Source organism: Neltuma alba, unplaced genomic scaffold, assembly GCF_004799145.2.
Source record: "Neltuma alba isolate B1F8T4 unplaced genomic scaffold, ASM479914v2 tig00013251_pilon, whole genome shotgun sequence".
Lineage (NCBI taxonomy): Eukaryota > Viridiplantae > Streptophyta > Magnoliopsida > Fabales > Fabaceae > Neltuma > Neltuma alba.
This window is the reverse complement of record NW_021637546.1, coordinates 1-123712: the sequence shown is the minus strand read 5'-3', so window position 1 is coordinate 123712 and position 123712 is coordinate 1. Positions and strand designations below refer to the sequence as shown.

At 36.2% G+C, this 123712-nt stretch overlaps 15 protein-coding genes, 1 long non-coding RNA gene and 1 pseudogene across 30 annotated transcripts; 8 read left to right on the top strand and 9 right to left on the bottom strand.

The window, feature by feature from the left end:
- The first annotated feature begins 2429 nt into the window (after positions 1 to 2429).
- On the top strand, positions 2430 to 4360 carry LOC114735775 (molybdate transporter 1-like). Its single transcript, XM_028923528.1, has one exon. It carries the CDS (start codon positions 2462 to 2464, stop codon positions 3911 to 3913), a length of 1452 nt encoding a protein of 483 aa, XP_028779361.1. The 5' UTR covers positions 2430 to 2461; the 3' UTR covers positions 3914 to 4360.
- Positions 4361 to 5888: 1528 nt separating this feature from the next.
- Positions 5889 to 12655, bottom strand: LOC114735785 (probable ADP-ribosylation factor GTPase-activating protein AGD14). Its single transcript, XM_028923538.1, has 12 exons — positions 12510 to 12655; positions 10248 to 10350; positions 10103 to 10164; positions 9915 to 10011; positions 9432 to 9737; positions 8691 to 9248; positions 8360 to 8515; positions 8171 to 8278; positions 7992 to 8075; positions 7095 to 7260; positions 6974 to 7016; positions 5889 to 6009 (listed from the first exon to the last, which is right to left on the bottom strand). The coding sequence occupies exons 1-12, from the start codon at positions 12653 to 12655 to the stop codon at positions 5889 to 5891; spliced, it is 1950 nt and encodes a 649-aa protein (XP_028779371.1).
- Positions 12454 to 17403, bottom strand: LOC114735784 (uncharacterized). The gene is made up of 4 exons (XM_028923537.1): positions 17371 to 17403; positions 15388 to 17112; positions 13323 to 13578; positions 12454 to 13238 (listed from the first exon to the last, which is right to left on the bottom strand). Exons 1-4 carry the CDS (start codon positions 17401 to 17403, stop codon positions 12664 to 12666), a joined length of 2589 nt encoding a protein of 862 aa, XP_028779370.1. The 3' UTR covers positions 12454 to 12663.
- On the bottom strand, positions 16844 to 20195 carry LOC114735771 (uncharacterized). 2 transcript variants are annotated; one of them, XM_028923525.1, is made up of 3 exons: positions 19997 to 20195; positions 17351 to 19853; positions 16844 to 17112 (listed from the first exon to the last, which is right to left on the bottom strand). In XM_028923525.1, the coding sequence occupies exon 2, from the start codon at positions 19768 to 19770 to the stop codon at positions 17488 to 17490; it is 2283 nt and encodes a 760-aa protein (XP_028779358.1). In that variant the 5' UTR covers positions 19771 to 19853; positions 19997 to 20195; the 3' UTR covers positions 16844 to 17112; positions 17351 to 17487. The 2 variants fall into 2 exon arrangements, with proteins under 2 accessions (XP_028779358.1, XP_028779357.1); XM_028923524.1 differs by having other exon boundaries at positions 17351 to 20195.
- Positions 20196 to 24807: 4612 nt separating this feature from the next.
- Positions 24808 to 28832, top strand: LOC114735753 (syntaxin-32-like). Of its 2 annotated transcripts, none has more exons than XM_028923495.1 (5): positions 24808 to 25377; positions 25724 to 25974; positions 26133 to 26299; positions 26534 to 26728; positions 28410 to 28832. In XM_028923495.1, exons 1-5 carry the CDS (start codon positions 25140 to 25142, stop codon positions 28567 to 28569), a joined length of 1011 nt encoding a protein of 336 aa, XP_028779328.1. In that variant the 5' UTR covers positions 24808 to 25139; the 3' UTR covers positions 28570 to 28832. The 2 variants fall into 2 exon arrangements, with proteins under 2 accessions (XP_028779328.1, XP_028779329.1); XM_028923496.1 differs by having other exon boundaries at positions 24809 to 25377; positions 26133 to 26269.
- A 2068-nt stretch (positions 28833 to 30900) lies between these two features.
- On the top strand, positions 30901 to 33737 carry LOC114735770 (nuclear ubiquitous casein and cyclin-dependent kinase substrate 1). Its single transcript, XM_028923523.1, has 3 exons — positions 30901 to 31704; positions 32709 to 32964; positions 33245 to 33737. The coding sequence occupies exons 1-3, from the start codon at positions 31390 to 31392 to the stop codon at positions 33631 to 33633; spliced, it is 960 nt and encodes a 319-aa protein (XP_028779356.1). The 5' UTR covers positions 30901 to 31389; the 3' UTR covers positions 33634 to 33737.
- Positions 33738 to 35268: 1531 nt separating this feature from the next.
- LOC114735782 (uncharacterized) lies at positions 35269 to 53792 on the top strand. Its single transcript, XM_028923536.1, has 23 exons — positions 35269 to 37450; positions 38656 to 38854; positions 38950 to 39009; positions 40461 to 40565; positions 40849 to 40989; positions 41378 to 41440; positions 41819 to 42049; positions 42153 to 42236; positions 42672 to 42829; positions 42988 to 43510; positions 43921 to 44091; positions 44228 to 44287; positions 45360 to 45482; positions 46639 to 46908; positions 47207 to 47272; positions 47556 to 47684; positions 47770 to 48585; positions 48719 to 48996; positions 50260 to 50513; positions 51846 to 52084; positions 52189 to 52380; positions 52991 to 53263; positions 53410 to 53792. The coding sequence occupies exons 1-23, from the start codon at positions 35526 to 35528 to the stop codon at positions 53554 to 53556; spliced, it is 6507 nt and encodes a 2168-aa protein (XP_028779369.1). The 5' UTR covers positions 35269 to 35525; the 3' UTR covers positions 53557 to 53792.
- Positions 53793 to 56391: 2599 nt separating this feature from the next.
- Positions 56392 to 62867, bottom strand: LOC114735769 (death-inducer obliterator 1). Of its 3 annotated transcripts, none has more exons than XM_028923520.1 (5): positions 62730 to 62867; positions 59188 to 61611; positions 58186 to 58306; positions 57655 to 57714; positions 56392 to 57548 (listed from the first exon to the last, which is right to left on the bottom strand). In XM_028923520.1, the coding sequence occupies exons 2-5, from the start codon at positions 61545 to 61547 to the stop codon at positions 56625 to 56627; spliced, it is 3465 nt and encodes a 1154-aa protein (XP_028779353.1). In that variant the 5' UTR covers positions 61548 to 61611; positions 62730 to 62867; the 3' UTR covers positions 56392 to 56624. The 3 variants fall into 3 exon arrangements, with proteins under 3 accessions (XP_028779353.1, XP_028779354.1, XP_028779355.1); XM_028923521.1 differs by having other exon boundaries at positions 62720 to 62856; XM_028923522.1 differs by having other exon boundaries at positions 62781 to 62807.
- A 9064-nt stretch (positions 62868 to 71931) lies between these two features.
- Positions 71932 to 77359, bottom strand: LOC114735765 (E3 ubiquitin-protein ligase At1g63170). 10 transcript variants are annotated; one of them, XM_028923515.1, is made up of 6 exons: positions 77164 to 77318; positions 76013 to 76136; positions 75287 to 75932; positions 74205 to 74330; positions 73847 to 74126; positions 71932 to 72886 (listed from the first exon to the last, which is right to left on the bottom strand). In XM_028923515.1, exons 3-6 carry the CDS (start codon positions 75889 to 75891, stop codon positions 72677 to 72679), a joined length of 1221 nt encoding a protein of 406 aa, XP_028779348.1. In that variant the 5' UTR covers positions 75892 to 75932; positions 76013 to 76136; positions 77164 to 77318; the 3' UTR covers positions 71932 to 72676. The 10 variants fall into 10 exon arrangements, 8 of the variants coding, with proteins under 8 accessions (XP_028779348.1, XP_028779345.1, XP_028779341.1 ...); XR_003739298.1 differs by having other exon boundaries at positions 71932 to 72208; positions 72525 to 72886; positions 75287 to 77357; XR_003739299.1 differs by having other exon boundaries at positions 71932 to 72166; positions 72525 to 72886; positions 75287 to 77357.
- A 5763-nt stretch (positions 77360 to 83122) lies between these two features.
- LOC114735764 (serine/threonine protein phosphatase 2A 57 kDa regulatory subunit B' kappa isoform-like) lies at positions 83123 to 86801 on the top strand. 2 transcript variants are annotated; one of them, XR_003739297.1, is made up of 3 exons: positions 83123 to 84828; positions 85382 to 85564; positions 86002 to 86082. XR_003739297.1 is itself a non-coding variant. In XM_028923507.1 (2 exons), exons 1-2 carry the CDS (start codon positions 83647 to 83649, stop codon positions 86335 to 86337), a joined length of 1518 nt encoding a protein of 505 aa, XP_028779340.1. In that variant the 5' UTR covers positions 83126 to 83646; the 3' UTR covers positions 86338 to 86801. The 2 variants fall into 2 exon arrangements, 1 of the variants encoding a protein (XP_028779340.1); XM_028923507.1 differs by lacking the exon at positions 85382 to 85564 and having other exon boundaries at positions 83126 to 84828; positions 86002 to 86801.
- Positions 86802 to 88552: 1751 nt separating this feature from the next.
- On the top strand, positions 88553 to 91965 carry LOC114735763 (pentatricopeptide repeat-containing protein At5g11310, mitochondrial). Its single transcript, XM_028923506.1, is given in 3 exon segments — positions 88553 to 89250; positions 89581 to 90612; positions 90615 to 91965. Coding segments are annotated over 3 exon segments (1812 nt in total). The 5' UTR covers positions 88553 to 88664; the 3' UTR covers positions 90809 to 91965.
- A 2775-nt stretch (positions 91966 to 94740) lies between these two features.
- LOC114735779 (protein TIFY 8-like) lies at positions 94741 to 98823 on the top strand. The gene is made up of 6 exons (XM_028923533.1): positions 94741 to 95073; positions 95888 to 96075; positions 96256 to 96626; positions 96742 to 96829; positions 98127 to 98355; positions 98440 to 98823. Exons 1-6 carry the CDS (start codon positions 94833 to 94835, stop codon positions 98535 to 98537), a joined length of 1215 nt encoding a protein of 404 aa, XP_028779366.1. The 5' UTR covers positions 94741 to 94832; the 3' UTR covers positions 98538 to 98823.
- Positions 98824 to 103042: 4219 nt separating this feature from the next.
- On the top strand, positions 103043 to 104882 carry LOC114735780 (gibberellin 3-beta-dioxygenase 1-like). The gene is made up of 2 exons (XM_028923534.1): positions 103043 to 103518; positions 104194 to 104882. Exons 1-2 carry the CDS (start codon positions 103043 to 103045, stop codon positions 104738 to 104740), a joined length of 1023 nt encoding a protein of 340 aa, XP_028779367.1. The 3' UTR covers positions 104741 to 104882.
- A 3946-nt stretch (positions 104883 to 108828) lies between these two features.
- Positions 108829 to 113287, bottom strand: LOC114735781 (coiled-coil domain-containing protein 93-like). The gene is made up of 9 exons (XM_028923535.1): positions 113170 to 113287; positions 112796 to 112909; positions 111090 to 111269; positions 110824 to 110903; positions 110224 to 110263; positions 110027 to 110134; positions 109585 to 109665; positions 109222 to 109344; positions 108829 to 109073 (listed from the first exon to the last, which is right to left on the bottom strand). Exons 1-9 carry the CDS (start codon positions 113194 to 113196, stop codon positions 109017 to 109019), a joined length of 810 nt encoding a protein of 269 aa, XP_028779368.1. The 5' UTR covers positions 113197 to 113287; the 3' UTR covers positions 108829 to 109016.
- A 227-nt stretch (positions 113288 to 113514) lies between these two features.
- Positions 113515 to 113849, bottom strand: LOC114735761 (uncharacterized). The gene is made up of 2 exons (XR_003739296.1): positions 113791 to 113849; positions 113515 to 113649 (listed from the first exon to the last, which is right to left on the bottom strand). It is a non-coding gene; the product is annotated as an uncharacterized LOC114735761 (long non-coding RNA).
- A 3309-nt stretch (positions 113850 to 117158) lies between these two features.
- Positions 117159 to 118075, bottom strand: LOC114735773 (probable inactive 2-oxoglutarate-dependent dioxygenase AOP2). The gene is made up of 2 exons (XM_028923526.1): positions 117685 to 118075; positions 117159 to 117274 (listed from the first exon to the last, which is right to left on the bottom strand). Exons 1-2 carry the CDS (start codon positions 118073 to 118075, stop codon positions 117159 to 117161), a joined length of 507 nt encoding a protein of 168 aa, XP_028779359.1.
- A 4125-nt stretch (positions 118076 to 122200) lies between these two features.
- Positions 122201 to 123494, bottom strand: LOC114735787 (transcriptional corepressor LEUNIG-like; annotated as a pseudogene).
- Positions 123495 to 123712: the final 218 nt, after the last annotated feature.

Genomic DNA, 123712 nt, shown 5'->3' with positions numbered 1-123712 from the left:
CCCCTACTAGTTCTTATAATTAGGATAGGAGGTAGTATATTTTATTTATACATATTGGTCAATCAATTCGCCATCATAATCACCTTGGTCTAATGCCAACGCTACACTTTAATTATGGATTAAAGTAAAAACAAAAAAAAATGTCAATGGCTCAATGACGTGAAAGCTCTCTTATAAATAAGTTGTGTGAGTTCGACCCCAATTATAATATTAGATTATTAGTATCTGTTTCTTTAATTTAAGAACTGAGTGAAAAGAAAAATAATGGTCTCCATTCGTCCTTGAGAACTCTACTCCTTGTTCTGGTCTGGATCCACATGGTATTTACTTTCCTAGTTACTGAAATTTTAACTGTGCAAAGTAAAGCTCAAACTATATATTATACACAATCAGTTGGGAGGCTCAAAAGTTACCCATACTGTTTTTATTACCGGTACACTCTCAGCTGATCTCTCCGACTCCGAAGGCTATTTCCGCCATTTTTCGAGTGATGTATAAAGTTTACACAACAGATTATTATAAAGTTAGCTAACGATAACCTTTATATATAAATATAGCAACTAGACTTCAGCCAAATTTGATCATGGACAAAGCATGCTTCGTAATATAATTAACTAATGCCAGTCAGTTGCCCGCTTAGTGGTAGGGCAAATCTTGTCTAAGTCGCAGCTTAAGGCATCACTTTGCGATGGTGATAAAATAAATTACTCTTCCCGTTTTAAATATAAGACTTACTACCTCCGGTCCTAATTATAACAACTAATTAATTAATTTGATGAGATTAAGAAAATAAATTAAATTAGTTATTTGTAATAAATGTGTATTGTCTTTTCTAAAATATCCTTGCTAATTAAGTGTGTTCACTAGAACTATCATTATTAGAAGGACTACCTTGAGAAAAAATGTATAAATATTAGAAACAAAGTGGACTGAGATCTTATATTTAGGATCAAAATAAAAGTCAAACCAGATCTTATATTAAAAACCAGAGATAATATTTTATAATAAAATTATATTATAAAATAAATCTTATATTTATAACTGAAAATGTATTAGTTGGCATGCTAGTAAAAAGGAGAATAATTAGTGTTAGATTCTTCTTCTTTTTTACCTGAGTAATTAGTGCAGGCTTCAGGTATTATTCCAAAAAGTCAGCTTCATATTTTAAGTATTCTACGGAAAGATAAATAAATAATGGAATGTCGGATAATTATGATGATTTTTGTGTTTGTTTAATTAAAACGATTAAGTGACGTCTTTAGAAGTTTCAACTTATGATTTAAAAAAAAAAGAAGAAGAAGAAGAAAAAAGAATTGACAACTGAATTTGATTGGGATCTGGCATGTCCTTTTGTTCCCCTTCTCCTAAGATTCCGTGCATCTTTAGTGCACAGTGTGATTGTGCTCTCGGCTGACAGTGTTTCTGGTCTGAAGCAGCTAGCGCACAAATTTTCTTGGCGCCAATAAATAAGAAAGGAAGAAATTAAGAAAAAGAACAAGCACACGCTAATTTTCATACACATAGGAGGCACTATAATTAGTACTGTCTTCGGTTTTAAATATAAAAATTAGTTGATTAATTTGAGTAAATTTAAAAAATAAATTAAATTAGTTATTTGTAATAAATTGGTGTTATCTTTTTTAAAATGTTCCTGTTAATCAAGTGTATTGGTTAGAACTATTATTATTAGAAGTATTATCTTGAAAAAAAAATATAAAAATATAAAAAACAAAATGGATTGTGATCTTATATTTAATATCAAAATAAAAAATCAAAGGAGTATAATAGTTGGATTAGGTCACAAATGCTATTCATGAGAGTGTCTGTGGTCAGCCACATAAGTGGGAACGATACGAGTCAATGGGAAGGATGATTACGATTTTAATTATTAACCAAATTATGTGGTGACATCACACTTAAGTAACATTTTGGCACCATAATAAGCCTATCAACTTGTTCCCCCATGATATGAGCCTACCTGATCTGCTCCACATACACTATTATTATCACCATCCTCATGCTCAAGCACTCGACTTGTGAGTGTAAGCTGCCCTTCAGCAGTGTCTCTAGCTATTCTTTAATTTTGGAATTCTTTTTAAATGATTTTTTTTGGAGCTTCTTTTCATCTTTACATTATCATAAGATGAGAGGCATTTTAATATTTTATTTGCAAAAAATAATTTACTTTTAATTTTTTTTAACAATTTAATATTCTAAATGGTTGAGTTTTTTTTTTTCTTAACTTAGATTTAGTACTCTTCTGTCCATCTTGTTTTACATTCAAATTTTAATAAAATACAACTTCGCTATGTTAAATATATGAATTAGTTTTTTTTTTTTGAGCTGAAAATATATGAATTAGTTAAGCAGCTTGTTTCCAAACTCCTTCAGCAAGTTATCCTTATAAATAGCCCTTGCTCCGCATTTATCATCACACTTGAATATCCCTCTAACAGCATCCATGGCGACTGAAATCCCTTCAATTCCAGACCTTGAAACAGCCCAAGTCTGCCCCCACACAGTTCACGCCGATTCAAAAAATGGTTTCTGCTCCACCGTCGTCTTTCAGAAAGTGAAAACAAACTTGGTTTTCCGTTCAAAATGGGCCGAGTTGAATGGAGCCATGGGGGACCTTGGCACTTACATACCCATCGTGCTAGCCTTGGCTCTAGCCAGAAACCTCAACCTCGGCACCACATTGATTTTCACCGGCATCTACAACGTCATCACCGGCGCCATCTATGGCGTTCCCATGCCTGTCCAGCCCATGAAGTCCATCGCTGCCGAGGCCCTCTCGGAGACCGACTTCGGGGTGCCGGAGATCATGGCAGCTGGAATTTTGACCGGCGGGGTCCTACTGGTATTGGGGGTGACGGGGTTGATGCGGCAAGTGTACAAGCTGATTCCTTTGAGCGTCATCAGGGGAATTCAACTAGCACAAGGTTTGTCCTTTGCACTGACTGCTGTTAAATACGTTAAGACAACGCAAGACTTACCCAAATCTAAATCTCTGGGAAATAGGCACTGGTTTGGTTTGGATGGCTTGGTTTTGGCCATTGTATGTGTTTGCTTTATTGTCATAGTGAACGGAGCTGGCGAGAATCATGGGTGTGAAACTAGAGAAGGTACTGATGATAATTACGATCTGGGTGATCACCAACAACGGGTTGAAGTTCGAAGAAACAGGACAAGCCGAGTAAGAAAGCTGATATTCTCACTTCCTTCTGCATTTTTAGTTTTTGTATTGGGGGTTGTTTTGGCCTTCATAAGAAGGCCTACGGTTGTGCATGAAATCAAATTTGGACCCGCCTCTTTAGAAGTTGTGAAAATATCTAAACATGCTTGGAAGAAAGGATTCATCAAAGGTGCAGTTCCTCAACTACCACTGTCAATTTTGAACTCTGTGATAGCTGTTTGCAAGTTATCCTCAGATCTGTTTCCAGGGAAGGATTTCTCAGCCACTTCACTTTCAGTGACAGTGGGACTGATGAACTTGGCGGGAAGTTGGTTTGGTGCTATGCCTTGCTGCCATGGAGCCGGTGGACTAGCAGGACAATACAAGTTTGGTGGAAGAAGTGGGGCTTGTGTGGCTCTTCTTGGTGCAGCCAAATTGGTGCTGGGTTTTGTACTGGGCAATTCTTTGGCTCTTATTTTAAACCAGTTTCCTGTAGGGATATTAGGCGTATTGCTATTATTTGCCGGGGTTGAACTAGCCATGGCTTCAAGGGACATGAATACTAAACAAGATTCTTTTGTGATGCTTATTTGTACGGCAGTTTCGCTGGTGGGTTCCAGTGCGGCTCTTGGGTTTTTGTGCGGAATGATTGTGTTTGTGATTCTGAGGCTAAGGGGCTGGACAAAGGGTCAGCCTTTTTCTACCATTTGGACGCGAGAAACCCCTGAGCAACCCTGAACACAGTCGTCAAGTGTGTATAAATTAAAATAATTATTGCTTCATGCGTGTTCTGGGTGCTTCTTGCCTCTGTATGTGGTATGAAAATAAGACTATTTCCGGTCCTAAATACGAAGTGGATGTTATATTTAGGATTGGAAGCAGTATATGTTGTTGCTAGTGTTGGTATCCGTTGTCGATATTGGTATTTTCTGATAGAATTTCTATCTGTGAAGGGGTGCTTGCAGTAATGGTTTATAGCGTTTTGCTCTCTGATGAGTAGCGTACGGATACTCGGACTACGGATGCGTAGAACTTAATTACCGATATAAATGGTCTGTTCATTTTGTGTGCAAGTTTCCCTAGGCATGTAGTTTTTTTTTTTTTGAGTGAGATGTTTTTTGTTTTTGGCCAATTAGGCAAATTCTTGATTTTCATGATAAGAAGTATAACTTTCCATTATGAGATAATGAGTTTAAATTTGTCCACTGAGCTAAATGGTGGCATGCATCATGACACCATCACAGCTTTTCGAATTTGCCCAAAAGCACAAAGCAAGACGAATTTACCATTATTAGCAGTGTCCCCTTTTTTTTTTTCCTTTTAATCCAATAAAGCTGAATGGAAATAATTATGATATTAATTGATACCAATAACCATGAGTATATATGATTTTTTCTTTGAGATATTCTCCCACCAAATGATCTCCCCTAGTTCCTAGCTATTAGCACGGAGAAGGATAAAAGTGAATATTAAAACTTACCCCAATTCTTCACCATGGAATATGGTCTGATCAATATGAAAGATGAAGCATTATAAACATTATCATCATTCTCATTTCAAAATTTTTAATTATATAAAAACATGCATATAGCTCCGGAGAGGTAAGAGGTTGGAAAGACCAAAGAGCTCATAACACATTCTGAAAAAGCACTTGTGAAATCTAAAGATGAACACTAATCATATCCTTGAACTTGAATGAAGGAACCCATATACATTCTCTTCAATCATAATCACCCAAATTGATTACCAATTGTGCCTTTCAGGTCTCTAAAATCATTGTCTAGCCTCCACTCTCTAGTTCTGCATATTTGGGAGCATGACTCATTCCTCAAATATGATTTCTCTCTTTGAAACGAACGGTTACTGTTACACATATACGAATTGGCACCCCACTTGGTTTAATGCCATCTTTACGAGCTTACATTTTAATCATGAATCATTATCTTACATACATTGCATCCATTAATTATTGTTATTTGTCAGACTTCACAATCATATTTCGTGCTTCTTGTCTCTAGATCCATGTATCTCCTCACGGTAAAGCGTTGAGTACGGTTTGAACCCAAAAAAAAAAAAAAAAAGAGTGCGGAATTATGTAAATTAACAGCGGCTTAGACTATCATTATTCTTACAGTATAGCTTTTTAATTGGTTGAGGTTTCTGTTTCAAAACTAATTAAGGGATAATGATGAACATTGTTGAGTGCCATATGTGAAGGCCGGAAAATTACTCTTGATTTTTTTTTACCATTTATAGTATAAACGCGAATATATTTCTTTAATAGATAGTACAAAACAACAATATGGCTAAAATTGTTTTTTTTCATAACCTTAATATTTAATAATAATTATTTAAATTTAACTTGAGCAATGAAAATTTATTTTTAATTATTAATTTTTAATGTTTAACTAAAATATTATTGTTCTGCTTTATTCCTTTTAAATTACTCAGCTTGCCCAGTTCATTCACCATAAATAAAAGGTAAAATTTAGATGGATGAAATCTAATAAAAGAGTTCATTCACCATAAATAAACAGAAAATTCCAATATATACAGATTTTTATCGCGCAGGCCAGCATCTTGTTATCCGTCGACCGTCGTACCCTTGTCAACATGTCAAATATACATATATAACACACACACACACACACACACATAGTAATCTGCAATCCGAGAGGTCAAAAGAAGTCTGAGTATGCCAACAATTTTCATGCTATCCAAATGGATTTCCTCCTGTCTTCGGAAAAGAATTGAGAGAGTAGCCGGGAGCCATATATCCTCCAGTTGAATGTTGGAAGGCTGTTTCACCATTGAAGCTGCCAGCCCTTCGAGGCCTGAAAAATATTAACAAGCAATTAGAATTTGATTCAATTCACGTAAGTGCTGAATTATTGTAGTTAGGCAGTGGCTGTTACAGCCTTACAGGAAACTCTCATAATGAACAGGAATGCGCAGTCACGGGATCGTGCAACTTAAATCCTGATGAGATCTACTTGTAGAAAGGTCTGGTGAAAACAACCCATTCTAATCTTCCAAAGAAGTCTTGATTTGATTTTACATATGGAGCCTATTCATCATGTAAACCAAATTGCATAGTGACCACATTCCTATTTTTATTGGAGATAATCTTATTCGAAAAACTATTCAACATTAAATTTGAGCATTTCTCCTAATATAATTTAAACTTTAATTTGCTATGTTATGAGAATTAGTCATTTCTACTAGACCCATATAGTGACTGCTTATTTCTTCTCTTTTCTCGTATCAATAACTTTTTGGAAAAACCATATTGGAGATACTTATACTTTTTTATAATTTTCAATTTGATATCTATGTATTTTTTGTTCTTAACTAAATCTTTAATTTTGCTCTATTAACATCATTAATTCTTATGTAGAGACTAAAAATATCAATAGAACAAAGTTATAAGAGCTAATGTTACTAAAAAGATAACATTAAATGTTTAATTAAAAAGAAAAAAATACATAAGTACCAAATTAAAAATTGAGAGAAAGTATAGGTACCTTCAATATGGTTTTCCCTAACTTTTTTATTGCTAAATAGGTTACCCCTTTTTAGTAAAAAGAATATCTTTTACTTTAGCGTAAAAGCCAAGGAGAAAAGAGTGGAAGCTTTTATCCCTGCTCCTTTGAAGCAAGTTACGCTATTTATAACTTAGAAATGGTGTTTTCTGATATGGCCACCATATATTGGGAAATAGTTTTTTGGGGGGGGGGGGGGATCGAGCATGTTTCATCGCTTATAGCCGTTATTTTAAACAAGAAGAATGGGATGTACCTGGCAGTTTGCATATTATTGTTAACTTGCTCAAAGTATGCGCCTGAAAGCGAAAATAATCAACACTGTAACTGATGAAGAAGAAAATTTTAGAGAAAATAAAAAATCTCAAGGGCAATACCAGAAGGAAATCCAGGAGTGAAGGGAGATTGCGGAGGCACTGAAGATGCATAATTTGGGGATTGAGGTACCATCGACCCTAAAGCCCCCACGCTTGAAGCGCGCACTAATCCTGCTCCAGTTGGCATAGCAGTTTGTGCACCACGCAAATTTGCCATGGTAGGAAACTGTGGACAAATACCACCTTTGAGGGTTAAGATAGTTGTTTTGAGAAATTCAGTTGTTACACCAGCGACCTTTTACTTACGCAAGACATATCATTGAAGTAGTCTCTCAATATCAAACCTCTTTTTTAATGTCATGGAACAATTTCGTGAAAGGAATGAAAAGGAAACAGAACCAACAACAGATGATAAGCATCCTTCCAAAACAAACCAATTGAACAAGATTTTAAAAGAACTTTCTAAATGTCTCTTATGGTTTGCATGTGAATAAAAACTCCACATGATAACATTTAAATAACTTTCGCCTGAAAATATGATTTTGTATTTGAATTCCAACTTCAATACAGATTTACAGCATTAAATAGCTCGTGCTTTCTCCAAGATAAATATGATTATCTAATAAAGTGCAAGAAACAACATCCTAACTGCAGAATCTCACCGTACACCCTCAAAGCAGAAATAAAACGAGATGTGGATTGATTCCATGCTATACTTGGTATACAGTTAGCTGGATATTATTACGTTTGGCTCTATATGGTATAAAAATATTCACAACTGCCAGCTCCAGGACTATTTATCCCTCAATTTCTTTTATGTATGCAAAAGACAGTTCATATCTCATTAAGGGAAATAAAACAAGCATTTGACTCATAAAGGTTTCAAAGCATGCAACGAAACGAGAAGCAAGGACAGATCAGATCTACACACAAAATCAGTCTTCATATTGTACGTACTGCAGATGCAAGGACTCGAGGTCTCCCCTCAGTTGCATCAAATGGGTTCGTGGACTTTGTTGCAGTGGGAAATGCCGAGACTGGCTGTAAATGTAGAATCGTATTAGCTCTGTACTATAGGTTTAAAAGTTTAAGATCAATAGAGAATACATATAAACTCAATGAGTTGCCTAACATACTGCTGCATTAGAATAATACTGCAAGCCGTATCCCATACAATGAGGCTGAAAATTCTGCCAGCCTGCTTGCGGTGCAGGGCCTGGTAAGTAGCTAGTAGTAAAGAGATTCTGCAGAGAATTCATTCATGCGTTAAGGCTCTTTTTATTATTATTTTTTCAACGCACAAGAACAACACATCATTTTGTTACCGCTGGAAGTTCCTTTCTTCCAATAGACTTGGTTTGGGTTATCCTAGGATGGGATCTGACATCAGATCTGGTGCCTTGAGCAGGTTTTGATGCGGGTTCAAGAGATAGTTCCATAAGAGAGTTTGAAAGGTCCTGCGCTTTAGGATCAACTTCTGGCTGTATATAATAACAAAAATGTAGATAATTAGCAGCCATGTACTGGCAAACAGGCAAGAATGCATACGCTTGCAGGCTTTCATATCGTTCGCTTTTGCAACTTCTTCTCAATACTGTCGGACGCGAAAACTCAAACATTTTATCAGATAATAGAAAGTTTTAAGGAATATCTCACCTGATTAAGCGAAGGAACATCTCTGACTGACGGACTCATTGGTTGTGTCGCTGAGCTACCAGCTATTGAGGGTTGCGTCAGATCAGAATCACTGGTTGATGTAACCGAGCAAACACCAATGTTGTTGGGAAGTGGGGTTATCTGGCCTGCTGACGTCGGCGGTGCTAAATCCACATCCACGGAGATATCTTCTACTCTTGCAGTTGGAGTATCATTATCAGCAGTGCGAACATCAGACAAACTACTGGCTGTTGCATACAACGGACCAGACAATTCAGAGAGTAAAAATTCTATAGCATCTAAAGGTTTAGTTGCTGTCTCTGTTGTAGAACACTTCGAGGTATGTGTGTTTGGGGTTTGAGAAGCCTCCTTTGCAAGGGAAGTTTCAAACGGTGCCCAGTCACTTCCATCATTTGATTGAGATGTAGACTGAGCTTCCGGTGCAGTTGCAGAATCAGAAACCCGTGATGTGACGACAGTCAAAGTCTGGGTTTCTGGGTTTTCCTGTTCAGCAGGATTCTCCTTAACGGATCCCTCTCCACCGGCAGGTGCACCCTTCTGAAATTGAGGTTCAACAGAGACTTCAGTTCGAGTTGAAACAGCAAGTACAACGGAATAATCGGGCGGAATACAAAACAAGAAAAGGTATTACAAGAAATCAGAACTAGAAGAAAGAGATAATAGCAATTAGCAAGGGAAAATGATTTCAATAGTAACAGCTCAAAAGAAAGATGAACACACCTTCCCTCTGTCCACATGCTTTTGTACTTCAGGTGAAACCGCTGTTTCCTTTGATTCTGTGCTTGAAAACCTGCGACTTCTAGATTCATTGTCTCGGAACCTATCATCAACAACCTCGATTTTCACAGGATTTCTTCTGTGGTTCCCATTCCTCGAGGCTATAGGACTTCTTCTGTCCTCATAATAATACTTGAAACTCCTGTCCTCGTTTCGTGAACTAGGACTACGCATATCATTTCTATCTTCATAACGTTCGCTTCGGGAAAAACTGAGCTTCCTGATATTGTAGGAATCCTCCTTGTCATTCTGAGTGGAATAAAATAAAATATTTTTCTGTCATCTGTCATTGTCCAAGAAGCACATATTGACAAGGACACAAAACACGTCAAACTGATTGGTGTCTAAATACAATTTGAAGTGCCATGAGTATCAGACCGAAGAGGACTCTGTTTTTCTTGTGTATATATAAAGTCCAGAACTTACCAATCTGACTCTGGGAAGATTATCTTGGGTCCTTTCACCGGTGAATCTTCTATCCACGTAGACTGACTTGATAAAATCGCGAAGTCTTGGTATGTTACTGAAAGCGACCACATGAATTAAAACAGACGCAGACAATGCATGCAGTGCTATACAAAATCAACGAGCAAGACTAGCAAATCAAGTTTTACTTGGTATCGGGATAAGAATGACGATGAGGATCCCAGTCTTTAAAATATTTCTGCTTTGCTTTCTGTAAGTGGAGTTAGATTTTATTACAAAGTTAATAAGTGGTAGATTTATGGTTTTGGAAGAAAAATAGATGATCATTCTCACTTCATTGCCGCCTGCCTGAAGAGCAGTGACTTCTTCTGCAGAAAATTTAGCCATTGATACTGATTTTACTCGGTGGTTAAACTCTCGTCTGCATTTCATGCACCTAGTCAGCAATTTGAAAGATGTAAAACAGACAGGTAAACTGTTAATACGCACTGAATTCCGCTGCAATTTGTGCAGACGAATGTCCAAAAGGTTGTGCAGACATATTGTGGTCCCTGATTCAGAAATGCATGTCAATCCAGGTACAGATAAGAAATGTCTTATTATGAAAGAGATCAAATTCTGTTTTCGAGAGAATTGCCCAAAAATTTAAAGAAATAAACAAGAGAGGTTCATACCAAACTATTGCAGTTGATACATCTCCGATTTTCAGGAAGTTTCGAGAGACTTCGAATTTCTCTTTCGATTTTCCCATCTTCTTTCATCCGAGATCCCATCTTTCTAGGTTCGACAGCTCGAAGTTATTATCGTCTATCAAGTAGCCATATTACAAAAAGAACTGTATTAAATGGATAATATGAGAGTCAGGAGACTTTTCTTTTATGCGGAGAGTTGAGAGGATTTATATTTTGCAATCTACAAACATATCATGCAGGTTGCCATGCAGAAGTACATCAAAGGCCCTCCAAGACATGAGCATTGAATTGGTTGAACCACATCTTTCATTCAAATTTTCCTGAACATTCTGTTCTTCTATCTCCGGATATGAAAAGGCGGGGAAATTCACCAATCTTAAGAAACACAACCATTATTTTTTCCTCTTTTCCTTGTTTTTGTCAATGTTTATTGATAATTTTCTCACTAAAAAAGCCAGAGAAGGAAAAAGCTAATGGAAAACGAACCTGCTCATTCATTGACGATGAATACCCAGTTGCGCAGCCATTATAAGAGAAGAAACAAGATAGAAGAGGATAGAATTGGAAGGAATGTGAATGATAAAGGTAGGAACGACGATTTTCGAGAAATGGGGATGGAGGGAAAGCTGCCGGCAATAACGGTAGCGCGTAATTTAATTACCGTTGAGCTCAACTGCGCAGGAGCCAGGAGGCCTCATTTCTTTTATGGGATTTTTTTTAAAAAAGATGTAGGGGAAATCTCATCATGTTTTTCTAATTCAATAATCTATTAGTGGATTTTCAACTTATTACTTCGTTGAAAATGGTTAAATTTGTACATACCATTTTTATTACTTATTTGTTTGTTGGGAGGTTTTTCTCGAAATTAAACGGGATTTCAAAACAATATTTTCAAAACTAGAATGGCAGTTTAGAGTTCATTTGATTTTCCTTTTTCTCAGTAGAGTTTCAATCTTAGATTTCTATTAAACTGGAATTAAAATAAATAATCAATAATCAAATATCATTATATTCTTCGAGATTAATTTTATTGGATGCAAATTCATTGGCATTTTGCTCCAAAAGATGAAGTGATAAACCAAATAACAAACTGCCACAGCACCATTAGTCATTAGATTCCATTTTCCCCGTTTATTGATTCTTTTATTGTCTTCTTTGTTATACTTTTCTTTCTTTAACTTTAATTTAAAAAAATTCGGTACTATTCACGAAAATAGAAGGCTATGATTTAGCAAGTAATTCCCCCCCCCCCCCCCCCAGCGTGCTGTCGTGGATTCACTGAACTAGAGCCTCAAGTCCTTGGTTGAAATAGAAGCATTAAACAGCAACGTCATACCAGCAATTGCGTACGCACTGGGTCGACAAAGTACCGTACACCAAGTCATTGCCAATTCATCATATAAGAACCCCGGCACATTAGGCTTAGGAGTATGGACAGAGGAAACTATACAAATATTTTTCTTGCTCTTTTTTTTTTTGGCCAAAATGCAAATGATTTTTCATATGCGCAGCTCCGAGATCATGGGCAGGGTCCCCCCACACACACACAAGATGAATAGGTGGAAGATTGACTGACCGAGTTTAGTGGATAACGTACTAATGCTACACGCTGTTATACGAATGATGAGCTTACTATCACCTAATCCATCACAAACACTGATTTTCCATTCAGAGGGATGGTTGTATCATTATTCGACCAATTTCTCTTCACATATTAACATTTGAAACTCAGTTTTCGTCCCGGGAGGGTGGGGGAGGAGCAGGAAGAGGAGCGAAAAAAAATCTGTACAAAAAGTGGGCAGCCAAATTTCCATGGCCTCGAGCAGATCAGTGCATCGGTCCTACCGAACTGAGCAGATCTAAAGCTGGGGGGAAAAAACTCGTATTAGAGCAACAAAATCACATCTGCCTCACTGCTCTCAGCACTCCTGGTTGAAGTTCACTACGGGAATATCCACCACCCTTGAAGTAAAAACTAGACCTATGTCTAGCAAAAACAATGCCGAGCCTAGCACTTCGCCTCTTTTGCCACAAATTGAACGAGTCCATTCAGTGGTCTACCCATCACTGTTCAAGCACTCAGAAGCCTTCACAGCTTCAGCTGTCATGAGAGCAATCACGGCCTTGTGAACTGCAAGATCTGCTCGGTGGAGCAACCTTTGCGCCCTCTCTCTCTTTAATTTAGCCATGCGATGAGCATGCTGAGCCGCACCAGAGGGGTCATGCAACCTAAACTCCTCAAGATCTGAACCATCCAGTTGTTCAGTCTCATGGCTATAAGGCCCATCCAATAGGCACTCCCTGTTGCTTGGCAAGTCGTCATAACCCATATTCCACCTATGAACCCCATTTCTCTTTCCTGACATTCTCTGGTTGAAAGAAGCCATCATTTGCGAATCATTATGATACATAAACGACCCAGATTTCTTTGACTTGCTATGGTGAAATTTGGAGACATTATTTCTATCAAATCCATTTCTGCTTGTTGTGTAATATGCCATGCTGCTAGCTCCCCTTGGTGAGAATACCCTTGGTGATGTCTGAGGCAATGGAGAATCATCCAAAGAATCATAATTATAGCCTGGGTAAGAAAACTTTTCATCACCAAATGCAAAGCCGTTCTGTCTTCTTCCTGACAGATCAACAGTCACATGTTACAAAAAAGCAACATTCATTAACCACAACACAAATATAAGCAATTTCATCAAATACTTACCAAAGGTATGAAAACCATCTTGATCTGCTAAAAAGTTGTGTGTATGCCCAGAGACTGAAAATTTCTTTTGTGATCGCTGTTTTAATCCCTTGTTCATCACTTCTAAGCCCCTTGGTTTCAAACAGAAAGCAAACATAGGTGGCTTCTCCAAAGTTGCAGCTTTATCCAGGCAGCCATTAGGACTACGTATATTGTTCTTGGTAATAGCTACTTCCCACTCTTTCAATTGTTGTTGATACCTTTCCCACAGAGGAGGCTGAACGGATAATAGTAATTATGATCTCATATTTCAAGAAATTAATAATTGAATATGCAGATCATGAGAATAGAATAAGAGAAAAAAGTAAAATAGAGTTTGTAAATTTTAGTTGAGAGGAGTAAAACGAACCTTAAGAACAAAGAGTTTCACCAATGCAAGAAAAAACAGAACAACAGCAGAGGATAAGGAATCCTACCAAAAATTCTGCGCATAAAATAATTCCAATCTCATGCCCCCTAAAGAAACCACTTGCAAAACCCGAAGCCAAAAAACAACTCTTTCCCAAACAGAAATATGGAGAAAGCACTCTTCCATGGGACTTACATTAATTCTTGCGGCAAAACCTCTAAACAACTCAGAAATCACATATACCAGCTAACCAGATACCCATTAAGATGCTAGCAGTCTATTAGGTCATGTTTGGTATGTATGAAAAACTGCCATGAGAGGGAGATGGATGGAGAACTCCTTGTCCTGATATGCTTGGTACCCATTATTTAAGTTACTAAAGAACTGGTGCCTCCCTCATACAAGAGAACCAAGCTTCCTTCACTTTAGCTAAGACAAGGTTCTTCCAACCAAAAAACAAAAAACAAAAAACGTATTGCTAACTTTGATCTGATTTGTAACAAAAAATGTCAACTGATTGCCCCTTCTTAATCTAAAATATTTCAATGTTTAAAGTTTAAAAAATAAGTATTATTTAATAAAAATCTAAACGCCATTTCTCTTAAAAATGTTAGCCTTCTAGTTATACCAAAATAATGCCCTATCATTTTGAAAACTCAATTTGGGCATTTTAATGGAAGGTATTCATGTCATTTGGTCACTTTGACTCCCTTCTTTCTTTTAGTTGCTTCATACCAAGCTTCCAACGCAAAACAGAAAAAGGGACAGAAAATTTAGCAAGCATATTTCTAGCCGAAAAATCACTATTCACGAAAGCCTCCCCCTCTGCATTTCCTTTAAAAATGGCTTCATCCAAACAAACATGACCTTAGAGATCTGCCACGCAGGTCATGACGGAGAAATGATGATGCACTACAAAACCAACATTTATCACAGAAATATTTTATTTCCAATTTTTCCTAGTTACTTTGATCATTTGCTATCTATTTGTTTATTAAAACTCCAGTGTAAGAAAGTTGTGTAAGAGTGTTTCACACCTGACACTGTGCTTTAGGGAAAATAATTCTTCATAGTGAATATGCCCATTTTTATATTAATTTTATAAAGTTAGAATTGCCAGAACTAAAGGATAAGTCATTTCCACTACCCCAGATTTTCAAGAGATTAGCGAATTTTGCATCATGCCTGCGTTTGTGCTGGAGGATAGGAATAAGTTCCTTGTCCCCAAAACATAAATGGCAAAGCAGCAATGAGTTTCAAGAACACCCTACAGTTGATTAAGACTGGAAATCACATTTAAAAAGATAGTTTTAAACAATCACATAACCATCAATAAGCGCCCAATAATCTAGATACTTTCACATGGAATCCACAACAACTTATAAAATCTACTGTCCTTTAAAAAAGGCTTAAAAAAGACCATCTATTAAGATGCTACACTCAGCAATAGCTTGAACAGTTTAGCCTTAGCTTTGAAAGGGGGCAAAACATAAATGAGTTAAGTAACAAAGCTAAGTATTGATCAAGCACATAATGACAACTTCTGTTTCATCTCTCTCCTCCGACTTCCATTCCCTATTCATCTTTACAAGCAAAGCATATCACATTATGTGGGATATTCTTAAAATTTAAAATAAAATGCCAGTGCCTGATTAATAAGGATAGTTTAGAGAGTACCTGGAAATGTCGAATCAAAGCCATTCCCTTCTTCTTTCTTCTCTGCTGCCAATGCTCATAGATAGTATGGACAACATACAAGGGCCTAATATCAGGTATGAGCTCCTCTATTTCATTTGTAGAAAACTCAACACGTTGTTGGGCATATGCAGCCTTTTCAAACATGTCCATTGTCTTCTCAAAAATTTCTTCAGATATACCTTCACATTCACTGTTGTCTTTTTTAGAATTTCGAATGTCAAAAAACCACTTCTCATCCTCACTATCCATGTCATACAAGACACGTAATGGATCCAAAGCCATCTCAACATCTGTTTCAACCTGATGGAAATACCTAGAACTACGAACAAATGCAACTTCAGTTCCATTGTTGTCATTCTCTTTTAAGAAGCGAACACCAGGAATAGGTATATTTTTTACTGAAGCAGCACGTATGTTCCGATTATAGCATTCCTGATGCATCTCCTTGAAGAGAGCCCACTGACTCCTCTCAGTAAATTCCAGTACCCAATTCTTACCTCCTTTCCACATCATAGCATGTGTGTAACGATTTGTTGATCCAGGCTGAAAAAACTGATGGGCTTTATATGAATACCTTGTAATCCCAGAAAGTTTTACAGAAAGTTTCCACTCATTATGATCAAAAAGCTCTAACACAACCTGCGCACCAGATTCTCTCCAACCCTTCTCACCAAGGGTAATCAGCACATTTGCATCACAATATAAAGAATCAAAATTCTTTTCAATGCTTCCAGCAACATCAGATGACTTTCTCTCATTTGCTTTTCTAATTCGTTTGTGAGGAAACCCTTTCTGATTATGGCTTTTGTCCCTTGAACTACAATCATACCCATGAAAAGGCAAAGAATATGACACTTGTGTTCGAGGCTTCTTGGGTCCATTACTAAAACCATTGTGAAGAGTGTCAGCCTTTCCGTCTGACCACCCATGAGATGATAACCCAAATGATGAAGAGCTATTTCTGTTCCTGTGCCAAGAACTTCTGGGTGCAGTTGGATTAGGGCTTGGAATGAAACCTCCATTTATATTCCAAGACAAATCAGAAGAGTGCTGAGCATCATGCAAGTCACACTCCATAGATTTATCAATACGGTCAGCTGAAGGTAATTGGATACTGAGATCACCCGCAAAAGAAAGGGACAAATCTCCAACCTTATCCTCACCAATCAAAGAACTGGAGGGTAAAGGGCAATGTTCTGACCTAAAATAATGGGATTTCTCCTCTGATAACTGAATAGTACTAAGCCTCTCAGAACCATAAGAACTAGAAGTTCCAGCACTATTAAGAGCAATATTCTGACCGCTTTGAGGAAGAACTCCATCACAGCAAACAGAAGAACCAATTACCAACTCAGGTTCAACAAAAGAGTCATCTTTTGACCAAACCATCATGTTTTGCTTCAGATTAATTTTGGAATTCCCGTTAGAGTAATCATCAAGGCCACAGCAGCCATCCGTCATGAGACCAGAGCTTTCTTGATCAGCAAGTGGCATGTGATCACAAAAGCTTAGATGAGCTACAGATCGCTCCATCAGCAGCTTAAGGTGCAAACTAATAAAAAATGTAGGCGCAGCAGCAAAAGAAAGAGCAAATGGAGGAAGCTTCTGATTGGCAGAATCAAAACAGTGATTAGCACGGACTTTGGTGGACTCTTTAGAAATACCCATCATATTAATTCCTTGCCTAGTTCTCTTCTGCATGACCTGTAGCACAAGTTATAAAAGTTAATCCAGCACCAAGAAGGATAATGAAATATCCAACAAGAGTCAATTAACATTGACCTATAAAAGCCTTGATGCAATTTCAAGAAAATTTAAACAGAGATAGAGATAAAGTTGCATTATTCATTTTTCTAAAATTAAATACAAACATACAACAAATATGTAGATAGCTATTCTGGTTAAATTCTTAACGAAGGAGGGGCACAGTACAAGGAGGTACCTTGAATGAGGATGACTTGCCAGTAGAAGTAATAGAGAACCGGCTTGATCCATTTTGAAGGGCCTGGACATTATCAAATGTGCATTCGGAGATATGGAGCTGCTTACTGAGCAGACAACGACTCTTGAGTTTAGAATCTAGGTACATCCATTTGAATTCTTCACTCTGGAGAAGTTATAAAATGCAAACACAAGCTGCTTCTTTAAGTCGTATAAACATGAAAACTTGAATCTTATAGATGTAACTGGCAACTGCAAGTCCAAATACATCCCTTGGTCAGCAGGTTGATGAAATACCCTAAGGACCAGAAAGACAAAGGATGCGGCCATCTTCAAGCAACCTTCAAATAACAGAAATCTCAACCCAACCACATTATCCACAAAAAGCATCTCCAGATGAACTCTTGGCCACTTCACCATCAGAGTACCATGCTGCAGCAGCACTGCAGTATGAAGTAACTGCAAATTTTGCCATTCAAATGAGCTGTTTATCACCAAATGCACTGGAAAGTTAAAGTCAAATTTGAATGCTGCTGACTGTGTGTCAAGAAAACATATTTTCAATACCCCTGCACTGTAAGTGAACTGCAAAGGCCCATCAATCTCAAAGCTCCTATCATCTGCTTCTTTTACTTCACCAGCCCGGCCAAAAACAGGGTTAAAGTAACTGGAACCAGGTGCGATTACTGTAACTTTTTTCTCTTCAGACACAGGACACATAGGAGGGGACCTGCGAAATCGCCTTCTAAAGTATACAATAGGTGTCTTGCCATCTTTAGGGCAAGCAGCCCTAGGCAATGAGGAATTCTCACTATAGCTATTACCTAATTTATCTTGCAATACGGAATCGCTGGGAAGGTTACTTCCACCACCTTCCCAGAAACTCTTCTCTGAACATCCCTGTACTCCAGCAGGTTCCTCATACAAGGTTGGGGCTGAATTCAAAACTGTAGCAGAATTTTTCTGTTTCTTCATGCCATGGAAAGAGGATTTAACCCGACGAGAAGTTCGAGCCAGCCAAGAAATTATAGGCTCAGAATCCATACAGTTTCCATCACAGTTGTCATTCTTTGTAGTCAGTTCTCTTCGTCTTTCTTGTCTAGGCTTGCTTCTCCTTTGCTCGTCAGATCTTTTGCTTCTCATTACAGCTCTTTTTCCCACAACCTTTCTTGGCACTTCACTGGGAAGTAACAGGAGTTTGAACCTTTCAGTTTGAAGATCAATCCATTCTTCATCACGATCATCATATTTGATATGGTGAAGCATTTTTTCTTTGTCATAGTCATTGATAAGTCCATCATACCAGCTTTGATCTAGAGGCCAAAAAACCTTAATTCTCCGGTTCAATACCCAATATGCATCCAAATCACCCAAGAAAATTTCATAAAAATGGCGCCTCTTCCTAGAGTTACCTTTTTCTTTATGTTGATTCCTTGGCCTCAAGACCCTAGAAGCAGTATCAGCAGATCCCAATTCAGCATCTGACAAAGACTTCACCTCATGAAAAACATGATTTTGATCAGAAGATAGCGAAAAGGGTAAACCATTTGCTGCTGGTAAAGTGGAAGACTTGCTACCAGAGGAAAACCCTGTACAACTGGGATCAAATCTTGAAGATAGCATCCTTGCTGCATTCTCCTCGAGATTCTCCTCCTCATCTTCCTGTAGTTCATCAGATATTTTACTAATATTGACTGAAGCATCAGCCTGCTTGGAAAGGCACGTATTATCGAGAATTAAAACGTCTTGCTCCCTCCTTGACCTCTTCAAAGAATCATCACCATTATTTACAACAGAACAACAGGCAGGGTCTTCGTTCTCCTTGAAATTCTTAACTAAATTCAAATCACTACTCCTGTTTTCCTTAGATTCATCAAAATTCCTCTTTCTGTTTGGAGGTGATTCGGTCCTCCCATCCAAGTCATCAGCACTTAGATTAGTCATCAGATCACCATGACCACTTTTACAGTCATTCTGCCCTACCAGAATCGGTCCTTGACTAACTGCAAATTTCTTCCTCCCCACAAAACCCCTTTTTCGCTTTGGAATATGAACGGCAGCATCATCTAGACTAAGTGAAACTCTATTTAAATCACTAGTGTCACACAATCTCTGACTCAGCCCGAACTTCAGTTCACGCAAATCCTGTTTACCTGAACTTTGCTCTACTTGACGTTGTTCATCAACAATCTTTTTGGCCCCACTGTCAGCATTTTCTAAGCTCCTTAAAGACACTTCCTTCCTAGACTTCTTCTTCTCGTTCCTCTTCTCATCATCAACCCTGGGAGTAATACCCTTCCTCTTTAAGTTCTTGTTTAGAGTCTCCTTCGTCTCTTTTGATTTATACAAACTTTTAAGATCCAAAGTTCTCGATTTTTTGGGGATCAGACTCCCATAGGAATTCTCTGATCTATTTTCCATCAACAATCCACAGAAGGGACACCCAGACAAAAATCTCCCAAATTTCACATTCCATCACACATGCCTTTTCACGTTCTTCAGATCTGTTACACCAAACCGACGAAAATAAATCATTCCTCGACTAGCCCAGTAACTAAGATCACGCCAATCTCCTGGGTACTGGGCGAATTTCATTTCATAATGCCAGAAAAATTAACCACGAAATGAGAGCACTTCGCATACTTACCTCAAATGATGTACCAAGAAACATTCGATTCATCCAACAGATCATGGAGATCACGAACACGAATCATGGATGAATGCACGAGTCTCATCTACGCCATTTGAAACCCTAACAAAATCCCGATTTGGGAACAAGTTTTCCACATAATTCGATTTCGCTATTGTTTTCCGACCAAAAAAATCACAATTGTCTCCGTCTAGGGTTTCTTCTAATTTCTCTAGAAAAGATTTAAATCGAAAATAGCCAACAAAAATATTAAACGGAAATAATTAATAGTTGCATATACGAAATTTCTTGAGGGTTTTATTACGTGTCGGAATAACTTTTGTTAGATTTTAAAAAAATGATAATGGAATTTCATAGGGTTAATATAGTTGAATTTCAAAGAAAAAATATAATATTTGGCTTCTTAAATGTACTTTTGTTTTGATTTTAATTCACAAAAGGTTCGAGTATTTATTAAATTATAAGAATTAATATTTTAAATAAAAATCAATTTAATAAACTAAAACCTGTTATTAAAATTTCAGATATCAAGACAGAAATAAGATCAAATTTGAGAACTCAAAAATTATATTAACTCATTTCAATAACTCCAAAATGTCAAAAAAAATTGTAATAAAATCCTACCTAAGAAAATTGAATATAAAAAAGCTATTAAAATTATCAAATTAATATGTAGTCAAGAACCTCATTACAAGATATTTCACTTGTTTAATTACTACTTGCTCTTACCTTTTTCTCTTCTATATATTAACAATTAAAAAAAAGATCGTTAACAACTTAAAGTGTAATAACCAACCACTATCGTAATTTTATTAATATTATTCATAATATGTTTTTAAAATTTTTAAATTGAAATTTTGTTCTGACGCTTAAAAAATAAGTGGTAACTCTTACAATACTATATTCATAATTTTATTAATTTGATCAACTTTGACATCTCTAACTCACCCATTTTTCAACAATTATAACATTGTGTATTTTTCCGGTTTTAAAGGTAAAATTTATTTTACAATAACTATAAAATAAGTCTTATATTTAATATGTATTTATTTAATTAGATTAAAATATGTATTGAAAATTTAATAATATAATTAATAACATTGATAAAATTGTAAATATTATTATAAAAATCAACAATCATGTTAAAAATATTAAAAAAAATCTCAATTTAAAAAATTGGAAGACATGGAATAAATAATGGCATCATTAAAATCATAAGTCTCATAAAAGAGCTGTGAATTACATTATAAATGCTGGAAAAAATCTCAAAAAGTTTGAGCTCTGACAACTGGGCTGAGTTGAGATTTCTTTTTTTTTCAAACGACAACATTGTAATTGCATCGGTGTTGTAAAATTACATTTTAGTCATTATGTCTTGCTACTAATATCTCAGGTTTTTAATATAATATTTTATTTGATTTTTATTTTTATTTTAAATATAAGACTCTAAGTTATTTTGTTTCTCGTATTTATTTATCTTTCTTAAGATAGTTTTTATAATAATAGTAGTTCTATTTGATTAATAAAGATATTTTAAGAAATACAATACCTGTCTATTATAACTAACTAACTAAATTTATTTTCTGAATCTATTTAAATTAATCAACTAGTTTTTATATTTAGAATTGTGATTAATATTTGACAGTTTTCAAATTCAAATGATCTCTGGGGTTTAATTTCGAGGGAGGGGGAAAAACTAATTAGAGTAACGGTTGCGTCCTTTGCGGTCTGCTGAAAGCAACGAGTTCTTCACGAACGCATGAGGAAGACGTGAAGAAGTTTATTGGTCAGTAGTTACCTTCACATGAAAAAAGAGAGAATAAGATCAAGGAAAAAATATCATAGTAAAAACTTTACTGGTAAAAAAAATGTATATTAGGGTATCCATATACATAACATTTGCAAAGTATATAGAATTAAAGAAAAGTGTCCCATGAATTTAAAAAAAAAAAAATTGGGAGAAAGGGTCCACTAGGAAGGAATGTTTAATTAAAAATTAAAACACGATCACATTAATTACAAATTGTGAAAGATAATTTTGAAGTTGCATTGAGATAATTTTAATAAAAAAACAACATATTGATGCCAATCTCTTGCAAATGTAAAAGAAAAATCCCTTTTCCCCAATTCATCACAGTTCAAGGATGTTTGAAATTAGCCGCAAAAAATATTTTTTAAAAAAAATACTTTCACACAAATCATAATAAAATTTTTCTTACATGTTTATTTTGTATGAGCTTATTTTTATCCAAACACTTTTTTTATCATCAAAATTTACGTCGTCCATGTTTAAATAAGAAAATCAGAAACAGATTTTATTTAGCTTTTGTCTGTATATCACCACTTTTTGCATTATTATAAAATTCACCTCCTCTACGTTTTTTTTCCAAACAGATAACACAGTTCAATTCGGGCGAATCTTTTGTTTTCACCTGGAACTTGTGAATAATTTGTTTTTTCCCCTCAACCGTCCTCGATTTGAATGGTCGCACATGAATTTTTACTCCGATTATGAGTCTAATATTGAACTTGATGTGAAATAACTGTATTTTCACTTTTTAGCAAGGAACAAAAAACCGGACCGGATATTGAACCGGTCGAGACAGTGGGTTAAGGGTTAATGGTCGGACCGGGGTCGGACCGGGGTCGGACCGGTCATATTAAAATAATACAATTTAATTGGCAATAATAAAATAAAATAACATTCATAAATAATAATCACTCAATAAAATACAAAAAACTACAGAAATAATTTAAATGTTTAATTGTACCAAATTAACATTAATAAATAGAATCCAAGAAGCTTTGGGATCTAATTAATTCCAAGCAGGGAAGCTTCTATTGATTAATTATTTATTTGATGAAATAATTTATTCTATTTTAGAAAGCTTTTCGAATTTTCTGGCCATCATCTATAGACCTTGTGATTCAAGAAATTGGTTTAACATTTATGAAGGAAGGCATACAGCTCAACCGACACAAATAAATAAAATATTATCTCAGATTAATTCATGAAAATTTTACCTTTAGTTATCTTCAATTATAAAAATCTAAGAACTTAAATATAGAGTATCGATGTATTGAATATATGGGTAATTCTGATTAGGTAGAGACTTGTGATTGCAAAAAAAAAGAAAAAAGAAAAAAGAAAAGAAAAGAACACAGCAAAGACCCACAACTTCCAGTAATCGATTGAGCTACATTTGGTGTTTTAGATCCCACGCTGCACTCTAAGTGTGAATGCCTTTTGATTCTATTATACTCAAAGTTTTTCAGATCCTACATAATAGTAATTCCAGCGACCCAGAGCATATTTAACTGAATGAAAACAAAAGCATAGAAGCAAAAAAAAAAGAAGAACTGCAAATCTGCGACCTTGAAGAACAAGGCGACGTGCGACGAGATCGAAGAAGAGAAAAATAGAACAGCGATTGAAGGATTTGGGCAGCCCGCTACCATGACAGAGAAGAAAACCATGGCTAGCAATTCAGTGATTTGGGCGACGGCGCGACGCGGTGAAGATTGAGGATTGAAGATGAGAGGCTAGGGATTTTTGATTTCAGATTTGGGGGAGGGAAAGAGAAGAAATGAACTATCGGAGGATTACGAGAGGCTGCCCGTTGCTATTTTAATTTTTTTTTTCTTTCTAAATAAATAAAACGACGCGGTTCTCGAAAGGGGAAGGTTAAAAAAAAATTAAACCGGTAACCCGGGTTACCCGGTTTTCCCGGTTTTTTAACGGTTAGACCGGTTTTATACCGGTCTGATCATTGACCGGTTTAGGATCTAAACCAGACCGGACCAGAGACCGGTTCACCGGTTTTCCGGTCGAACCGGCCGGTCCGGTCCGGTTTTTTTTTCATTGCTTTTTAGTATTATGTTTATTCTGCTTTTTTATTTTGGAGTGTTTAGATAAAAATCAAATTAAAATTTTAAAAATAATTTCACCACATACAAAATAAAAATATAAAACTTTTTTTACCTCAATATGTGATAAAATACTTTCAGGAAAACCAAACATTTTCTGACCAAAAGCAAAGGGAAACCGAACATTCACTTTAGTGTTTCCCATATTTAATCGATTTATTGAATTGAATTACTCGTATCAATTTGTGATGTAAGGGGGGAACATGACAATGTAATTTATTTTTTTAATTTTTGAAGGCAGGCCAAAAAAAAAATCCACAATTCACACAAAAAAAAGGAAAAATTACACTCAGGTCTCATAGAAGATAATTAATTCAGAAAAAGTCTCTGAAAATCCCGAAATGATTCCTAAATCCCTAAGGACCTGTGTGTAATAAATTGTAATTATGAAATTACCTATTACCTCCTATTAATTTGAACCCAATGCAATTTATTTACAACCTCAGTGTTGGCTGTTGACAACTCGAGGAGAAATACTTAACAACCTCGGCACTGCTCCTGGTATCTCACAGAGTGAGTTGTCAAGAGCACTGTCAAGGTCGTCAAGCATTTCTCTTCGGGTTGTCAACAGCCACCGCTGAGATTGTAAATAAATTGCTGCAATAAAATTAATGGGAGTAAATAAGTAATTTTACAATTATAATTTATTACACATAGGTTCTTGGAGATTTAGAAATCATTTCGAAATTTTTAGAAATTTTTTCTAAATTAATTATCTCATGTAAAAACTGAGTGTAATTTTCCAAAAAAAAAAAGTAACATCAATCTATCAATCTAAAAAGTACATAAATAATAAATAAATATGAAAATAAAATAACGACGTCAGTACGTGGCGACGGCACTATGAGCTTAATTGCAATTTAAGGCGAAGCCCAATTCCAAGAACGGTGCGCGGGTAGAACCATTCCCTTTTTTCTCTTCTTGGCGCCGGATGAATAACATATCCCGTCAGATTCGTTGCAAGGCGCTCCTTCTTCGATCTTTCTGTCATCTGCTTTCAATTTGGCTTTGAGCATCAGCCGAATTCAAATTTGCAGTTGCTGCTGTATTCTTGGCACTTTTAGATCAGATCTAGGGTTCGCTTTGATCGTTATTCCTCGATCCCTGCCTGAATAAACTTGGTTTGACGGTGCTGGGTCTGCGGATCTCTGAGAGTCAATTGGTAATTGCATCTGCTTCTTTCAATTTCCGGTTTCTACGGTGGGCTAGGAAAATGCCTGTCAAATCGGCGCAATCATCGTTTAGGGATCGGACACAGGAGTTTCAGAGTATAGCAGAGAGGCTAAAGAAATCAGTGTCGTTCGGATCAGGATCAAACGGGCCAAGCAGTAGTTCAAGATCGGAGGAACAGCGGTCAGCGATAGCAATTCAGTCAGAATTCAATAGGAGGGCTTCCAAGATTGGTTATGGAATACATCAGACATCACAGAAACTTGCTAAGCTGGCCAAGTGTAAGTAATTGATTTCAGTTTCCAGGGAAATGTTTATTGTAAGCTGTTTATACCTTCATGCATTTTTTCATCTACATGGGCCGCAGGCCGACACATGGACTGGGTCCTCGTGCTCAATGTATAACGAATTGAATCGATAAATAAACTGTCATAATATATTTTCAGATTTGTGTTTGTGCTGGGTGATCATTATTGTTTTGTTAATTTCCCCACCGTAAAAGAAAAGGAGTGTGAACATTTTTAGTTAGTTTAGGGGAAGAATGTCAGTTTGAATGCTCTTTCAAGCAATTTTTGAGAATAGCGTGCAGAAGATGACGACTTATTTTGCATTCACTTTAATTTGTAGTGGCAAAAAGGACGTCGGTTTTCGATGACCCCACCATGGAAATCCAGGAGCTCACAGCAGTTATTAAGCAAGATATCACTGCATTGAACTCTGCCGTTGTGGAACTGCAGCTAATCAGCAACGCTAGAAATGACAGCGGAAATATTTCTAGTGACACAACTAGTCATTCAACCACAGTGGTGGATGACCTTAAAACCCGATTGATGAGTACCACAAAAGAGTTTAAAGAAGTCCTTACCATGCGAACAGAGGTATGTTATGATATTGATGCACTTAGGTGTGTCAATCGGAAAAAAGTGGTGTTTTTATTTTAATGTTATTTTATTTTATTTTGGTGCTTTTTTGAACTTATTCGCATTTTACATCTTCGCTGCTTTGACTAATGATTTAGTCTTACTGTATTATGAAGAACTTGAAGGTACATGAGAATAGAAGACAGTTGTTTTCTTCCACTGCTTCTAAGGAAGCTGCAAATCCTTTTGTTCGTCAACGTCCCTTGGCTGCAAAGTCAGCTGCCAATGCCCCTGCACCCCCATGGGCCAGTGGGTCAGCATCTACATCTCAGTTGTTTCCAAAGTAAGTTACGCCTATTTATTGATTATTGATTGGCTGTAGTTACAAATACGTCTGTATGTTTTCTTTGTTAGCTTTCGGCTATGCATTTGAGTAAGAATATTGAATTGCTATGTTTTTCCATTGCAATTTTTTTGGGACATCTCAGATCTAATGGAAATGCACAAATTGGCTTGTTCATTGGCATGCTCTCAGATCAGCCTGTTATTAATATTATTTTCTTGAAAAAAATCACAGGAAGCAAGTGGATGGGGAGAGTCAACCGTTGCTGGTGCAGCAGCAGCAGCAGCAACAAATGGTTCCATTGCAGGACACATATATGCAGAGCAGAGCCGAAGCTCTTCAGAATGTTGAGTCCACTATTCATGAGTTGAGCAGCATTTTTAATCAATTGGCTACACTTGTCTCCCAGCAAGGGGAGATTGCCATCAGGTTTTTACTCACCTCACTAGTGCGCTGTATAAATATCTGCTTTTTTTTTTTTTAATCTCTTTATTTTCCTGTATGATATGCAAACTGGGATACTATAATGTTTAATGTCACTTGAATATTAAGTAATTATTCGCATTAGGGAATGAGGCTAAGCCCTATTAAGTGAACTTGGATGCAAGCTGCATTGTATGTAGATTGCCTTGGCGTCTTTGTAAATTTCTGGGCTTTGAGAGAAGTATAGCTTAATAATGTAGTTGCTGAGAGAGATAATTGAAATTTTACAGCTTAGTGCGTATTGATTATTAGGTCCTTTATCTTGCTGTATGAATGTCTTGTTTTACGAATTTCTTAGTAAACCGTTGGTAACTTTTAAGTAATATTTGTTTTAGTACCAAGAAAATGGAAGGTATTCTTAAAATCTCATTACTGTTGCAATTCCAAGGGACTTACTTCATACGTATCCTACGATTGGATGGGAAAGTTTAAACAAGTGATATGTGAAATCACTATAGGCAACTCTAACTCGCATATGACTGCTGGAAGAGTTCAGGGGACCGGAGTGTCTTGGCTGGTACTGATCAGGGAACTGGTCTGGTTCTATTATGAGACTGTTTTTGTTTTGTTGTTGAAGTGTTGATCATGTTAGTTTGACCAGATTGGGCAGGTCCCCCGGGGGGTTTTTAGTGTATATTTAATTAGTCTATAGCTTATCGTAGTAATTTTTTAATACCACCTTATATCTATATATTAACTTATCAAAACAAAATATACAACTTAACTATTTTCATTTTAATTATATTTACTAATGGCTAATTGCTTCAACTTTGCTTGGTAATTGAACTAGAGATCCATGGGCTGTTCTCAACATACTGCTTGATCTACTCTTCTCATTGGTACATTGAACGTGTTCGAACCACCTCAAACAACTTTCTATCATTTTTCTTCAATAAATGCTACAACGCTTTCCCATATATGCTCATTATGAATCTTTTCTTGTATTGTATGATTACACATTCATCTCAACATTTTTGTCTCGGCCACGCCCATTTTATCATGTCATCCTTTCAAAGGTCAACATTCACTACCATTAGTATTATTGGTCTTATAACAATGTGATAAAACCTCTCTTTTATCTTATTAGCCACTTTTTGATCACAAATAACTCCGATAGCCCTTCTCCCCTTAAACCACCTAGTTTGAATTATATGATTAACATTTCCATCAATTTTACCATCTTTTTGTATAATTGATCCTAAATATATGAACTTTATTGCTTGTGGAACGGTTTGATCTTCCATTTTAACCTTCAAAATTTCAAATCACTTCTAACTAATAATTTTATCCCAATTAATTAGTTCTTGGGAATTTGTTGACTGCATTATTTTGTCAATTTTTTCCCATTTGTTTGATCGAACCCTGACGACAATCTTGAGAAGGCAGCGATATCGCAGCTGTTTTATCTCCTGTAAACCTTCATGATATTGATGCGCATGATTCCTAAAAGGGGGAAATCCTATCCTACTGTCATTTTTCTTTTGACTGACTATCGATGGTTGCATATGTGTTCTTTTATTTGATTGCTAGCCGTTTGAATTTGTTATCGTTTGCATGATTTATTTATTCGTTTATTTTAAATCTGGCATTTGTATTTAGACTAAGGGTTTAAGGTCCTTAATTACAGGATTGATGAGAACATGGACGATACGTTGGCAAATGTAGAAGGGGCACAGGGGGCTTTGCTAAAATATCTGAACAGTATATCTTCTAATAGGTGGCTGATGATCAAGATATTCTTTGTATTAATATTTTTTCTCATGGTTTTCCTATTTTTTGTGGCATAGTCATCCTAAAGATACAAGAGAAAATGAAGACACAGGCGACGACCTTCTTATTGGTGATGAGTCTTCTGCATTTCATTAATATTTCTTCCTTGATATTTACATCCATGCCTGCAGAGTTTTAATCCCCCCCCCCCCCCGGATCTGTGAAATTTGATGCCTGTATGTATTGATTTATGTAACAAGGTTACCAAGTAGAAGAATTGCGCATAATCTGTGTTCATTTGCGATTTTGTAATTATTTTATTGATAAAGTTTATTGGCAATATTCGTACCCACACCTGGAAACATGGGAAAAAACAAACTGATTATAGAAGTGGTTAATAATTATGAGTTAAATACAAGAGAAGTTAATTGAGGGATGGATTTTCTGTGGCTAAATTTGAGACTTCTATATCTTTAGCACTGGTAATTTGGTTCAATTCAGTGTTCATCTTATTGGAAGGTGCGAAGGTTGTGCAACGTATATAAGAATATGTGTAACATAAATAAGCTATGAATTGCTCATGGGTTAGCTAATTATGAGTTGTAAGACAGTTTTGTTTTGTTTTTGGTAATATGGAAAATTGTAAGATGATGGAATGGCCGATTCTGTACCTATTTGCTTGCGTTTGCATTTCTTGACTCGATTCCGGCTACGGAGAATGTAAATTTTGCGATCCAGTGAAAGCATCCTACAGAATCATCTCAATTAGTATTGTGAAGCTGCTATTAACATCAGCAAGGTATATTATGCATCTCAGTTGGTTCGGGATTGCATTAGTAGCTACAAAGACTTCAAGGGGGAAGCGCCCTTGCTGCTGAAATATAGGCGTGCTTGGTGGGGGTTAAAACGAGCTTGGGACAGTGGCACAAGGAAACTTGTTCTGAGGAATGATTCTGTCAAAGCAATCAACACAATTCGGAGCGACAATCCGGAGTCCCAATCTGACCGGCGCGTCATAGCTGAAGTTCAGCATATGTTTGGAAGGGCATGGCAGGTTGATCTGGAAATAGTAGACGGCAGACACCCGGGCGAAACAAGCACTCCGAGACACGACTGGACTGCAAGTCTTCCATCCTGGAGCACTAGGAGAGATGCTTCACTAGGACCTAGGAGACTAATCTTTCTCTCAGCCTTGCTTCTTGTCTTCTCGCCTTACTCTTACCTTTATATTAAAAAAAAAAAATAGTGATCTTGATTGGTGGCGGACTCAAACGTTAGCTCTTATATCCTCTCTATTTAAATCAAGTTTGAGCCATCAAGTGAGCTTACAATCTAACAAACTCTGACGGTTTTTTCGAGAAGAGAAACAGAGATGAAGGATGACAGTAACATCAAATCATTTTTTTTTTATACAAGAAAATTTAAGTGAGTTGGTTCCTGTAAACTCACTAGGATCAAAGTTTACTTAATAAATCAACTCTTTTTCGTAACATCAAATCAAATTGCAATATCAAACATTGCTCGAGACTTTATCCTGGCTATGGGGCCTAGATTTCTACTAGTCTTGGATTGCATTCTTGTTTATGCAATACTTTCACTCAATTAACGGGATATATGGCAGAGGAGAACTTTTTTCAGATAATATGTAATTTTAGAGAAATTATAGTGATTTTCATGCATTTGAATTCCCCTCCCCCCTACAATTCATGTATTTGAATTTGATAGAAACCAAACAAGGTGCAGTTTTTATATTATTATAAGAAATTCTATGTCGAATTACCTTTTATGCATTTGTAATTTATTAATTAGTTAATTAATGATTAAATATGCATGATTATTGGCAAAAAAATAAATTAATATACATAATTAATATAAAATATAAACATCCTGACAAGTCATAACATTTACAAATGGTAATCGACTTATTCTGCAGGCTTTGTGGAATATATTAGTAATATATCTAATAATCATAATTAATATGAAAAATACGTTGGCAAAAAAATTAATATGAAAAATAAATTTTTTAAGGCTGAAGAGCCGAAATTACCATATAAATGTTAAATAAAACTTTTAAAATGTTTAACTGAATTAAGCTTCGGCCAAAAAACAAACCTGAATTAACCGCGCTAAATTCAGCCTAGGGAGATGCGTGAAAGAGGCTGTTTTTTGGCCCACAAGCCCGTCAAATTCAGTCTGGGGAGGTCAGGGAAAGAGTTTTTCATTTTTTTGGACCAAAATCGAAAGAGGGTTGATAAATGTTAAAAATAAAAAAAAAGAAAGAAAGAAAGAAAGAAAATTTACATCCACTGGGTTATATTTAGCCTCCCAATTTTTCTTTTTTTGAAAAAAATCCCTGACCTCTTCTATATAACCTTTCTTCCGTGTGTTCTTTGTCATCGTCCATTATAACCCTAGTTCTCAGAAACGGAAGGCCTAGCACCGTTGCTCCGTCGCCTGTGGCTCACTCATTCTCTTCAGTCGCCACCGTTATAAGAGATAATTGAACCTATCTTGCATCTCCAACTTGTTCCGCGCATCCCTCTGAATTTGTCAGCCGTAGCCCTGATCCGAATTAGTTTCTATCGGGAATATTACCTGTCGCTGAATATCAGATCTATAAGAGCCCTTAATAAAAAGAATTGGCATTATTTTTAGTGCTAAAGAAGCTTTTCAGATTTTCATAGCATATTAGCATTTCCGATTTGGTTGTTTGATCTTATTTCGGCAAAATACATTACTTTCAGGAATTTTTTTCCCCCATCTCCAACGACGACTCTGGAGATTACCGCGATAAGTTTGAACTCTGGACCTCCTATTTTCAAGAGTTATACGTATCTCTTACTATTTTGGGCAATTTTTCATCAGTGTGCTTGTGGTTGATCTGTCTATATAGACAAATGGTGGGAGGCGGAAGCAGGAGAGACGAAGGTTCGTTGATGATAAAAAACACAAACGTCTTTGCTGCACTCGATACTCTTAAAAAGAAGAAGAAATCCGATAAGGAGCACAAGAGCAAAGGGTCGTCTAAATCTCAGGTTCAATCTAAGGAACATGACCCTCAGGTGTTCTGGGCTCCCACTCCACTGAATGCGAAATCTTGGGCCGATGTTGATGACGACGACGACGACTACTATTCCACCACTGCCCCGCTTCAGTCTGTCTGGGGCGTTTCTGAGCCACAGCAGAGTGAGGAGAAACCAAGCATTTTGGAGGTTGGATTTTATTGTTTTTATCACCGTTCATGATGTCACCGTAGTTTGAATGTGACGCTCTTTGTTATTAAAGTTGTGATTGAGTGACATTCTTGTTTGCGGGACTGATGCGGTTCCTATTTAGTTAACTTCACTAAACCTTTAAAATGTAGATGATTGATTCTTTCTATCAAAATATGATTCATTCCTTTTGTTGTCATTATTTGTCTCACGTCTCTTTTTAAATGCTTTGGAGATATTATACGTTATCATGGTGTATAGTTATATCAATGAAGCCTTTGTTTGACAATACATGATGAAAGCAAGAGTAGATGTTAGGGGTTTTATTACACTGTTGCTTGTCAAACGGGGCATAGTTTTGGCGAATATGAGCCCGTCAACATGATTGAATGGGCCAATTCCTTTTTATGGCTTGAGTGCATGAGAGGCTTTGGGAGCTTAGATACAAATGTAATGAAGTGGGGAATGGTTGGAAAATTCAAACGATTTTGAGCATTATAAGTATGGAAATTGATTCCATATGAATCAACTTTAATTATCGTTTTGTTGGCAAAAAACTAATTAACTTTTGATTTTATGTATTGTGTATATCTGAAGTTAGATGTTGAATCCTGCAAAGGAGTTACGTCCATTATGTGGCATGGGGAAGAAGTAAAATTGAGTTTGTCTTCCTACACATACTGGGACTTTACGATGCTTGTGTTTTTTTTTTTGGACAAATAAGTTGTGCTATATCTTGGACAAAGTGGAAAATTTTCTTTTTGAGCACCTATGGACTTGCCTTGTTTCTATGGCGTGGATAAATATGATCCCTTGAATAACAAAAATAAGCTTAGAATTGACCCGACTCTAACTGTTTAAACTAGCTCAAAGCTCATGTGGGTGATGGGCAGAAAATTAATTGTTAATTTGTTTGCTTGTTATCAACTAATCGGTTAAATTGGCTGGAAAATGTCTTGCATAAGTGTGGATTTGATACTCTTTTAATTCATTTATGATTTCAGGATAGTGAGAGTGAGGAAGATATTTTAGGTGAAGGGGATGATGATGCGGAGGAAGAGCACGATCATGAGCCAGAACAGTCCTTGAACCCTGAACCTGAGGTTAGGAAGCCTACTCAAGTTTCTGTGGCACCAAAGGAGGCAGAACGACAACTTTCCAAAAAAGAAAGGAAGAAAAAGGAACTTGCAGAGCTTGAGGCTCTTCTGGCTGATTTTGGAGTTGCGCAAAAAGAAAGCAGTAGTCAAAATGATTCGCAAGGTAACCATGACAAACTTGCGACATAGTGTATATTTCAGGGAATATTTTGTAAATATTTATGGTATGCTTTCTTTACTTATGCATCTTCCGCATGCAAATATAATATTTTTGGTCGAAGCTTCCCCCCTATTCTATATTTTTTTTAAAGCCTATTAGGGTTTTTATTCAGCCAGAAATTATTTTTCTATTAAAACTTTTGTGGAAGAAAAGAGAATATGAATGTCAAAGAAGCTAACAGCAGAATTCTGCTCAAGCAACATATATCAAATTGCATTTGCAGGTGCCCCACAAAGTAATGAAGATGCTGAGGCTGTTGGAGATGGAGAGAAGAAGGAAAATAGCACTGCGGAGTCAAAGAGTGCCAAGAAGAAGAAAAAGAAGGATAAAGCCTCCAAGGAGGTGAAAGAATCTCAGGATCATCTCGACGGGGCAGATACAAATAATGTGCCTGACGAGGCTGCTGGCGCAGAAAATGCTGGGGATGATAAGTCCACTGTTGATGTGAAAGAGCGTCTCAAGAAAGTTGCTTCTGCAAAGAAGAAGAAATCTAACAAAGAAATGGATGCTGCTGCAAGAGCTGCAGCTCAAGAGGCTGCCGCAAGGAGCGCAAGGCTTGCTGCCGCTAAGAAAAAAGAGAAGAGCCATTATAATCAGCAACCAGTGCGGTAAAAGAAACCCGTTTGTTAACATTGATACAGGAATGTGTATTGTTGTTCATACCATGATGCCGAATAAACAACGGGCTCCTTACGCTTGTTTGACTTGCATTCATATTGCTATGGACTTGAGAAGTATTCCTCTGTTTTTTCCCCTCTCTTGAAACTTCCAGTTATTAACTGTTACGGACATGCCTTCCTGCCAAAGATGTAGTCGAACTTCATAGCTGTGCATCTTTAGTTCGTTTATCCTCATGACTGATCACCTCTTGGTGTTCTGCGTTCTAAGAGGAGTTGTGCTGTAGACCTTGTAAATTCTCCCAATCTTTTAGACCGTGTTGATGTGGTGTTTGATTAGAAGAGCGGTGTGATGCGCATACGTAGCCAAGGCTGCTGTCGAACCATTGTTCTTAATTTGGTGAGCATCCAACGCCAAGCTGCATGAATCGGGATGGAGGAGAGGATGAAAGATGCTCCGTTTGAGTCGGCATAGAGGCTTGAGGAAGAAAACAGAGGCCCGACGACACACTGTGGAGTATGGAAGTGAACGGTGCCAGAGAAGATTAAATTATTCCTTCTTAAACATAGCCTGCGTGATTCGTCCTGCTGAAGCATGAATAACAGTAGCCAAATCCCTCGAGTGCAACGTAAAAGGTGACGGGGGATCACATTCTGAATGTGTGTGAAGTACGGTGGTTATGATTCACACGACCATAACTTGGGACTTTTTTAAGCAAGATAATGATCGTCAAAAGCTCCAAAATATGAAAATACTCGATAAGATTCCATTTTGGAAAGAAAAAAAAAATGCCAATGGACAACCAAGGTAATTTAATTTGGCATTTTTGTCGTGATGATTCTTAGCTTTTAAAGGATGAGAGCTCAATCGGGAAAACTGACCCATATTCGGAAGTCATGGAGATTCAGTTGAAAATGTTTTCAGCTAAACATTTTTGCCACTTTGATTTTTAATGACAGCTTAATTTGAAAAACTTTACGTATACTGCTGAAAATTGTGGAATCTCATTGCGAAGAGTCTTGAATTAGAATTTTTTTTTTTAGCGTATTAATTATGGATGTCTAAAAGATAAAAGCCTTATTAAAAAGAACCTTATATACATGCCGGAAATTACGAGAGCTCAATGGGAATAAATTTCAACCAAGATTTTGCCAAGTCAGTATGGGTTTTTAATAAGCCAAAAAAAAGACAAAACATGGGTTTTTAATTGACATTTTTTAAAATTTCGAGAAACCTTCAACGGTCACTATTTTGTTAAGAAGGCCCTAAAGCGCGCCCTTTTTGGGCGCGCCCGACGCGAACTGTCATGGATCGTTAAAGAAGTCAGCAAAGAAGCAATAGGCCATAAGTTCTTTTACAAGAAAGTTTCCCTCGTTCTGAAGCTTCGTATGAAACCTAACGAAGCGTTTAGTAAAGAGCGCGCAGTTTTTGGGCGTGCCTAACGCGAACTGTCATGGAGAGGATGTTGCTAGAATCCAGGCAACATCCGCCGTGACAACAGTAAGCTTCATTATCGTCATTTTGAAGGTTCTACTTAAGCATTTCCTTTAACCCAAGAAATCAAATATGCTTCCACTTTCTTCCTTCTTTTAGAGCCTGATAAACAATGCAAGAAACTAGCCGAAGTTTCCTCCCTTCCCGTCGAGACTCCGAATCAGAGTCCCACACCCAAAGAACGAAACTCAACAAACAGAATCTCAAACTCAACTTCATTTGTATCTTCCAGATCAGTCCATCAGGGTTGAGCACTTTGCTCTGATTCCCGCAGGACAGGCTCTGAATGTTTAGAGTGCTCTGGAGTCTTCCAAACTACTGAGGGACTAAGAAGAACAGCTTCATGTGCCCTGACAAATGACCCACAAACAGTTCGGTGGATGTAAGAGAAGATGATGAACGTGAAAAATCACAGCTTCTTTCTGGGGATTCCTCTTTATGGCTCTTTAGAACTTATCGGCAGCAATAGGGAGATTTTTTATTTAAACAAAATTTTGTTGCCGAAAAGGGATATTCGCAGATGCATTATATCTGCTCAACAAAGTCGGCCGGTGAACCAAGTTTTCAGTTTCTCGCGCTTTTGCTGGGGAAATGTGGAGTCAATGAGGAGAGACCTTGTCTCAAAAAATCAGTCGAGGTTGAAATGCTTCAAGAAACCATTTCCTCCAGGCAAGGCTCTGGAGAGTTATTTGACCTCTTTGTGGAATAAAGGGTTGCTTTTAATTAGGGCCTCTGTTTATACAGCTATTATCTTTGGGATATGTCTATTGGCATGGTATGGGCAGGGTAAATCTAAGGGTTTTATTGAAGCTAAACTATTGCCTTCTGTTTGCTCTGCAATCAGTGCACGCATTCAGCGTAGGCTTGAGTTTGGCAAGGTTAGAAGAATCTCACCATTTAGCATTACATTGGAGTCATGTTCAGTTGGGCCACATGAGGAAGAATTTTCTTGCGGTGAGGTTCCCATAGTTCAACTTCGTCTTCATCCTTTTGCAAGTCTAAGGAGGGGAGAGCTGGTTATTGATGCAGTTTTGTCGCGCCCAAGTGTCCTAGTAGTGCAAAAGAAGGACTATACTTGGTTAGGAATTCCATCATCTGAAGGTGGCATGCGGAGGCACTTTTCAACCGAGGAAGGGATTGATCATCGTACCAGAATTAGGAGGCTTGCAAGAGAGGAAGCAGCTTTTCGGTGGGCAAAAGAAAGGGATGAAGCAGCAAGAAAAGCTGCAGAGATGGGTTACATAGTTTCTGAGAGGATTTCTACTCTATCTGAGGGTGATGCTTCGGAGGCGATTGCTGCTCAATCAGCAGAATCAAAGTCCGAATCCGTCTATTGCCTGAATCAGGGGAAGCATGACCGTCATTGCATGGACTCAGGTATTGATTATGACATAAAACATGCGGATTTGGAAAGATCATTTGGTGTGAAATTTCCAAGTTCAGGGCTTCAAGTTCGGCCTAGAGAAATGCAAAGACGTAGGACTCCCAAGTTGAAGAATAAGGTCAACGGGAGTGGTAGTACTGCCTCTGTTGTTGCTATGAAAATAAAGATTCTTGAACGGAGTTCGTTAGCAGCTCATACTTACTTTCAAGGTCAATTACACAAGGAGTCTGTGGAGACTATATCGCCACCAGGTAGTTCTGATTTTGCGAACCAGGATACTTTTCTGGTGAAGAGCGATGTTGAAAATAATGCAAAATATGTTATCAGTGGTGATGAAACAAGAAATGATGATAGAAGAAGAGTAACGGAGGTCGGAGATCATGGTGTTAGGACTCCTTCTCTAAATGCAAATGTTAATGTGCATTCAGATTCTCCAAAACTTGTTCAGGATCCAGTGTTGCAGACAGGAGTTCGTAAGTTTGAAAATTTACAATCTCATGGGGATGTTGCAGAGCCTGCAAATACTTATAGTTATTTGGCCAAAGAGGAGAAGTTGGGACCTCATGTTGCTCATAGTCAAATTAATGTTAAGTCCAAGGGCCAAAGAAATTTGTCATCTGAAGATTCAGTCTTTACGAACCCTAGGCCTCATCTGGAAACATATCTTCAATTTCCAATTGATCTCATTTTTATGAAATTTGGTTCAAACTTATTCTTTAGATCTATGGAGTTCTTATTTTGCTGTCTCTCTGGTTCTATTAAAAAATTCAAGTCTCACATGGGCCTCGAAGTTGAAGATAGTGTTTATGAGCATGTTGGTATGGCTGATTTTCGTCGTTCCGAAGACACAGGGTTTTTTTCAGTTACACTTGATTCTGTTCATATCAGAGATGCTACAGTGATGCTACTTGCATACGGTGACAGGGAAGCTAGGTGAGAGCCACATTTTATCATTTATTAATTGGCTAGTCTGAAGTGATGGGGAACAAACTAGGTCTCCACCACCTCAAAATTTTAAATATTATTTAGGTAATTAGGGGAGTTTAGCTAAATTTATCTTTTTAATGGTATTATAGAGGTAATTAACAAAGCTTTAAGGACGTGGATTGACAGTTAACATGTTTGATAAGATATCCTTATTGGCATTTGAAGAAATTTAATCATGATGTTAACAGAGGCCAGAGGTGTGTAAGATTCATAATCTATTGTAGTATTGTGATTGATAGAAATCAAGGGTCCCTGACTTTGGGTGTTCAAATCCTCGTGACGTAACCACTGTTTTTTCGGTTACTTCTGTGTGCTTCTTTCAAGAATTTATTGTTTAGATCTTCTTTCAGTCCGCGGTTCTCCTTGTATACATCATGTATGCATGGGTTATGCATGTTCTTAGTCTGAGGATTCATAAGAAGATAGCCTTATTTAATTTTTGTTTATCTATTTGGATACATCATTTCTGGTTCTGTTAAACTTATAACGTTTTTATTGAAACTAGTGTAAAGTCTCGGTGCTCTATTTCATGTTGAGCAATGAATTAATTCTTGTAATCTTATCACAACTTGGAGAGTAAACTTCATATTGTATTGTTTCTAGGGCTTGGTCATAATTATAACGGAGAGAAGTAGTTGCATTGGTAGTGCGTAAATCTTATAATTTGTTTTCATTTTCTGAAATCTTATTAAATGTAGAAGTTTTTATTTGTCTTTTTTTTTTAAAGAAATTATTATAGAAATGACAAATACAGCTGCAGACTGCAGTTACTGTTAATTCAACTGCAAAATATTTCACTTAAAATGTTTCCTTTACTACACCAGAGACATTCTTATCTTAGGTCAATCATGTTATTGCAGCGGATTCTCTTGGTGTTGATTTTTATTGCCACTGCTGTAGCTTTAATGAGAACAAACATGTATATTTTATAAAGTTTCTTGTCAAGTATATAATCTTCTTAATAAATGTAAGATAAAAGGTGTATACAATTTTTCTAAGTATGATTTTGTAGATTATAGAGTGTATGCTCAGATTAGTTGCTGCTGTAGTGGTTCCACTTAATAAAAAGATGGTTTATACTTAGAAATAAAGTTCTTATAGTAAAGTGCTGGTCTGCATCAATTCAAGTATCTTCTGCTTTGTATTTTCAGGGAGATAGAAAATGTCAACGGGCACGTGAAGTTCCAAAACTGCTATAGCCGTCTGCATGTTCAACTTGATGGTAATTGTAAGACATGGAGATCAGATATTATGTCTGAAGATGGTGGCTGGTTGTCTGCTAATATCTTTGTGGACACTATTGAACAGCAATGGCATGCTAATGTAAAAATTGATAATCTGTTTGTCTCGGTAAGGTTTAGAGTAATGAAACTTGACCATGTTTCCGCTTTGTCATTTAAATATACGGTTTGCTTATATCAATGTGTCTGGCCTGATATTTGCAGCTATTTGAAAGGATCCTAGAAATTCCAATCACATGGTCTAAGGGGAGGGCCAGCGGTGAGGTGCTTATCTAATTTTAGTTTGAAAGTTCAGTAAAATGGCATCAAGTCATACTTTTAAAAAAAATTTCTTGCCCAAATTGCTATGACAAAATGGAATGTTGCATTTTAATAACTGATGCAGCATTTACTTGTGTGTGCGCGCGTGTGTGTGTGTGGGGTTTGGAGGATACTTGTGGCTGGTTGCTTTTCCGTGTTCACAACTAAATGGTCACACACATATTATTTATGTGTGACTAGAACGCCCTCAATATAGAAATTAAGTAAAGTTCCATGAATATTTTTTATTATAATATCTGATGCCGTGCAAAAGTCTTCTGGTTTAATGTGTGCACAAGGCACAAGTCTATCATGCCTTGTGAACTGGCAAGAATCAAACTCTTGGCCACTAGATGGTAAAGGCTTTGACACCATGTCTGGGATTATTTCAATCTAGAAGCTTAAGCTAGTAGGTACTGGCGGTCAATAGTTTTACTGATGATTTCTGACAGTTAAGCTTTTTGCAGTGTTTGGCTTGAGGATCATTTAGTGTTTAATTTTTTCTATCTTTTCTTTATAAAATTCTGGTATCCAAAGAAAATAACTTCTGACAGCGCATAATAATGAGGTTAAGAGAGGATGTGACGATAAAGGAATAGCCATGGAGATAAGGGTGGCAGGAAATGAAGGTGGGGAGGCTGACAATGGGATGCAATTGTCAAAAAATTAATTTTATAAATATGATAATAAAATATGGAATTGTTGTTGAATCATTAGGGTCAAAGAGTGAAGATGGCAGATTTCCGCTTGCTCTAATTATTAATAATAGAGATACAAATCGAAAAATTGCCTGAATTGGAACCATAAGTTGTTATGACGTAGGCTTAGAGAGCTGACCTGAAAACTTTTGATGAATTATTGTGATATTTTTTGTCCATGAAATGATGGATTTCTTCTTTCGATACTCAAACAAAAATCTCGATATCTGAATAAATTGGTTGGTCCCAACATGATATTTTGGTTCAACTAGGTTATGCTTTAATCTAGTGGATATTTTCCTGTGTTTTGCTTGGAATTGTTGTCTGCATGGCTAAAGCCCTCTGGAGCCTTATCATCTATTCATCTGATTTTTGGCAATTAAACTTCATATTATGATGTCTTTCTTTAATTATTTTCAATTTTATACATCACACTTTCATGGATTGAATTTTCAGCTGACTTTGACAATGCATATATACCTCCTGGAGGTAGATTTGTTGCTTTGGTGTGGTTATGAACTTTTTACAACTATTCCCACAAATAAATAAATCCAGCCATGTGGCCAATTGTTATGGACTAAGCTATATGATCTTTCATATGAACCAACATTTAATCAATATTTTGGAACTATCTAAATCTTATGTTCAGATTGATCTTTTGCATGTATTATATGCAGAATAATAAATGTTAAATTATTCTTTTGGTCCTTATTTTAGGTTCGCCTATGCATGTCGAGAGGTGAAACATTTCCAAACCTTCATGGACGACTTGATTTAACGGGGGCGGATTTCCAATTATCGGATGCTCCATCATGGTTTTCTGTATGTCCTATTTTCATTTGTGTTAGAATGTGTTGCTCTTTCCTTTCCTTTTTTGACATTTGAATTTTCACTTATAAGTTTACTCAATGACTATTTCAAAAGTTGGATTTAATACCTATTTCATTTCCCTCAAGCATGGAATAGATGCATAATTATTGATGCCTGCTATTTCATTCATTTCAGGCATTAGGCCTAAGGCATATTATTTTGTTGACTGTATTGACTACATCATTGGGTGAGCTTAAATTATTACTTTTTATTCTGTATTGTGTCTGTTTTGCAGAACATTTCAGCAAGTTTACTTTTTCGTGGTCAAAGAATATTTTTACACAACGCTAGTGGATGGTTTGGAAGCATTCCTCTAGAAGCATCAGGAGATATTGGCATCCATCCTGAGGAAGGAGAAATTCATCTTATGTGCCAGGTATATTTTCTTGTGCACAAGTGCTCTGATAAAATACGATTTATACTTTCTCTAACTGTTCATTGGTTTACCTCACCTCTCTTGGAACTTGCTTGTTCAAAGTTAAATGTTGTGGTATAATATTTCACTGGTGATTCCAAGAGTCTTTGTAAAGCTGTATTCTTAAAACGATTCAATTTTCAAATACTATTCAAATATAAGAAACCTATGTTCTTGTATAGCTCCAAAATTGAGGCTCTTTATGCTTTATTACTCATTAAATTTGCTTTGTATATTTCTCTCAGTGTTATCTCTCCTTTAGGCTCATATTCCGTGCCTTCGTCAATTCGTGATGGATAGGCTGAGTTGTTTCATCTATATTTTAATGCTTTGCATCTTGAATGACCAGGTTCCTGTTGTTGAACTAAATGCCTTGATGAGAACTTTTAAGATGAGATCTCTCTTGTTTCCTGTAAGTTTATTGATTTTAGCTCATTAATTTTAAGACCAAGTTCTGTGCTTATGGAATCAGTTTCATCTTCATGCTCTTCAATATCTGCTGATTTTTCAAGTGTATCTTCAACATATGAACTAGACTTATTCTCTTCCGTTTTCAATTTTGATGCGCAGTTCCTGTTCCTGCTACTGGGCTGTTCTTGATATCTAATAATTCAGTTGTTTTTTTAATGTAAAAGACCAGCTTGGATGTTTCATTCTTGCTGTCTATTCATGACTTACTAAGAGTGAAATTGTATCAATTTTTTATTTTTTCCCTCCCAAAAAAAAATGTTATATTAATCAATATCAATCCCTGCATCTTCTTTTCTTATAAACGGTTTATTGATTTCAGCTGGCGGGTTCAGTAACTGCTGTTTTCAATTGTCAAGGCCCACTGTATGCTCCTGTATTTGTAGGTAGTGGAATGGTTTCAAGGACCTTCTCTCATATAAATGTTGACACTCCTGCATCTGCAGCATCTGAAGCACTTGCTATCAGTAAAGAAGCTGGCGCATTGGCGGCTTGTGATCGTATTCCATTTTCATATGTATCTGCCAATTTTACTTTTGACACTGATAATAGTGTAAGTTGACAGGGATGAACCTTCTAGAAAGCACATTAAGAGTAGTGATTCCCTGCAGAATTGACATGTTATATTTTGTTAATACTTTCTCTGTAAATAATAGATTGCTGATTTATATGGAATAAGGGCAAGCCTTCTAGATGGTGGTGAAATTCGTGGGGCAGGAAATGTTTGGGTATGCCCAGAGGTAAAGAACTGGCTGACAAAAAGCCTATCTGTTTTTGCTTAGCTTTGAGAGAGAATACCTGGGTTTTGGATTTTTCCATCTCTTTTCATTTGTTTCTTTATTCACACGTGTGGAACAACTTGGAATCATTGGCATCCTCATTTACTGTAGGATCATTGTTATATATACTCACCTGAAGATTTCTTTGTAATTAGAAGCTCGAAAATCTGTTAAAATTATCTGCATTGTCTCCCCGTTCTAAGTTTATTAAGGGTATTTGTGATCCTTAACAAGGTTTAGGTGATGCTGTATGGCACAGGAAAGTAATATATGCTCACAGACCAAAATGTAGTAATTCTCACACTTATGAAATAAGAGTTAAGGGGTTTCGGCCATTTGGCCATATAGAGTGTAAATTTCAGTTCTCTTAAGAATATATACTATTTTTTCTTTTAGGGTGACGAGGATGAGGCAGCAATAGATGTGAATTTCTCTGGAAGCTTGCCATTTGACAAAATTATGCTTCGTTATATACCTAGCTATCATCGTTTGATGCCGTTCAAATTGGGCAATATAAATGGAGAAACAAAATTGTCAGGATCTCTTTTAAAACCGTAAGATTAACCCTTCTCTTCTGGGTAATCAGTTTTTATTGATTAGCATCCAACAATATCGTTGGCTATCATAACAATCTGCTTTTGCCTTTTCACCTTTGTATCTTATAGTTCAACTTGGATTTTATCGATTATTTTCTTAATTATTTTTAAAGCAGAAGGTTCGATATAAAATGGACTGCACCTAAAGCAGAAGGGTCATTCAACAATGCCAGAGGAGATATCTTTATATCACATGATTCTGTAACTGTTGATTCCTCTTCAGCTGCATTTGATTTGTTTATGAGAGTTCAAACATCAGATGTTGATGGTTTTTCTCCTGAGAGAAGTGAATTTTCTGCAGCTAGAACCATTCCATTTAATATTGATGGAGTTGACTTGGATTTGCGTATGCGTGATTTTGAAATGTTTAGTTTGGGATCTGCTCTTTCATTTGATTCTCCAAGGCCATTGTATTTGAAAACAACCGGAAAGATTAAGTTTCAGGGAAGGGTTTCAAAACCTGGAAGCAGTACCACTGAACAAACTTCTGTGAAGAAAGGGCGGCAAGTGCTAGCATTGGAGGAAAGAAGCCAAGATAGTCTTGTTGGCAATGTTCTAATATCTGGTTTCAAACTTAATCAATTAATGCTGGCACCTCAATTATCTGGGTTTGTGAGTGTTTCTCCAAAGCATATCAAGGTATGCATTGATTCTTACTTTCTTGAATAGTTTTTATCTTGTTGAGCGCAAAATTGTAGCTTCCTATCTCGAGATATAATGTACATATATATAGATATTAAATATAATAGATTTGATACTTTCACTATAAAGGTAAAATTGTAGCTAAGGTTTCTATATAATATGCATAATCAATTAGTGCTGGCACCTCATTCCATTGTGAACATGATGGAGTTATTTGGTCAATAGTTGTACTGTTGTTTCCCTCTTCTTCTTATGCTTCTAACTGCCTATGAACCAACCAAGTGCATTGGTGATTGGCCTTACAAGATCAGATGGAATGTTGATTACCTTAGTGCTCCTGCCTAAAATTTTTTGAATGTTTATAATGCATAAATCTGTTTTAGCTTACAAGTTTTCTTGGAGCACAGTTGGAGGCTTCTGGTAGGCCTGATGAAAGTCTTGCAGCGGAGTTTGTTGGGCCATTGCAGGTCAGTCGTGAAGATGGCCTAAATCTTGGAAAACTGCTGTCCATTTCCCTTCAGAAGGGGCAACTGAAGACTAACATTTGTTTTCAGCCACTTCGTTCAGCTAACTTAGAGGTACCTGTATTTAGGGTCCAGTGCTTGGATCCAGATTCTTATTTCTTTGCTTGAAAATTTTGGGTCACACTACCACGGACCAAGATGTGGCATTCAGAATCTCTCTCTTCCCTGTTTTTGTGGGCCATACTTGTAGGTACGGCATTTTCCACTTGATGAGTTGGAGCTTGCTTCTCTCAGGGGAATCATAGAAAAGGTAAGGCATATTGCTGGTTACGTGATGATGTTTCCACTGAGCAGAATATATACAGAGAGAGAACCCTCCACAAGTAGTCCCTTACATAACATTTTGTTAGTTATACTTGTCTTATGGCCCCATAGGCTATGTAAAGCTTGCCATACTAGAAATGCGGCTATTGCAAAATAAGGAACAACGAAGATTACATCTAATACCTAATAAACTAATTCAACTAGATTGAATAATGTGGAATATTTTTAGCATTAACTATCTTTTTTGTCCCTCTTATTATGTATTATTTCATGGATATTTGAATCATAATGAAGATGGCCGTATCTCTCAAATGTCAAAATCAATTTTTGTTATCTGCTTGGGTGTGAAATTGGTATCTTGCTAGTTGAATTAATTTTTTCGGTGGCTTGCAATATAGGCCTTGTAAGCAAGATTATTGTTTTTCTAAAATCACCAATGGGCATAATTTTGCACCTGCTACTGTGCTGAGGTTAATGACAGTGAGATATAGTTTGCTCTAAAATCAATTTTTGTTATCTGCTTGGGTGTGAAATTGGTATCTTGCTAGTTGAATTAATTTTTTCGGTGGCTTGCAATATAGGCCTTGTAAGCAAGATTATTGTTTTTCTAAAATCACCAATGGGCATAATTTTGCACCTGCTACTGTGCTGAGGTTAATGACAGTGAGATATAGTTTGCTCTTATCCAATGGTAGTCCTCTATTTGATAAATTTTTCATGCGTTACTTTGAGTAATTCATGTTGAAATTTTGAGTTTGCTCCTGTTAACTTGATGTAACTCTTGGTGTTAGCTAAATCAGTTCATTTTGATGAGGATCACGGATCAACCATTAATATATGTTGGCCAAAATAAAGTATAATGGGCTACTGAGTTGAATTATGTTATTTGAGATAATCTAGTTTATTTATTGTACAACATATGATGTTTAAGCTTTCTTTGCTTGCCCTTCTTTTTCCTCCTCCCATCTGCTGTTCAGTTCTTCCTGGATATTGTTTGATGATAAGGTCATGAAATGAAATAAATGATTTTTTTCAGCTGGTTGCATGTTTGATTTCAGGCAGAAATTCAGCTTAATTTTCAGAAAAGAAGAGGACATGGTGTCCTATCTGTCCTTAAGCCAAAATTCAGTGGTGTGTTTGGTGAAGCCCTTGATATGGCAGCAAGATGGAGTGGAGATGTTGTGAGATCCTAAGCCCAACCTTTTATTTGTTTGCACCTAAACATTTATTTAGCATGGCTGGGAGTTGATGATGAATACCTTCTGTATGTATACCTGTGTTCATCAGTTTGTGTACGAATACCTGTGTTCATCAGACTAACTCTATTGAGTATTGACCACTCTGTATTTCTTCTGTTTGAAAATCATTTGACACAAATTGCAAACCTCTTTACATGCTTTTTGTTTTTGTTTTTTCTGCTGAAGTGAGAATCTCCCTGGTCTTGTTATTTTATCCTCTTAGAATATGCGCCCTGTTGTCATCTTTGGAAGGCTCCGGGAGGCAGAATCCTAGTATATACGTTTGCTAAATCTCTCAAGGATCTTCAAATCAACTAAATCTGTAACAAGCTTTGTGCATGTGATTTATATACGTCATCTTGAGAGGGAGTGTTAGAATAGTGTATCTTGTAGTGTCTTTATGCATAATGTGGATTTAAGTATCTAGGTTCATTGCACTTGTACTAAATTTTACTTCACCTATGAATAAGCCAGACATCTAAGAAGTAGAATCAGCTTACATATTCAACCCATATGGTTCTGTAGTTGTGAAGTGCTTAAGATACATATTTATATCTTTTTTATGTCTGCTAAGATGAATTTATTATTTAATTGCAAAACTAAATTTTTTGTTGTAAAGAAGTCTTCCAAAAAGGTAAAAAAAATTTCAAGTTAGTATAAAAATCTTGAACTGCTTTTTTGTGCTGCTGCTTTCATGTTAAAAGTTTTAGCTTTTCTGGAAGCGGTTTTTCTTTAAAAAAGGAACTCTTTGCTGAAAAAAAAAATTCTGATCTTAACAGGAGCTTACTCTTCTCAAAAATTGCGTTTACTTTACTGTGCTGTTTGATGACTTTACTCTGATTGATCTTAAGCTTGCAGACATTAGGTTTTAGATATTCTTTTAGGCTTTATATGTAATGTGATCAACTTCTTTGTCATTATAATGCCATCCTAGCTGTGATGAAATTGTCTCTGATATGATATCTTTTATGACTTTGTTTCTTGGATCATACAATTTTGATGTAGACTTCAACAGATTTTACATTGTCCTTCTGGGCAAATGTAATAAGCATAATGTTTGTGTTTGATACTAATTGTATGCTCACGTACTATTGTTCAGATCACTTTGGAAAAAACTGTTCTGGAACAAAACTACAGCCGTTATGAAGTTCAAGGTGAATATGTGTTGCCTGGCGTTCATAGCCCTGTTGATGTAAAAGGGGGTGGCTTTCTTAGAAAGCCAATGTCGATGCATCTTAATAGTGTCATATCCTCATTGGGAAGGTGGAGAATGAAACTTGAGGTTCCTAGAGCTGAGGTTGCAGAGGTGCTTCCTCTTACAAGGTTTTTTTCTCGGAGTATGGACCCTGCTGTCTGTTCAAGTTCAAAGGTTGTCTTATGCTCTGTGTAGGAGCCCTGTGCACACACACGCACACACAGTTAACCAACTGAATCTCGATGTGGCTCTGTTAATCAAGATGTTTTGTTTATGAATCCAGTTGTCTAGTTACCACTTTATCCGGTTCTCGTAAATGTGAGAAACGTAAGAAACATTGCAAGGAACATTTTATCTGGTTTTGACTATGAATTTAAGAATAATGGTGTAACGGTTTTTGTTGCTTCCTTCACAGTACATGTATAGTTTGTCCCATATAAATTCTTCCACTGATGCTTCGTCTTATATACAGGATCTATTCATTCAAAGTTTGCAGTCAGTGGGATTATATGCTGACAACCTACAAGAACTGCTTGAGGTATTGTCAAGGAGTCGTTATACTGTATTTTCCTTTCAAAAGTTACTATCCATTGCGTGTGAGTTTATGCTCATAAACGCATCATGAAGTTAATAACTACTGAGTCTCATTATAGACATCAATTGTCTCTTAGTGTTATTAATAAAGAGCTATACTATAGGTTTTGTGCTTTTAACGAAGCTATTCATAACTTATGAATAGTGTGGCTGCATGTAGATTTCATTTTATGTATTGATTGATTGATCTGTTGGGGTGTGTGTGTGTGGGTACCTATCACTTGCAGATGATTAGGGAGCATCAGGCTCCAAAGAATGACGTTCTTGAAGGTTTGAACCTGCCTGGTTTATCTGAATTTAAAGGCCGCTGGCATGCCTCAATTGATGCTAGTGGTGGTGGAAATGGAGATACCCTGGTAAAATATTTTCATTGTTTATGTCCTTTGAAGTTAGCGTGATCACTTTCCTTAATTTTGGCTTTCTTATTCTATGGCATTTCAGGCTGAAGTTGACTTTCAAGGTGAGAACTGGGAGTGGGGAGACTATAAATCTCAGCGTCTCTGGGCTACTGGTGCTTACAGTAATGATGATGGTCTGCACCTTGAGGAATTTTTTATCCAGAAGGATAATGCCACCATCCATGCAGATGGGACTTTGTTAGGGCCAAAAACCAACCTTCATTTTGCTGTCTTAAATTTTCCTGTTAGTCTGGTCCCAACTGTAATTCAGGTCATTGAATCTACAACAACAGATGCCGTTCATTCTTTGCAGCCATTATTGGCACCATTTAGCGGTATATTGCATATGGAAGGAGATCTTCGAGGGACTTTAGCAAAACCAGAATGTGATTTGCAAGTAAGGCTACTGGATGGTGCCATTGGTGGAGTTGATCTTGGAAGGGCAGAAGTTCTTGCTTCTTTAACCCCATCCTGTCATTTTCTTTTCAATGCAAAATTTGAACCTATGATCCAGAATGGGCATGTACTCGTTCAAGGAAGTATCCCTGTTTCTTTTGTGCAAAGTAACATGTCAAGTGAAGATGCAGGATTTGATAAAAATCTGGTTGATTGGGCTGGACACTGGATGGAGAAGAATAAAGTGATGACTGATGATGCTATAGACAAAAAAGTTTCTAGGGATAGAAACGAAGGTTGGAACACTCAATTAGATGAAAACCTTAAAGGTTTACACTGGAAAATTTTAGATGTTGAAGAAGTCAAGGTTGATGTCGACATAATTGATGGGGGGATGATGTTATTAACAGCTTTAACTCCTTATGCCAGTTGGCTTTATGGCAATGCTGATATCATGCTTGAGGTGGGCAATGTTGACAATGACTTCTTACATTTTTGTTATTCATGAACCTCTGGTATTTTAATTTTATATGATTTTTTTATTCAAATAATTTATTTGCACCTGTTGTGACTCTTGTCATGTCTCAATTTAACAGTGTAGAGGCACAGTTGATCAACCTATTCTAAATGGATATGCAACATTCCATAGGGCCTTGATATCTTCTCCGGTGATTAGAAAGCCACTGACCAACTTTGGTGGAACTGTTCACATCAAATCAAACAGGTTATGCATCACTTCAATGGAGAGTAGGGTAAGCAGAAAAGGAAAAGTGCTTGTAAAAGGGAACCTTCCCCTCAGAACTAGTGAACCAGCCCTTGATGACAAGATTGAGTTGAAGTGTGAACTTATGGAAGTACAGGCAAAAAATTTTAGGTTGTTTCTTTAATTCTCTCAACTTTTTGGCAGAAAGGTTCTTTAGTTATCTCTCAACCTATTCATCAATCTATGTGGGGATATAATCTATGAATAATTCGTGTTAGGGAGAATCGAAATTGTGGAATTCCTGGAAAAATTCAGTTTAGGAACAATTTTTTTTTTATAGAAAAAGGAAGTTTATTGATGATAAGATAGAACAGGACAAACACAGGGGACAAAAGATCCTCCTCATTGAACAGTAAAGAAACTAGAGGGAAAAAAACAAAAAGAAAGAAAGAAAACACACAGAGGCTTAGGTAGTATGATATGCCTAGGTTCCACAGTATGAGATGCTCTATAGGGCATTTAGGGGGGGTGGTTCTCTCACATCAATAGCTAGCTTTTCAGAGGATTTTTCATCTCAATTAAATATCCTCAATTAGTATTGGAGCTCATAGTCAATGTGGAAAGGGCTGCTTGCGAGGGGCTTTGACCGGTGAGAAAGAAAGTGAAGTGGTGTAGAGTATAACCACTGGGACATCGGCTCTCTTAGAGGGCCAATTCACAGAGATCTAGATAGCGTGGGATTCCAAAGTACTCCCTCCGTTCCTTATTATAAGAGACGAATAACCAAATTACGTTGATAAAAAAAACAGTTAAAATTAGTTAAGAACAATCAATGTGTAAAAAATATAATTTTTTTTTCCAAAAATGCCCTCATTAATAAGGAGAGAGAGTATGAGAGAGAACAATTAAATTATTGAAAGAAAGAGAAGTGGGAGGAAGAGAGAGTGTGAGTTGGAGACAATAAATATGGGTAAAATAGGAAATCAACACAAAAAAGTAGAGACAACTTTTAAGTGTCTCTTATATATAGGAACATGCCATAAGCATCAAATGTCTCTTATAATAAGGAACGGAGGGAGTACCACATTAAGTATTATGAAATGCTTTACTGGGTATTTAAGAGGGGTAGTTATCTCACCTTAATAGCTAGGTACTGGGGGAGGTTTACCCATTCCACTTAAGTACCCATCAAACTCTTTAGCTGGCTACACTATGTCAATCTTTGATTAACCAATAACTACTCTTTAAACATTGGTAAGACTTGGCTGGTTCAATGTTTCTAATCTTGAAGCATTGTTGACAGAAGTTCTTAACCTGTAATTCTCTTAGGTAGTTGACGCATAGCACTGTAAACTGTAAAAACCCTCCCCCAAATTATTTTTCCTCTTTGCATTTATGTGAATTTCTTTAAAGCATATGTCACACTTTTGGCAGCGGTCGGGTTGACTCTCAGGTGCAAATAACCGGTTCCATATTGCAACCAAATATATCTGGGAATATTCAAATTAGTCACGGAGTGGCGAATTTGCCTCATGATAGGAGCGCTGTTGCTGCTGCTGCTACATTCCCATCAAATCAGTATATGCTTCCTACTAGTGAAGTCAGCCAAGTTGTTCCTTCAAGATATGTTTCACAGTATTTCCACTCAGAGCAGGCTGCCTCAAGGAACAAACTTCCTCAGTCCTCTGGTAATACTTCTTTTTTGGTTGACAATCTTATGATAGTACTTTACATGCTCATCAATTTTGCACATTATATGGTCCTTCAACCTTGAAAACCGCTACTGACTTTCTGTGGCCAAAATTGACTCATTTTCTAGGAATTGGCAACTAAAAGCTTATACTCATAATCATTATTTACTAATATTTATATCTATTGAAGCTTAAAGTTCAATGTACCTCATGCATGCCACGTAAGTCAAGGACTTCCTACACAATAATGTATCCTTTTGAATAATTTGTGTATGCGAGCTGGATTTTGTTTTAAAAATCTGTGAGTCATCATCCTTCTTTGAAAAAAAAAGAAGCAAATTTTCACTGATATGAATTATGTTTGATATTATAGTTTCCTTTTGTATCCTTCTAAATGTTTGAAATCCTGTCCGAAGAGATTGTTTTAGAAAAACCATTTTTGGTCTCAAACATCCAGTCACGGGGGGGTTTGGGTTGAGATTTTTATCTTGCTCTATTATAGTCATACCCAATAAATTCACCTCATGTTGGATTGTGACAGAGGACATCTTCAGGAACCATTCTTAGAAAGTAGCTCATGCGTTATATGATTCCCCCCCCCCCCCCCCCAAAAAAAAGTTGAGCTTCGTTTGGAGGATAATTTCCTTTAGATCTTCATCTCATATTCATGTAGGTAATATCCTAGTCATTGTTCTTCTCAATCGTCCAAGCACATATTCTTGCTATATGATACTCTTGTACTCTTCCCTTTGTGTAGTTGATCCTTTGCTTCTCTCCTGACATGTTTCTTTGTCCTTCAGGAATCAAATTTTTTTTTCAACACCATTTCATTTTATGATGATTGGCCGTTTTGCTATGGAAAGGAAATATTCCATACATGCCTAGAGGCAACAGTACATCTACATATGCTACTTGTGAATCTAGTTTGTTATATTGTATCAAATTGAAATTTAATTGGAAATACATAAAATATATGACAAATTTTGTGATTGCAAGATTTATGACCACATGAATACATGGGGCACCTTCATACTCGCCTTTTTTATCATACTCTTCTTGCGTAGTTGTGTAAGTAGTCATTTTTGGTAAGATTATGGTTATCATCTGAAATTAGAAGGGAACTTCATCAATAGAGTTGTTCTTCTATACTTAAGACTATTTTGTTGTGGCGTGTAAATCACAAACCTCAGGAGGCCCAATCATTTGGTTGCTTGCTTGCTATTCTGCAGTTATTATCTCATTATTTCCCTCAGTTCTTCAAGCTAGATTTGTGTAGCGACTGTCTTCCTGTATATTATGACCTTAAAATAATAATAATAATAATTTCAGTCAGGTCAACTCAAGTGGAAAGGGACATGGAGCAATTGCAAATTGAACCAGACATGGATATACGCCTTAGTGACTTGAAACTCACGCTTGGACCCGAGTTGAAGATAATATATCCTTTGATACTTGATTTCACCGTAAGTGGGGACCTTGAGTTGAATGGCCTGGCCCATCCAAAATGTGTAAAACCCAAAGGCATCCTGGCATTAGAAAACGGCGAAGTTGGTCTAGGTGCCCCACAGGTTTGTTTAATACTTTATTTCATAACCAAAGGCTAGTTATATTTTGGTTTGGCTGGTATCTTCCTGAATTCATTTTATGTGCGACATCATACATTCAATTGTAGGTGAGGTTAAAGAGAGAGCATATAAATATTGCTAAATTTGAGCCTGAATATGGACTAGATCCCATACTAGATTTAGCTCTGGTTGGGTCTGAATGGCAATTTAGAATTCATGGTCGAGCAAGCAATTGGCAGGAAAACCTTGTGGTGACCTCAGCTCGCTCTGGGGAACAGGATGCACTCTCCCCTATTGAGGTAAAAGCTTTGGAAACAAAATAACTGTCTTTATCCTACAATTCCTCTCTCCCTCTGGGGGCCTCCCTTTTGTTCAGCTTATCTCTCATTCTAAGAAGTAAATCAAGATGCAAATGTTCTGTCCGAGATTGGCCCTAATTGCTGATTTCCTTCTCCACCCTTTCTTCTCTGTTTTCGTTTTATACTTGGAAAAATAATATGTTCTTACCTCACGAGTTGGTAGTTGGTCATATGAATCTAGATCTCAAAACGCCAGTCCCTTGTTTAAAGCTAAGTTGAATTAAACATAGGACTATGATTTCAGGCGAAAAAAGGTCAGATTGAGGAAGGTAAGTAGGCTTGACAGAAGTGTGGCAATCATCCTTAATACACACTAATCACATGCCATGGGGTTTAATTCTCTAAATCTCATTTTTATTAATCTTAATTTATTTTATCCGTTTCCATAGACTCTTTTTCTATTATTTCAATGATGAGAATGGATTTATTTGCCGATTTTAATAGATTCACTTTCTCTTGTTGTTGTGAGAAATCAATGGATTGCATCTCCCAATTTATAGTGTGCGAAGTTTGGACCCCCAATGAATTGTAACTGCTTATATTCGTGCAGGCTGTCAGGAGGCTTGAGAGTCATTTGGCGGAATCCATTCTCGAAGACAACGGTCGGCTTGCAATCAACAAGCTTGCAACCGAAACACTCAAAAAATTGATGCCAAGAATCGAAGGGAAGGGAGAGTATGGGCAAGCAAGGTGGAGAATAGTGTATGCGCCTCAGATCCCTAGTTTGATGTCTGTTGATCCTACAGTGGATCCTCTCAAGTTGCTTGCCAATTCTATATCATTTGGTACAGAAGTTGAGGTCCAGCTTGGGAAACGTCTTCAGGTACTCTGATCATGCCATGTTCATCACTTATCATCAGAGTCGTACTTTTTTCTTTTAATGAACATAGTCATGCTTTTTCTATGGCTTGTCACAAAGGAATGCGTCAAGTCAATATTGAAGCCATTTGTATTTTTTTTGGGTCATAGGCCACGATTGTTAGGCAAATGAAAGAATCAGAGATGGCTGTGCAGGGTACTTTGAGCTATCAGCTTACAAATCGCTTGAGACTGCTGCTACAATCTGCTCCATCCAAGCGCCTTCTTTTTGAGTATTCTGCTATATTACAGGATTAATTGTTTAGCTTCCATATAGCTTTGAAAGACATATGCCGTTGGCAAAAAAATAACAAAGACAGATATATGCCAATGTAAGTTGAACTACAGCACTTGCCAGTTGGCAGGATACCGCAGATTGAATAAATCCTATTCTAACTTTAGATTTACATTCACAAATTGTTAAAACGGAAGGATTGTGGGTGCCTCTTTTGGGAATATCCAGAGTAGAGTAGTTGATGATTCTTTTGCTCTCAGATTGAGCTTGTTGATAGGCATATGAGGAATCGATGAGGACAGAGTCTTAATTTTGTACACGAACTCATTTTATTATTTTAATGAAAGGAAATATAATGGTATTCTTCCAATCCTAAATATAAAATACATTTTGTAGTATAAATTACACTATAAAATGGTCTTATATTTAGAACTAGAAGAGTATTAGATATTGATGATAGATGAGGCTAAGCTCTGAGCGACAAACAATTCCATTGTGTTATTGGGTGTTTTTGCTTTAGTTGTTTTTTTATTTTTTAATGGGAAAGGTATATCATGACATGAAAAAAATTACGAGCCTGTGGTCACAAAACATCTTCACAACAGCAACGAGCTTCGTACTTTGGGGTGTTTAGTCAAATTTAGGGGTATTTGGATAAAAACCAAACTATAGTTTGAAAAATAACTTTTAAAAAAATTATGAATAAAACCAAATCATGATTTGGAAAATAACTTCTGAAAAAAAAAGTTATAATAAAATCAAACCATAATTTAGAGAATAATTTCTGAGAAAAAAAATTATTTTTAAGAATAGATTTTGCAAGAATAAATTTTGTGAAAAAGTGATTCTGATAAAGTGAGTATTTAGATAGTTGTTATCATAAATATTTTTTATATGTGTAAATTACTAAAAAAGGCATAAGTTAATATGATAATTATATGAAAGATAAATTTTATAATAAATTTTAATTGAAGAAATAAATTTGTTAATAATATATTTTTTTATCAACATAATTAATAATATACTCCTTTGGTCTTTAATATAGGATTCTGATTGTTAAGTTGGTTTTGGTTCTAAATATAAGATCCACTTCTTATATTTATCAATTTTCTCTAGACTACCTCTATAAATGCTCCCTCAACCATAATCAAGTAGAGGTAGGAGAGGAGGTATTAAGAAAGATGATTATGGTGTTTTAGGTATAATTAACGAACTCACCTAACTTCCTTAATCTAATCAAATTAGTTAAATGGGTCTTATATTAAGAACCGGAAGAGTATAAGAAAATGTAGTTAATAAATAATTAATGTGTATATATATTTTTAAAATATAAGATTAAATATGTTTATAGAAAAATGATTATTTTGTCACATATTATTAATTGAATAATATATTATAAAAAAGCACTTCTGAAGGACCGAAATACTGAAGGCAGAAGGAAGCTTATAATTGAATAATTGAATACGGGGTGTTTTTTGTCCTATATTTTCTGACAACCATAATCATTACACAACGATTACCCAGAAGCAAATCCGTTTTGTTTTTTTTGAAAACCATGGTTTTAAGTTCCAAAATCTTGATCCTTGGTTTGGTTATTTTCCCAGTTGTTTGGTCTGGCCCAAACCATAAATTTGGGTCCAAAAAGCACTTTTTTACAGTTTGTCAAAAAAAGTACTTTCAGAAAATGCCTTTATACAAATCGATGCTTTTCATATTCTTCTTTGGGAAGTTTATCGAAGGCAAAGAAGCGTATTTGACAATGGTGACATCTTCCTTGCCGACGAAGATCTCTCCGAATCATCTTTCAAGCCCATAAGCATATACTTGAAGGAAGGAGGACTTTGGACTTTCGAGCTATCAATCTTCATCTGGTTGTCTTCGTTGTCACTTTCAGACAGTGTCATCTTCCAGAGAGTTTTCTTCATCCTGCACATCCACTTCAGCGTCTACCTCACTGGGCTGCCCTCCAATCTCCACATCTTCAGCTGCCTCTTCATCGGTCCATATCTTGAGCTGAATAGATGCTAGCTGAGTTCGGAATTTGCAAAATGACATCATCGACTGCGGCTAGTTGTAATGATGCATAATTGGACACGATGCCATCTGTGTACATGCACGAGTTTGTTTTTTTTTTTTAATACGAGATCACGGAAATAAATTCAGTCGAGACATTTGAGTGTTAACTCTGAACTGAGGGATCCTCCATGAACGATTGCTAATCCTCGTACTTATCATAAATGCTTAGGACTTATGCACAGGGGTCTGAACCCTGTTTAGTGTTTCTCTTTTCATTTTTCTTAAGCGCCAGCTTGCCTTACTAGTATTTATTTATAAAAAAAAAAAAGGAATCCCAGTAAAGCATTGAGGTCTGCTAACTTCCCTTCTAAATGCGGGAAAATATTGCGGCATGTTTGTGGAGCCCGGTCGGCAGAAAGAAACAAAAGGTTTAGGAACTGAAAATATAACGACGCCGCTTTCTTGTGTCATCTTTTATTAACTTTGGGTCCATAAGCTATGACTTGAGTAGAAGACATATTTCAAATTGTGTGCGCGATAAAAGCATCAAGTGCTCTGGCTAAAAAAACAGAAAAGCTAGAATATCAGACTACAAGGCTGACCGAGAGAGGTGGGAAAAAAAGAAAGACAAATGCAGTGATTTTATCATGTTAGATTACAAGGCTTGATCCGCCCAACCAACGCTCATCGGGAAAACTCGGTCGGCAAAGCATTCATTTGACCCTTGTCAGTCAGAAAAAGACCTCATCGGCTATTGGGGTCTCAATAAATAGACAACGCAACATGTGAATTCCGCTCCCGCATAGAGCAAGATTGGACGAGCTTTTGAAGGCGTCGCAACGAAACAAGAACTGGCTTCAGGCAAAATTTTGTCCGAGTTTTAACCAAAAACCCCTAAAGTTTGCAAAGTGCTTTAAACAGAAAGAGAAAGGGGGTGGGGCCAAGAAAACCGTCTTTCGCTTCCTCCTGAAAGCTACTAAATCTACGGGAACCTCTTGAAAGAATTTATGATTACATGGCTACATACATCTAAGAACAAATACAAGATAGTAAATAAATAAAATGGTCTTCGAAACTAAAAACCCCTACTCCTCGGAACATTCTGATGCCAGGGTGGGGCCTGCGCAGGGGCTCCATAGGCGTGCCCAAGAGATGGCGGCTGAAGGTTATTTCTCTGCGCAGGAGGAACCAACAAAGGCCTATAACTCGGGTGGTCTGGCGTCATATTCATTGGGGCTTGCACAAATGACTGTGAAACGCCATATGAATGGCTCAGCATGTGAGATCGCGGCTGAAAGCTGCGACTGGGTTGTTGAGGGTGAAATTGATTCTGGGACGTTTGGGGCTGCCATTCGGGAATGTCATCATCCTCGTCGTTCCAGGGCTGAATGGTTGCCCCAAACTTATCATGCCAGCTTCCGGAAGCATTAACCTGGCTTTGCCCATATTTTTGTACAAGCTCCCTCATTTGTTCCACAGGGCGTGATGTTTGGTCAATCGTGTGGGATGGGGGAGCAACGGGTCGCATAAAAGGTTTTTGGGCCAAGTGTGATGGATTTGACCTGCCGGAGAAATTGAACTCCGGGAGGTCATCCTCATCTCGGGCCGCTGCTGGCCCAAAACCTGGAGGGATATCATCATCAGAAGGGGGTCCACTCTGAGTGTTTGCAAAGCCCGTGGGGGACTCCGCTTTAGGGGCGAGATTGGCATTTACATTTGTATCTTGCTGTCTCCTAGATGATAAATACTGCTTTTTAGAGCCATGTTTGTGGTGCGATGATGAAGTGGGTGATATAGTGGAAGTTGAATGAGTCTTTCTCCATACATTAATACCAATTAGGCCATAATCAATAGAATTAACTGCCTCAATTTGTTCCATTGGAAGTATCTTGCTGAGCATTTCAACTGTTTTTTTATGAGGAGGGCAAAAGTAAAGTTCAACTCCAGGCATAGGCTCAGCAAACCCCACTCGCTCGTCCAAAATGTATGAATCCGCTACCTGCAGGCGAAAATATCTATATCAGTAACATAACGTAGTTGATGGTGCACAAGACAATCTTGAAATTATAACCTCACGGTTGGCCAAAAAAAAAAAAGATTATGACCTCACGAAGGATTGATTTCTCATTCTCGGGGCAGTCCTCCTTAGAAACAAAATGCAAAACCTGCAATAAAAATTGAGGGGTTAAAATATAAATAATTCACAAAACAAAAATGACATTAACAAGAGAGAATTGAATGTTCAAGTCCTCAAACATAGTCATCATAAGGTTCGCTAAAAATGCTCAATTTTATAACAAGTTGACTAGCTACATGTTTCAATCACTGCAAAATCACCAAAATTCACTTTCTTTATCTACCACAAGCGCATGTGTCTGTTTTACTTTCATCACTTGTTACACCAAATAGCACATGAGGTCATACACAGCCACCAGCCACCAGCCACTTCACCGCCTCCTTTATAAATTCTCAACAAGGGGAAGGAAGCAAATAAATCATATAACTCATGAGACTACGGTGCACATAGAGAGAGAAGAAAGACTAAGCTTTATCAGGGGGGATGGGGATTCAGTGCTCCTTTGTGCAAGCATGGTCCGCTAAACAAATAACACAGAAGTTCAAGGAATTCAAGATACCATGATGGCTCGAGTTCTGGACATAGGAAGCTCTTGCAGAAACTTCTCAAATGCATCAAGTCTAACCCTGCCTTTAATCTCCAGAAATCCAGGCCAATCTTTCGTAGAAGTTTTCTCACCACTGCACAGGATATCTCAGATTAGCGAGTAAATCAAATAATATCAATTCACTTCAGATAGCATACACGTGGTTTTTTTTTTTAATTGAATTTTAAAAAAAAAACCACGCTTTAATGCAAAATAATTTAGCCAAAAAAGCAAAGCAAACAACCCAAATCAATATCAATATCAATATAAAATATTACAGGTATATTCACAAGCTATTAACAATATAGCTTCTCTCAAAAACTATGCATTTTTTTTATTCTTTTGATTTTTCTCCACAAATTTCATTGGGTTCCACACTACTTTTTTTTTTTAGCAAGATATTTCTCCACATATTTCAATAGGGTTTAAATATTAGATAATTAAAATTTTAAAGAAATTTCAAATCATTATCTTTCCCATGCATCAAACAGGGAAAAAAAGGAAAATTGAGTTAAAACTAAGAATTGAAATTTGACAAGGATAGAAGGATAAGTCATCACATGAAAAAAGGATGACATAATCTATGCAAAATTACAGTCGGTGCTAAGCTTAAACAGTTATATTCATAAGCAGAAGCCAAAAATTTTAAAAGGTGGGAGTATAATAACAATAAAGATAAAAAAACATGAAGTGATTCAAACGCACACGCACCACTGGCATGCTATACCAGAGGACTCATAGCTTCCATAACATTTATGATCTTTCCTTTCCGCCTAGAGCACAAAAGTAGTTCTACTTTTAGTAACAAAGTTCAAAATCGGACCTATTCAATAAGGACTAGTCAGATATGTCTCCTCATCCAACATATACTAGATGAAAAGAAATTACTGAAGGAAGCAATCAAATCCACATCTAATCTTGCACGAAGTTAACAAAGTAAGAAAAAGTAAGCACTTAAGAGGTTTTGTATACTACCTTTTAAAGATGCTTATAACTGAATGAGTGGTTGAAATATTCAGCTGAAGCATGCCCTGCCAAGCGAATTCACTCTTGGATATCATAGTTGAAACTGCAGTTTTGGAATGCCTATGACTGCCACCACATCTCTCTTCAGCAAGAGACTGGCTCGCTTTCAACTCAACACGAGTAGAAGCAGATTTCTTGTCTGCAGTCAACCTTACCGCAGGATGAGCATCACTTGGCTTCAGGTCAGCATGACTCTGACTGCTGCTTGTTTCAGGAGGAACGACCCCAGATTCTGCATCAACCTCTTTTTCTTGGACTGCATCCACACTATAACATGTTTTCTGATCACGGTCAGATTTATTAGGGGCACTACGAGTATGACCACTTCTTGGAGTCAAATCAGAAGACTTAGGAACAGTGCCAACCACAGGATTATCCTTCTCTGCAGTTGGTGCCACTTTGCCAGGTTCAACCACTAGATTTTCAACTGATGACTTAGAATGCTGGGATTCCATGAATTCATCAAGAGAGACAATTGGAGGAAGGAAGTCTGCATCCTTTAATGCATCATCCGCAATAAGCCCTTGTGTAACAGTTCCATCATTGGAAGGAACAGAAACAGTCGAATTGTGTTTTCTTAAATTACTCTTTCCAACATCAGCGGTCACATCATTTTTGGTCCCATCAGCTTTAGAAGGGGAGCCTTCCACATCCTTCCTTTCTGTCTGACTTTGAGAAACCAGCGTTTTACCACCAGACACCTCTACTGAGAGGTTGTCTTCATGTTCAACTTCCACTTCTTCCACTTGGAATTCACCTTTGTGTGTTTTCTTGACCAATCGTCTAATATCTACATCTGAATCAGGCAAAACCACCATTTGAGCAAGCTCCTCAGCTTTGGCTATTCGCCACTCAGAAAGTTCCTTTGAAGCAAGCTCTTCTGCAGTCATGGAACATAATCGCTCAGGGGGGATCTCACCAGACATGACCCTTTCCCTCAATTCAGGATTATTACGGTCTTTCAAATTGAATAAAAGCGACCTCCCCTTCTCTTTGTACTTCTTATTCACACCTCCAAATAGTTTGAATAGTTCTGCTTCTATCTCTGACGCCAAAAATTCAGGTGAGTTCACAGTTTGTTTCCCAGCACTACTGCCTACATCTTCAGGTTCCAATCTCTGATCCTCATTTGTTTGGATTTCCTGCTCAATTGACATGTCCACCATATCAGAGTCCAATACCCAAGAAAGACCATTTCCCTGCAGAAGTTCATCTTTGACATAAAAGGTGTCACTGAAAGGAACATCATCAGTTGTCAAAGTGTAATTTGACTGGAAGTCTTGCTTATCACAGTTTGAGACATGGGGAAAATTCAACATCTTTGTACATCCCATTTCACCATGCGCGTATTCAACATCTTTGGTTATATTGTCAAATGAATCGATTACTGCAGAATAGGACTCGACAGATCGAGAAACCTCCTGTGTTTGCCCCTGCGCAGCATCAGTAACAGCAGATGAACACTGAGAACTATTATTTAGATTAACCTGGGAATCACCTGTTTCATTCGATGTATTATTCTTTTCATCCTGAGGTATATTATTCTTTTCCTCCTGAGGTCTACTGTGCTGAGAAACCAAGGCCAGAGCAGCAGCTAATGACTCCCTCATCTTGGACCTAACTGATTCTGATGATTCAGTTTGAATTTTGGATGATTGTTGCACCTGAGCATTATGACTTTTAGAACTCAAAGACCGAGGTGTCCCTGATTTACTGGACTCGGTTGACCGAGGTGTCCCCAGTTTACTGGATTCCATCTGTGCTTTTCTCTTACTAGATGCTGGCAGATTCTGCAGCCCAGGGGCATTTGACAGAGGACGCATCTGCACAGAACCTCTATGTGATGTATTAGGCACATGCTGCAACCAAGGCCTATCCATTTGAGCAACTCGCTTATTAGATGTCACCGAGCTAACAGACAATGGTTCTGCAGCTGCCTTTCGCTTGGGCATTATTGACAGCTGCTTTGGCCCCATACTGTTCAACCTCATCTCCCTTTGCATAGGTTGTTCAATAGGTGCAACAAGCTGATGCATGCCTGGATTACTTGCATGTGAATCTGTCTGCCCACTCTGCACCATCGGCACTGACAATCCATGGGATCCGGGATGACCAGGAACAGCTCTCAATAATCCAACGTGATTATTTGGTGCCTCCTGTTGCTGAGACATAGTGTTACTGGATCCAGGGCCTACAAGTCCAAGTGGCAAGTCGCTTCCCAATGAGTCAACTTTACTTACAATCGGATCCATCTGAGTCATTTGCATGCTTGAAATTGGCAACTGCTGCGAAACCAAATTATTTGACATCCTAAAGTAATAGCCTTATGCGTAAAGAACACATATGCAGGATGACCCGGGATTATTTGCTGACCTGAAACAACTCATAGCATGTTATCAGACTTATCTTCAAGATTTATCATAATATCATCATGCATAATAGTCTGCATTATGTGGAAAAGTAATTGTCTGATACTGACTACTTTAACAAAAACAATGCAAACAAACAGCAAACCAACCAAACTAATTCAGCAAATCATGCATGTGCATTCAGGAGTGAGAGAATCGCCTGGTGCTGACTGTTTTAAGGCCAAGTAATGGATATTGCTACACAAACCAGCCCAAAACTTAATTGAAATTAAATTAAACAACCCCGGATGGAGTAAAAGCAAAGATAATGACGTCTACTAACTATTCCGCAGATCAATCTTCGTTTTGAGCACCAAAAATTCATAGGCACGCCACACAAAGAATGTTCAACAATCACACACATCACTGAATTCATCAATAGCATTACAGAACTAGAGAGCGTTAATTCCTATAACCAAGGTATTAGGAGTTTGCCAGATAAAAAAAACAAAGATAAGACTGGGGCATGATACTCAGACGCAAGTGTATTTTTGGTTACTTAGCCTTAATTATTTTGTCAGCTTGCCTTGTACAGAGTTCGGCTGGTCATTTTGTATCCGGCGAATTTCGTACTACAATGAGGATGTCCCTGTTGGTCCCAAAAAACTGTTTTTTATAAATAAAAAAAAAAGTTTTCTCTCCACTTCCACTATTTCCTTTGTTATTTTATTTATTCTGATCCTGATTCGTAACAGAACTCGCCCATGACCCTTAGTACACCTAAAAAAAATTGATTGACGTGAACATCACAATCGTATAGGCACCATGTGAGTCCAGAAATTTAACAATGGTTTGCTTCAACCCCACAAAAATAAAAGTTATACGCCCACGTTTGTTCTTGTTCCATGATTAACTTCTGATCATTTAAAAACTCATCAGGAAAGGACAATCGAAAAGCATTAAGATCCAACGTAAACCACCAACTCGTATTTATAACACAAAACAAAAAAATTTAGAAAATCCGATGAAGGTAAAGAATTCAAAGAACCAATGCATAATTGTTGTATTAACTATTCATATTGTATTGGACACCACACATCGCCTTTGATACGAACACGCTGATAGGGAGATACCGATTAATACCTAGAGGAGAGTCCTCGGCGATATATCGGAGATGTAGCTGAATAGCCAAACCTGAAGTGAAGCTGAGCAATACAGCCTCGACTAAGAAACGAGCTTCCGTAGCCTTCTTCGGTCGAAATTGCATCCATAAACCCTAACTAGAACGGATAACTATCACCTATATGCGAGTCACAGCCGAAGAGCGCAGAGCCATCTAGAGCCACATAGGCTTCCTGACACGTGGCGTGGGTCATCACGGTGTTGCGTCCGGAATTTTTTCTTGCTAAATTATATCAATTTTTAAAATGGTTTTTTTAAATTTTTACACCTAATTGTTTATTACTCCTTGAACTTGAATACTTGAATACTTAACGTATGACTTAGAAGTATTTCTCTTTCATTAATATACACATTAATGAAAGAGAAATACTTCTCCTGTCACAGGGGTATTTCTCTTTTATCATAATATTTCTTATCATTTTCTTTTAGATATTCTCTTTTATTTTTTTTATTTATTATAAAAACATATTTCTAACATATCTATTACTTTTAATTAATTATTTATTATTCACAAATTAATTATTTAAAATTTATAATAAGAACCAGCAGATTATTTTGTATTAGACAAAATTTATTTATTACATTGGCCCAAAAAAACTTTTTTTTCACTAAATATAGAAGAGTTGATCTAGCGATATAAAGCCTCATTAAATTTTTTTGGGTCTCAATTAGAAGTCTTAGAAAAGACATGTTTATAATGGGGAGAGTAACCACAAATCCTAAATCAAACGTTGGTATGAAGGATTTTGAGGGAAGAGGAAGAGGAGGGATTTTGATTATTTTCTCTTGTTTGGCAAAATAAAAATTTTAGGAGGTTAGGAAAATTTTTTTGACATTTTTCCTCCCCTCCTCTCGTAAGCTTCCCCTCCAAAATTAGAAAATTTTAGAGAAAAAGAATAATATTTTGGTTTGTATTGACTAATATACCCATATTATTTTCTGATAATTCCATGTTACCCTTTGTTACCGAATTGCATGTGATTTGATATATTTGTGGATCCAACCATGCCTCTCTTTCCTCATTTATATGCTATCAAATATATTTTAAAAAAAAGTTGTTATCAAATATGTTTTAATTTCCAAACGCAAATCAAATACTTGAAATAAAAACATACAAATAAGTTATATATATCATTTTTGAAAAAGTTATTTCGCTACTCGTACCAACAACGCAAAAAAAAATGAAAGCTGAAAAAAAAATACTCAAATTAAACATATTTACTTTATTAGCCCATATTTTGATATAAATACAATTATAGTTATTGGATATATAATAGCTATTAATTATGTATTATCATTATGTTTATTTAATTTTTCTAATTATAAAATGTTGATCTTATATATTAAATGTTATTTATAATTATGTTTTATTAATTACTCCATTAAGTTTGTAAAAATCAACTTAAATAATATAATGATAAAGTTGTCTATACAAAAATATTTTGCTTCATCTCCCTTACTAAACCAAATAAGGTAATATGGAAATTTCTCTTCTCCCCCTCTTGTATTAATTCAAACAAGATAATATTAAAATTCCTCTTATTCTTTTTATCTCTTTTCTTCTATTAAAATCCCTTTTTTTTAATCTTCTCTGTTGAGCCAAACGCACACCCTTGTTGAAGGAGGCAATAGACCCTAAAAAAACTTCTTTATTCGTGAAATTGTCACACCATCCAAGCTTTTACGCCCCTGCCAGCCCTTGCTTCCCCGGGGAGATCGCCCTGTTGGCACGAGCCGAATAAAAATTCTAAATTGGCAGTCTTCTGGTTCATGAAAAAATATTTTCATTTGCGAAATTCAAAATAGATTAAGAGAGTATTTAAAAAAGCTTTCAAAATTTTACTAAAAATTCAAGAAAAAAATCTTTATATTTTTTAAGTGAAATTATAGAACATATGACTACCATTGCTCTAATCGGGATTATTGGTAAAAGATAAATTACATGCGCTTTTGTCATGACTTAGAGAGGACAACGGAAAATATAAGGAATACATGTCGATTTATTTATAAATAAATAAAAATAATTTGATGATTAAAAATTCATAAACTAGTGAATATTATTTTTTTACTAGAATTATATGTGTATTTTCTTGCTAATGAATATGTATGAAGCAGGAGTGACTCCCAGATCAAAACTATGACTATATGTGTGTATATATATTTTCATATTTACTAGTCTTCAAATTATGGTTTTGAGAATAGTTTTTAGGAAAAAAGTTATTTTTGAGAATAGATTTTGAAAGAATAGATTTTGTGAAAAAATAATTTTGATAAAGTGAGAGTATTTGGATAATTATTACCAGAAGCACTTTTTATATGTACAAATTACTAAAAAGGGCATAAGTTAATATGATAATTACATAAAAGATAGATTTTATAATATATTTTAATTTAAAGTAATAAATTTGTTAATAATATATTTTTTGCCAACATAATACATAATATACAAGAAAAATTAATTAATAATCTTGGGGTGCGTTAGCTGAATCAGACCAGGCTAACATAGTCTGATATTCAAAGCTTTAGTCCAAATAAAACCACTCATTCTCAACTCATCAATAGGCCACCTTAGAACTCTTTGTAACATCCTAAGTTTTATCGGGTTTTAATAACCTCTTTTGGTTGATTTTAAGGATAGAATAGTGATTTAATGTTGATCTTGGTGTTTGGGTTGGAATTGAGATATGTTGGAGGAATAGGTGAACAGACCCCTTTCAGGGTATGTTCGCTGCGGCGAACCGGGAGTTCCATGGGGCATTGTCTTTCGGGAAGGTTTGGCCGCGGCGAAGTTGTTCAGGTGAGCAAGGTTTCCCTCTCGGGAAGATTTCGCTGCGGCGAAGGTTTTCTGGGCGAGCGAGAGTTTCCTCTCGGGAAGCTTTCGCCGCGGCGAAGATTGGAGTTCACCGCAGCAAAGTCAGGTTTTCAGGCGAGTAATCGCTCTCGGGATTAGTTCGCCGTGGCGAAGTTCTGGGTTCGTCGCGGCGAAAGGTGTCAAATCTATATAGTCACGGGAGGGTTTGTTGGTGCGAAAATTAGAAAATCTGAAGGAGGAGAGAGAAGCTCTGCTAGGGTTTCAGTGTTGTGGCTTGGGAAAGGTGTTTCTAAGGATCCATTACCTCAAGTAAGTGATCTTAACCTCTAATCTACTTTCTTTCTTGAAATTTCTGAGGATTTATGGTGAAACCCTAGAGTTTTCTAGGTTGTTATGGAATTGAGGTTTTTGACCGATTGTTTTGAGTTTAATTGATTGCTTTGGGTTAGTCTAAGTATTTAATCGGTGTAGTTCTCTTGGATTTGAAGAACTTTGAGTTTTTGAAATTAGGGTTTATGGAAATGGGAGGTTTGTGATTGAGGATGATAATGTGGAGGTTGATTTTGAGTTTTGTGAATTGGGTTATGTTAAGGAGGGTTAAATTGGATGTTTAATCGGTTTAGAATGTTGTTAAGACTTCTATTGTTCAAATGGGATGTTTGGGTGTTGAATTCCCATAGTGGGTCCTTGAGGTTATGAGTTTTAATTGATGTTTAGAAAGGAATTAAGGTTTTAAATGGATTTTATGACCTGGAAGTGTTGCCTTGGTGGTTAAACCCTTTTGAGTTGGGTAGAGTTTTGATTGGAGTTAGGAATTTTGTGTCCCTAATTGTTGTTTTGGCCACATCATTAGTTGAAAGCTAATACATGGTGGTTGTGTTTTTGTGTAGACCGGTTGTGAGCCTTGTTGGTGCATGGGGCCGTATTGTCGGTTTGTTATTCCTTGCTCAGGCGAGAGGTAACCACTTTCCAATCCTTTGTACATGCTTATGTGGTACTGTGAGTGAATTTATGCTTTGTGCTTCGAGTAGCAACTGTGTTCAAAGTGTATGTTGTATATTGAAAGGGAGAACCGTCTTGTGGGGTTTAAATTGATATTGATTGAATTTGTAACTTATGAAAGATAGGCCACTGAAAGAAGTTAATTGTGAAATGATTATTTACTCTTTGATTATGGTTTGAGCATGATGCATGAATTGGGAATTGGTGAGAGTTTTGATTGTTACTACCACGTGCTAAGGCCTCCATTAATGCGTGATGGTTGGCTCTTTACATCCCCCATAGTGAGGGATAGATCTTTTAGCTCCCTACGTCTCCCAAAGTAAGGGATAGGCCTTTTATGGCTCCTTACGTCCCCTATAGTGAGGGATAAGCCGGGTTCGGCTCTTAAAAATCCCCCAAAGTGAGGGATATGGTTGATGGGATTGCATCATTGCACTTGCATGACTTATGTGGCTATCATTTATAATATTACTTGTGAACTGCCCCACTTGACACCTCATGAGTACCTATTTAGTAGTACTTTGAATTGGAAAGGTTGGTTACTGGGACGTTGTCTCACCCCGTGGTTCACAATGTTTTCAGGTGAAGGTTCCGCGCGTGTGCCATTGGGAAGAGACGCAGAAGCTTGAGCTTGGTTAGCTTTAGGCCTCTAGCCCTTGTATATGTATGGCTAGTATATATTGCCATATTTAGGATTCCTTTTGAAATATTTTGATTACCCGGCCTTATTGTAAACTGGAGAGAATGTTATCTCCTTATTTTGGTTGGTCGGAGGCCATTTCTAGTGCTTTGTGAAACTTTGTTATACATGGTTGAAAACTAATTGGATGGGCTGATTTTGATGTCTTTTGTTACCCGAGCCGGAGGCTTGGAGGCCCAGTGGTTGTTAATGAATGATTTTAGTTGCATGCAACAGAGTTCGAGTTTGAACCGAGTTTAAATGTTAATTTCTAAAGTTATGCAATTTCTTTCTACTATGGTAGTTTGTTGTAACAGCTTTCCTTTTCTACCATAGTAGTGAACTTTATGACGATTTTATAATGTTTTGAGGTTAAGGGTTTTACACTCTCGACTTTGAACACCAGATCTAGGATAACTGGAAAGATTGTCACTAAATACTCTTTCATAGATTGAGGTCAGATTCTATTTCTGATGCACAGGATCCTCTTAAAGAGGTAAGCGCAAAGTATACTCGAAATCTCAGGTGACAGAAAAAAGACATTATAAGTGAGGCTTTCAGAAGAAGAGAGATTGAGAGAGAACTCATGAGGAAAGCACAATAGTATTATACAAGAAAGTTCTTACAACTCCTTCTTCCTATAACTGGAAGTAGAGTAGGGTTTATACAGAGGCTCGGAGTCATAACATGACAAATCTTAATAGTAACCCTAACAGCATAGTCATTATAACGAGTGGGTGTCATTATGACGATTTGACATAAAGGTAAGGATGCTTTCAATACACAACTACTTTAATAATGACAACTACCTTAATTATTACAAGAAGATGAAATATATAACAAGACGAATTACTTTAATAAAGCAAAAGTAGATGATGATATAAAGTAGACTTTTGGCAAGTCCCCCTTATCTTCTTAATGATAGTGTCTACCATAGGCTTTTGCAGATAGGTTCATGGCTAGGGGACAGGTTCATGACACCTTCTGGGTCAGAGTCATCCGAGTCATAGTGTCTTCTTGTGCAGTAGAATTCTTTGAGTTCTGCAAGCCGGGCCTCATCATCATCATCTTGGTTAGGATCATGGAATTCTTGTACAAGAAATGGAAGTTGTGATTGAAAACTTGGTTGAGGGAAACAAAGTCTTTTAGGCTGAGTGAGTTGAATCTATGAGTCTCCTTGGTAACTCTCTTGGGATACTTTTGTTAAAGGAGGAACTTGTGACATATTTGGTGGAGGTCTAACAGTATTCATGATGAAATTTCTTTAAAATTCTTCAAGTGTTGTACTGGTGGCTTATGGTGAATTAGAAGAGAAAGGTCCAAGAGAAAAACATGAAGTGTCTTCTCTCATGTCTGGTTCATTAAGCTCAATTAATGTCTTTCCAATTTTTTTTCCATTAATAATCTCTCATTTCATGGCTATGTGGGAGTAGTGACTTGGAGAATCATATGGTTAATTGGGCAAAGTCCTCTATCAGCATCTCTGTCATAACACCTGAAAAAAGTATACAAACAAAAAAATTTCTTTTCGTTGGAGGATGGTGCATGCCAGACATTATGATCATTGAGAATTTTTCAAAGTTTTCCTCTCCAGTAGGGAAGAGGAGTAATCATCTTGAAGAGGGTGGTAAGATGATAATTCTAGTTTCTTGAGTCATTCAGATGGTCATGTACAGCTATGGCTAAGAAGGCTATAGCACAGGTGTAGTTGGCTGAGACAGACCAAATATACCATAAAAGTTCTTCTAATATGGGTTCCTTAATGATAGGAATGGTAAGATATGGAGCATCAACATCAAAATGCTGAGGATATGGGTAAATGCCAGTGTTCATGAGAAGAAAGTGGAGCCAGTAAAACATAGTGCCTCTAGCAAGATTATGTACATCTGTTGGCGTTTTAGGACGGGATCCTAGAGGGAAAATGGTAGCTCTCATTTTGTGAGGCATTTCTAGTTCAAAGATGGTTAGGATGAAAAGGGGTTGGTGTGTGGAGAGTAACAAGAGCTTTGAAGGCTGAGAAGCTTTCTGAGGTCTTGAGAGAAAATCTGGAATGGTGTTCCAGTGACCATTGAGGTGATGGACAGTGAATTTATAGTGGGAAAACTAGTCATCGGAATAACTGGTTGTCTAGCAAAATCTTTCCCCTTGGGATTAAGCATTCTGAAAAAAGACATATTGTCCCTTTCTATCATGAAATGATAAGAACTGAGATGAAAGCTGAACTTCTCGATTCCTCTTTTGACCGCAAGGATCTCTTTGTAGGTAGCATGATAATGCTTTTCTGACTCCTTGAATTGTCCGCTTGCATATCCACAGTAGAACCTCTTTCCATTTATTTCTTCAATTAAGATAGCTCTCCAAAAATCATCACTAGCATCAGTCTGCAGGATTCGCAATCCTTTGTTAGGAATCTTTAAGGGAGGTGGATGCTGTGCAATTCTTTTCAAAGTTTTGATAGCTGAAGTCTGCTCTGTCCCTCATGCGAGAGAATTTTTTTTAAGAAGTTTGGACAGCTGGCTGGTGTGATTAGACACATGAGGGATAAAATCCCTAAAATAATTAATAATCCCCATAAATTGTTGAATTTGCTTTGCTGTAAGATTATCGTCTGGGAACTTGAGCAATTGTTCTGTAATATGTGGTCCAGGATAATACTGACTATTTTCAAAATGCATTCCAATAAATTCTATGCGTCTGACACCTATCTCTTCTTTCTTTACTGATAACATAATCCCATATTTTTTAATTATTTTCTCAAACTGGGATAATAAAAGTTTATGAAAATCTTCATCTTTTGAGAAGAGCAAAAGATCATTAATATAAATGAGGAGGTTATCAAGCATAGTTTCAAAGATTTTGGTCATGGCCTTTTGGAACAATGATAGGACGACTTTGAGCCCAAATGGTATAACAATCCACTAATATTGCGTATTTGGTACACAAAAGGCAGTTTTAAGCCGATCTTCTGGGTGGATACCCAATTGCCAAAAACCAGCTTTAAGATCAAACTTGGAAAAGATCTTGGCATCTCTAAGATGGACTGTAAGTGAACTGGGCTTTGGTAAAGGGAATTTATCATATTGGAGGAAAATATTGAGAGGTTTATAATCAATACTTAACCTTTTCTTTTCTCTTTTGATTTCTGATCTTTTTTCAATATAGAACGCTTGACAAGCCCAATCAGATTTTGTTGGTTCAATAAGGCCTTGTTTAAGCAGTGCAAAACATTCTTCTTTAGCAAGCTTGAGATCTTTTAGATTCATTCCTGGATGAGAAGCTTTTGTGGGATTGATATCTTCATTCTTCTTGAAAGGGAATTTCATGAAAAACTCTTGATTCTTCCACGAGGGAGATAGATGAGAGAACTGTTGATGACTATTAGCACAAAACTTAAGAAGATGATCTCGGATGCCTTCATATCCTAGTGGTGCATGTTGGATTTCAAACATATTAGGAATTTTAGTATATGCACTAAAGAAATTTTTATATCTAATTCCTCTAGGCAATACTTGAATATTCTTAGTATGATAGTAAGCATCAAATCCAATAAGAACATCTTTTCCATGGAGATCACTTCCAAGAACTTTCATCCATAAAACACATCCTGGAAAAAATTGAATACCAATCTTCCTTCGTGTAATCTATTCAATCTTGAATGTATTTGAATTAGCAGTAAGGAAATATTAGTCACAAGGAATCCATGCTTCAGGAGGAAGAATATCAAGGTTCATGATGATTCTACAAGCTCAAGTATCTATGAAAGTAATAACAGGAATTGGTTTTTCATATCTTCCTGGAAGGATATAGATTTTGACATTTGGCTTGGGGATGACTTTGTTGTGTCCTAGTTGAGGAAAAAGAGAACCAAAGAAAGATGGATTCTTTTTCAGGGTATGCACATGTTGTACAAGGAAATATAAATACCCTTGAGGATCATCATCTCCTTGGGATGAAGGTTTAGAATCAATTTCTTTATCTTGAAAGAAAGGAAGAACATATTGTGTTTTTTCGTCTTGAGCATCTTGTTCTTTAATAACAAATCCAATATCTTCATCTTCATTAAATATAAGGTTAAATATGTTTATAGAAAAATAATTATTTTTTTGGCCAATAGAAAAATATTATTTTGCCTTAAAGATTTTTAACAACATACTACATTCGATCTTTAATATAATTAATTAATTGTTACTATGTGTATATATATTTATAAAATGTAAGATTAAAAATATTTTTGGAGAGGATGAATGTTTTTGAAGGAGCAAAGGCGGAATGAAAAGAATGAAAATAAGAAAGCTTGTAATTGAATGTGGGGTGTTTTTTGTCATATACAATTGGGGGTCCTCTGACAAGGCATAATTATGATACCAACAATCCTAAATTTGTGTCTAGAAGCAAAACGAATTTGCTTATTTTGAAACCATAGTTTTAACCCAAACCATGGTTTGAATCCAAAAAACACTTTTTCAGATCTTGCCAAACACCCCATAAATATCAAATATTTACTTAGGCTTTTTAAGATATATAATTGCATAACTATTCTTTTAAAAATTTAAAATTCTTAAGGATTTACTTTTTATTGAGCATATAGTTTTATTAAAGTTGCAGCGTAGTTTATTTTCACATGGCCTGCATTGAATCATAAAGCAAAAAGAACTTAAAAACCAAAACAAGAAGGCCTTCTGTATGTAATGGACCAAATGTTTGTATCCATAGCATTTCTGTACAAACCTTCACCCTTTCAAGAACAATAATGAATTAATGAACACTCGCAGAAGCGAGCATCCCACCTAATGAAAACTACAGTATCAAAAAAATTCCGATCTATCAGCAAATTGTAACGCCTGACTATACAATCCGAAGTTTCCACTGGTTAACTCCAACCGGCCTTTCACATGAACAATTAAACTGGAGCAGCGTATCAGCCAACATCGGAAATCAACCAACAAACTAAAATGGTAAATATGAACTCAGAAATCAACCATCCTTCCATAAAGGAAGAAAAGAAGAGGAGAGCCACAGGGGTTTTTCCCGAAGACCCAAAAAAAAAAAAAACTTTTTACAAAACTAGTTCCCCCCCGGGGGGGCTTGAACACTTCAACTCATGCATTTAAAAATACCCTTTTTTAATCAAATTATAATAGTGGATTTTAAAATTGAAAACAAATTAAAAATATTAATAATGAGGTAATTATTGGGAAAATAATGTGAAAAAATGAACCCCCCAAAAAAAAACAAAAATCTTAATTCGATTGGAAAACAGTACCTTGAATGTATAAGCAGCTAATTTTTTTCCTGCTTCCATTATATGTGAGGAACTATGTTTTTTTCAACTCGTTGGCCTGCATCCTCTAAAGAGCCTGATGATCATCTTGCGTTCTCGATCTCACCAGCCTCACCCTTGCAAGGAGGAAGGAACTATATATGTTCAACTCGCATGCCTGTCTCTTCTACGGAGCCTGATGATCCTCTTGCATTCTCGACCTCACCAACCTCACCCTTGCAAAGGGGGCATAATGCGTTTATCTTCAACCACTTATCTACACAATCTTTGTGAAAAAGATGAGAACAAGCCAATTCTCTTAACTCATCGTTGTCTTCATACATTATCAGGCAGATGCAGCAAGCCTACACATAACCGTCACACAGTCACTACCAAAGTCATGGCCAGGCGAGAAGCCAAACTCATCCAACAATGGAAATTAAACAATGAAAGTTCTGGCTAAAGAGAGAATGCAAAACCGTGATGCAGGATAGTTTTAAGAGCTTTGGTTGACAGAAAGTTGATAATTTTAAGATTCTGAAACAGCCATCAGCTGAGGGTAAAAAGCTTGCAATCTGAGCTCCCTGACAATATGTTGATTAATATTCATTGATTACTTGAATTCCGGAAAATCAGGAGATAATATAAGCAAAAGTTGCCGGGCCAAAGAAAATGACACGAATAGAGCTCCCTTTTGTGTTTTCATTAATCATGAAATTTCTCCCAAGGGCACAAACCATAAAATCTGGTTGATTTCAGAATATCAACTGTTTAAAAGAGAGTAAATGATTGAAATTTTTGCACCTTAATTCTTAAAAAGCTCCTGACGAGATAGAAAACACTAAATTTCGATCAAACCATTATAAAATGATTCAATGGATGCTACGTCTATGACAGAGAGATCTCAAGATACAGGAACAGTAATCACGAGAAGCTGCAATATGGTTATGATGCATTAAAATAAGGCTACTAGGCCAGTGAACTACAATCTACAAACCTAAAATGGTTCTTTCCATAAACCAGAGTAGCAAAAACGCGTAGATGCAGGTTTTTTCCGCAATAATGATCACAAGCTTTATCCCACTAAGTGAGATTGGCCACAGTAAATCACATAATGCCATTATGTTCTATCAATAACTAACTCTAAGAACATTGTTTTTCTATAGGAATAATTTTTTCTTGCATTTTCAACACATAAGAATCTAGAAAATATAGATTGATGACAGCAAGAATGGACACGGTATAAGCACACAAACAATGCTTGGATGTTCTAAACTTATAATTAAGCGCCTAACCAGCTAAAGATGAGATGATACTTGACCTACCGCATCCTCTCCAGAGATAAGACGCTCCTTTTCAGTTCCTGCAGCCACAATTCCGCCTTCACCAGTAGCAGAGTTGCTAGAATTGTTTTTACTTTTCATTTTAAATTTGTATGTTGGCAAGGCATTAATGGATTCAGTTGTTGCCCCTCTGGTTTGTATCTGATCTTCTCTAAACCCAACAATGGAAATTATGCAAGGCAGACAACAACATATTGTCGCACATACAAGGAATGGCATAGCATAACCAATACAGCTAAAGATGAGAAACACTATAGTTAACCTGCCAAGTAAAGAAGATACAGCCATGAGGATTCAAAAAAAGCAGAAGGTTAAAGCCAGCGTTGCTGCAAGAGTCTACCTATACAAGTTAGGAGCTGCATCAGAAGACGATTGTGCCCCAAAGATCCATACAATGCCAACAACAAACCACACGGCAAAATAGCAATCTAAGGCCATTTTGAAGTATTCCATTAGTTTCTTCAGTCTGCTTAGCAGGCATGCACATGCAGTTAGCAGCTTCATAAACAAGTAGCAAATTACCACGTTTATAACCACCAAACATTACGTCAAGAACTCAGTTGTATAGAAAAATAGGCCCACGAGGTAGAAAAAGCACTACAAATTTACAATGAAGTGTTTTTAGGTAAGTTACACATAGACTTCTCCACAATAACTTTTTATTTTTTCATAAATCTACGAAATAGGTATAGTTGTTTTCATTAGGATTTAGAATAAATATAAAGCTGTATTCTTTCATGCTTAAAATCTTCTTGAGGAGATGTAACTTTTTTCTTTTGGTGAATTACCAAGGGTATTCCCAAGCCACTAAGGACTTGGGAGTAATCCCTTTCGAGGCTTGCAGCACATTAAAGGGTTTTTGCCTCTCCCAAAAAATATACTTCCCAAGATTCAAACTTGTGTTCTCCTTCTTACAAGGTAAGGCCGTTACTATCTCAACCTACAGCTTGTTGATTTACTCTAGATGTAACTTTAAATTTGAAGAAAATAGAGTATATATACTAGTATAATATAAATAGGAGGGTATAAGGATATAATATGTGTCTGATTGAACTCTAGCATTTATGTTTTTCATGCATCAATTATAAGGATTAAAAGGCCTTTGATTAAAAGCAATAAATACTCTAAATGACTGGATGTGTGTAACATCATCCGTTCAGCCGAAGACTTCAAAGTCTGCAAAATAATATTCATATTTCCTTTCACTTAAACTACTTTTCTTGCCAAAACATAGGGTAATGACCATTTATAAAACCTAGCTTCCACATTTATCCATCTTTATTTAAGCTAACTAGCTGTTGAAGTGACACCTGAAATCTTGCACAACAGGCTTAATGTGTGATTCTAACATTAAAAGGAATGCAGAGGGAAACAATGTATCAAGACATAGTCTGTTTAACAATAATCATTAAAATGAAATACCTTGTATTCACCAACAATGAACCCTGATTGCTTATTGATGATACAGCACTAGCCTGATTGTCCTCTTGTCCGCTGGTTCTAGTAACAGAATGATAGGTCCTTGAAGAAACATTCATCTGAGAAGTCTCACCCTGCTGAGATGAATCTTGTTCTTGAATCTCATTTCCATGATAATACCGCCAATAGAGCAGAGGAAGGAGAGCAACATAACCACTGGCATAACCGACGATCCATGCAAACAATGGAGTGCTTGGATGCTCATGCCTTGACAAAGATAAAACAATAATAGATGCAACAATCTGGCTTACAGTAAGGAATAGCTCAATTGATATCCAAAAGCCAGAATTCAATGGATTCCTCAGTCGACGGGTTTCCCCCAGTCTTGTTGAGGAAGAATTCCTTGAATTAGATCCGTTGGATACACTAGAGAGAGGAACTGATTGCTGAGAAACAGGGAATCCTGCACTTGTAGGGCCGTCTCCATGCTCAGATGTACCTATGTTGCTAAAATATCTATCATGAAGTGAAGTTGATGTTGAGGCATCACTACTCCCAGAGATGTCAATGACGTGCTGACTACTGTTCAAGTGCCCAGTCTGCTCCATCAGCAATGGGCAGGTGTCGGATGAACCTTCAAGATATAGTTCTGGTGAGAGAACATCCATCTAAGTCCCCCAACACAACTGACCAGGAACGAATCATAGAGTTGCAGGAAATGCATACCACCTTTAAATACAACTTCTGAATTGCGCCAAAATGAATAATACTCTGGTCCCTCAGCTATCTCAACGCGCAGTATTTTATTTGTATACTTGGAAACAGGGGTGCAGAAAAATAAGCAACTTTCATTCTGTGAAGAAGCAACACCTTCAAAGTCAGAGTTTCTGACGTCCAAACTAACAAATTAGGATTGATTTGAGCTGCCAATTCAAGGAAATCAACTACTTATCCCAAAATCAGAAGTCACAAGTCGATAAAATTGAAGGCACTATATGCCAGAGCCTTACCTGCTGCTTATAAATGACTTAGTTAACGGTTTACCGTTAATAGATTTGGAAGTATCCCCTATATGCAGAATTTTTCTCTTTCTTTCTCTCTCTCTCTCTTTTTTTGGGTTGGGGGGCGGGGGGGATCTACACTGGCCACTTTTTTTTGCAACCATTAAACTGAAACTGCCATTTCTTTGGAGCGGACCTATTGTAGCCCCCAAACAATGCGGAGATGTCAGGCACAGTAAACTAATGACAAGAAAACAGCGGACAGAACTGACTCAACGCTTGGAATCTAAAAGATGACGTAAACTGCAATTTACGTCTCTCGTCCGTAGCAAATTATGATAGAGCTACGGATGGACGACTTGAAAACCTGCGACTCCCAAAATCTGGCAATTCAGTATAGTAAATGATAAAAAGCAGTTTTTCTGGTTTAATCCTTAGAAAATAGAGGCCCCGGGGGGGTCAACACCGCTTGAATTTGTGAGGACATCATATTGATCCCATTTTAAAAATCCAGAACCACGGGAAGGAATTCGCGGATTGCTTTAGAATTTGGACTATCTACTCCTCTCTTTTTCTCCAGCTCAATCTCTCTCTACATGAGAATCCAGAGGATTGAATTCAGCATTTTCGTAACATGAATCCAAGCGTTAACTGGTATCAAAAATATCCTCAGGTTCAAGGAATGCAAACGCCACACCGACGTGCGCAAAAAACAAGAGAGGCATTAAATCAAATTTTACAAGCGATCCAATTCAAACCATAAAATGATAAAATCATAAAACCAACAATGTCTCCAGCGAAATGAGAAACGCAAGCACGTTATACCAAATACAAATACAGGTATGCCTCGGAAGTTAGAAAGAGGATGAAGGACGATACCAAAATGGAAACCAGAGAGAAGCCCGACTGAAGCAACAATTCGGCGAACCACAGGAAAAAAAAAAAAAACCAAAACGGCGCCGTGTCCAAGCCGCTGTTGCTCGCTTGTTGTGTGGTCGGGCCGTCGGGGTCTCTGGCTAACGGGGGGAAATAGGAATGGCGTCAGCTGCTTTCAATTTCCCCTCCACGCCTTTGCAGATTTCGGGGTAGATGAAAACAAATTTTCCTTTTCCATTTTAGCATTTTCTATATTCCCTTTTTGCCCTTTTCCGTCATTTGAGTTTGCGCCCTGGGTTGGCTCCAAATCTGAGCTGAAAATTTCACTGGTAAGTACTAATAATTATTAAAAAAATTTTATGTGCGTAACATAGATGAGTATGAAGGTGTTTGGATTATTTTTAAAAAATATTTTTCATAAAATAAATTGAGATAAATTTGTTCACACGTTTATTTTATATATTATAAAATTATTTCTAAAACTATAATTATGATTATATTACTTTATTTGTCAACTTTACCTTCTATGTTTTTTTTTCACGCTCTCGACTTATGAATTGGATAATGGGCAACCCAAAAAAAAATTGCTTAAAAATCCCTCATCAAAATTTATTGTCGAAGCAGGTGCATCTGTTCTTTTTAGATATATGCAACATGTTTTCAGTTACCTGCATATATTTTTAATCTGGTATCTTTTTAATTTTTAAGGGTGTTTGGATAGAATTAAAACCATAATTTTAAAAATACTTTTACAGTGTACGAAGTAAATATGTGAATGAGTCTACTTCTTTTTGTAGATAAGTACTTTTGGGTGCTTCTGAGAAGCACTTTTTGGTGCTTCCAAACACTCCTTTAATATAAGACTTTGGGAGTGTTTGGATGAAAACCAAACTATAGTTTCAAAAGTGATTTTACAATATACGAAATAAATATATAGAGGAGTTTGCCTCAATCTGCGAAAAAGTACTTTTCAAAAGCACTTTTATATGATGCCAAACACTCCTTTAGTTATGAAGTTAATATTAGGACTTGTTTGGATGTCTCCCCAAATCATAGTTTGGGTATGGTCTGGGGAAAGATAGTGCCAAACATGGACAATTATGGATAAACTATGGTTTGAGCCAAAAACCATGTTTTTTTAACTCAAAACCATAGTTTCAGAAGAAATGAATCTATTCTACTTCTAGTTCAAATTGAAGAGTGTCAAAGTACTTGTTCGAGTAGATTATTTTTTTATAAACATATTTAATTGTATATTTTATAAATATACATACACATATTAATTATTTATTAATTACATTGTCTTATATATTATTAATTATGTCAATAACAAATATATTATCAACAATTTTATTTCTTCAAATTAAAATATATTATAAAATCTATTTTTTTAGTAATTTGGGTGTATAAAAAGTGCTTCTGATAACAACTATCCAAATACTCTCACTTTATCAGAATCACTTTTTCACTAAATCAATTCTTCACAAAATTTATTCTCCTAAAAATTTATTCTCAATAAGCTATTTTCCAGATCATTATTTGGTTTCATCCAAACACCTCATTAATCCTATATATGTAAGACTTATTTTACATGTTTAGATAAATTTAAATTTAAAATTTATATTTTAAATCAGACTCATCTTTAGAAATAAAATTGACGTAGATTAACTATTATTTTATTATTATTTTATTTTGTTTAATTATTTTTGTATTTTAGAGAGTGGGCAGTTACTCCACTCACCCCACTCACCCCACTCCCCTCATTTTATTTCTTTTATTTATTTTAATTAAACTATTATAAACAGTCTAGAGTTTCAGTTGTAGTCAGACTTGGCTTTTGAACGTATCAGATAATTTTTTTCCGCTCCCGTTCTCATCTCTGCTCTCCTTTTTCTCTCTAATATTCTTTTCTGATCTCATTCTCTTTCCCTTTCCCCCTTCTGTTTTACATCAAAAATTTATATATAAAATATGAAAAAATATATGAGAAAAATTTTATTTCAACTCGTGTCAAAATATATTGCAGAGGACATATGTCATTCACAATTTGTTTGTTTGTTTTTTTTTTCCCAGTACACTGTGGTCTCTACTAATGGCTTTTTATGGGATTACTGTCATCTTACGTCCTATGCATGCAAGACATGACAAATAACCAATTTTTTTTGGTTAAAAGCGGCTTAAGACAATAAATATGTAAATAGATATTTTATTCTCTAAAAATATTGCTATTTATGAAGAGAGAAAAAACTAGTGGGAGAGACATGTCAGTAGTTTTCCTTTCTCGTGCATAAAACACTCAGCCATTCATTAATGAAATTCAAAAAATTCATTTCCCAATTTTTCATATAATTAGGAAAAAAAAGAGAGAGGTATAACAGATATTACTTCCGGTCTTTAATAAAAGGCTCTATTTGATTTTTATTTTGGTCTTAAATATAAGACCCTAATTCACTTTGTCTCTTATATTTATGCATTTTTTTTCCAAGATAATCATTTTAACAATAGTGGTTTTAGCTAACACACTTAATTAACAAAGATATTTTAGAAAAGATAACACTTATTTATTACAAATAACTAACTTAATTTTTTTTCTTAAAATCATCAAATTAGTCACCTAGTTTTTATAATTAGAACCAAGAGTAGTACTTAATACTACTATGATATAACATGAAATTAATTAATAAGGATGAAAAAATAGTTAAAATTGTGGAGTCTTCAAGCATATTCTATAAACAAGACTAATAATGCCACCCCCAAATAGAGTCAGACGCTCCTCAACATTTGGAAGGCCCTTAGCGGCTATCTTACGAAAGCCGCCACTAAGTTTTGTTGTTTCTTTACTTTTGTTTATTTTAAACCCATTGGCTATTCCCTTTTTTATTTTTGTTTCTTTTAAACCTATTGACTACTCCTTTTTTCCCCTTTTAAACCTACTAGCTATTCCCTTTTTTCCTTCTATTATTAATTATACAGCTGTTGCCATTCTAGTATTATACTACTAGCTCTTTAATTTTGTATTGGTTTATTTGCTTAATATCATTTTGTTTTTACATAAAAAAAATACAAATAGGACGGGAGAGAATATTATTTATCAAAAGACAAATATATTGTTCTTTATGCTCATCCAATCATTCGTATAAGAATTAATTATGGAATTAATATCGGTCCTGTATATAAAATATATTTCATATAAATTTTTAAATTAATCCTATTAATAGTTTCCTGTCAATAATTAAGTAAGAAAAGGAGGGAGCGAGTTAAAAGAGATACTTATAGTATTTTTAAAAAAATTCATATTAACAAATTTAACTAATATTTTTAATCTATTTAAATTCATTAATTAAGTGTTATATTAAAGAAAACGGGGAAGAAATATATGATACGAACTACGAAAAATAAAACCATTATTTCTTAATCGTTTTCCGCATGACGTGATGATTTTGTGACATGGGTGGGAACTTGGAAGCGCTAACATAGCGATGATATGCTATTTTGATCCGCTCCTTCCACACGTGACAACACGCAGCTGGTTACCAGACCACGGAAGAATGACAAGCCCCACCGCCCCACGGCGCCACCCCCCCACCCCTCACCCCTTCTCTGTTTCTTACTTCTTTTTTTACCGAACTTCCTTGTTTCATGCTTGTTTCTTTGTTTTTGACTTTTTTCTTTTTGCCTGCCGGCGGTTCTAAAATATTCACAGGGGCAGTGTCACTGCCTTCTTAGCAGGGGCACAGTGTCACAGTCCCGCTCGACAGGTTCGTGCACTCACCCCACGGCCGCTGTGAATAGTCATGCTTGTATACGTGTTTGAAAAATCGCAAGATATGCAGATAATATTTAGTGGAAAACAATGAGTTGAGAATTTTAACATAAGATAAAAGAAAAGAAAAAATTGTTATAAAGTACTTAAAAAAGGTATAATTATTAAAAAAATTCAGTAACAATATTACACTTCATGATAACAGATTTCAGTGCAAGAAATAATAAATTTTCACTTGTTATTTAGATTTTTTTAATAACTTTCTTTTTAAAATTCATGATAATTTGCTGCAAAAAAATACACCAAAAGTTTTTGTTCCTGTTTGTTGCTCGGTCGAGGTGGTCTGAAGGTTGAGATCTGTTTTGAAGAGGGTTGCTTGGTTGAGTGGAAATGATGAGTGAGAGAAATTGAATACTCATTAATGCTTATTAACGGTAAATTGCATTTTGAAACGATGGAGAAGTTCTTCTGGATAGAGTCCAAGAATAAGCTACTTTTGCTTATAAGTCAATTGTAAAAACAGTACATCCAAACAATCATTTTTACTCAAATAAACCTGTAACCTTAGTTACATATGCTTTTCCAGACGCTTTTGGCTTCTCTAATAACAATTTAAACATAGCTTTTATCTTCTCAACTCACTTTCTCGTCTTTGAATTTGAGATATGATTTTCTGGCTTTTTAACAAATATATGATGGGAAAGTAAATATTAATATAATTTTTGTTAACAAAATATATAATACTACCTCCGGTCATTAATATTAAATTATCAGCAAACTATTTACTTATAAATAAAATACATTATTTTTAAGGATATTTAAGAATTAAAATATTTTTTACTTATCACATACAATTTTAAAATAAATTGTGTTGGTTATATTTATAGAAAATTCATTAAAAAAACACTTAAAGGACCTAAATTTTTATCTATATTATTGAATTTGTCAAAATTTTTATTAGTTCACATCACCCAAAAAAGGATTATAAAATTTTATAAAATGATTCTAATACCACTTCCATTAAAAACCTAAAAAGATAATGATTTTCTATTGTGAAGGAGGTCTGAACAAAGAAAACACAATGTCTATCGTTACAGAGTCGGAAAATCGATCAATGAGGCAACATGGAGTTACTTTTTGCATTAAATTATCCTTTTTTAATCTTGATAGTTTCATTCTCATATAAATTTGTTAATTTAGAATTGAAATGTATTAACTACGAAATAAAATATGTCATTTTTTAAGGTTGTATCATGATAAAATTTTATTCAAAGACTTATCATGGAGGTAGAAAGTTATTAATTTAAAATTGAAAAGTGTTTAACTATGTTAATTTTTAAGGTTGTATTATGATTAAATTTTATTCAAAAACTCATTGCAGGTGTGTTATAGAGATAAAAATTATAAATTTAAAAATAAAAAATATTAACTATAAAATAAAACATGTTAATTTTTAATATTATATTGTAATAAAGCTTTATTCAAAGATTTCTCGCAACTATGTTATAAATGTATAAAATTATTAATTTATAATTGAAACATGCTAACAGTAAAATAAAACATTAATTTAAATTTTTGTAATTCATAATGAAAGAAATATTAGAATTATTTTATAAAATTTTAAGAATATTTTTCGAATTATATGATTTAATTAAAAATTTAACACATTCAATTATTAAAATAAAAATTTGGACTTGTACATATTTGTAAACACGTGTGTTTCAAATGACAAAAAAAAACACGTGTTTCAAAATTTATACTTGATAATATTTTTCCGGTCCTTAATATATGACCCAATTATTAAATTGGTTTTGGTCCTAAATATAAGATCCATTTCTTATATTATCAATTTTCTCTAAATTACCTCTATAGATACTCTCTCAATCATAATCAAGTAAAAGATTGAGATGAAGTATTAAGAAAAATAATTATATTTTAAAAAAAATGTGTCACTTTCTTATAATTAACTAACTTACCTAACTAATCTAATCAAATTAGTTAAATGGGTCTTATATTAAGAATCAAAAGAGTACTTGATAATAATTTATATTTTTATACCGAATGATTACCCTGGGGTAGTGTGTGTGTTGTGACTATTTTTCATGTTCCTTTCATAGACCGAATTAACAAGGTCAAAAAAAGCGCGCCCTCACTCTCCGCCCCCCGGGTGGGTGGGTGAAAACAAAGCAAAGGGAAACCCGGCCATAGCCTGATAGCCTCTGTGTTGTTTTCAGTTTCATGGGGATCGAACACTAACAAGAGGTACGAACAGCTCAGGTTTCACGAGCCAACGTTTTAACAGAGCTCCCCGATCTCATAATATTATTAACTTCCCTTTACCTAATTTTCGATTATATTCCCGAGAAAGTTAGAAACGGGGAGCTTTTCATTGTAATTATTCGCTCCATCACACCACATCTTCTTTCGTTTTTCTGCATTTGAGTTTCTGCGTTCGTTGTTGGAACCCGCGGCTTTCGAGCTTTGATTTTTCATCAATGCACCCTGCAATGTCGCAAAAATTTCCCAAACCCATTCTTCTTTTGTGATGCGGATCCCACATTGTAGAAAGTTGGCGCTTGCATCGGTGAGCGAGATTTAGGGTTTCTAATCCCGCCGCTTGCTTCCCCTTTCGTGGCTCGTGCTGAGTTTTGTCTCAAGGATTGAATTGATTCTTCATGGGTTCAATCTGAACAAGCTTGTATAGATTGTAGCTACTCATCGCTATGCTGAAGCAATTTCTCAGCAAGCTTCCTCGGAAGCCATCCAAATCCGACTCGAACGAGTCAAATCGGGGCGACTCTTCTCGTTTCAGTCCCTCGCAGGACACTTCAGCGCGCATTACCGGGAGGAGCAATCGCTCAAATGTCGGGAACTCTTCCGGTCGATACAACACTGCCAAACGCACTTCTTCGTCAGCAGTTTTCCCCGCGAGCATCGTGTCTGGGATCGAACCCTTAGTTCCGTTCAAAGATGTACCCAATGCGGAGAAGATGAACCTGTTTGTAAGCAAATTGAGCCTTTGTTGTGTTACTTTCGATTTTACTGACCCCGTTAAAAATACCGTTGAGAAAGATGTCAAGAGAAAAACTTTGCTTGAACTTGTTGATTTTGTGGATTCTGGTTCGATGAAATTTAGTGAGCACGCTATCTTTGCTATGTGCAAAATGTGTGCCATCAATCTCTTTAGAGTTTTCCCTCCTAATTATCGGTCAAATGGGAAGCGTAGTGCTGGTGGCGAGAATGATGATGATGAGCCCATGTTTGATCCTGCCTGGCCACATTTACAGATTGTATATGATTTGCTCCTTAAATTTATTACTTCTTCTTGCCTTGATGCTAAGGTGGCGAAGAAATACTTCGATCATTCATTTATTTCGAAGTTGCTTGACTTGTTCGACTCAGAGGATCCAAGGGAAAGAGACTGCTTAAAGACAATACTGCATAGGGTTTATGGAAAGTTCATGGTGCATAGGCCCTATATCCGAAAATCTTTCAACAATATATTTTATCGGTTTGTGTTTGAGACTGAAAAACACAATGGAATTGCTGAGTTGTTGGAGATTTTTGGGAGCATAATTAGTGGGTTTGCTTTACCTTTGAAAGAGGAGCACAAGATTTTCTTGTGGAGGGTTTTGATCCCCTTGCACAAGCCAAAATCCGTGGGGCTCTATTTTCAGCAGTTGTCCAACTGTGTCATACAGTTTATAGAGAAGGAGCCGAAATTAGCGAGCACCGTGATAAGAGGTTTATTAAAATATTGGCCGATAACAAATAGTCAGAAAGAGGTGATGTTCTTGGGTGAATTGGAGGAGATTTTGGAAGCAATCAACATGGTCGAGTTCCAAAGGGTCATGGTCCCATTGTTTTGGCGGATTGGGTGCTGCATTAACAGCTTGCACTTTCAGGTACAATTTTCGCAATTTGCATATTCCTATGCCAGTTAAAAGAATAAATCCCGATTAGTGGGTTACTATTTTACTTCTACTGCCCTTTTGTGGCATGCCTTATTTCTCTCAAATGCATAACTCTGTCCTGGTGCGGTCATACTTGATTTGTGTTCATTTTGTTAGAAGTGCTCACGATTCAGTTACTCGCTTTAATGTGCTTGATAAAATGAACAATTAAAAGTCTTTAATTAATCCCAAATCACGAGTTTTTTTCTCAAACTAATCAACTGTTCTTCCATCATTGCTTTGCTTTATTCACATTGGATGTCAGCGTTATAGAAAAAGACTCGTGATATTTTCTAGTTTCTCTCCTACCCTTTTTCTTTTAAAAATGAATTGTCCAGTAGTTTCTGCTATGGGGGCTTGATTTGCTGCTTTATGACGTTTAAATTATGTGTGCTATCGTGAGATGTATTACAGTTTTGGCGAATTGAGGAGGACCATGTTAAAAAGAGGTGACATGGCTTTCCAATTTTGATTAGTTGTTTTACTATTGATAAATTTCTCGCAGGCTTCAAATTTTTGGCAAATAATTTTGTTACTTCTGGTGAATTTGATATACGTTTGGAGTTGGCATGGTGGTCACTGAAAGTCTAATTTGTGCTTACTATAAGCTGATGCTTAATTGATTGTTATGGAGAAATTATGCTCATTGATGGCACAAGACAGAAGCTTGGTGTTTGATTAGTCACGCGTAAGATTTTAATTTGCATTTGGACAAGTGCTTTTTTAATGTTAATATATTTCCATTGACTAGAAGGGGTCCTTTTAAATTAACATTTTACTTCAGGTTCTAAGTCGAATCTATTGGAACTCTCGTGAGATACCTCTGTGTACGCGTTCTGTTAGATTGAGAGTATTGGTCCCCTAATGGAATGGGAAAATAATGTTACACCATAATTTATTCAGAGTTTTCCATATATTTTCTGAAGTAATTTGTCGATTTCCTTGTTGGCTGTGCTACCTGATCTCAATTTGTTCTCTACTTTATATGTCTGTTGCTTCTTTGCTCCCTTTACATGATTACTTTAACAATAATGAGCTTCAGTTTCCTTCTCAATGCTTTTGGCACTCTGTCCTAGGTTACTTTGTAAAGATTATAAAATTTCCCTTTAACTTGGATTGTTTCAGGTAGCTGAAAGAGCGCTTTTCTTATGGAATAACGACCATATTGTCAACTTGATTGCGCATAATCGTCAGGTGATCCTTCCCATCATATTTCCATCTTTGGAGAGGAACTCTCAGAACCACTGGAATCATGCGGTGCTCAATTTAACCCTTAACATTAGAAAAATGTTCTTGGAGATGGATGAGAAGCTCTTCCTGTCCTGTCATTCGAGCTTTAAGGAGGAAGAGGCAGCCCTAAGTTTAGCAGCTGAGCAGCGAAAGGAAGCATGGAAAAGACTAGAGCATGCAGCCAGTCTGCAGCCTGTAATTGGAAATACTGCAGTGTTGGTGTCTCCTTAAATGACCAGAGTTGCATGTTTTCCCAGTCCTTTTCATTTTCTCTCTGTATGGAGGAAAACTTCTCCACGAGAAATGTGGAAATGGCTGTTATGGGAACTGCCATTTCTTTTCACTGCATTATACGCCTCCTGGAATCTGGCTTTCGTGGCAGCCCGATGTTGTAAGATGGTTTTGATTGCAACTATGAGAGATGTAATTCACAACCTCATTCTCTAAAGTGATGAAAAGGATCATGCTGTGGTAGATGGAATGACTTTCTTCCGTAAAAGCTAGTTTCCAAAATCTTCTCAACTTGCTCTGTGTGCGTGCGTGTAACTCTAAAGCCAAGGCTACGGCTGGTAGGCAAGTGGGCGGATTTGCAGCTTAGTTGATCTTTCATTAATAGATATGTATAGTGCTTATTTGACTATCTACACTCCTAACTGTTTATCAATTAATCAAGGGCATCTCCCACTTGTCTCTAACGAGTTTGGAACAAAAAAAAACTAAAATCCTTCTACCACGAGTTTTATTCACATCGTGCCTTTTCTACACTAATATGTGAAAATTGTCTATGGTGGTGCTCCTTGCCCTGTTCTTGTGAGTGTGGATGTGTATGTTGTGGTACTCTGATTAAGCTCCTTTGTGACCAGTAAATGAACAAGTAAAATGTAAATGGATAATGACCTATTGTTGCCATGGCATCTTCCCATTTTTATCGCAACTTTTGAATTGTTGAATATGTAGAAGAACTTGTTCGAGGAAGTATTTAATAATGTCACACGCATGCCGTACCTCTTTTTGGCCGTAGTCAATAGGAGGTGATGGTTTCAATTCTTATAGTTTTAGGCAATTAGTATATTGTGCCTCTAATTCAAAACCTCCATGGAAAGGGAAATTGATCTCGAAACAGATTAGATGTACTGTTGAGCGGTACATCTTTTATGAGCAACGTGTCCTAATAAATCATTTTAATTCGTAAGAAATCATTCAAAGGCATGCGACCGTGGGTTTATAATGTGCCAATGCTATAACAAAGATGTTTTTTACAAGGACGTCTGGAAGCAACAGTTTCTGAAACCGTATCCCTATCACTTGGAGCTGAATTGCCTGCACTTGAACGGAAGAGTGGCGGTGCCTATTTTGGAGACAATGATGAGGCTCTGGATTTCCTTAAATCCTGTTTTTCAAAACAATTTTTGAAAACAAAATTGAACACAACTAAACAAGATCCTATTTTAAAGAACAATTTTTTAAAAAAAGAAAAATGTTTTACCAAATTTTGTTTGCAATACTTTGTGAGTCAGCTATCTTTGAAACAAAAACGAAAAGGACTAGTGGTTTCAAACTTACAAAAACAAGGTTAAAATGTGTTCAGCATCCTAAAACATTTTGCCAGATGCATTCAAACTCTTTTTTTTTTTGGTGCAACCAATATTTTGAAGTTTTTTTCCTATGTATCTAGTATCTTGAAGTATTTTGTGGTATGTCTAGTATACTAAAATATTTTTTAAGTACATCCAACACTCTAAAAAATACTGAAAATTTTTTTTATGATATTTAATATATACTCATTTAATGAACCTTTTGAGGAATTAATGATGGAATAAAAAATGCTCATGAAATAATATTTTAAAAGCACAGCTACTTTCGAAAAAATAATACTTTAAAAATAAAATTATACTACAAAATGTATTTTAAAGTATTAGATGTGCTAAAAAATTTTAAAATGATATATGCATCACAAAATACTACTTCCTGTCTTTAATATAAGACCCTGTTTAACTTTTATTTTGGTCATAAATATAAGACCCCAATCCATTTTATCTCTCATATTTATATATTTTTTTTAAAGTAACCCTTTTAACAATGATAGTTCTAGTCATTACATTTGATTAGCAAAGATATTTTAGAAAAGACAATACTTATTTAGGACAAATAACTAACTCAATTTATCTTTTTAATCTCCTCAAATTAGTTAACTGGTTCTTGTAATTAGGATCGGAGGTGATACTTTATTTTAGATACTTGCTAGTTGCTACACATGATAAAAAACTTCGTGCTTGACCCGCCTTAGCCCCAGAAAAACAAATTTGAGATTGTTTTGAGTTTTGACTTTTTAATGGACAAACTGCAACAAGCATAACGCGTGGGACGTCTCACTGCACTAATGGCATCATGTTGAGCTTCGTAAAACAATAACCTCAAACCCCATTTGCTCCCCCCTGTTACCCTTCCCCACAGCCGTTGAGGTGCAGGGTTTTACGAGACCGTTAGCATCGTCCATTCGCTCCTGATTGTCTTCCGGGAATTTCCGCTTCTATTTGCTTCTCTACTCCCCAGGTCAAATGCTTTTCCATAGTTCTCGTCATACGCTCTTCTTAGTTCGTCCTCTGTTGCTAAGCCCAAAGCTTCTTCCATTCCTGCGAGCTCGAAATCAACGCTTCTTTTCCTCTTGGGCACAATCATGGCTATCTATGCCGGGTAGCTCTATCATCGATTGGCCATCGCTACCAATCCCGGAACGCAACCCGAACCCGAACCCCAAATCGAACGCAAACTCTAACTTCTCGCGGGATGACTTCTCCACCATTGCCAATCTATTTGTCGACCCTTCCATCTCTCAGGGTCCAGCTCTAGATAACGCACTCGATGAGGCCGGAATTGAACCGGATCCGACTCTGCTGCAAGCCGTATTCGATCACTTCGATTCTTCCCCAAAGTTACTGCACTCGCTGTTTCTTTGGGCTCTGAAGCGACCGGGGTTCAGGCCTAGCGTGACGCTTTTCAATTCCATGATCAATGTTCTTGCCAAATCGAGGGAGTTTGACTCCGCTTGGATTTTGCTTCTTGAACAGATTGATCGCCACGAGGAAGCCATATTCGTTTCCGGGGATACCTTTGCTATAATGATCAGACGGTATGCTCTTGCAGGTAACATGCCATTCTAGAATTGTTCAAATGTAAATTTAAGCTTCACCAGCCGTTTTGCTATCTGTTTTCGTGTCATCAAGTTAATTTGCAACTGACTTTGTAGTCTTACAATCTGCTTTTACGTGTTTTCTTAGAAGTTTTGAACTCCTATATGCTTGTAATCTATATACCTTCATTGTGAAGTCTAGTTTTTAAAATAGCTTGTATTTTTAAAATTCTTCTTCTTCGTTTTGTCTGCGAGGGAGAATTTTATGATGAGAGTGCTCTATTGTTGCATGATCTAGCGTAAGTTTGATTAATTAGAATTCCTTATGTGACGCCATATTTCAGGTATGTCACAACCTGCAATTCGAACATTTGAGTATGCTAGAAATTTAAAGCCAATTATGGATTCGGATTCAGAAATGAGATTGTTTGAGATATTGTTGGATTCACTTTGTAAAGAAGGGTCTGTCAGAGCAGCTTCAGAGTATTTCCTTAAGAGAAAGAAGATGGACCCGTCTTGGGTCCCATCAGTTCGGATTTATAATATTATGCTAAATGGATGGTTTCGATCAAGGAAACTCAAAGATGCTGAGAGATTTTGGGCAGAGATGAGGAAGGAGAATGTAAGACCAACTGTGGTGACTTATGGCACCCTTGTGGAAGGATATTGCCGGACGCGTCGTGTTGAAAAGGCAATTGAATTGGTTAATGATATGACCAAACAAGGAATTGAACCGAATGCAATTGTTTATAACCCAATAATCGATGCATTAGCCGAGGCTGGGAGATTCAAAGAGGCTTTGGGTATGCTGGAGCGCTTTCATGTTTTAGAAACAGGCCCAACTAACTCGACTTACAATTCCTTGGTGAAAGGATTTTGTAAGGCAGGAGATCTTGTTGGTGCCAGTAAGATTCTTAAGATGATGATAAGTAGGGGTTTCATCCCCAGTCCCACCACCTATAACTACTTCTTTAGGTACTTTTCAAGATGTAGGAAAATTGATGAGGGTATCAACCTTTATACCAAGATGATTGAATCTGGTTATACCCCTGATCGGCTTACTTATCATCTTTTACTGAAGATGCTATGTGAAGAGGGGAAATTGAACTTGGCAGTCCAAGTTAGCAAGGAAATGAGGCGTGAGGGATATGACATGGACCTTGCCACAAGTACTATGTTGGTTCATTTGCTTTGCAAAATGCATAGGTTTGAGGAGGCTTGTGCAGAATTTGAGGATATGATACGGAGGGGTATAGTCCCTCAGTATCTCACATTTCAGAGAATGAATAGTGCATTAAAGAAGCGAGGGATGACCGAAATGGCACAAAAACTATGCAGCTTGATGTCTTCTGTGCCTCATTCTACTAAGTTGCCAAATAATATGTTGAAGACAGAGATGAAGCACATGCACGGAGACAATCTATAATGCAGAGGGCCAAAGCATTTTCTGATATGCTAAAAAACCACAAGGACCCCAGAGAACTTGCCAAATATAGAAGCTCGTCAGCAAATGCTGTCTCCAGCGCTGAGTGTTTGATGGGTAATATTAATAAAAGGATAAAGAAGCCATGAAGGGATATTTTCTGCTATCTTATTAGCGGCAGAAGCAGTAACAGGCAGTTTGAATATCTGTGAATCAGCTCAAATTTATTCCGCGCAACGTAATTAGTTACTTTCTTGATGCGTGTTCTACTCTAGCCATCCTGTTGTTAGTCTGCGGGTCAATAAACTGTTTCACACTATAACAACAGCATGTGCAAAAATGCAAACTCGTGTGTCTACGTGAGGCGAGGAGTTCAATATGAGCTAAATTGTATTGGTTTACTAGTGGAGTCAGAAAATGAAGTTTTCAAGTCAGGATTTTAAATCCATGGATTATCGTAGTGGAGTAATCTTCTTGGCTTTTCTTTCGACGAATGTAGGCAATGCACTGCTGGGCCTGAGACTGGAGCTGGAGTTGGTAGAGCTCAACATCATCCAGACGGATGTGATTGCAGGTGAACTTTCTCGAGATTTCTTTTGCTGATATATTGCCAAAACTCACTGATTATTGGGTATTGTTCCCCGGGAACTCGACTTCTTGTCATTAGAGTTTGCAGTAAGTTGCTTCACTGACTTGTCCTTTTCGTCTAAAATGCCGTGATCTTTTGGTAGATCAGTAAGAGGAGTCGGTAATATCTTTGGCTATCTTATGCGCCTCCCCCCCCCTCCCCCCTCTTTTTCTGCTAATGCTGATTTCTTTCTTTATGGTGTACTCTTATAATTATATTAGGCAGATGGATCTGGCGAATCATACTCAGTTATTTTATTATATTCACTTATTCAACAGTTTGGGAATCCATTATTGGGCCGGAACAGTTGCTTTTAGCCTTCTGGCAGACCAACGGATGAGGCTCTCTTTTCACAGGTAAAATCACTGAACCAATGGACTTCCAAGGTGTACTCAGTCGAGAGACGATGGCATATTGGCATATGGATTATTCAGGTTGGGACAATTAAACACTGACTAAGTTTAATTATTTTTGTTTATTATATTATATTACTGGGGCGGTCGTAGTGCAGAACAATTTAATTCTTATTTAGCTAGTGAGGTTGGTTAAGTGATTTTTGTGAGGGAGGCGCGTGGAGACTTGTTCTTTTTTTTGGTAGAGCTTGGAACCTTTATTATCATTTAACCAGATTTTACTCCCCCGTGAGCATAGAATTATAAGCAATAATTGTCATTACAATGTATTACTTCCGTACTTAATGTAGCAGCTACTTAACTAATTTAAGTAGATTAAGAAAGTTTGTTATTTTAGTTATTTGTAATAAATTATTGTCATTCCTTAAAATACCTTTATTAATAATGGATATTAACTAAAACTACTATTTGCTGAAACTTTAACATGTACAACTATTATAAGGATTACTTTAAAAAAATAAATAAATATGAAAAATAAAGAGAATTGTGTTCTTATATTTAAAACTAAATTAAAAATCTCTTATATTAAGGATCGGAGATAGTATAATGTAATGTAGGTTAAACAGGTTAATATATGTAAATACGCTAAGTACAATTAAGGTCTGCATTTCCTTCGATGACGATGAGTAATCCTTTGTTGTCAGCGGCTTCTTCTTATGTTGCCATTGGTTTTGACCTAAAAGAAAGGCTACTGGCCGAATGAGGCCCTCTATGTTTTAGATGGATTTTTAGCAAAGCACGAAGATAGAATCAGAGTTTTTTGGAATGTGTTTTCGGCGGAACAAAATCATATTCAGAAATCAGAATTACAAATTACGCTAGCGGTTGGTGTCTTTGTCGCCATCTGGAATCTGCAGTGAGCAAAGGGCTTTTTATTATTAATACCCTCTCTTATATATAAACTTTAAATAGTCAAGCAATTAAAATTGATTAAAAATAATAAATAAGTAAGAAAAATATCTTTTTTTCCTCCAATTTTTTTATTTATTAAGAGAGTAAATAAGAAGTAATAAAAAAAAAATAATGAAAGAAAATATATAAAAGTAATATTAACGAGGAAAGGAAGTACTAAATAAAGTCAATTAAGAATAAAATAGATAAAAAAAAAAGTAATAAATGCGCAAACAAATTCAAAATTAAAGCTCATATTTTAAATCAGACTCTTCTTTTTTTTTTTTGGCCAACAAATTAGACTCCTCTTTAAAATGAAATTTATATATAGGACCGGAGGAAGTATTTATGAAATACTACCTCTACTCTTAAATATAAAAGTTAGTTGACTAATTTGAGTAGATTAAGAAAATAAGTTACATTAGTTATTTGTAATAAATAAATGTTGTCTTTCATAAAATATCCTTATTAATCAAGTGTATGGGATAGAACTATTATTATTAGAAAGATTATTTTGGAATAAATAAATAAATATAAAAAATAAAGTGAATTAAGATATTATATTTTGGATCAAAATAAAAGTCAAATGAGATTTTATATTAAGGACCCGAGATAGTAATAATTATGCTAGGATGGGGCCTGGGACCGTGACTCGTTCATGCTAACAATTCGGGAATATGATAAGGAGGTGAAATGAGTGGGTTATAGTTCTTTGCTTCTTTTTTTTTTTTTAATGAAAATGTGATTGAGATTATAAATTTAGGAAAGCATTTGGTGGCGATAAATCACAATCTAGGAATTTCATTTTTTGGGCGCGCAGGAATGGGATGTTTCTTGTATCATACTCTCCTGCTTCCAATTATCGAAAAGTTAGCTTCATGCTCAGCGTGCTAGTTTATTTTAAGTGACATTTTCATACATTTTGATTGTAAGTAAATAATACTCATTCGGTTCTAAATGTAAGACCTTTTTGGCAGTGTAATTTATACTACGAAAGAGGTTTTAATCGTGAACAAAAATATTTAATTCTAAGTGCAATTAATAGACTCTTTTAATTGTGCCCTTTATTTAAAAATACTTGGTTATGTTTTATAAAATGTCTTTATCTAAACTATAAAGATAAGCAATTAAATGTATTCGAGTCTCTCTTGTTGGCTTTACATCAGGAGGCCAATGCTGCAGGACGTGTTTTTAATGTTTTTCTGTTGTTAGTTTTTTATTTTGCTGATCGTTGTTTTGTCTATTATTTTCTTGTTTTGAATATTCTATGTCGGCCTTTTCTTTTGATTTATTTAGGTTTAACTCAAATTGACCGAATGGGACTGATCAGCTTTTTTATGTAATCATTTTACTTATGTTGAATAAAATTGACTTTTTATTTAAAAAATGTAGTTGGGAATTATTTTTTAACAAAGGAGTATAAACTTGAAAAACTATCTCTCATTAATACTAATCCCTAACTTACACTTAATTATTACAATCACTTTATTATAAAATATATTTTGACACAAGTTCGATTAATTTAGTAGTATCATTTTTTTCAAAACATCTTATTTTTTTATTGTGAAAAATAAAATCACTCGAAGGAAAACATCTTATAAAACATAAGGGAGCAAATAGAAGAGATGAGTAGTTTTAATTGCACTAATAGGGACATTTCATGAAAAAAAATGGATTTTAAACATAATTAATGAGAATAAGTAATTTTATTTAGAATTATGTAAGCTTTTTTCCCTTGTTAACTACATTACATTTCAGTATCATATTAATTATATCAACCACAGGCCAAGGACATAAATGGGAAAAAAAAACTAATTAGTACCGCAGACATATTTTCGAGTCTGCAATATTTGGGACCGAGTAAGCAGTGATGAACCGCAGAATCTCAATTTCTCCATCGCGTTGAATATCTCTGTACCTTGGGGGCAATTTATTTCTCTTTCCCTTGTTAAAAAGAAGCGAAGAACGCCATAACATTTATTACAGTAATGTGATAAGGTGCGCACAGAATTCGAATACAAAGAATAGTCTCCTAAATTTAACAGAGCGGAAGAAATCAACTTTTTGCTTTTATTGCTTTCACTCTCTCCCCCTCAATGGTACCCGGTTCCTCCTTTTTTTTTTTTTGACCTTTCTCAGAGATCTTGTTCTCTTCTGCTTTGCGTTCACTCCTCCCCTGCGTGTGTGAGTGTGCGGGTGGTGTAGCAGCAGCTTAGCTTTGTAGAGTGAGATGGCTATCCGATGGCAATGCTGAGAATGGAACAGCATAGCAATGGCAATCACAGCTCGAGCCAACAGTCAGTGAAACCAGTCTTTCATGACTTTATGGGCATGAAGCCCACTGATTCGCCACTTGTTGCGGCCCCCAAAACCGCTGATACGAGGCCGGCGGAGGCGTCGCCGTCGTCGGCGTCAGTCTCTGTTGGCGCCCCTTCGGGTGTTGCCCGTGGCCCCCTCTCAACCACCTCTGATACCGCTTCTGGTGAGCGAACATGCGATGTTCGTATGGCCTTTCAGTTGATGTTTTTTTTTTCTTTTTAAATATGCCCATAGGCACGCTAAATCACACCCACGTACTGCGTACATTTACTCTTTCTCAAGCATTTTGAAGGGCGGGCTCTGCTTGAGAATTCGATAGAAGCGCTGGGCAATTGAAATTTGTTTCCTGTATCGATTCTCCTCCACTGATTGGCTGTGCTGTCTTCCTTTTCTCTCCATTGCACTATTTCATTGTGGTTTACCTTCTGATTGGTTTGTTTAGGGAGTCTAGTAATTTTAGGGTAGGTAGGTTCGGTTGGTTTTCGTCAACTCTACATTTCCCCCTCTTTTTGTTTGTTCACTGGCTTTACTTTCTTTTCTTAAACAATTGATTCTTGCCTTTTCATTCTCAGTCATCTATCTACTATTTATTTAGTTAATAGGAGAACTTTCCTGGGCATGAACTGTGGGGGCTGCATTGCAGATGGCTGGAGACTCTTCAACCACATACCCATTGAGGATAGTAGAAACTGAATGCTTACTTAGAATCTCTGTTATTTGAAACAGATTTTTAAGGTCATTCTCATGCTTTCCAATGCCTGGGCATTTGTTGATGATGATATTTACCCCCCCCCCCAACCCAAAACAACATCATGATTTGTGTTATTAGATCGTCTTTTGCACTGGTTTTTCACTGTGTAAAATGGATGCTCTTAGTGCTTAGATGTGCGAAGTATTTATGGAAGCTTCTGTATCCTGTGTGGGTTTTACATGTCTACATTGGCTGTGATGTTTAATTTCCCTCATCCATTTGGTAGACAGACAGTTAGGAAATCACCTCGAGGGAGTCCCATTCTATAGCTCAAGGAGTGATCTTTCTGGCACTGAGATTAGTAACAGAATAGTAGGAAACAAGAGAAGTAACTCTGATTCCAGTTTTATGAGTTACTCCAGAGATGCCTTCCAAATGGTTCCTGACTCTCTTCAAAATTTGCATTTAATGAAGGTGTGAATTATCAGATGCTTCCTATTCTCCTACAATAACATTTTATGACAAGTGAAAATTGTTTTGCTCTTATCTTATTTTAATTATTTTTTAGTTGTGCTTATTATATACAGATCCTCCAGTATGCAGCTGGAGGAGAGCAGCGTAGAAGGTCTAATGATGATATTTCTTGGTATGCAGTCAAGGAAGCCGACTTCTGCTTCTCACATATATCAGCCTTCCATGGGCGCTAAGACTGACGTCAATAAATGGGAGCGGTCTATTCTCATGAATACTGGTTCTTCCATGCAACATCCACCACATGGCGGTCAATTAGCATCCTTTGTGCACCAGATACCTTCTAACAAGAGCAGGGATGCTAATGCTGGTCCTTCATTTATTTCTCATTCCGCTGCTGATGAAGGATCTAGAACAGGAATCAAGGGCCCTGGGATCTTGAGTTCCATGAACACTACCACCGCTGCTTATGAGAAATCTCTGTCTGCACTTGGCGGAAGCAGGCCAAAGCCATTGACCGGTATAATAGACCCAGAATCTTCCATGCCTCCAAGGTAAATTTTATAAACAACATGGCCTTGTTAATGTCCGCCGCACTTTCCCATTTTCCTCCCATTTACCTTAAAATAAAATGCTGCATGTTTACATGCTTTTTGGTACTGATTGCAGTCAACAGGGTTTAGCATCTGCCAGCTGCCAGATGACTATTTTTTATGGGGGTCAAGCTCACGTTTTTGATAATGTCCACCCCAATAAGGTCTGCTATTTTGTTGTTAGCAAGACATATAATACTTATTGCGTTTAATGTTGCATGATCCACAAAAAGGTTTATACTTTGCAATCATAATAGGAAAAATGTGCTTTATAATATACTTTGAGATCATCTTTGTGAGTGGTTCTTCCTCTATAAGTGAAATATTGGAAGGCGACAATATCTTTTAAGCTCCATAGCATGAAAAGGTTTAAGCTCTCTAAGGAAACTGGTGTCATGGTATTATTGATATGACTATATTTAGCTGATTTATGTACCATGTAGCCTATGCTGAATATACAACTGCTGCTCGAGAAAGCCAGGACACCTGATAACGCACTTTCTTAGCATTTCATACCAATTTTATGTTACCATTCGTTCAATAGAAATTGCTATTCAACTCATTAAATGCTTCTGATTCGCATTTGTTTCTTCCTTCAACATCGGCTTTCTTCTTGCTTCTTCATGCCTCACATAAGTGAAGGCTTCACTGGTTGAAGGAATGGTACTTTGAGCTAGTTTCCTTCCACTCACATCATTGAGACTTCTGTTCGGGCTGGCCAAAAATTCAAACATTCTTTCTCTCTCCATCCCTATCTTGAAAGGAATACAATATTCATGAACCTTCCGCTCCTCAAAGTTTGCCTAAAGTTCAGCCAAACCTTCATATTCACGTAATAGCCATTTACATCACTCATCTTGTTTCATTTGCCACAACTCAGTGTTGATTTTGAAGACTTTTGAGGTGTTCTCTCCTTCAGAAAAGGCTTTCTGCCCAAATTATCCAGACCTCTTCCGCCGTGCCCAGGAACATGAAGGTGTGACGGATTGAGGGAACCACTGAATTTACTATCCATGATAAAACCAGCAAGTTCTCCTCTTACGATGCATAATTCTATGTTTATTGTTTAAAGTTCTTGGACTTTGTAGGTCTTTGTTCAAGTGTATCAAAAATTGCAAATTATGAATAATCATGGTTCATTATGCGAGCCATTTTCAGTAAGTTATTGCTTTACATGAAATGTTGGGTAATTTTACATACCCGTTATCTCCCCGTCTTTTTAGCCATTTTTGTTGATATCGCTTATTTCACTTGGACCTTGCCTTTGCTTTCCTTGTTAGTTCTTGATAGTTAGATTTAATATAATCCAACGAGTAGTTTCTAATATCCCTGTAAGTTTATGCTGGTTTAAATTTCAAAATTTCAGCATACAAATTCAAACGTAATAGCATTTAATGAATTTTAGGCCTTCCCACAAAGGCAGAATCGTTGCATGTTCATGTTGTATGATGACTTGTGCAGGCAGAAATTATAATGGCTTTAGCTGGGTCAAATGGTGGGTGTTGTTCCACAACATACTCCCAAAAACCTGCCGTGAAGCTCCCTAATCACAGCCACGTGCCGTGTGGAGATAGTGAGACTGGTATGGTGAGCAAGATTACACCCCCGCAGGCGCCTCAAGGGGGATCATCTTTCGCAGGCACTTCTAATCTTGCCATCAAACCTGGCAATCGAATGTCTACTCAAGCAGGTAAATCTTCAAACGCAATCTTCCTTCTTCTCTTTCGCCTTTTGAATTGTCCGATTTGTTGTAATTGGTTAAAAGTGTTTGTAGGGGCACATCAGGGGAGGATTGTTGCCAATGAAGACGTCAGGAATTCAATTAAAGCATCAGATCCCAGTTATGAGGGCAAAAGGACGCGATCACATTGAATCTCAGCCTCTATTCTGAGCTGTAGTCGGTTCCCGTTGATTATAGGCCTTGAGGAGAACAGAGATTGCCCTTATTCTGAATGCTGTCTGATTTTGTTCTGCTCGACTCTATTGTTGGTTTAGTCTTTCTATTGTTAGTAGTATATGGCGGGCCAATGATAGATTAAACAGGCTTGACAGCCACATCAGATTCACTCTCAGATAAACTTATGAAGTTGATGGTATCTAATTGTTGATATCCTTTGCCATTTTGCCATGTCAATATAGAATATAAAATGTGTATTAAGTCATGTTATCTCCTCGTTATGAACATGACTCGTGTCTCATGTTCAGTCCAATGCGTGGGGTCTGCCTAGTTTTATTTTATTAAAAAATACAAAATATGGGATGTCATTATTTTCAGTTATATTTTGATTTTTTAAAAAATAAAAATGATACACTTAAAAGGAGCTTAATTTTTTATTCTTGACATTTCCATGTCTGTTGATGTAAACTCATTGCTCATCTGAGTGCGCTAGGATAAAGGAAGCCATTAATACAATAGAAACATGGCAATTACTCTGTTTGAAGGACTCTCTCAGGTCAAACCTGAGCACAATTAAGTAATTTTCTGATAATAAAGGACAAGCAAATGTCTTTCCTAGGTTAATGCTGCTCAATCAATTTTACTAGAAAGGATTATTCACATAAAAAATTGAGAGGAAAAATATGGAAGTGTGATACCAACTTTTGTTCATTTGTCGATGCTTCTGGCAGAATTACTAGTTCGTAGGCGCGCCTCAAAAATGAGTTCGGATTTGTTTGGATTCATGATTAATAAATATGTTCACATAAATCGAAATAAAATTTTTTTTCACATACATACTTTGTATTTTATAAATTATGAATATAATTCTGCTTATAAACTACTTTTCTGGTCCCATTTATAGGGTAGAGAGAGAAGACTTTGTTTTTATCTTATTTATAGCGTATTGACAGAAATTTTTTATGTGAATATATAATTTTATCTTTTATTTATTATTATGTTGACGTTTACATGAGGTATAATGCATACTAAACAGGAATAAAATTGAAAAACTGTTGGATTTTAAATGAGAGTTAATAAAATTTAAGGTTTTTTCATCTATGTAAAATATGTTAGAAGTGACTTATAAACAGAATCAAAAAAGTATTTATAAGTCTTTCTAAACAAACCCGGAGTCCCTAAATTGTCTCATGACCTGGTTCCGCTGATCCTCTTTATTGCTAATTCATAACATCTGGTTCCATGATAGAAAGACACAGGAAAAGGCTGTCAAACAATATAAACATGGACTTCGAGTATTTATTTTAAATATATATATTATTCAACTTGTTTCGTGAAAGGGTAACTTGTGACTTTTTATTTATTTTTTATTCTCCTTTGTTTAATATTGTCAAACCTATTCGTAACTTGCCGACTAACGTCTCTATAATCTAGTTTGTTTTCATATAAAAGCATTTAAGCACAACCTTTTGTTATTCATTATTAATTTTGATTAAAATATACCAAGTAAATATATTCACAATTAATTGATTCTTTTAGAGCTAAAACATCACGGACTTTGCTTTCTCCGTTCTACTTCTATATTTGGTGAAATAAAATTGAGTCAAAATTTAAATTTGCAAATTATAATGATATTGGAATGAAATTGTTGTGAATGAAGGAGGGGAGGGGATAGTCGGTACCGACGTACTCTTACTTTCCCATGGCATTGAAATTAACGCCCAAAATATGCACATTATTGATCATTTTGATTCTGAAATTTATTTGACTATGGAATTGCTTTCATTTTTATAAAATTCTTTTAGGAACCACCGACTATAATATCGTTTCCACTTTACACTGCCAGCATTCCCCATTTTCTCTTAAATTCTCGTCACGTATAATTATTTGATGCCCAGAATGACGTAAAATTTATTTAGCAGGAAAAAAAAAGAAGAAACAGAGAGAGAAAGAAACAAACAGATTTTTTCCGACAAAGATATTATTTATATTTTGTTGATAAAATAATTATTTTTAAATAATAATTAATCAACAAAATATGGTCAATATCTATATATATTTTTAATGTAAATAAAAAAAATACCACACAACATGAGGAAACTTCAAACCAGTACAATATCAGTGGAAAAATAAATAAATAAATAAAAACCAATATGCAATATGCAATGTGGATACCACTTTAATTATTATTATTTTCATCCTTTTTGAAACGCTTGCATCTCCTAAGTGTTTGGGTTGACAAAATTTAGTCGGTAAATTTATAGTTCTTCAAAGTACTGGAGTATATTTGGTGGTTGTGCTGGACCAAAACAAAGTTTTGTGTTTTATTATTTATGTGCTTGTTAATTAATTATTTCATATAGAATTTTCTTATAAAGATCACGACTATATATTCAAAAGCTACGACCCGTATAAATTGACTTTTCAACATATATATTCTGTGCCAATTAATCTTATTTCAAACTTTGAGACACTTGTATATGTAAAAAAGGATTCAGTCTTGTAATCATAGAGTGCTTCCTAATTTCTACATTAAGAGTCTAAATGAACAGCTTTGATGCTTTTCATACATGTACATGTGAATATATTACAGCTGCCACAAAATCGAATCCTCTCTCTCTCGCTCTCTCTCTCTCATAACATTTATAGTTGAATGGTCAACTTTGATGGGTTACGAAATTATGGTCTTAGGTTCTTTCAGTTGTGTTTCTCTTGCACAAACAGAGAGAGATGTTTGAAATATGTATTTTTCTCTTTTTAAACTAAAAGTTATACTTTTTCGATCCTTAATATAAGATTCATTTAACTAATTTGATTAGATCAAAGAAATTAGGTAAATTAGTTAATTATAAGAAATGTGACACATTTTTCTTAGAATACCATAATCATCTTTCTTAATACCCCCTCTTCCTATTCTACTTGATTATGGTTAAGAAAGTATCCATAGGGGTAATTTAGAAAAAATTAATAAATATGAGAAATAAGCCTTATATTTAGGACAAAAACTAACTCAATAATTAGGTCCTATATTAAAGATCGGATGAGTATTATGTATTTCAAGATGAAAACGCCCTCCTTCGAATAGAGCTGGTGGTGAAAAAATATTCTGATATTTACGGGAAGGAAATGTAATGTGCCATAATATTTGTTCATCAAAAGGAGTAATGATTAGATTTAAACATAGTTTAATTTAATGAAAACAATAATTATTTTTTTTATGTATTGTCAGGCATAGAAAATGAGAGTATGTGTGATTAATGCTTAATTATATTTTAATATCCATAATGCACAAGTCTGAACAAGAATTTGAAATTCTCTGTCTTCATGATGCGTTGCTTGACAGAGTCTCACGACGTGTTTCCATCTTTTAGACCTGCAGAAATCTTGTCAACTTGAAACTCCTACACATTTTTCAACCTCAAATATCTGTCATTTTATTTTATTATTGCAGACGTTTTTATACCCATTATACAATAAAATAATAACTATTTTTTTTCATTTAACTCATAAATAATATTATTTTTTCGACAAAATTTTATGTTGTATATAATAAATAACCCTTAAATAAAGCAAGCATTCCCACCCCAACTTTTTACTAGCCTTTTTTAACCGCGTCTCATGCAAAATGGTAATCATATGTCTCCATTTGCTCTGCTAGTGGCAGATCCTTCAATAATATATACAACTACATCAAAATATGGTCCACTCACACAATTTTCCAAGATTTACCCCAGATCTCTGTGACTTTTCCAAGCACAGATTCCGTCATCAAAAATTTCAGACACATATATATATATTTATATAAATGAAACATATCCTTCCAAAGTTTTGAGTGTTGTTATTAACACAACAAATATAAACTCAGATCGACACCGTGAGTTACAGGTTAGCATATGAGAACAAGTGTATTTTCTTAACATCAAACACATGTAAGCTTTCTGTCCTATATAGAAGCTCATGGATCAGGCTGCTGTGTTTTAATTAATCTAATCTTATTAATTCCTTCGTTATCGATCGTCCCCTATTTTTAATTTTTTTTTTTGTTTTTTGTGGGAAAATTTTCCCATACTAGAAGACAAAAGCGAGGCCAATTTGTGTCCACAAAAGCGATCGGTGAAAAGAAAAACAAAAGGGATCCTTTATCATTTTCTTTTGTTGCCCTAAAAGCCTTCATCATGGAAAAAAGAAACAAGTCTCTAAGATGCCACCCAACTTTTTTCTGAATTGCTTGTTCTTCCTTTTGTCTTATTCGAACTCTGCTCTATTCCAAGGCCGTAAACCGACACCACAAATTCCAAATAGCCAGCCTCACCCCTACTATATCATTTTAACCTAATCCCTCCCCTTCCTCTCTCAACCATTTCATATTTTTTTAATCAATAAACAAACACACCCACACACACATATAAATATATTCTATCGTACTTGAAGCTCTCTAATCAATTAATCTCAATCAATCTAGCAAAGCTATACAACAAACATGGCCAGTACTCTGTCCGAAGCGTACAGAGACCACCCGCAATATCTGCATCATATTATGCCCATAGACTTTTCTTCAGTTCGCAGCCTGCCGGATTCGCATGCATGGCCTCAAACAGTCGACAACGACGGCCGATCCGGGCCGTCGTCGTCGATACCCGTGATTGATCTCATGGATCCGAATGCTGTGGAGCTGATAGGGCTTGCATGCGAGGAGTGGGGTGCGTTCCAATTGAAGAACCATGGGGTGGCGTTGAGGCTTCTGGAAGAGGTAGAGGCGGAGGCAAAGAGACTCTTCGCTTTGCCTGCGAAACAAAAGCTAAAGGCTTTGAGATCGCCGAACGGAGCCACTGGTTATGGACGAGCAAGAATATCGCCTTTCTTTCCCAAGTATATGTGGCATGAAGGGTTCACTATCATGGGCTCTCCTTTCCAAGATGCCAAGCAGATTTGGCCTCACGACTACGCACCGTTTTGGTATGTATATACAATATACATATATCTATTATATGTTCTTGTCATGCACTTTCATGCACGTAGGTTGATTGATGAATTAAGCTAAAGTCGTGTTTTTTAAAATAATATGTTCTTAAGTTTCTGTTTTTGGGAGAGTATTGTGTTTTCTGAGTTTCGTTTTTCTGTGACGTAGAGCATAACTTGGTGTTTTGGAATCCTGATGTTTTCTTTTTAAATGAATTTTGTTCTCTCTGCATTGGACGATGCGTTTGCATATTAAAATAAATGCTTCAGTCGCCAGTTCTCTCACCAAGATAATATTTATGAATGCAGAGGAGAAAAGAAGACTTTTTTATTTTGTCGTTATGAGCAATATTTTAATTTTCAGTTAATAAACTGTTGCTCCAATCAACATAACCTGCCATAAATATATATATATATATATATGTATATATACACACTCGTGAGAATTGATGATAGAGATTTGCTAGAATATTTGCTTTTGAATCATTGTCCTTAGTTAATAGGTAGATTAATATATAAATGTCGAGTAGCTATAGTTAAACTACAACTTCTAATCAAGTTCTGATAACCAAACACCCTCAAATGATTGAACTTGAGTATTATATATTCTTGTATTTCAAAAAGAACATGCAGAAAAATGAAACCAGTTGTAATGAACTGTTTGGCTTGCAGTGAATTGATGGAAGATTATCAGAAGCAAATGAAAGTGTTGGCGGAGAAGCTAACAGGCATGATCTTGAGATACCTGGGGACTTCTGAGGAAGAAGCCAAGTGGCTGGGGTCAGGTGGAAACACAGGAGCGGTTCAGTTGAACTACTACCCGCGTTGTCCCGAACCGAACCGAGCCATGGGTCTAGCCCCTCACACAGACACGTCCCTCTTCACCATACTCCACCAGAGCCAGACCAGAGGCCTGCAAATCTTCAAGGACCAGGCAGGTTGGGTTCCGGTGCAGCCAGACCCACGAGCACTTGTGGTGAACGCCGGCGACCTGCTTCACATAATATCAAACGCCAGGTTTCCCTGTGTTCTTCACAGAGTGATAGTGAACAGGGTTGAGCATCGATACTCTGTGGCTTATTTCTATGGGCCACCTCTGGATTACGTGTTGTTGCCTTTGGCCGAGGAAGCACGTTTTCGCGGCGTCACAGTGAAAGAGTATATCGGGATTAAGGCCAAGAATCTAGGGAAAGCACTGTCTTTGATTAGCACTAATTAAGATTCATTCTCATCAGCTTTATAATCATTTCCTAATAATCCTATCATCACTTCTGTAGTCTTTGGATGGGGTTTCTCTTTTAGACTATTATCCACTTTAGTTTGTTCAAAATCAGATATGCCAAGTTAGATTTTTCTATATATCTTCTCAAAGCTCGAGTTGATTTGTTGCGATAAAAACATAATTGCTGGTAGATATAGTACGGAGCAAGAGGAATCAAGAACAGAGATTTGATGATGAAGGTCAATTAATGGATAGGGTTAGTGATCTGTCCTTTAATTTTTGGTCATCAAAAATTAGCTTTTATGCGTTACAAAGTTTGTTGATGCAGAGATATATATATACAAGGAGTGTATATATATATATATAAATATATATATATATTTCCAGTTCCTGACCTTGGAGACCAAAAAGGTGGTAAAAAAGCTTTCATTAAGCTTTAGCAACCACTAGCACTTAGGTGGGAATTTTTTCATTTTATTTGAATGATATGAAATAATAAAGTTGGCTTTTAGTTTTATTTAATGATTAATTATATCGCCGTACGTTTGATTGTTTGAATGACCCCAGCACGTTCCCCCTTTACTTTGCTCCTTTTCGTCGAAAGTTATGATGACGAAGAATATTTAACCTTTGAACTTTTAATCAAAAACATCACAAGTGAATTATAATTTGTTTCTGGCAAGCATCCGAGAATTTTGTTACGTGATATTGTTCTGCAAGAATATCGATCGTATATGTGTGAGTGCCAAAATAATAATAATGTGCCATTTAACAAGCCTTTAATTTTCAAAACATTTGGCATATTTAACAGTTAAATATTCCCAGAATTCCAGTAAAGCTTGCTAGCTCATATTGTAGCTCCTGAGCCGTGCACGTAATTAGGTGTATTTTGAAATGGTATATTAATGAACATATTGAGAATGAATCAAATTAAACGATATTTATGAGAGACGGACAATTTACTTTTAATATTGCGTGATCAATTCAACTACGTACGCGGCTTCTTGGTAGATATGTGTGTGTGTGGGGTACAAAAGCAGAGGATGTGTACTGTGGTAACAAAAATACTGGGAAAATAAATATATTTATAATCTGTGAATAGTTCACTTAATTTAATCCAAATTTTATGTGCTGAATGAGAAATTAGAATGTAACCTGAGACGAAAGTAGTGACTCATGGACAAATAACTTTACAATGTTGCCAAACTTTACAGTTCTTGATAAGTTTCGAGGCTTTTTTTTTTTTGGGGCTAATATCAAAATCACATTTCACATGTTTGAATAAACAATAATATGAAAGAGAAAAAGCTATACTACGTAATGGTTATCATGTTCGTGTTATTGCTATTTAATTTTTGGATAAAAAAATGTGGTCTAATCATCAATTTTTCCCATTTCATATGATAATATATACATATACATACATACATATATTGACAGAACAAGTTCGGATGACATCAAATCAAGATAACAACGTCAAGCAACAATAATTAGAAGAGACAAAAAGATGAACAGTTGATAGTTGAAAGAATATTGCAACGTGTGGTGCCATCAAATCTAATAACAAGTGAAAGCAGGAAGATTATATTAAGTTAATAAATAATGAAGAGGGATCAACAAATTAAAATTGGTCAAGCTGGAAAGAGTTGTTATGAATTAAAAGCCGTGATAGGGTCGTCAAGCACGCTTGCACCAAATTTCTATCTTAATCCTTCATCCTCAGCAACTTAATTTCATAGCTAATATGCCACGCTGTGGAGCCTTTGTTTTCAAATCAAAAGACGTACGCGTCATGTTTCTTGATTCGTTGGATTTGTGTTGTATATGAATGTAACAAGTTTAGGAATGAGGCTTTGGAATAAGACAAAAGTGTTGGCTGTCAAATGAAAAGATGTGGGATGATAAAGATTAGACTGTGATAATTTATACTACTTCTGGTCCTAATTATAAGACCCAGTTGACTTATTTGAGAAGATTAAGGAAGTAAGTTAAATTAGTTATTTGTAATAAATAAGTTTTGTCATTCCTAAAATATTCTTACTAATTAAGTATATTGGCTAGAACTATCATTGTTAGAAAGATTATCTTGGAAAAAAATGTATAAATATGAGAGGCAAAATGGATTGGGGTCTTATAATTAGGACCAAACAAAAAGTCAAACGGGGTCTTATATTAAGAACCGGAGGTAGTATTATCCCACATCTTTTTACGCATATTTAAAATTAAATTAAATGTTAAATTTAGATGTGGTATGTTTCGTTTTTGTTTGCCGGGGAAAATAAAGCTGAAGAGCAGTCCAACGTTTCTATTATTTCTATATGCCAAATCCGAAAGGCAAAATCATAAAAATTAGGCAGACATGGGACCCACATCATTTCGTTTTTTTTTTTTTTTGTGAAATATTGGGTCTTTGATGTTGAAAAGTCAAAATGGAAGGGATTGTGTATTGCCATTGGAGTTGGAAGAGAAACAAGAAGCGAGGTTGCCACCACATTGGCGGGCGGTGGCTGCTTTTCCCAACGACGGCTGTTGTTCTTGGGCGTCGTGGTCGGAACGCATCACTGGAAATCACTTATTATTATTAAGAGAATATGAATAAGATTAATTAAAAAACAAAAATATAAAATATGTCTTATATATATATATATATGATCAATATTAACTCTTAAATTAAGTCTTACAGTATTTTATGATAATATTTCTCTAATATGTCATATAAAGTTAATATAAACAAATGTATTCAAACTTTTGCTAGCTCGAAGCCCAAGCTGGGGTTCTGCTTCGTCATTGTTTCAAGCAGTCAAGCGAATATGTGCCTCTTCCCCCTTCCTTTATGTCATGTTCCTATTGTTTTGTTTTCTTCTCGCATTTTCAACCTACTTAATTATTTTGATGTTAGGATAGAGACATTTTAAGTCAATATAAGATTCCCTTCTTGATACGATGCAATGTATGGAAAGCTCATCTAATTGACACTAACAATATTCTCTCGTACTTATTTTGTATAGAATTAGAATCTGTTATACTTTTTATTTGTCATTGATTTTTTTCTATGTTAACATCATCTTGGTACGATACCAATGCTTCGGCTTTCTCTATTATTAAACATGTATAAAAATTTGGCAAGACTTTTTAAACACGCTGTTGTCAAAACTTAATATTATACTACCTCCAGTTTTTAATATAAGATCTTGTTTGATTTTTATTTTGATCCTAAATATAAGACCCCCAATATATTTTGTCTCTCATATTTATATTTTTTTTCCAAACTAGTCCTTTTAACAATGATAGTTCTAGCCACTACACTTAACTAGGAAAGATATTTTAGGAAAGACAACACCTATTTATTACAAAACTTAACTTCTTTCCTTAATCTCCTCAAATTGGTCAACTTGTTCTTATAATTAGAACAAGAAGTAGTATTAATTATAATAATCTAATTAACTTACATGTACGTAAACATTTTTCATGATTAACTTTTAAATAATAACTCTTCTAATATTTGCCATTTGAGGCTAGTTCAAATGGTAAAGAGGGGATAAAAAATTGAGTCGTAGTTAAGAATTTAAACCTTTTAAATGTAAATAAAAAACTCTTTAAATTTTTATATTTTATTTCTAAGTATTGTTATCAAATATAAAATTCATAACGAATGGCAATATTCATAATTTATGATAAAATGTACTAATTTCACGTTTAAAAAATGTACAAAATTATTTTCACATAATAAGAAATCACAGTTAAATAATTAAATTTGTCCTAAATTAATAATTTTTCCAAGTTTATCTCTCTCTGAATAATGTGATTTAATTTTTTTTTTTTCAATTTTGAACCTCAATTAATAACAAGGGAAAAATGACAAAAAAAAGAAGAAGTAATTAATGAGGCTGTTGGTGACTAATATTTGAAACCAAAAATTACTTTAAAAATATAACACGCCAGAGGGCCAAGAGGGAGTACTACCCATGCAGGAGAAAACGAGAAACTCAAATTTTAGAGTGAACAGCAAAGCACCTCATTCAATCGTATGACACGCAATTACCTGTTTATACAAGCTAACTATTTGACGTGTCTTTCTTTCTTTCGTTTGGTGTTTTGTGTTGTTTTTTTTTTTTGGGGGGGGGGGGGGAGGCGAGAGAGAGAGAGAGAATTGAAGCCGCAACTTGAAGTAGCAAAGATTCCAATGTTCCACTTTCCATCTTTACATGCCAACTACGGAAGCACGCTTGTCTGACCCTGCGAACACTATTTGGACACCTTGACCATAAGAATGTCAACAATCTCTGCTCGGAACTTGACACCCAAGTTTATCCTTCATGGCGATTTCTTCCTGCAAAAATATTCTTCAAGTGTGAAGCCATAGCTCAGAAGAATCACTGCACAGTGTCATAAAGGAAGAGATATGGAAGGAGGAACAAAGTGTGTGACTAAGAGCTGCCATGAGGCTTAGATTAGAAGGCTGATACTAATTATCATACCTGAAACGCTTTCATCAGAGAATAGCAACGCTTCTGAGCACCAACTGCTGCAGCGTACCGCTTCTTAACATCATCAAGATTTCTCTCTTCTTCTTGGAGCCCTACTTGAACCTTTTCTAGCTTCTACAAATATGAATGCCAGCAGTATAAGCTTGGAATCATATAGACCATATCCAATGGAATCAGCAATTGAAAATATATATATATACACACATATAAATACACACACACACCATAATTTTGTTGATCTAAGACAATTATTTTGCCCAAAAAAAAAACCAATAATTGATTCGTGACTTCAAAAGCTTCAATACGGGGTTCTCTCTGATTTATCATTCATTCATGGCAGAAACTTAGCATTACCTGCTGGCTGCCCTTGACAATTCCTTCCATGGATTTAATAAGTTTCAGACGACCATCAGGGCTACTAAAGGCCTCTTGAAACTGCAGTAAAATGAAATAAAGAGGTTGTCAGCAACCTACTGATCTAATCCATGATAATGGCCACAAATAACAATAATCTACAACAACACACATTGGCAATTTTCTAAGAAACCAAAACATCAAAATGCCAAATAATATAAATCTTGAGTAGTAGAAAATTATGGTAAAGAGAATAATTCTTGAGAAAGATTCAAAGAGCCAAAAAAAGGTACATAAAACTAGGAACAGGACATGATTAACAGAAAACAAGATGAAGAGGCAAAACAAATTTGATAACTTTTTTGCAGTAGAAAAGTTCAATAAGATTTGAGGCACATGTCCAAGAAAGGTTTTGCATCACTCTCCATTCTCCAATGAGTACCTGTGAAATGATGGAATTCAACAGGGATGCTTCCTTTAGCATCAATTCTTTAATTTCCAAAAGAGCATTGTAAGTGGCATAGCATTTACGAGTTTGTCTATGTCTTCCCTGCACATTGGCCATGGGCAAAAAAGTTTATACTAATAAAAGCCCACAAAAATATGTACAGGGTAAATCGCCAAAATGCAAGTGCAAACCTGGATAAGAGCATACAGTTCTGAAAGGCGATGTTCATACCTACAGAAACAGGAACCTGTTAGTATCTAAAGATATCATGTCAAAGGTGTAACAAATTTATATAGCTCTCTTCCCTCCCGTGTACAATATATCTAAATATCATTCTTGAATATTCTGTCATATTCTACATCCTATGTCTCATTCTCACACATACAAATGCTAGATAAATAACTCCCACCTTGAGTTTGAACAAATCATTCTTCCATTAAAACGGTAAATGAATATATTGAGAAATCAATAAAAAATTTTGCATTCAAGAGCAGATTAAGAAATTTATTCGAGATATAGTATTAGTTTCTAATTGAAATTTTTGTTTTAAAGAAACAAGTTATATGCACAATGTGGGACAAAAAAAGGATTTTAATTTTAGCACTGACTATTGATCCTTCTGGTTCTAGTTCTCTTTCATTCTCCTCATACGCCTTAAAACTGTAAGCCGAACAAAGCTGCAATGCATTAGTTACTTGGTTTCCATCTTATGCAGCTCAAACTGAACCTAACCTTGAGCTAGGGAAAATCAATTTCAATGGATGCGTTTGGGGGGGGGGGTGTTAACTTACTGGATGAGCTCTGATTGGCATGGTAGGTCATCAATCTGCCGCTTTACTGCTACGAAATCACTCATTTTAGCAGCAAGTTCCTATTAGGAAGCAAAAGCAGCCAGGTTATACGGCATACTTGGAATCAAATTTTGGGGTGTCAAAACATCGCTTTGACAGAAACAAGAGGGTTGCTTGCGTTTGGCAAGGTGCCAACATGGTTCCAAACATGCTAATAGTGATTAAATAAGGGGAGAAGACATGTCCATTAACTAAAAATATTTTACCTTTTTAGCTGAATCAAGTTTTCCAAGCGATTCACTTAAAGAATGTTGCAGCCCATCTAATAGGATCTTGCTATCACAGCCATTTGCTATTTTCCCCTCCAATTCACCTATTTCAGCTTGAATTTCTGAATGTTTAGCATCACGACTAGACAGAAAATGATATTCCTGCCTCTCAAGATCCTGAACCAAAAAGAGAATAGCATTAGTAATACGTGATTTTCGGACCCTAAAGATTCAAATGACATCCATTGCTCATAATGCAAGCAAAGTTTGTTTATTCAGACAAACAAATAGATGAGAAACCACAAAATCAAATTGTGGCATGGAAATCAGTATCATGCAACTCATGAGTCAATTCATGCAATACAATCCAATTCATATCGGCACCAATTCAAATCCGTAATGGAATTGTTCATGCGCTTGAATAATCATCACGATGCCCACACAAATAGATGTTATTCCAGAAACGATTGATTAATGGCGTGTTTCCGCAATTGGCACTTCATCCCATGTCAGAGTTATGCAGTGGGTCACATTGCTTTTTTTTTGGGGGGTGGGGAACTATTGCCAGATTTATGTCCCAACAAACACCACCATCTACTAAAGCATGATGAATTTTTTTAGAGAGGGAAAAAAAAAAAACCATGAAGATACAGAATGATGCCTAACAATTAAGAATTCTAGTAAAAGAATAATGAAAGATCAAAACTACGGAGCTTTCTTGATAAACAATTTCAGTCTCCTTCGCAGCATAAGAAATGCCAGTCTGTTTCTTTGTGCACATGATTGAGACTTTCCTAGCAAGCAAACCCGAAAATGTCCTTTTGTCTCAAGATTCAAGTGTCATTTGAGTCCTCTCTCAACTTCTAACTCTTTTCCTTTAGAGTGCCATTGAAGTGTTTTAGTTGTTATCACTTACTATGCCTCCTAAATCGAAAGCCAAGAGTACATTAGTTCGGATATTGCAATAAAGTTCTAAAGAGACTTGTGGTTGGTTTATGCATATGTTTTATTTTTCAAGGTATTTTTACTTTACGTCTGAATCTTACAATTTGGTATTATTTAAACAATATAATAGTACGCCTTCCAAGTCATGATGTGAATCAAATTGAATCCTTTGATTCAACATTAGAAAGATGTCAGAAGCTCCAACTCCACAGTTTCAGGCGGTTAGTGATCTCATATACCCAATTCTGCTTCTGTTTCTGTGTGTGAGTGTGTATGTTTGTATGACACGGAGACAATTCATGGTAGATGGTATAAGTGAAACTACATGTTCCTCTGTTTCTCCATCTTAAGTAAGTTAACTATTGAATGCATAGCTTTTCCTCGCCTCTCAGTTCATTTCTTTTCCAAATGTTTAGTCATCTGAAGGCCAACTAAAAATATTAAACTTCTTTTCAGCTTCGAGTTTGTTTCCTATCTTTCTATGCCTATGATATCCTTCCATGAAGTTTAAAATGCAACAAATTTGATATAGTGAGAAATAAAGTTAATTAGTCTGAATTAAACTGAAGACATCATTAAGAAAAAATCTGTTTATTTAATTTTGTACAAGGTGAGAAACTTCATTATCATCAAGTTGTCAAGATTACTGATAAATAATTTACTGTAAATATCATCATTGATACAGAAAGATGGATTAATTGGTAAAACATTTTCACCGTAGAAAATAGAGTTGTTAAATATTTGGGAGAAACAATCACCTTCAAGGACCTCAACAGCATGACCAGCTTCTGTACTGCAGTATCAGCACCCTTGTTACTGATTCTCTCTCGTAGATCCTCCAATTTGTTCACCACACTCATCTTTCGGAGTTTCTGGAATACAACAAAATAAGTGGTGAACCAAACAAATTCAGTAATACACTAGCCGTAGATAGACACATACAAGGATAGCAGACAGATGGGGGAAACTAAAATATAAAAGAAAAGAAAATGATGAATCAATTTCAACGGCAAATAACAGCTCAGATAAAAGCTAGGAAACAATGATCCAATTATTAAGAAATGAAATCAAGACATCTTTTCGTGATAAAGGAGCACGTTGTTCATATCTAACATATGCCACTCTCACCAACCAGTTCATCTAAGTTGCCATTCAACATCTTTGTTGAAATTTCCGTTTCTTCCACTTCCCGCTTGTGTTGCTGATTTGTATGCTCATCCTCTCCGACTAGATTTTCAGAGTGAAAAACATAAATGTTCCATATGAAAAAATAGCAATGCGTTAACCAAAAAAAAAAAAAAAGCAAGCTCGAAAAGAAAAATTAGGAGTCACACCATCCCAGAGAATTCTATCATCATACTTAAGTTTCCATTTTTCATCCATTAAATAACTCAGAAGGTTCTGCATAATTTAATTCGACAGTACATCAACGGGGTTTTGGAAAGGTCTGTTACCTCATTGCCCGTCTTCGTGTTTCAATTGAACACGATCCACGAGCCATTGTACGACAGGAAAAATAAATTCACTGTCAAGATGATGAATATGGGAAGGTTTAAGTGGGTAAGGACATCCCACTAATCCTAAAGCTTCCTCAATGCATTCTACATTGCCTCTGCACCTCAAAACCCAGATAAACCACCAACCATCAATTTGGTGAAAAGAAATCGAAGTGTTTTCTTTTTATCTTGGAACTGAGGATTTAGGAAGGAATAACAACAAACATTTTTTTTTCCCAAAAAGAAAAGATACTTACATTAAGCTCCCTTGCCTCGGGTCAGGGGGGTTGAGAGCAGCGAGGCACCATGCGAGGCAACGAGCTTCTCAGCAGACGGCGGAACACACGGGACATCGGACAGGATCTCTTGCGTTCGCAGTCTAGTCTCCGTAACCGGCGGCGTTGAGGAGATCGAAAATCAGACCAAGACTATTTTCCGACTTCGATTCCTCCATATGCAGTTTCGCTCATCGCAGTCTCCGATGGCGTGAGTGAAAACGGTTTGATTCGGTTCTCTGCGTTTTCCCCTTCCGTGTCATGTTAGTTGGCTAATGAGGTCTCGTGAGAATTACCACTTATTTCAGTTTTATTTTAAATTAATTTAATTTTAAATAAAAATTTTAATTCATTTTATTTTTTAAAATATTTACACATATTAAAAGTTTTATTATATAATAGTTCTAACTAATATGATTAATAAGGATTTAAAAAAAATATTTTTAAAAATAATTAGTTTAAATCATTTTTTTAATTTAACTTTTGTAATAAAAGTTTGGAAGAATTTAATTATAAAAAAGCATCCCAAAAACACACTGGAGTTGTTGGGTACTGGGCCTGGGCTGAACATGTTAGGCAACTCCGGGCCTCCCCCCCAAATAAAACCCAGAAGAAACAGAACTTTGTCTGGATCTTGGGCTTGCCTTGCCTGGCAACAAAAGATGGTGCCTGGGAGGTCGGCTTTCAAATTTAGCGAGCGACATTGGTTATGGTTTTCATTAGAAAGATACCGGGCGATATGTGTGACGTGTGTGTGACTGAAAATGACTCTTTAATACAAAGGCCTATGCTCAAACACCATAACCTTGTTGTAAGATTCAGGTCGAAACTCATCAATTTCCGCGTCATTACATTTCCACATACTTACGACTCTCATGTATCTTCACTGATAATTATGGCAACCACTCTCGAACAAGTAAATCACAGATGAAGTCATAGACACCAACTTGAGTGTGTGTGTGTGTGTGAGTATATATATATATATATAATTTTTAGCTTGAATTCTCTGGTTTGGTATGGATGAGTTGGAAGGATGAGAGGGCTTGAAATAGTTTTCAAGCTTGTTCTTACGTTTCTGAATCTCCCTCCTAAGAAGAGAAACTCAAGAGGCAGGAAAGTGAATATAAATGGGGTGGTTGAGAGCATTAGGCGCCGTATATTAGAGAGAGAAGAATCTGGTGGTGTTCTTTTCATACTGAACAAAGGCAAGACAGAAGATGGTGAGGGAATGATGAAGCCAGCAGTGGGTGGATACATGATATGGACGACATTTGAGTTTGTCTATCTCGTGTTTCTCTTTTGCTCATTATTTTCTCGCATTTAATCACTCCTCGCTACTCTTTTTATTATATTCATGCATGCCAAACTTGCCAAAAATCAGGCCAATGGACCTGGTGTGTATTTGCAGGGTATATTATATAGTGTGTGTGTGTGTGTGTGTGTGTGTATATATATGCAAAGGATGTTTTTAAATTTTATGTTTATTATGCATAAAAGGGATGCCAAAATTAAAGGTATGCACCAGCTAACCTGAAAATGCATTCAAATTAAAAAAGATATGAATATTTGCAATCGGAACATTGCAATTTGGAGCTTTCTTTCATGCAATTACATTGTTTCGAATCCATGTGAATGAATAATAAATTAAATATACGGATTTTGCTTCGTTCATTTAGATTTCAAAAGTGAATATATATATTGTGTTGTTGAAAAAATATCAAGAAAAAAATAGATAACGAGTATAATGATGATATATGAAATTTATACGTAGTCATATTAATTTTTTTAATATTATTTTTGTCAAATACGTGAATATATGAATGTAAAATACAGTATAGGTGGCATATTTGATAATTGAAGCAGGAAAAATGACAGATAATGAGTTGCCTGCAATTGACGAAACCTAACGCTTTTGCTTCAAATTCTCTGCCGCTGCAAACGCCTAGGCGGAATGGCACCGTGGTAATGTGCGGGTTCGATCCCGCCTCTCGTGTAACCAAAAAAAAAAAAAAAACTCTCTGCCGCTAGACACGGGAAAGAGAAGAACACCCATATGCCAGGCACGCTCTGGCCACACAAAACTACTCCGAAGCACGAACCTTGTTTATTACAAGTCCAAGTTCATTTTACGTCAATGTTAAATCATTCATTTTTCACTTCATTGGTCTTCCTAAACCTCCTCCCATCAAATTAAGCGCCTTGATTAGACACATAAGATCTGCTCCATCATTTACTTGTTAACTCCACTGTAGTAGTAGTTCGCCAAAGTGCAAATTGTGAAGTGATTAACAATCACTTCGTAAATAATGATGTCGATGTGACTGACAATAACAATCTCTTCATGAAGCAATTAATTAATATTGTCACTCTATATTTAGTGCTGGAAATAATGACACATATCTAAGGTCCCACCACCACGCCCCCAGCTCAATTTTTTGGTTCTCACTGATATCTATCTCGACGCGTTTCTTTGCATTTACATGGAACATGATATTATGAGCTGTACTGTGCTATATGGCTTTTATGTTATGCTAGCTGAAACCTATACACACACACACTCAAGGGCAAAATATTAACATTGGCAATATAATATTTCTCTGGTAATTTCTTGCATGAAGAAAAGAGAAGAAAGCGCCATTTTTTTCTTGCTTCAGAAAGGGAGAAATCTTTGTTGATTCTGAAAGATAAAGTTAGTCCAAAGTAATTTGGCAATTCATACAGCAGCTGCAGAGAAGCCTACCCTATCATAACTTGTTCACCCACAACTATATATACACATACACACAAAAACTGATATCATACGCCTGCAAATACTTCGAGTGCGTTTTCTTTGAGAGATGAAGTATAATAATCGAAGTATTTTCCATAATTAAAAGGTCGATAAAGAAGAGGATGATCAGAATCAACCAACTCAGGAGGCACCTCAATCTCATCTTCTTCCTTTGGCAGTGCAAATTGCGCGAACGAATACCTCTCTTTATTGCCGCCCATCATCACTCTGTGCGTCACCGCATGAAGCCTCCCATTGCTCCAGGCCTTCGTTTCATCAATCAATAAACACGACCACCGTTATAACTGTGATCGATGAGAGAGAGGGGACGGGGTTGAATTATTAATTAATGATGATATATAATAGGTTACCTTAAGGATATCGCCGACGACGACGACGAGGCCATCGTGGGGCACGTTCACATCGATCCAGTGGCCTTGTTTGGTGAGGACCTGGAGTCCCTGGACATCGTTCTGACACAGAGTGGTTATGGCGCATTTGTCGTGTGTGGGGGACGAGACCCGTCTCCAGGTGTTGGACGCCTGAAGAAGAAGGAGCTCTGTACTTTATCATCCTGAAATTACTTGTGCTCTTCATCTTCTCGGCGTCTGAGATGTAGTGTTTCGGGAGGCCCAGACCCTCCACTATCATCTTCAACAGCACATAGTTCAGTTCCAGCATCTCCTCGCTCATCGACTTCAACGTCTCGCTGTGTTTTCATCATCCCGACCACAAATTAATCAGCAACGTTAAAAACATCAAAAGAGGAAGAAGAAGAAGAAAAGAGATCGATGGCGATGGTTTCGAGGGAATTAAGTCGTTATTCGTTACGGCAGTTTCTTTCTGTACTGAATGGCATGTCAGCGTTTATATATAAGCACTGCCATAAATGCAGTCCGTTCAAAGGATAAGCTCGTATTTAATACAGCAGATATGATGGTGAGCGAGTTTGGTGCGTCCGCCAGTTCATGTTCAAACTCAGATTTGAACATACGCAAGAAACAAAAACATCGAAGAAGAAGAACAATATATAGATATATATATATATAGAGAGAGAGAGAGAGAGAGGAATCTGATGAAGCATATATATATATATATATATATACCAGAAGTGGGGTCTCCGTGAGGCCACATGAGGCGAGTGAAGGCTTGAGCAATGTGAGGGAGAGGAGCGTCGTCGACGCCGAAGCTTTGACAGAGAGGAATGACGGGGCAGTTGGCATGGTAGCTCCGGTAAGGCTTAGGGCTAGTGTGCTTCATCTTGGTCTCTTCAGGAAGATCAAACAAAGCTTTCATGGCTGTCAACATTTCTTCTTGTAACCTAATCAGACTGCCTCTGTTATGCAGAAGCAAGAAGCAGCCATGAGTCTCACACGCCTCTCTTACTCTCCTGCTCATAGCCCTCCATTCCTCACTCCCTTCTTCTAGCTCCAACCCTCCCTCCGAGAAAACCAGACACGGTATCATCATCTCGCCCGTATTTCCCTGTGAACCCATCTGGATGGCTGATGTAGATTCTGGGAAGAAGCCTTGGCCTCTTATATACTGTCCGCTAGCTAGCGTGGCTCCGGAAGAAAGGGGAATAGTAATAAATAAAATATTATATGAAATAACGTCGAGGAAGCAAATAAATAAAGAACAGTTATGGAAGGGGGGGGGGGAGAGAGAGAGAAGGAGGGCTCATATATCGATATGGTAAAATGGGTGGTGTTATGTGTGGAGAGAGAGCACGTAAAACGTGGACATGATGAGTCTGTATACAGCTATATTACACCCACATGATCCGCCAGGCAGAATGTCTCACGCTGCTTCGCTAATTGCTTCCGTCTTTCTAACGGTAACGTCTGCTTTTTTATTTTCTGTTTCATGCTCGGCTTATAGTTTACAACTCGTCCGTTTCTTATTATAAATTTTAAATAGCTAATTTATAAATAATAAATAATTAGTTTAAAATAATAAATAGGTTAAAAATAAATTTTATTTTCAAATATGTTCTTAATAAATAAATAAAATAAAAGAGAATGTATGAGAAAAAATTGAAGGCAATTTGAAAAAAAAAAATTAAATTTTAGACAAACCTAAATTGAAGCTTATAAAATGGACCATACACCTTCAAATTTGAAACTTATAAATAGGACCAGAAGGAGTACTTGTTATACACACACACAAACTGTATGTATTGATTACTATTGAAAAAATCTGAGTTATTTTAAATTACGTATAACTATTTTAAATGCTTACGTTTTTCTAAAATTGAAAGGGAGAGGGACAGAAATTTGTTTTTAAAAATTTTATTGGAAAGTACAGAGACGCACGGCCATGCCAGAGAATACCCTAGCTGGATGAACGGGATTACGCATATATTTGTGTGCGTAGCAATAGCCACACGCATATATTATGATCCTTTTCTTACCCTAAGAAATGGGCAAGAGAGATGATAAAATATTTTTAAAAGTATCTGAAGAAAATAAGTAAAATATAATGAGAAGGAATGATCTATAAACTCGAGCTAGTAATATTTTGAGTTAAAAGTATGTGTGGGTTCCATTGATCTTAACTTATTTGTTGTCTCCCCGTTTTAAATTTTGCATTCCAGTTCCTTACTAGCGGCAGCAAAGCCTATTGAACTTGCCGTTCCAGTTCTACTTTTGTGCTAGACTTACGTGAAAACAATTTTATAAGCCCATAAATGAATATAGATCAAAAGCTAAAAATGGAGCTGGCCCTAATTTCGTCCAAGGACTTTTGCGTCCTGCATTGGTTGAAGCACAGTTAAAAATTCATTGAATATTTTATAGACAGCTTCCACAACATTTACTAGATATTTGAGTGGTTTCTCTTGTTGGAAATACGCACAATGTACGGAGATTTTTCAAATTTCAAGTAGAAACGCATATATCTGTTATTTTGGCGAGCAGAGTAATTAAATCCATTGAATTCCTGTTCTGCTGTCCCCCCCTGTCTTCGTATATGAGAGAATATATAGATCACACCTATCATTACTATCACCGTTAATTTGTTCTCACTATCATCTCACAATAATTTCTTCGGTCAGGATTTGACAATATATAATTTGAATTTTTCATAAATAAACAATACACACAAAAAAATACATGTGACTATAATCTCTATACACACTTAATGAGCTTTTTTTTTTCTTTGAATATTTTATAGCGTTTTCCGACCTTTTATTGTGATTAGACAGCTTGTGTGAACCTACCTGTATAAGTTCCTACTATATACTATATTTGTATGAAATTAAAGTGGTCGGTGGATTTATGCAGAGGTTGAAATAACTTAGGGGATGTTTCGATGGAAACAAAATCATGATTTTAAAAGTACTTTTAGGATATACAAAGTAAATATATAGAGGGGTTTGTTTCGATTTGTGAAAAAATACTTTTGAAAAACACTTTTACACTCATCCAAGCACCCTTTTAGACACACACACACTGGTTTCTAAGAAATTAGACTTTCCAAATAAAACTGCATTATTGTAACGTTTGTGCTGTGTGAGCCTCTGCCTTTAAATGAAAACGGAAATGAAGAGAATGTGTCACATGCGCACATACATATATAAAGTTGACAACTAATACCAATACGTATATGAAATCATGAAGGTTTATTCTTGTCAAGCGTTTTGTTTGCGGCAAAGACGGAAAGGGAAAACAGGGAGGATGAAGATTACTCAATCATATTTGTTTGACTTTTATCAATAAATTAATAATATATCAGCTAGAGAGGTTTGTTATTTATCAAAAATTATACTTATTTAAGGTTTTGTTTTTTTTTTTAATTAAAGTGATAGGTACTAATAGTTTGATATTATAAGCAGAATCAAACTCTCGACTTTTCATTTGTGTCATGCCATTAAACTACAAGATTATTTGCCAACAAAATATGAAACGTATATAATATACAATTATGATACAGTTTTGACTACAAAAGGGAGTGAAGGGCAAGTCCAGGAAATGAACGTGAAGGAAGATGGGAGAAATTCAAAAAAAGAAACAGAGAATAAAGGGACAGTGACATTTGGGGACAAGACAATTTATTTTGCTAGATTCAACAAGTCGGCAAAGTCACATGCCACCAACGTAGTTCTTTTATTCTTGGATGTCTATCCCCTTTTAGGGTCATTGCCCCAGTTTAATTTAGCTTCCAATTCCTTCCAACTACCATGTGTTGCTGTTCTGTTCTTCTGTACATCACTACATTCAGTTCAGTTGTTCATAGGTCTTAATCAATCAATATCTCCATAAATATCCGTTAATTCCTTCAGATTTTTATCACCCAGAATCCCACATGCCGTTTCACAGCCTCCATACACTATTAATCTGACTCAACAAAACAATTCTTCCTCTCCTTTCAACACTACTGACTTGCTCACAGACTACGATATTACAAATGGCATCAGAGGTATCACCTTCTGTTTATTTTTTAGTTCAGAACAAGATTCAGCGAATCTTTGTACTGTTATGGATTTAGAAGCATCAACGCGTTTGTTGTATTGTTTTTTTGCTGTCCCCTGTCATCTTTCTCTTTCCAATTTTTCCAACCAGACTGCTGCTGAATTAGAAAAAAGGGGACAGAACATCAGACAGTGGCACAATGGCTGTCTGGATGCAAAAGGATAAAGAGGTAGATGGTACTTTTCAGCGAAACACAGGAAAAAAAGGGTAGAGAATAGTAGTAACTCATTCAAAGTATTATTATTTTCTGTTTTTTTCATTCGAGGGGTCCAGATGAACACAGAACCATGCGTTGTTATTGTGAGACTCTATCTCTTTCACATGCATCAGCATATATATATGATAAGCACACCAGAGACTTCCAGCGAACTAAAGGGCCCTGATCTGCATCACGGGGACCAAAACTGACATATGACCTCACATAACTTCATAATAGCAAACCTGCCCAGCTAGCTTGGGGATGAAGATTGGATAATTTATCACCCCATACTGCTGCTGCTAGTTGTAGTTAAATATAGAACATATATTTTAGAATAGCATTAGGTGACAGTAATTAAGAAAAAGGTATCATATCTGGCTTCAGAGGAATATGGTTGTACTAGAAAGAAGTCTTAACAGGCCACTCATTTAGTAATGGCATATGGTTCTTGTCGCTGTCTGTGTCATTTTAAGCTCATAGGCATGTAGCAGGGCCAGAGGAGGGCGGGGTGGGTGAACATCATATACATGTTTAATAAGTCATCTACGTCCATTTTCCGTGGAGACCCTATTAGTGTTTATAATAAGTAGTGGGCCGTTGTGGTTGAAGTACTGATAATGATAAGTTTATTGGGTGACTTGTGTATGAAATCGACAGGACGACAGGCACTGTTTTGTCGTCTAAATTTCACTTGCGCCAATTGTACAAGTTTCTGGGAGACAGACAAAAACAAACTAGGTTCATTGTCAACGACATTAACGTGTGTGAACCAGAAAGGTGTTATCCAATAAAGACCTGAAATGGCCACATAGGCCTCAGTTCAAAACCCCCTTCCCTCCACTTTTAATTTTGTGACCAGTTTGTGATTTTGGCTTCCGCGAGAAAATGAAGTGACATCCCACGAGCATATTCATGGAAGTATAGAACGTACAGTAGCAACTTGGCTGAATGGACAGAAAATTCTATCAAACCGATTGATTTACCAACAACTAACTGCCAAAAGAGAGTTTAATGAACAGTTGATGCAGGAAGGGAATTTCCAGATGTTAATATCAATGCAAGAGCTAAACAGGCATATAACAAGGAATGGCAATAAAACAGGTTTGTATCTGAAGAGGGAGAAGAAGAAGGTGGGCTTGATGAAGCAAGAAAGAGGGACAAATTGGTTAAAAGCCTAGTCCTGTGTTGGAAGTGGTGCTAGTTGGAGATGGGCACAGAATCATTCAGCTTACTTCCAAAGCTTTACAAACTTGTCATGACTGGCGGAGGCAACCAAACCAGTTACGTTTGAGACTGCCAAGGAAGCAATTAGCCCTTCGTGAGCCGACAAAGTCATTGTCTTGTTCTCGGCCATATCCCAAAGCTCCAACGACTGCCCATACATTATGGATTTAAATATCATTTCATCAGAGCTATAAAACTGTTACAAGCACATTACTTGTATCCTATTTATTTATAAATAGATCAGAATTAATAAGGCCAACAGATGAAGATAAACACAATTTTACAAATCCATGGATATCCAGAAGAAGATGGACTATAAAGAAATATAAAGAAAATAAACGGTGTAATTGACTTGCCTGGTAACATCCAACGATCAGCAATGAAAAATATGTTGGATGGAAAACACAAGAATGAAATTTTTTCCATTACAGCTCAGCTCATGGACACATTCCCCTTCACTCCCCGATCCAAGAGTCCAAACCCTGACCGAAGTCCTCACTGACAGATGCAAGCAAACTCCCAGAAGGGTCCCAGCAGACAGAATGTATTGACTTCGTATGTCCCTCCCAATAGAGCCACAACCAAAGGGTGTTTTAAAGTCTTCTTGGGAAGTTAGCAAGTAAACATACTCAAAAAGGCAGTTTCCTAAGAGGGGTTCACCCATTATTAGAGCATCATATAGATCATTTACAATGAGGATAAAATTTTCCCAGTCTCAGATCAATTGAGCCATAGCTCTGTAAACAGCAGTTTTCACATTCGGGAATGACTATCTAGAATCGAATGATTATTGAGCAGGTTAAATTAATCCAAACTTGTTAGCCAAAAACGGGAGGAAAACTAAAACACAACCTTGGAAGGATCACAAAAATTAGTTTATCCCCAAATGTATGATGGTGTAAACCCACCTGTAATGAGTACTGGCATGTTTGTGTTTCCACATCAAGTATAGAGACAACGTTCTCTGCAGCAGCAGCAAGATACCTCCCTATGCGAGGTTGAAACCTCATCTGGGCAGTGCCACCCTAATCAGCACAAAAATTGTAAGTATGGAAGATAGAGATATCAATAAAATCAATCATTTTCACCGAAAATAAAAAATTCAATCATGAGCTCTCTATTAATAACTTGAGCTTTTAGTTTAGGATGAATCGTTCATAACAGAGCACAAGAGCCTCATCTGTGCTTTATTCATGCTTTCAAGCCTAAAGGGATTTTGCATAAATGGGTGCGTTAGAG

Excerpts from the sequence above, each read along its gene's own strand:
- LOC114735775 (XM_028923528.1), top strand. The coding sequence starts at position 2,462 with ATGGCGACTGAAATCCCTTCAATTCCAGACCTTGAAACAGCCCAAGTC.
- LOC114735785 (XM_028923538.1), bottom strand. The coding sequence starts at position 12,655 with ATGGACTCGTTCAATTTGTGGCAAAAGAGGCGAAGTGCTAGGCTCGGC. Across the intron at positions 9,738-9,914 it reads ATCTTCCCAGAGTCAGATTG|AATGACAAGGAGGATTCCTA; the intron begins GTAAGTTCTGGA and ends TATTCCACTCAG. Across the intron at positions 7,261-7,991 it reads CTCGAGTCCTTGCATCTGCA|TTTCCTACCATGGCAAATTT; the intron begins GTACGTACAATA and ends ATTTGTCCACAG.
- LOC114735784 (XM_028923537.1), bottom strand. The coding sequence starts at position 17,403 with ATGGATCAAGCCGGTTCTCTATTACTTCTACTG. Across the intron at positions 13,579-15,387 it reads CTTTGATTCGACATTTCCAG|CCTCCTCTGTGGGAAAGGTA; the intron begins GTACTCTCTAAA and ends TTATCCGTTCAG. Across the intron at positions 13,239-13,322 it reads AGATGGTTTTCATACCTTTG|GAAGAAGACAGAACGGCTTT; the intron begins GTAAGTATTTGA and ends TTGATCTGTCAG.
- LOC114735771 (XM_028923524.1), bottom strand. The coding sequence starts at position 19,770 with ATGGAAAATAGATCAGAGAATTCCTATGGGAGTCTGATCCCCAAAAAA.
- LOC114735753 (XM_028923495.1), top strand. The coding sequence starts at position 25,140 with ATGCCTGTCAAATCGGCGCAATCATCGTTTAGGGATCGGACACAGGAG. Across the intron at positions 25,975-26,132 it reads TCCTTACCATGCGAACAGAG|AACTTGAAGGTACATGAGAA; the intron begins GTATGTTATGAT and ends TGTATTATGAAG. Across the intron at positions 26,300-26,533 it reads ACATCTCAGTTGTTTCCAAA|GAAGCAAGTGGATGGGGAGA; the intron begins GTAAGTTACGCC and ends AAAAAATCACAG.
- LOC114735770 (XM_028923523.1), top strand. The coding sequence starts at position 31,390 with ATGGTGGGAGGCGGAAGCAGGAGAGACGAAGGTTCGTTGATGATAAAA. Across the intron at positions 31,705-32,708 it reads AGAAACCAAGCATTTTGGAG|GATAGTGAGAGTGAGGAAGA; the intron begins GTTGGATTTTAT and ends TTATGATTTCAG. Across the intron at positions 32,965-33,244 it reads TAGTCAAAATGATTCGCAAG|GTGCCCCACAAAGTAATGAA; the intron begins GTAACCATGACA and ends TTGCATTTGCAG.
- LOC114735782 (XM_028923536.1), top strand. The coding sequence starts at position 35,526 with ATGATGAACGTGAAAAATCACAGCTTCTTTCTGGGGATTCCTCTTTAT. Across the intron at positions 39,010-40,460 it reads AGGGGAGGGCCAGCGGTGAG|GTTCGCCTATGCATGTCGAG; the intron begins GTGCTTATCTAA and ends TCCTTATTTTAG. Across the intron at positions 52,381-52,990 it reads ATGCACTCTCCCCTATTGAG|GCTGTCAGGAGGCTTGAGAG; the intron begins GTAAAAGCTTTG and ends ATATTCGTGCAG.
- LOC114735769 (XM_028923520.1), bottom strand. The coding sequence starts at position 61,547 with ATGTCAAATAATTTGGTTTCGCAGCAGTTGCCAATTTCAAGCATGCAA. Across the intron at positions 58,307-59,187 it reads GTTATAAGCATCTTTAAAAG|TGGTGAGAAAACTTCTACGA; the intron begins GTAGTATACAAA and ends TATCCTGTGCAG. Across the intron at positions 57,549-57,654 it reads AGAAATCAATCCTTCGTGAG|GTAGCGGATTCATACATTTT; the intron begins GTCATAATCTTT and ends TTTCGCCTGCAG.
- LOC114735765 (XM_028923508.1), bottom strand. The coding sequence starts at position 75,951 with ATGGATGTTCTCTCACCAGAACTATATCTTGAAGGTTCATCCGACACC. Across the intron at positions 74,331-75,286 it reads TCATTGTTGGTGAATACAAG|ACTGAAGAAACTAATGGAAT; the intron begins GTATTTCATTTT and ends CCTGCTAAGCAG. Across the intron at positions 72,887-73,846 it reads TTATCTCTGGAGAGGATGCG|GCTTGCTGCATCTGCCTGAT; the intron begins GTAGGTCAAGTA and ends GGTTATGTGTAG.
- LOC114735764 (XM_028923507.1), top strand. The coding sequence starts at position 83,647 with ATGCTGAAGCAATTTCTCAGCAAGCTTCCTCGGAAGCCATCCAAATCC. Across the intron at positions 84,829-86,001 it reads TTAACAGCTTGCACTTTCAG|GTAGCTGAAAGAGCGCTTTT; the intron begins GTACAATTTTCG and ends GGATTGTTTCAG.
- LOC114735779 (XM_028923533.1), top strand. The coding sequence starts at position 94,833 with ATGGCAATGCTGAGAATGGAACAGCATAGCAATGGCAATCACAGCTCG. Across the intron at positions 95,074-95,887 it reads CACCTCTGATACCGCTTCTG|ACAGACAGTTAGGAAATCAC; the intron begins GTGAGCGAACAT and ends TCCATTTGGTAG. Across the intron at positions 96,076-96,255 it reads AAAATTTGCATTTAATGAAG|TCAAGGAAGCCGACTTCTGC; the intron begins GTGTGAATTATC and ends CTTGGTATGCAG.
- LOC114735780 (XM_028923534.1), top strand. The coding sequence starts at position 103,043 with ATGGCCAGTACTCTGTCCGAAGCGTACAGAGACCACCCGCAATATCTG. Across the intron at positions 103,519-104,193 it reads CACGACTACGCACCGTTTTG|TGAATTGATGGAAGATTATC; the intron begins GTATGTATATAC and ends TTTGGCTTGCAG.
- LOC114735781 (XM_028923535.1), bottom strand. The coding sequence starts at position 113,196 with ATGTTGAATGGCAACTTAGATGAACTG. Across the intron at positions 112,910-113,169 it reads ATGGCAACTTAGATGAACTG|AAACTCCGAAAGATGAGTGT; the intron begins GTTGGTGAGAGT and ends GTTGTATTCCAG. Across the intron at positions 110,264-110,823 it reads TGCCAATCAGAGCTCATCCA|GTATGAACATCGCCTTTCAG; the intron begins GTAAGTTAACAC and ends CTGTTTCTGTAG.
- LOC114735773 (XM_028923526.1), bottom strand. The coding sequence starts at position 118,075 with ATGGGTTCACAGGGAAATACGGGCGAGATGATGATACCGTGTCTGGTT. Across the intron at positions 117,275-117,684 it reads TCACGGAGACCCCACTTCTG|TCGATGAGCGAGGAGATGCT; the intron begins GTATATATATAT and ends GAGACGTTGAAG.